Source organism: Pantherophis guttatus, chromosome 6 (assembly GCF_059756535.1).
Source record: "Pantherophis guttatus breed Tessera chromosome 6, ASM5975653v1, whole genome shotgun sequence".
In the NCBI taxonomy this organism is placed as follows: domain Eukaryota; kingdom Metazoa; phylum Chordata; class Lepidosauria; order Squamata; family Colubridae; genus Pantherophis; species Pantherophis guttatus.
The window spans coordinates 98,400,029-98,506,049 of NC_142068.1; the positions used below are offsets into that span (position 1 = coordinate 98,400,029).

General features: G+C 41.8%; 1 protein-coding gene and 1 pseudogene across 1 annotated transcript; both read left to right on the plus strand.

The window, feature by feature from the left end:
- Positions 1 to 19,507: 19,507 nt before the first annotated feature.
- Positions 19,508 to 88,849, plus strand: SYNPO2L (synaptopodin 2 like). The gene is made up of 4 exons (XM_034435278.2): positions 19,508 to 19,772; positions 42,543 to 42,694; positions 55,561 to 56,213; positions 82,787 to 88,849. Exons 1-4 carry the CDS (start codon positions 19,662 to 19,664, stop codon positions 85,105 to 85,107), a joined length of 3,237 nt encoding a protein of 1,078 aa, XP_034291169.2. The 5' UTR covers positions 19,508 to 19,661; the 3' UTR covers positions 85,108 to 88,849.
- LOC148113205 (uncharacterized) lies at positions 49,022 to 50,436 on the plus strand (annotated as a pseudogene).
- Positions 88,850 to 106,021: the final 17,172 nt, after the last annotated feature.

Below are 106,021 nucleotides of genomic sequence, written 5' to 3' on the forward strand. Positions count from 1 at the left end.
AAGGTTTACTTGGAGAATTACATTAAAACAGTCAAGCGTTCACTTTGCCCAAAATCCAGTCCTGCAGACTTAGTTGAGAAAAATGTAAAACTTCCAAGTTTTTCCCTACTGTTCTAAACTGCTGGGAGCCTTGTTCAATTGTTCTGCTCTTCTCAAATTCCTACTAATCCAGTGGGCAGTCATCTACAAACAGTGCAGTTCACAGTTTACCTTGAGGTAAAAACAAGCAGATCATTCACCATTATATTGAATAAAAAAATGATTCAAAACATGATCCAGAGGAATACCATTAGATAGATGCCAAAAACTGAAAATTGAATTCTGAATGGTAACTGGTTCATTTTCTGCTAAGAAAAGAAATTATCCTCCATAATAAACACCCCCAAACTCCCCATTAATATAATTTACACAAAAACCCTCGCCATTCCACATCATGTGCCTTTTCATGCTGAAATTGGTATACAGTAATTATTTTTATGCATCTTGGACACAACGCCAGGTGGGACCAACAACAGCAAGCTAAAAAACTAGCCCATAGTCTGTTCTGCAGTCTTGCATCCCCTTTATGCTGTTTTATATAGATGATTCTTTTAATATGCTGCTGGTGATTTTAGTGGTGCTACAGAACTCGTTTCTCCTACTGTCAGTATCCTGTAAAGAACCGATTCAGTAAAGAAAAATTCCTTTATTTTTAATAATGTTTAGTTTATACTTAAAAGTTTGATATATTGCTTCAGTTTGTTTTATTACTGGTATTTTTAAATACTTCTGGTCTTTGGTGTCATCCTGATAATTTCCCAGAGTCCCCAGGCTTTTGCATTTTAAGGGAAGATTGTCAAAAATATTTTGGAACTAAATTCCAATCTATCCCCACCCAGCACAACTGCTCATCTGCCTTTTATATGTTTCCCTGTGTCCACATGTCTAAACAACCTATTTTAGCCTATTTTTACCAAGTCTATGTCAGTGTTCCAATAACTTCCTCAATATCATGCCATTCCACAAAATTTGGAATTACAACCGCCATCATTTGTGACTCCCTATCAGGACTGCCTCTGATCAATTCCTAGGAAAGAAAACCCTTAACTCCAGAGAAAAGGTACTTTTACTAAGAAGAACTGAATGCAGAATGCAAGGTCTGAAGCAAACATGTGCAAAAAGGACAAATTGAAAATCACCCCAGAGCCCACCACCCAATAGTCAGGCAGAGTCCAATCAATGTCCAGAAAGATGTTTTGGGAGTGTCTCTAGCCCAGGCGTTCTGCACTGCCTTCATGCATGCCATTCCCAGGACGGTTGGCCTTGAAGCTATGAAACAACCGAAGGTGGCTTCTCTCTCTTCCATGAATCTGATCCTCCTCATCAGTTCCCAGCATTTTCACTCACACCATCTGCACGTTTCCCTTCCGAAAATGCCCATTGCTCCGTCCCTCCCCATTTCCATGGCAGCTGGCAGCAAGCTTGAAGGAAAGTGATAAAGCATCCACCATAAAAGAAAAACCTGGGATATACCATATGAATTGAACTGATTGAAGTATTGAGCCCAGCAAACTTGCTTAAGAGATAATTTACATGGGGTCTTCAGAGTCTCTAGATTTTTATGATCAGTCCCTACTTTGAATGGCATTTTCGCTCCCTCTAGAAAATGCCGCCAAGTAAGCAGAACGCACCATACCACATAGGCCTCCTCCCATGTCGCCCACCTCTGCTCAGTTTCGGTAAGTTTTTTAGAAGTGTATACACAACATTGTAGCGGGTCCTGGGCATTCTCTCATAATAACAGCCCCCACGGCTACATCTGCCTGAATTACAAAAGGAGCACTTGGGTCAGGATGCTTTAGTACAGGCTCCACAGCAAACAGCCATTTGAGTTTTTCGAATGCTGCTTGGCATTCCATAGTCCGCTTAAGTGGTTGACTTGGCTTCACCTTTCCCTTACCCTTGGTTTTTAAAAGGTTGGTGTTTGGTAATACAATCCTGGTGAATGAGGGGATGAACTGGCAGTAGAAATTAGCAAAGCCTTTAAAAAAATCATAATTGTTTCCTGGTGTGGGGAAGGGCCCACTCTTAACACTTCTCTCACCTTTTCTGAGTCTATTTCTACCCCTTCATGGAATATGCAGTAACCCAGGTAATCAATCTTACCTTGGTGAAATTCATACTTGGAAAACTTTGCATACAATTTTGCCACTTGGAGCCTTTTTAGAACTGCGCACACCAACTTCACATGTTCATCCATAGTCTCAGTATATATTAAAATATCAACCAAATACACCAAAACCCCTTTATATAAGTAGTCATGCAACACATCACAGAGGGCAGTTGAACACAGTTTTCCATTCATTGCCCTCCTTGATCCGAACTCAATAATAAGCCTCCAGCAAGTCTAATTTAGTAAGATTTTGCCTTTGGCTAAGTGCGTAAGCATATCATTGGGAAATGGGTAGACACTTTCCATGCATACTGCATTAAGTTCTCTATAGTCAACACATAAGCAAAGGGTCCTATTCTTTTTCTCCCGGAACAGCAATAAGGCTGCCACCCAAGATCTAGATGGTTGGATAAATCCATGCTTTATGTTTTTGTCTATGAGGTGAGAGTGTATCGGAGCCTTTTTCACTAAACATGTCCTGTAAATCCCAGTACTCCCTGGGTATCCAGGGCTCACTTTTCAGGCTTTCCTACAATGTTGCCCCCAATTCCCTCTTTTCCTTGGCTTTCTTGTCTCTGGGTGCTGGAATCTCTACCCCTTTTTTGGCCATCTTTTGCCAGATTTGCCAGTTTACATAAGGGTTCCGTTTCTGAAGCCATGACAGTCCAAGCAGGAGGGGTCTCTCTATCCCTGACGCCACTTTAAAATTTTGAGTCTCTTTGTGTTTTCCCATTCTCATTTACACTGGCTCAGTTATAAATGAGCTGTGCTCCTCCAGTCCTGTTCAGTTGGCAAAAAGTTATTGGCACCTTCAGCTGCTTAAGTCTCAGTCCCAACTTTTCCACCACCTCAAGGCTGACCACACACTTGGTGCAGCTCGAGTCCAGTACAGCCAACATCCTCCTCTGGGTCCCTAATGAAGGCACTACTAGTTCCACAGGAATGGACACAGGGATTACATGTTGACTTACCAGGGGATCATTGTTGGAATCAGTCTCGCCCTCACCCAGGACAGTTGGACTTCCTAGCCCCTTATAGTCGGGAGGAGCGAATTCAACAACTTCCACCCCTTTCAGTACTGTCTCACGGGAACTTGGCGCTGGTTTCTTTGCCTTTCTCTCTGAAGCTGCCATAGTTTTGGGGCTGGGCTTGGTGGATCAGCATTCTGCAGCTTGGTGCCCCTCCTTCCCGCACTTAAAAATGTCATGGATTGCTGCGTGGAACCAGAATCACTCATTGCTGGCTTCGGAGTTACCTTCTGACCAGGGGAAGAGGACTTGTGCCACCCATGGCTCCCTTTGTGTTGGTCTCTGGCTAGGTCAAACTCCATCTGCCAGCATATACAAGTGTTTTAGGGTACGTGGGGCCCCACATGAGATGTAGGTGTGGTAGACATCATCAAGGCCATCTTTGAAGCAATTAGGTGCAGACGGGATGATGGGTGCTGGTCTTGAGACTGCCATTTGGGAGGAGTTCGACCCTGTTGCTCCCGAGGACATGGACAGGATACTGGGGCGGCTGAACGCGACCACATGTTTATTGGACCCGTGTCCCTCCTGGTTGGTGCTGGCCTCCCGGGAGGTTACGCGAGGCTGGCTCCAGGGGATTATCAACGCTTCCTTGAGTGAGGGTGTCTTGCCATCCGCCTTGAAAGAGGCTGTGGTGAGGCCTCTCCTCAAGAAGCCTGCTCTGGATCCGGCTGTTTTGGCTAACTATCATCCGGTCTCCAACCTTCCCTTCTTGGCGAAGGTTGTTGAGAGTGTGGTGGCGCGACAGCTTCCTGGGTACCTGGATGAAGCTGTCTATCTGGATCCGCTGCAGTCCGGCTTCAGGCCTGGGCACAGCACAGAAACAGCATTGGTCGCGTTGGTGGATGATCTCTGGAGGGCTCGGGATAGGGGTTGTTCCTCTGTCCTGGTCCTGTTAGATTCTCAGCGGCTTTTGATACCATCGACCATGGTATCCTGCTGCGCCGGTTGGAGGGGTTGGGAGTGGGGGGCACCGTTCTGCGGTGGTTCTCCTCCTATCTCTCCGACCGGTCACAGTCGGTGTTGGCAGGGGGGCAGAGATCAACCCCGAGGCGCCTTGTTTGTGGGGTGCCTCAGGGGTCGGTCCTCTCGCCCCTTCTGTTCAACATTTATGTGAAGCCGCTGGGTGAGATCATCCGTGGCTTTGGGGTGGAGTTCCATCAGTACGCTGATGATACGAAATTTGTCAAATTTGATGATTTGACAAAAAAAAAAAAAACTATAGAAGAAATGTAAGCAATGTTATAACAATAGTAATAGGTTAAAGTACATCTACACCAGTGGTGGGATTCAAATTTTTTTACTACCGGTTCTGTGGGTGTGGCTTGGTGAGCGTAGCCTGGCTTGGTGGGTGTAGCAGGGGAATGATACTGTAAAATCTCCATTCCCATTCCCACTCCACTCCAGGAGAAGGATACTGTAAAATCCCCATTTCCTCCCGATCAGCTGGGTCTCGGGAGGCAGAGGATAGATGGGAGTTGGGCCAGTCAAAGGGGATATTTGCCGGTTCTCCAAACTACTCAAAATTTCTGCTACCAGTTCTCCAGAACTAGTCATAACCTGCTGAAACCCACCCCTACTTATAACAACTAACATCTCCACCCCAGGCCATCCCAACGATGCCCTTGAAGTGATGTCCCAGTGCCTGGAGGCCGTGCGGATCTGGATGGGGAGTAACAGGCTTCGACTCAACCCTTCCAAGACCGAGTGGCTGTGGCTTCCGGCGTCCCGATATAGCCAGCTGGTGCCATCATTGGCTATTGGGGGCGAGTTATTGGCCCCCACGGATAGGGCTCACAACTTGGGCGTCCTCCTGGATGCACGGCTGTCTTTAGAAGAGCATATGACGGCCGTGGCCAGGGGGGCTTTTTATCAGGTCCACCTGATTCGCCAGTTGCGTCCCTTTCTGGATCGGGATTCCTTACGTACAGTCACTCAAGCGCTCGTCACTTCCCGCCTGGACTATTGCAATGCTCTCTACATGGGGCTCCTCTTGAGGAGTACCCAGAGGCTCCAACTGGTGCAGAATGCGGCCACGCGGGGGATTATGGGAGCGAGGGGTCGTTCCCATGTGACACCTCTCCTGCGTGAGCTGCACTGGCTTCCAGTGGTCTTCCGGGTGTGCTTCAAGGTGTTGGTTACCACCTTTAAAGCGCTCCATGGCATAGGACCTGGGTATTTGCAGGACTGCCTTCTGCCGCCGATAGCCTCCCACCGACCAGTACGCTCCCACAGAATGGGACTCCTCAGGGTGCCGTCAGCCAGGCAATGTCGGCTGGTGACCCCCAGGGGGAGGGCCTTCTCTGTGGCAGCTCCTGCCCTCTGGAACGATTTGCCCTCGGAGATAAGAAGGATATCGGATCTCCGGGTCTTTCACCGTGCCCTGAAAACTTTTCTTTTCCATCAAGCAGGGCTGGTGTGAACCCCCCCCTTTTTAGTTTTTTAGTTGTTTAGCTTTTAATCTGTCAATGGGTTTTAATTCGAATTGTTTTATAATTGGGCCAAAGTATATAATTCTTTTAATAATTTTAAATTTTGTATTGTTATGTGTTTTAGTTTTGGCTGTGCACCGCCCTGAGTCCACTAGGAGAAGGGCGGTATACAAATTGAATAAAATAAAATAAATAAATAATAAATTGATCAGGATGACTTCAGGCGATGTGCTTAGTTGACACACCAACTTTCAGAATTCTTGGGTGTAGGCCACTACTAGCCAACGACCTTGGGTAATGATCTTCAACTGGGTCTGGGCCAGTGGGTCCTCAAAATGCTTGTGGAAGGCTACCATGAAGTGATTGTAATTCCATATCTTGGGGGTATCAATGTTATGGAGGGACACCATCCACTCGGCCACCGCACCCTCGAACCATGGTCATGCTCCTCACTCAGGCTGATTCTGTCCCCAATTTAGCCCTATACTTCTGCAAGTAATTCCAAACTTATGCCAGGAAAAAAAACAATTGTTTGGGGTCGCCCCCATACTTCACTCCCAACGCTGGAACTTTTGGGACTCGGTGTCTCTGAGGAATGGCCCCTGCAGGTGGATGGGCTTATGCAGCAGCAGCTAATGGCAGCAGTGATGCTGGAGCTGGAGCCAATCCAGACGGAGTAGGTGTCACTGTCACCATGGCTATCAGCGTGACAGCTCCATCCACAGCTTGGCTTGGGGAGCCTGAAAGGCCATCTGAGCAAAAGTTTCCTGGGCTCTCCGATTTTTGATTGCTTCTTGCAACAGGTATGAGGCATGACATCCTCTGGATCTGAGTCAGGAGGGGGGACTTCACCTCTATCCCTTTCATGCCACTCTTGCCTGTGGGAACATCTGCTTCCTTCGGTAAAACCATCACCAAGGTTCGATCCTCTGGCTCTTCTTTTCGTCCCACATCCAGTGACTACCTGGACTTGACACCTCTCCCTCGTTCATGCCAACTGCTATGGCTGAAATCAATTCCTGATCCAATAGGTATTGATTTCCATATGGAAATGTAAGCCCAGACTTGGTTGAGGAAATAGGCGAGTTTCCCTGGAGTCCCATCAAAGGTTGCCCCGAATCATGGGGGGGGGGGGCGCTGCTAGCGAGGCCTGTTGCTGAGCTGGTTGTTGTGCTTCTGCTGGCTGCTGGGATTGCTCTGGCTGCTGGACTGGAATTTGCTGTGGGACTGCGGCTGGTTGTTGGAGCTGCACAGATGGTTGGGTTGATACCGGCAGGGGTTCCGGAACCAGTGGCTGAAAGTGCGCCGGTTGATAGATGGGCGCGAACTGTAGGACTGGGACAGGCATCCATTGGCATTGCACCCATCCCTGGCCACGGTAAAATGCCCATCCAGGAGGAATCTGGTCTACCAGTGGTAGTCTGAATGCCAGCTGCTGGGATAGAGCACTTGGTCCCAGCAGGCCCAGTTGCAATCCTTGCAACATCACGCCGGGCTGGCTCAGGAAGCTTTGTTGCTGGGCCACTCTGATCCTGATGGCGGCTGTCACTCCAGTAGCCTGGGCCCGTTGTGGGAGGCTGTGGAGTGATCCACTGGGCACCAAATAAAAAGAGGCAGATGCCCTGCTCAGCTGCGCTGTGGCTTCTTGGCTCGGGAAAGTGAATGTAGGTTGAGCCGGGCTGCTCTGTTCCAAATGCTTGAGCAGGGCTGGTCATGCTGAGTTGATTAAACTGCTCTGGGAGACTAGCCAGCGACTGGGTGTGCGACGGTGATGGAAATCCCCATTCTCTGGTGTGCTTGCATCATAGTTGGCTCGACATTCTCCATTCGAAGGTTGAGATCTGTCCTGCTTGGCATCGACCCAGTTGTGGTTCCGACAGTGCTGCTCCGGTGACTGCTTCCTGGAGCAACATGGCTCCTGCAGCTTTGTCCCACAGGGTTACATCCAGTTGCGCGGTCCACTCAGATGCTGGCTCTTTGGGCCAGGCACCCAGCTGGCGTTCTCTTTTTGCGGCTTCCTCTGCTTCCACCACAGCTTGGGAAGGATCTTCCCTGAGTCGTCACACTGCTTTGGTTCGGGTTGACATTTGGGGCTCAGTACCCTGGACAGCATTCCAGTATGCGGGGAGTTGGTGAGATTTTTTAAGCAGATTCGGGTTAATGTCATGGTTCCAAGTAACATCCCAACGAAAGATAACTCCGAGGATTGAGTTTCCTCAAAGTTCCATTTTATTAGAGATGTCATATCTGGGAAAACCCGAATCTGAAAGCTTCCAGGTTTTCCCCACCCAAGTGAAAGTTCAAGTCCCTGCCCAACACCCACAAGTCCATCACATCAGGGGTGAAATTTATTTACCTTCCCTACCGGTTCGGAAGTGCACGCACAGACCCTCAACGCATGCGCAAACCCTTCTGCACATGGGCAGAGGGTAAAAAACAGGTTACTTCCTGGTTAAAACCAGGAAGTAACAACAGCCAGGTGGGTGGGTGGAGCCTCACGCTCCCGTTGCTACTGGTTCTCTGAATCACCCGCCGCCATCACTACTGGTTTGGCCGAACCAGTAGCATTTCACCCCTGCATCACATGATCCAATCATCCACCGTCCAAACTGGAGATGCCTCCCAGTCATCCAACCGCAGGTGCCAGGGCAAGGTGTCCTTGACTCTCTGAGAAAGAAATATTATTCTGACTATATGCCTCCCATACTCCATACAATCCCCCCTCCCATTTTCCCACAGTAGAAAATGTGGCAGGCCTGAAGGCCCAATACAAAAGATGGCTTACTGTACATACCATTTGTATGTACACTGAGCTTATTCATCAGAGACAAATTCCTTTTGTGTCCAATCACATTTGGCTAATAAATTATTCTGTTCTGTTCTGTTCTGTCTTCTTTTGTATAAAATAATCTGCATCAAATCATCAGCATGAAGAATGCAGTAAGTATGGACCTACAGTTAGCAACTGAGGATGCAAACAAGGAAGAGGGAGGAAGAAAAAGATAATCAATGGATCTTTTTGCTTTATACTTATCTTTTAATATTGATTTCTTCTGTTAAGAATTCTTTTTGAATGTGTGTGTTCAAGTCAGCATTGACTCCTGGCAACTGCCTGGATAAATCCTGCTATTTTCTTGGCAAGATTTCAGATGTATTCTGGGGTTCCATGGTTCCATGGGAGTTCCCCCGTACTGGGGGGAATGCAGCCTGTTTTCTATCAGCAGATTTTTATCTCTTATTTTTTTCCTAATAGGTTCTGAAAAAAATTTAAAATCCCCATTACCTTGAATGTTTACTAACAACAGTTTGAGGATGTGTATATATTAATATCCCAATAAAGACCAGTGCTTTACAATTGATAATGAGAACATAAGAATTACAAAAAGAGAGAGAGAGACCGGCATTTTCACAGGGTGCAAATGTTGCAGACCCATTCCTTGAAAAGAATCATGATATTTTTCATATATGATAGATGCCAGGTCTCTAAATGTTATTTAAGTAAGCAGTTCCTATGTTGTCACTGAGGGGGCTTTGGCATATCTTTTTTATTTGGTTTTTACTTTTATTGTACACTGCCGTCTCTCTGTGAAGAGATGGGCAGTTCAAAAATGAAATTAAATTAAATGAATAAAGAAATAAATAAAAAACTACTATTATTGTGTAGTCAGAGCAGGTTTACAGAAGTGCAACAAAATGATCAGTTGATTAAAAAGTATGTTCCGAAAGAGACAAAGGCAGGAGCTGGCTTTGTAGCCTTGGGAAAAAAAAGAAAGCGTAAGAGCTTCCTGACAGTGGAAAAGATGGGCTCCTCTGGATGCTATAAACAGAGGGTGAATAATGATTTGTTTGGGGATTCTTGTGCTGAGGTGGGGGTAGACTTGATGGCTATATTGCATCTATTATAGTGTATACTGCTCAGAGCCCCTCCTTGAGGGAGTTGGGCAGGCTAGAAATAGGAAATACAAATTAACAAAAATTTTAAAAACTTTCCATCTAAAATAAAGTTAGATTGCCAGAATTGCTATATATGGGCTACAGAAATCCAGATGACCACTAGATGGCACCAATTTTCTATTTAGATTTTTGTAGTTGAAATATGGAACTGTAAGACCATGTCTATTCATATTGAAGTGACAAATGTCTGAAAATATGTAATGAAATCTAAGCTATTCATAAGATAAATTTACGGAGCCTTCCCCCCTCCTGATTAAATTACATTTTCATTATGAGTACATATGGACAAGAAACACTTATATCTCTTCTAATAATTACAGTTCAATCGATATATCAAATACAATAATATAATCCTATAGCTTTATAAATAAAACTGATTTATTGGAAATAAGGAAATAATTCCTCCCCTTAAAATAATATTTTTAAAGGAAGGAATCCTTAAATTGATCTTAAATATTAATATCCTCCCAAAAACCTGATCCATCATAATAATACTATCCAACTATAAAAGAGTATAACCAAAATATATGCATTTTATTCAGTGGTGAAATGCAAATTTTTTTGCTACCGGTTCTGTAGGCGTAGCTTGGTGGGGTGGGTCATGTGACTGGGTGGGTGTGGCCAACTTTTTTTTTTACTTTTTAAAGCATTTTTTTACTACCTATTCGCCCGAAACGGTATTTTAAAAATACTTTAAAAAAGTAAAAAAAGAGATTCCAACAATCACAGCTGTGTTGCACGATCATCAAAACCTTTTTTTTTTTTTTACTTTTTAAAAGCATTTTTTACTACCAGTATGCCTGAACCGGTAGTTTTTATCACTACCAGTTTGTCCGAACTGGACCGAACCGGTAGCATTTCACCCTTGATTTTATTGTATCTCCAATATAAGGCCAATAACCAAGCTTTTGTGTTTAATGAATTTAGAACAACAAGAGTTGGAAAGGACCTTGGAGGTCTTCTCCAAGGAGGTCTTCTAGTCTAGTCCCCTGCTCTGGTAGGAGACCCTATACCAGTGATAGCTAACCTTTTTACTGTCGCGTGCCAAAAGCGTGGGAAGAGCGGGGGGGGGTCACGCACGCGTGTGCCCACATCCATAATTCAATGTGCTCTGCCCCCACACACATGTGCATGCGACCCCCCCTTTTGGCACGCAATGGCAAGGTGGGTCCGGTAGGCCCGTTTTTCGCCCTCCAAAGGCTCCAGAGGCTTTCTAGGAGCCTGGGGATGGCAAAAATGGCCTTCCCCACCCCCTGGAGGCCCTCCAGAGACCAAAAATGGTCCATTTCCTGACTTCCAGTGGGCCCAGAAGGCCTGTTTTTTGCCCTCCCCAGGCTCCAGAAGCTTTCTAGGAAAGTTACATTCATCAAGAATCATAAGGACTTCCGGTTTGACGTTGCAGCAAGACAGTCGGGGAAATAACGGGCTCTAACGAGCCCCGTGAAAACCCTGCCTGCCGAAACGCTGCCGATGGGTCTTCCTGAATAAACAAACAGGAGAACTTAAAGAGCCAGCTTCCCTCCTAATTTCCTAAGGAAAAAATTTGATTCTAATGATTACCTCTGTGCATTTGATAAGCTATATAACAGCGGTGGTGATGGGGCAGTTAGAGTCCTTCCGATCCTTTGCCAAAGATCCCTTCCCTGCGAGGGTGTGGAGCGCCCGGTCTTTCCCTGGACTTCAGTGGGAAGCCTAGCTGGCATGCTGGAGGGAGGCCCAGAAGGCCACCAAGTATGCCAGCCAGGCTCCCTGTTGAATTCCAGGGAAAGACCGTCCACCCTGACCGGGGGCTCTAGCACTCCCAGGGATGTTTGGGGAAAGGAATGTGAGCAGAGAAAGAGAAAAGGATAAGCAATTGGAATTAGTGTTGCTCCTCACTCCTCTTCATTTCCATCCTTGCAAGCAGCCTGGCTTTGAGCCTGTCCTCCTCAATGGCCAGTGGAAGTAGCTGACCTCCCCGATGTAGCCTATGAATAAAAGGGGGACACAAAAAGCTCCACAGTCAGACTCCAGAATGGCTGAATGAACGGGCAGCTCTCCTTCAGGGCAGGGGCCAGCAGGCCCCCTGGGCTCCCCCACATCCTTTGTGGCATAGAGATGCGAACCAGCCCTTGTCTCAGGCACTTTGGACAAAGGGGGGGGGTTCTTTCTTTCTCTTCCTTCCTTCCTTTCTCTTTCTTTCTTTCTCTTTCTTTCTTTTTCTCTCTCCCCTTTCTTTCTGTTCTTTCTTTTTCTTTCTCCCCCCACCCCCCGCTCTTCTCTTCCCATTCAGGGTGATGGATCTCTCATCCTTTACAGCCTCCCTCTCTCCCCCCATCCTTTGTGGCAAAGAGATGCGAACCAGCTCTTGTCTCAGGCTTTCTTTCTTTCTTTCTTTCTTTCTTTCTTTCTTTCTTTCTTTCTTTCTTTCTTTCTTTTTTTCCTTCCTTCCTTTCTCTCTCTCTCTCTCCCTTTTCTTTTCTTTCTTTTTCTTTCTCCCCCCCACCCCCCCACTCTTCTCGCCTTGGGAGGCTCCAAACTGAAGGCGAGCAGCTCGTGGCGATGCGAACCAGCCCTTGTCTCAGGCACTTTGGACAAAAGGGGGGGAGTGTTGTTGGCCCTTCTGAGCCTCCCTCTAAACTGCAGCCCCCACTCTTCCACTCCCAAAGCCCCCAAGTCTCTGCACCGATTGGCTGGGTGCGAATTGTCCTGGGAGGCCAAAAGCCTGACGCGAACTGTACTTCGACGAATGGGCCCCGGCTAAGGGACTGGGATGGAGGAGCCGTGGCCGATGTGCCAGGGTGAAAGAGGGGGCGGGTCAGCCGAGGAGAAAAGTTTGTGGCTAATAACGCAGAGGCGTTAGGAGAAACAGGCAAGGCGAAGAGACCGAGCCGAAAAGTCCCATTCTGGTGTACACTTGATTCCCATATAATACACTCCTCCTTGTGTCTGGACTATTTATTTTGAGTAAGTTGCACCCTTCAGTCTGGCATTCCACTCATAAGTTTCATCCCACCAGGTTTCAGGAACACCCAGTAAATCTGCCTTCCGGCATTAAGATTTCTAATTCGTCTGGTTTGTTCTCCATACTCCATATATTTGTACAGAGTCACTGGAAAACTTGGGTAAAAAGCTTGACCTATTCTTTCCTGTTTTGAATGTTCATTATTGGGTGCCTCCTCATCCTGTGTCTGACTACCGTGTATCAGTTCCATTCCAATATGCAGTATTGTATTTTTTTCAGAGCCCTCGTCTGCTTCCTCCCAGAGGATTCAATGTAAAGCCCTCTGGATTAGTTTTCTGAAGCACCTTCCAAACACATTTTCTCAGTTCTCAAGAGCTATAACCTATCTCCTGCCTGGAATCTTTCTTTACGAAAATGAATCTCATGATGAAAGAACCTCATCTGTTCTGTATTACTGTCTTTCTTCCTTTTGTTTCTCTGCCCTTCAGTTCTCAGTAATGTTGCTGATGCTTTGATGGGATTCAGGGCCTTCTCTCATTGTTGAGATCAGAATCCAAACTATAGGATCATGGCAATGGAGGTTGGTTTCAGCAGAATCTCAAGCGGTTCTCCCAAACTCTTTTCCTAACAGTTTCTCTTCTCTTTGAAAAGGATGCCATCCAGTGAGACCATGTAATCCTTGTTATCTGTTTGAGTGATTAATAATACAGGCCAAGGCTAGTGTTTCTCTACTTGCTCTACTTATTTATTTCTGTTCATTGCTTTATTTTTCTATGCTTATTTTAATAGTTTTTTTTTAACATTGCATCCTTGTTTTAATCAAGTTGTCACTATGTTCTAATCATGGCTATTCTATAAAATATTTTTTATTCCTATTAAATTATTTTTGCCCCTCTGTTTCAAGTTCAGAGCTTGTCTATTTTCTGTGTTTGGAACATTTACCATGTGAACAGTAAACAATATGAGCTTTAGGCCCCACCTTTTCCTCATGTTTTATAAAATGTGGCTTGTTCTAATATAATTAGTCTCTTAGTTTCTCTTAGAGTGCCTAAGCTCTGGTTTAAAATATTTCATGTTGTCATCTTCTTCCCTGCAAGTTTCAGTTTGAAACTTTCAGTTTCAAACAGTTTCAGTTTCAAAGTTTCAGTATTGCTTAACTTTACTCTGCTTTGGCCAAATAGATTTTCACAGTTCTTAAGAAAAATGTCTGTCTCCCATCAGTAATCCTTCATCCAGAAACATAAAATAGTTTCAGATGCTAAATCTCTCACTGATATTATTTTTGTAAACAGCGGTTGGCCTACAATATATATATTCTTTCTACGCTTCTTTCATGAATGACAAGGGCAGACAGAATACCATCTATTATTGCAAATTCTCGATCTTGTTATAACTTCAAAGTCCAAGATGATGTGATAGTAGTTAGTCCGGATTGTATCATTCATCCCCACATGGCAAACAGGGAAGGATAACTCTTAATGGCTCTGATGAGTGTCAGGTGCGTTTCTTGTATCCAGGCTTGTTTTGTGCTTCAGTTTTTCATAATAAGGAATTATCAACTATCTTAATTTTTTCTCCTGTAATAGGGATCCGTCACATTCTCTCTTTAGATTCAGCAGAGTTTCCTATTGTTCCAGAATACCTTCCAAATATTTCTTTGACAACCACTTTCATCTTTTATGCCCTTTCCCTCCAGTTTCCTACTTGCAAGGAGTTATTTCTTGCATTGTTTCCTGTCTAAGAAATATTTCTATTTATTTATGAAGTACAATACAGGTACTGATAATCATTTTCCCAGCTCTCTTATGTTTTCTTCAAGCATTTGCAATGAGCTTTAACTTAAATCTTTTTGCAGATTCTTGGGTTCAAATAATATGCTGTCTCAGTTATAGAGAAAAAATGTAATGATCCCTCGGTTAAACCATTTTGCAAATTTTCCTGCCAAACTCTTGTTTGCTTCAGTTCTGAAACGGACTGCTTTGATTATGTGAAGCAGCCTCTGCTTGGTAGCAAGAAAGAATCATTCAGTCATACACAGTGAGCAATGAAGCAGTTTGTAGGACATATTCTTTGCAGTTTTCTTTTTATTGTGTTCTGATTTTTTCCATAAATCAGCCTTTGAATATCCTTAAAAAGGAGTTTTGTATGGTCCAATACTTTGGTATTTGCTCATCTGCTGTTGTGGAATGGGCTGGCTGGGCCAGGGGAGGTGGATGTCTCTGGGACTTATTCCTAAATAACATTTCACAAAGTTCCCTCTCCAGCAATTGCAGCCTTATCACAAACTGACAAGTAGTTCTTAGGAACCTTAGGAATGGTTAGGAATTTGAACTTAAATTTCACCCCCCTTCAATTTGATTCACTACATGAAATTGGTGCTCTCTGATATTGGGACCCACAATTAAAGGATTTTTTAAATAAACCAAAATGGTAAGAAAGCTAAATTCTCTAAAAGAGCTAAGTACATTGCAACTGAAATTTCACATTCTCCAAATATGTATATTTCATCAGCCTTCCTTCACTCTTCAGTGTACTCTGTTCAGATTAGTTTATTTATTGACTTGTAGATGTTGCTGGGAAGCCTAAAAGTTTTTGGCTCAGAGCCTCATTTCTCTGTCCTTGTGTTGGTGAGAAAAAGGCAGGCAGATCAAAGTTGTGTAAATCGTTTGTCACCATTTTCTGGATTCTGCAAGGATTGCAGAATACACGTTTAGTACATTTCATTCTAAAACTACTAGAAAATTATATTATGAGACTTATAACAACTCTGGATACCATCTTTTCTTTATTCGGTTGTTGCCAGCAGTGCAGTATTGTAGCTGAGAGATTTCAGTTTGGAGAAAGCATTTTAAATCTCTGCGGCTGTCGTTTTAGTAAGGTGACCTTGTGCCCGTCACTTTTTCTCATCCCTAGGAAGGCACAATGGCAAACCACTTCTGAAAAACTTTGCCAAGAAAACAGAGAATAGTAGAGTTGGAAGGGACCATGGAGGTCTTCTGGTCCAACCCCCTGCTTAAACAGGAGACCCTATACCATATTAGACAAAGTCCCTTCTTAAAAGCCTCCACTGTTGGAACACACACAACTTCTGAAGACAAGCTGTTCTTCTGACTGATTGTTCTTACTGTCAGGAAACTTCTCCTTAGTTCTTAGTTGCTTCTTTGTTCAGTTTCCATCCACTTATTCTTGCCTTGCCTTCTGGTGCTTTGGAAAATAGGTTGACCCTCTTTGTGGCAGCCCCTCAAATATTGGAACCCCCTAGTTCTTCTTTTTAACTAGACTAGTCATACCCAATTCCTGCAACCATTCTTAATATGTTTTAGCCTTCAGCTCCCCAACCATCTTTGGCACTTTCCTCTCCACTCATTCCAGAGTCTCAACATCTTTTTTATATTGCAGAGACCAAACTTGGATATAGTATTCCAAGTGTGGTTTTACTAAGGCATTATAAAGCAGCGATATAACTTCTCACGATTTTGATTCTATCCCTCTGTTGATGCAGCCAAGGATTGCATTGGCTTTTTTGGCAGCTGCAGGATATTGTTGGCTCATATTTAAGTCATTGTCCACTAGGACTCAAAGATCCCTCACACAATTACTGCTATTGAGCCAAGCTTCAAGTTTCTACCTGTACATTTTATTTTTATTTTCTTGCCTAAGTGTAAAACCTTACTTTTCTCCACATTGAATTTCATTTTGTTAGATAGGGCTCAGTGTTCAAGTCTGCCGAGATCCATCTAGATCTTGAGCCTATCTTCTTGGGTCTTGTTTATTCCTGCTAATTTGGTGTCATCTGAAAATTTGATGAGTTTTCCTTCTGTTCCCTCATCTAGATTGTTTATGAAGAAATTAAAGAGTACTGGGCCTAAAACAGAATCTTGGGGCACCCCACTGCTTCCTTCCTTCCATGTAGATGTAATTCCATTAAGGACTACATGTTGAGAGCAATTTACAACCAGTTACAAATCCATCTGGTGGTGATGTCTATCTCATATTTTTCTAACTTACTAAGAAGTAGGTTGTAGTCTACTTTGTCGAATACTTTTCTGAAATCTAAGTATACTGACTCAGTCTTCCATCCTTCCAAGGTCAGTAAAATGAAGACCCAGATTGTTGGGGGCAATATGTTGATTCTGTAAACCACTTAGAAAGGGTTGTAAAGCACTGTGAAACGGTATATAAGTCTAAATGCTATTGCTATTGCTATACTATGTCCACAGCATTTCGCTGGTCCTCTAGTTTAGTCACTTTGTCAAAGAATGAAATAAGATTTGTTTGGCATCATCGGTTTTTGATAAACCCATATGCGCTTTTGGTTATAACTTTGTTTGTCTCTAGGTGCTTGCAAATCTGTTGCTTGATTATCTTTTCCAGGATCTTCCCAGATATTAATGTCAGGCTGATTGGTCTGTAGTTTCCTGGATCAGGTTTTTTTCCCTTTTTTGAAAATGTGGATCACATCAGCTCTTTTTCAGTCCTCTGGTACTTCCCCAGTACTCCAAGATCTTTGAAAGATATAATACAATGGTTCTGCCAGTTCCTTCAGAGCACTGGGATGTAATCCATCTTCTTGGATTTCTACTTTTTCTTCTTCAGTGGTATTATGGTAGACTGAGCTTTTATAATCATATTCTTTAGAGCAGAGGTGTCAAACTCAAGGCCCGTGGACTGGATCCGGCCAGCAGGATGCTCAAATCTGGCCCACGAGGCCGGCCTGGAAATATCAAAGGACCGGTCCATGGTGCCTCTTCCGGCCAAAACATCCACCCATTTTTGGCCTCCTGCAGCACTCTGCTGGCCAAAAACAGGCCACGCAGGGTGTTCAAAGGCCTCCCCCGGCCCCTTGCTGGCCGAAATGGAGCCACCGTGGGTTGGATCCAGCCCTCCCCACCCCATTTCCCATGGCTTTACTGTACTTACTTTTTGAAGAGTTCCAGAAGAGGCTGACCCATGTGGCAGAGAAGCCAAAGTCTTTTATTCAAAGCCCGTGAAGCTGTAAGAAGGAGAGATGTAAGGAAAACAGCTTTCTCCATCTGAATAAAAGACCGGCTTCTCTGCCATGAGGGCCTGCAGGTTTAGTTTGGGTCCAGTCTGGCCAGCAACAAGCAGCCTCCTGCTTGCTGCTGACTGGCTAGTTTGAATGAGCAGCTTCAGGGATTGGGGTGTGGCAGTCAATCAACAAGGGGCTTGCAGTTCAGCCCGATGAGACAAAGGAAGCAAGCTCCATGTTGCTTGGTTGCTGCTGCTGGATCAATCCCTGAAGCATGAGGCTGCTGTGGCCCAGTCCAGGCCTTTTCTACTACCAGAGGCCTGCTGGCCACATGGCCCCAGCTGAAGTCTTTTACTCAGAAGCTGGTAAAAATGTTTTCCTTAGATTTCACATTCTTACAGTTTCGCCATCACTTTGGGCTTCTCTGCTAATGGGTCGGTCTCTTCTGGAGCTCTGAAGATATTCAAAAAGTAAGTAATCTATGGGAAATAGGGTGGGGAAGAGTAAGTGGAATCTGGGATGCTAACAAAGCAGGCCCAGTCTGTGGAGACCCGGTGGGGCAGGATGGGTGGGGAAACAATTGTGGGGACCCCAGGGAAGCATAAGGTATCTCAGTGGATTGGGGGAGGCCTTGGATGGCCTGCTCTAGCACTAGGCCCCGCAGGCTCTTCCCCAATCTGAGATACCTCACGTGCATTCAATTAACAAATACATTGGGGAAAGCAGGGAGTGATCACATTGATTTAATGTGATTCAATCAAATGAATCCTCGGGTTACGAATGTAATTGGCAGGCTCTATTACATTCATAACTCAATGATTTCCTGTATAATGAGAGTGAGAGAGGGTCTCAGGGAAGTGCTGCCTTAGCACTTGGCCACCACAGGTGTCCCCCCCCAAGTCCCGTGCCACGTCCGCCATGCCCACACCCACACCCATCATGGCCATGCCCGCCCAGGCATGCCCCACCCCTCCAAGGTCGAGCACAACCCTGATGCAGCTCTCAATGAAATCAAGTTTGACATTCCTGCTTTAGACTTTCCCCAGCTTCTTGGGTTGCTTTCCCTTTTAATATTCTCATCCCTTGTGTCCTTCCCAAGCTCTCTCTAGGTTGGTTGAAATCAGCTCTTTTAAAACCTAGGACTCTGGTTTGGTTTTGCTCTTTTGAGGGTTTTCTGCATTATATTGAATTCTAATCTAATATGACATGGTCATTCTCCCCAAGGTTCCTGCAACTTTAACCCCCTCTCTGTTAGTAAGAATTAGGTCCAGTGTAGTTTCCCTTTGGTTCTCTCCTCTACCTTTTGGATACCAAAGTTGTCAGCTAGGTTGGTCAGGAACCTATTTGATCTCCCACTTGATACAAAGTTTGTCTCCCATAATAACTGATAAACCAATTCATGTACTATTTCATTTTTTTTAAGTAAAAATCATCTTGTTACTTTGTTCATGGACCGTTGCATAATACATTACTATACATGGAGCATGCACAACCATACTTGTGCATTACACTATCCGAAGGGAAAATCTCTATGAGTCCTACTGAAATGACTGGCACTCATTGTAATGTGTTGCTCAGATAAGCTTCTCACTTCACTTACTGCAAGAAACAGAGGTGGCTTTGATGAAGGTGAAACAAATATCTTAAAAAGAATTCTTATGTGGGCAATAAGTAACAGCAGAGAAATCTTTCAGGAGCTTTTGTAATTCCATGTTTTATTGCAGTGCTTAAATCAAACCCTCCCCAGCTGGAAAAGAATGAGACAAAGCTCTAAAAAGACAGGAGGTGAACTATTTTCAGCCATGAGTCTGGAGTGAGACATCCAGGATCTGTTTCGCCAGGAGGTGGAGAGGACAGAGAGTGAGATTGACAAGATACATGTGCAAATAACTCTGGCGTCTTACCAAAATGGGTATGAAACGCCTGGCAATGGTCTGCTCAGCAGCTGGACATTTGGAAGAGTATCGGGTGTTGGGCTTTTCTCTGCCTGGGAAAAGGATGGGGGTGGGCCAGAGAAAATCAAACATTGGGAGGGACTAGAGAAAGTAGATGCTACTTGCAGCAATGGACAAGTAGCAATGGACAAGTAGCTCCTCTAAGAGCTGGAGATTTATTTTGCAGCCAAGGTGTTTGTCACACACGCAAAAGGGGTACTGAGGTGATGGGAGCCGAAGACAAAGAAGAGGTGCTTGTAACTCTCTCTGGAGGAGGCCCCTGGGGCTTCCGCTTACAGGGAGGCTCTGAACAGAACAGACCCCTCCAAATATCCAAGGTAGGACCTTCTAGCTCTCTGGAGTAGACACAGACACTGGGGAAAGTGATGGGAATCTATTTGCTCCATTCCAAGTCATTTATTTTCAGGACTCCGACAGTCTTCCTTGAAGTTTTGTTAGCTGAAGAAGCACATTTTAAAATTTAATCTTCAAAGACTGAAAGTAATATGCTAAATAAGAACCCAAAATTTACTGTTCCCCAAATGGATATTTTAAAATTTTATTGTAAAAATTATTTACTGTTTTTTTCCCAATAACTGCTCAATTTAATTCCAAATATAGTACAACTTCTGTAAAAAAAAAAAAAAGGTAGATGGCAAGCAATATCTTAAAGTATTTTGCAATTTCTCTTATGCAGAGGGGTTTACCTCTTCCAAGTAATGTCTACTGTAATGAGTACATCTTCCAAAACCATAATTCAAGATTTAAAGCAATATCTTTACCCATATACATTTTTCAACTCAAACTCAGTTGTTTAAGCTACCAGGTTTTTAAAAATTGGGTCAAAAATACACAAACCATGTATGGTCATTAGGATCTGAAGAGTGTTGAAAAAAAATGGAATTTTAAAAAAGGCAGTGGCAATGTTGCTTGAATTCCAGAGTACTTTGGTCCTAAACAGTGTAATAAAAATGTTGAGAACTCAGTGATGAGTTTGTGCCCTGAAAGTTGTTTAGGAAAGTGTTTCCCCTTGAAAACGTTTAAACTGGATCTATATCTGCCACAGAATCAAATTAATCTGTATGCATATACATCATCCTTAAATTAAACCACTCTGAAACCTATGCAATATAAAAATCTTGTCTTATAAAAGCAAATTGTTTCTAACAGAACCTATGGTGATGGCATAATATTAATTATATCAGAGTTGCACTGTACTGTCTAATGTTTTCTCTTCTGTGAAGTATCAGATGATTTATCAGAAATGAATATCTCGAATGCATTTTATTCCCATATTGCTTTTCTGTTTATGAATCTATAGAAGCTGCCAACAGCAGATCTGTAGATCTATTTAAATTAATAATAAACATGCAAACAACCTATAACTGATACTAATATCATTACCTAAGATCCTTAGGAAATACGCATTAAACATTGTGGTAACACGAACACGTCTGTAATAACTGGCCAGAGAATACTTCCACTACTGTTCTCTAATGTCGCCTAATTTCAGAACTGAAATGAAGCTGAATATAAGTGAACTGTTCTCACCATTTTAGTTATGTGGATGTGATAGTCCTTTTCTTCAGAGAATTAGCAGCTCTGAGAATTGGCAACCAATTAGAAGGTTCTTTTTTGGCAAAAGGTGAGTGGAGATATCTCAGCCAATTTATAACCACTGCCTATAAGTGAAGGCCTCATCATATCTCCTTAGTTTCAAGTAAAAAACCCACCTCACACATTTTTCTCTTCCCATGAACAAAATCTGTAGAACAAATGTGAATCATCTCATGGGTCCATCATAGTTTGTATGACTTAGCTTACTCTCATTTTAAGTTTTCCTTCCATCATGGCCTTGCCATGATGATGAGAGAAAGTAGAAGGCAGGATGAGTCGGGACTTACAGACTAAACTATTTACAGCGGTTGTCCTACTTCATTTACGAAATTTAAGTTAAAGTTATAATTGTTATTGAATTGTAAATGTCTTGTTGCTGCTCCTTTTCCCATCTTATTTTTTTTTACTCCAGTAATTTTTTAAACTTTATTTGCATTAAGAACAGAAATAATATAACCCGACTTCCGGTTTGCTGCTCGTCGCTGCCAGACGTTCCTTTGGGATCGTCAGCTTCCATTGCCTGTACAGAGCCGCCTTCACAACGGAATGGCGGCTCGAAAAAACTCCGTTTCCATGAGGAAACGGAGATAGAGCTGGCAGGGGTGCGTAGAACTCTCTGCGGAGTCCCAAAAGTTTTTCTTTTACTTTTGGGACGGAGCGGATGAGATGCCCCGTATCCCCAGCCGCTGCTCCGGGCTTTGGGAGACCTCTGCTAATGCAGAGCCAGGCGTCAAAAAGCAAGCCTGCAAATTTAACAGACTACTCAAAGAAAACGTGAGCTGGACCTGTAATACTGAACCGCAAGTATTTTACTGATTTTTTAAAAAAAAATTACTTAAGAGAGAGGAGGAAAAGAAAGAGGAAAAAAAGCCTTTTAAAATGGTGTCGGCTGGAGGAGAGGCTGAAAGGGAAAGTCCTTCCATTTTCTATTACTACAATGTAGCGGAATAAATACCACTGGCTACATTTGTAGACAAAACTTCGCTCCTGTGTCTTTTTCTCTTTTTTTTCCCTTGGAGACTTGATATTGTTGTTGATTGGAAAGAAGTCTTTTTTTTTCTTGATTTTTTTTTAACAAAGCCTGCCTGGGCGGAAACATGGCACTGAGACTCATAAAGTCAGATAAACAAGAAGGGGGGGATTCCCCCACCAACAACTTAAAGGAACAAGTCTTAACTCTTCAGTCTCAGAAACCTGATTTTAATATAATAGAATTTTTTATAGAGGAGATTGAAAGAAGGGAGGAGATTGTGAATCAGCAACTTGAAAAATTTAAGCAGGAAATTAAAGAATTGGTGAAATCTAAGTTTGATTTTTTGGAGAAAAATTTTTCAAAAATGGCTAATGGTTTTACAGAATTTATGATACAGTTGGATACAAATACTAATGTACTAGAGTCTAAAATGGAAGAAACTCAAGATAAACTGGACAATAGAATTCAGAAAATTGAAAATGATTTGACAAACACTCAGGATAATAGCTTAGAAGAAAAACCTAAAATGGATGCTGATCAAAAGTATGGTAATGTAGAAAATCTGCAACAGAAGATTGAAAAAGAGATTTTAATGGTACAATATAATTTCACAGAATATGCGATAAGATTAAGAGGTTTGCAGGAAAATAATAGAGATGATTTAAGGAAAATATCTTCTGAAATTCTAGCTGGGATTCTAAAGGTTCAACCTGAGGAAGTGTTTTGTAGGATTGACAGAGCTCATCGAATAAACTCCTGGATTGCCAAGCAAAGGCAATTGCCTAGAGATGTGGTGATTTATTTTACAGATAAAGAAATTAGGAATAATATCGTGCAAAATTCCTTCAATTCTAATTTGCAATTGGATGGAAGAAAGATTTGGATTTACAAGGAACTCCCACCTAAGATATTGATGGAAAGGAAGAAATTTGGTTTTCTGGTGAATGAGTTAAAAAAGAGAAATATCCCATTCAGGTGGGACGCCCCAGTTGGTATTATATTTAGATACCAAGGAGAAAGATATCAGCTAAATACTGTTGAAAGAGCGGAAGAATTTTATCAAAATAGGTTGAAAATGAACTTAACATCTTCAGGTATAATACAGGATAAGCAGAAGGAGCTGGAAATAAAGGTAAAATATCGAATTACAGAGACTGTACCAGATGAATTGCCTTTGGATTTATTGGATACCCCAGCTGGACTATCTACAAATTTGAGAGAAGTGGCATCTAACCTTAATGTGATGACTTATCAAGGCAAGGATAAGCATGGAAACCAATTAGGGGATATACAAGGGATAAAAAAGAAACATGAGATACAAAAACAAAACCAGCAAGACCAATCTACAAAGCAGAATAAAAACCGACCAGATGATACACAATTTGTAGAAAGGAAACCAGGATGGAAACCAAACCCACAAAAAGAAAAGAAAAAAAAAAGAAATAGGTGGCATAAAAATAGAAATTTCTAAATCAGGCAACAGTGAAGCCAGTGACTTTAAAATATGAATGATTATGTGTAAACATGGAAGAGGTGACGTATTGGTTAATATCATCCTGAGGATTGTGGCAGATCTCTGCATGGCCGTAATTTGGGGACGTGAAACGAGCCTTAAACTGATGGATTTGAATTATCCACTTTGGAATTTCTTTTTGTGTTGATAAACATATTATATTATCTTGAATCACAAGGCAAGAGAATTATGCTGGGGCATGCAGAAGATCGGGTTGTTACCCACTACGATGATGGGAATTAATAATCCTGATGAAACCCACAATTATTACTATATGGAATATAATTATAATGTCACTCGGGTGGTTGTTTTTACTTTTATACATATAAGAAGATATTTACTACTGATGGGGGCAGATATGATTGAAGATCCTGAATAAACTGTTGCACCAGCAAGCTATGTTACCCGATTATGGATGTTGGTTCTACCAATCCAGTGGAAAGACCTCAAAGAAGATACTATATGGATTATAAATTTAAAGTCATTGTCTTTTCTTTTTTTTTTATTTAGATATAATGGAAAATATAGACATATATTTTTAAGTAGTGTGGGCAGTGAATCAAAGATATTAAGAAATGTGTATGGTAATTTTGCATGATAGTGGGTGAATAAGCTAGTTAGTAGATTGATTAGTCTAAGAAAAGGGATTTTTAAGTGATATATTTAGGGGAGTGGAGGAAATGGATAGAGTGGAATAAATGTTAAACTAGATTTTATGGGGAAGGCCGCTTTGAAATGTTATAGTAATATATATAGAAGATTAAATGTTAAAGTAGGACTTATCGTATAGTTAAGTGGAGAAGTTATTCTATAATGTTATAGTATAATGTCTTTTTTTTTCCCTTTCTTTTCTCTTTTCAGAAATGTATGGATAAAGGGGGATGTTATAATATTAATAATATTTTTAGTAAGTAAAGGTCAATATTTAGAGGAGGGAGTAAGTAATCTGTTATGAATTAGGTTTTTTTTTGTTATGAAGAAGTCACAGGGGGGATGGGTGGGGAGGGGGGGTTAGGGAGGGGGAGGGAGAGGGGGAAAAAAGGGGGAAAAATTTGTATTTGAAAACTTTTTCAATAAAAAAAAAAGAAAGAAAGAAATAATATAACCCTTTTTTATGCAAATATGGATAGGAAATACACATTGTCCTATTTGGGTGTCAGGATTGAGGACTGGGAGTTGTGAAGGTGTAGTTCATCTATAGGAGTTGTGAAGGCAATGTAGTGAAAGTCTACTTGCAGAAGCCATTTGTTGCAACCATCAACCTGTCCAGAATTAACATCAGGAGTAGTCAGGCTCTTTGAGGCAGGTCTGCAGGACAACGGTAAGACTGGGGTCCAGGCAGAAAAGAATCCTGGGCAAAAAGGTCTGCCCGGCAGTTATGGTTCAGGGGACAAAAGGATTAAATTGCACACCCTGACAATGGGATGCCTGCTCTCAAGCAAGCTGTACTGGAAGCTGCTGCTCTCTTGTCTTCTCAGCTGCAAAGGCAGATCAAGTTGCCCTTTAGTTCCCTTAATGTCTTTCTCTTGGAACTGAGCACTTCAGCACTCAGTGGCCACCTGATGTTGCTGCTGTTGCTATCATCTGCGTAGCTGTTTCTTCTCCTTCTCCCCCTTCTCTGCTCAAGGGACTGATTCTGGCTCAGACTCAATGGTTTTTAGAGACAAGGTTTCCATAGAGTATTTCAGCCTCTCTTCCCATCCGAGGAGTCTCCCATGATACTTAAGAGGTCATGGAAAGGAGAATGTTTCACATTACCTGGGCCTTGGATTTGGCATAGCATGCTGATCCCAACAAGAAAGTTTTGCCCTTTCTTCTGAGTTTTGCACATGGGATTAATCAAACAAAACAACAAATTAAACTGAAATATGGTTGGCTAATTTGTGGCTTAGTGTTATGTAGCCTGGCTTCATTTGTACTCTTGGTTAGTTTCATGTTATTTTGTCTTTTTTTTTACCAAAATCTTTAAAGTCTAAGCAAAAATGTTTCACTTTAACCCTAAAAGTTTCCACTTTGCTTCTTGTCACAGTATCTTTTTATATCTCTGCAGCCAATCACAAAATACCTTTTTTCACAGAAATACATTCCGCATTTGCTCATTTTCAAACAGAGGTGAAGTTCAAACCACAGAACACAAATTTTCTCTTTTAAATCTATATTTTCCTGCTCTAAGAATGCAAAAGGGGAGATTAAAAACCAACCACAAATCCATAGTTCTCTCATTTAAAATTACCTTTCTCAAAAACAATATCTTTCACTCAATGCCCTCTTTCTCTCTCCTACTATTTTATAGCCACAGAAAGATCTACCTGCCCTCTTTTCTCCTCTCTTTTGGGTTACCCCTACTTCTTTGTAAGAAGTAGTCTCTGAGCAGAGGTTGAGACTTCATTCATGGGTCCATGAGGCCTTCCTGGCACGTGCTCTCTCCTTTTCTCTAGCTGAACTTTCCTTACAATGTGAAACTCTGTTATACACCTGGATGGCATTTGGCCTAATCCACTCTGTCTTGCATTGCACTATGTGATGGATATGCGTTAGGGCCATATTTAGTTTCTGATGACAGGGAAAGAACTAAACTTCATGTTATTTACATTTACTTAAACTTTAATATAGTTAAACTTTAATATAGTTATTGTAATTATTGCTAGGGTTAATAATAATTTTCCCTTCTATATCTGGCTGCACTTGAACCTTTCTGAGGGGCATAAATTCAGGGGATCTCAGGTTTTCAGCATCTAACAATTGTCTTATGATTCTGATCATTATTAGGCTAATGTTCAACATGTGAAGGCTGCCCTCTCTTATTGCAATATATAGAACATAAGAAAACAGGACATGATCTTCTTCCCTAGGGCACTTCTTCAGGTACGCGATAAGTGCTAACAGCTCTTTGGAATGTCCTTTTGGATCAAGGATTGGACTCATCCAAGACTAATACAGGTCTTACACACCCCTTGATGCTCTGAGGTTTCCAAAAGGCTGTGCATGTTGAGCTGATTAATTTTATCCCTGCTTTCAAAAAGAGAAAAAAATAAGACTCAAATTGGTTAATCTGATGCTGACAACATTGTAAGCATTGTAAGAGCTGAGGTGGCACAGTGGTTAGAGTGCAGTACTGCGGGCTACTTCAGCTGACTGCTATCTGCAGTTCAGCAGATCAAATCTCACTGGCTCAAGGTTGACTCAGCCTTCCATCCTTCCAAGGTGGGTAAAATGAGGACCCAGATTATTGGGGGCAAGAGGCTGACTCTGTAAACTGCTTAGAGAGGCCTGTAAAAGCACTATGAATTATATTATATGGTATATAAGCCTAAGTGCTATTGCTATTTAAAAAAGAAAACATTCCTTAGCAGAAGTAAGCATGGATTTAACAAGAACAGCCCCTGCAAGGCAACTTTAAACAATTATTTAATTTAAAAAACGTAATCAAAATTTCTTCAAAAACATTGGTTATTAGTTTTTTGGACTATATTTAAAGCCCCTTCATGATAAGGGGACTAGCAAACATGATATAGGTCAGGATCAAGATTGAGGAGGTTAACAAGCTGGGACCAACAAGATGAACTAAACATCAATGGGTTAAGAAAAATCAAAGGAACACAAGTATAAGACCAAAAGAAAAGGAAACTACACTGGACAGCCATACTTACAAAAGGATGTGGATGACTTAGGGGAATCACAAACTGAACACAAGCATATGTGATGCAGCTGAAAAAAATGGCAATTCCAGGCTTAAGGGACGTCTTTGATCACAATAGGGCCCAAAATTTCCATTGGTAAATGAGGTAGCTGTTAACTGAATTTTGCCCCATTTTACAACCTTTTTTGCAACAGTTAAGTGAATTATTGCAGTCGTTAAGTGAATATGGCTTGCTTGTCAGAAGCTGGCTGGGAAGGTTACAAATTGTGATCACGTGACCCCAAAATAATGCAACTGTCATAAATACATGCCTGTTGCTAAGCCCCCAAATTCTGATCACGTGGCCACTGGGATTCTACTACGATTGTAAGTATGAAAACTGATCATGTCACTTTTTTCAGTGCCATTGTAACTTCAAATGGTCACTAGACAAATGGTTGTAAGCAGTGGTGGAATTCAAATAGTTTAACAATTTAATTATTAAATTAATTTAATTTAATTCTCCCAGGATCAGGCTGGCTGTCGTGAGAAGCGTAGCCCATCCCTGTCCTCCAGCTCCGCTGCCCATGTGGGACGAGCCTCCCACGAAGGCCAACTTGACCCTGGGTGAACTAGTTGTTAAATTACCTCCCCCTATCAAAGTGGATCCTGGGCGCTGCGTTGCGTTGCAATGGAGAAACGGGCAATGGAGCAGCCGGCACAAGGGAAGGAGGAGGGAAAGCGGCCTTCTCCTTCTCTCGCACCGGCTGCTCCATTGCCCGTTTCTCCATTGCAGCGCAGCATCCAGGATCCACTTTGATAGCAGTGGGTGGGTAATTTAACAATTAGTTCAGCTGAACCGGTGCGAACCGGCTGAATCCCACACTGGTTGTAAGTCAAGGACTTACAATGTATTGGCAGAAGTACAGGGTCAAGTTCTGTAGAAATCATTGTTCTTCTTTATTCATGTTGGTTAGGCTACACCTCAAATATTCTGTCCATTTCTGGACAAACTAGAGCACCTCCAGAGGTGAACAAAGATTACAAGGGGTCTAGGAATCTATATCTCTGTGCATGTTTATGTGTGTGTATATTCGGACCAAATGGAAGTGTTGCACATATCTAGCCTTGAGGAAATCAAGAAAACTTGCTAATTGTTCAACTATCTCAAGCAATGTCATGTAGGAAATAGGAGAGAGTTTGTCAGTTTTGCCCAGAAGCTAAGAAACAATGTGTTTGGCCATGCTAAAGAATTTCCAGTGATAAGCTCTCTTCGACAATGAAACATTTACCTTAGGAAATTGGTTTTTCATGACTGAAGACTTCTTTAAGCAGATTTTGTATGGCCTGAATTAATCCTGGACAATGATTTGGACTGGATGATCTCACACATATTTTCTAAATTTACATTCTCCGGCTGCAAGTCTTTTTTCACAGAAATTGCTAGGCAAGATTATTTTTATTCTGTACCAGTGCATTTGAGTTATTTTGCCTAAGTAAATAATTTTGCATTTACTGTATTTCTGAAACTTAAACCAGATGATAGATTTTAAAAACTAATTTCTGATGATGGTATTTTAATTTGGATCCTTACACTGAGCAGGGCATAGATTTCCTGACCCAAATGGCATGTCCATTAAGAGAGATGGAATGCCATGATATTTGTCAAATATATAATTGTGTGTTAATGGTTATTATAATTGTCATGTGGATAATTTCTTTTGCTTAAATTTATTTCCAGTGCCTTCTCTGCTCACCTCATGATGATGTTATCTATTTAGTTGAGTCCCACTCAGAGACCCACCTGAGTTTCTTGTGGAAGAGCACGGCAGATGAATACCTATTGTAAGGATATAAAAACAACAGAAAATTATCATGTTTCAGACAGATACATAGATAAAGCAGATAGAAACATAGAAATAAAACTCAGTGAAGGAATCTGTTAGTTTTATATCAAAATATTTATATCAAAGAGACTGTATCAAAGATTTATATCAAAAGTATTTTCTTGACATTCATATCCAGACATTTTAAGTTCTGGTATCCATTTATTTGGGTGCAGTCAGGCTGTCAATCCCAAGAAACTCTCTTGCCTGGGGATGCACACGCTCTCTGGCTTTGGGGCTTTTGGGTTTTAATCAATCCCATTCCTAACATAGCCATAGACACTTTTGCCTCTCCTTCACCATTTCATGCTTTGGAGGCCTGGATGCTCTTCCCAGAAAGTTAGGAAGAAAGGAACAAAAAAGCGGAAGGACATGTAGTTGGGTAAGGCCAGGAGGCGAGCTGCTTGCTCTGCTGCTTGATCTATGGTTTCATGTTCTCATTCCACATTTTTTAAAAATGTTAAAGGCAGGGGAAGGGCAAAGACTGAGAAAGGCCAGGGTGATGGCACTTATGCTAATAGATGCAGCAGATGGAATGGGCTATGGCTATTTTAAGATGGCAGCAGGAGCTGGACCCCAGAGGCTGATCAAAGTCCAACAGATTCCTAGCCAGGTCATAGCTCCCAAAACAGATACTTCCCCTTTCTTCTTGTCTCCATTTTAAACTGATAAGAACAGATATTGCACTTTTACTGTAGTGACACTCAGGATTGTGCCAGATGTGAAGCTAAACTCTTAAGGAGCCAATTGCCTTCCATTTAATTAATAGCTTTGTGGGTGGTGATTTTTAATAGGGACTACTGTGTAGGAGGTGGTGTAATCTACATTACTGGTCCTGCAATCCAAATTACAATTACACCAAATTGTTATTAATTAAAGAAAGTTGAATGTCTTAATGGTTCTCTGCATTTTTAATTATCATTTTTAGCTTGATTGATTAATAGATTTTTCAGTCCTACTGTATCAATTGTGGTTTCTTCATTATACTTCCTAATCAGAACATAAAAGGTTTGAAAGGGACTCTGGAAGTCTTCTAGTCCAACCCCCTATTTGAACAGGATACCTTATACCACTCTGGATAAACAGTGGTCCAATTTCTTCTTTAAAATCTTAATCTTAAAAATTAGAGCACCAGTGGTGGGTTTCAAATTTTTTTACTACTGGTTCTGTGGGTGTGGCTTGGTAGGTGTGGCATGGCTTGGTGGGCATGACAGGGGAAGGATACTCCATTCCCACTCCAATCCAGGGAAAGGTTACTGCAAAATCCCCATTTCCTCTTGATTAGCTGGGACTTGGGAGGCAGAGAATAGATGGGGGCGGGACCAGTCAGAATTTTTACTACCGGTTCTCCGAACTACTCAAAATTTCCACTATCTGTTCTCCAGAACTGGTCAGAACCTGCTGAAACCCACCTCTGTAGAGCACCCATAACTGGCAAGCTGTTCTACTGATTAATTCTTCTGTCAGGACATTTCTCTTTAGTTCTAGGTTGCTTCTCTCCTTGATTAGTTTCCATCCATTGCTTCTTGTCTTGCCCTCAGGTACTTTGGTTGCCCCTTCTTCTTTGTGGCAGCCTCTTGAACATTGGAAGACTGCTATCATGTCATCCCTAGTCTTTCTCTTCATTAGACTAGTATACTAAGTCCCTGCAACCATTCATCATATGTTTCAGCCTCCAGTCCCCTAAATCATCTTTGTTGCTCTTATCTGCACTCTTTCCAGAGCCCCAGCCTCTTTTTCGGATTGTGATGACCAGAAGTGGTGCAGTGTTCCATGTGTGCATATTCCACTAGTGCAATATAAAATGGTGCTATCACTTCATGTGAACTTGAAATTATCCCTTTGTTGATGCAGTCTAGGGCTGCATTGGCTTTTTTGGCACACTGCTGGCTCATACTTGTGACAGCCTACTAGGTCTAGGTCACTGCATTGATGATGTTACCTCATTTGGGTAATGAAACATCTGTAAGAATGTTTCTCAGAGAGCACCAAGGACTCTTCATTTCAACCCTGAATAGGAGTTGAAATGAATATTTGAATAGAATACAAATATTCTCCTATATCCCTTTCGCTGTTACTGCTGTTGAGACAGGTTCCACCCATTCTATATCTGTACATTTGGTTTTTCTTGCCTAAGTGTCAAACCTTACTTTTCTCACTGCTAAATTACATTTTGTTGGGTAGGACCCAGAATTCAAGTCTGTCAAAGTCCTTCTGAATTTTGAGTCTATCTTCTAAAGTTTTGGGTAATCCTTCCAACTTGTCTGTAAATTCGATGAGTTCAACATTTGTAATTTGTGCTTTTAATCTTACTTTAGCCAACAGCCTTTCTAAAGGCTTTTGCTAATAGCATAACTTAGAATTTGTTGTCAGGGCTTCTATTAGTGCGTGGCATTTTGGAAGTATATATTTGGGGATCTCCCAACATTAGCTCAACAATGTCTGTGCTGCAGAAATCCACTAGATAATGACAAAGCTTTAGAGATTTCCCTACCCTTATGCTGCCCTGTACAGGTAAAGGTACGCTGGCCAACTATTTTGCTAGATTACCCTGTCTCAGATGGTCAGACCATCAGAGTTCACTCTCTCAGGATGTTCTCTAGCGACATGACTCTGATTAGGTAGGTCTTCCCTAGCAAGAAAGCACCATGCCTACAGTCCATCTGGCCTTGTTCATTCCAGAATTCCAGGTTAGAAATTAGGAAACTGTGGGTTTTAATCCTGCCTTAGGCATAAAAGTCAGTTGGATGATCTTGGACCAGTCACTATTTCTTAGCCCAATCCACCCCACAGGATTGTTGTGTGCAAAATAGGAAGAAGATTGATATGTTCACCACCTTGAGTTAATGGTATTTATAAAAATAATTAAAGCAGGATTTAAAAAATCAAAAAAACTGTTGGCGCCCTATGCCGTGGCAGATTCTGGGGGATTGATTCAGCAAAGCCTAAAACATCAACTGATTCTGTATAAGCCTAAACACAAAGTGCAAAATGGTAATATTTAGAAAGCATTTTGCTTTTAGTTTGGCTGTTTAAAAAGAGATGTCAATCTTGTACAGTTTCTTTCAGTTTTCTTATTCTCTGGCTGGTGTTGGCTTTGATGGTGTCTGGGTTTTTTGGTGACCTTGTTTCCTTTTAGCTCTGACCATTCTAAGCAGAACTGCCTTTTCCAATGAGTTTGATTGCGTGACATGGCTGAAATAAGTAAGGCGGAATTTTGTGATTTTGCCTTCCGGCAATATGTCTGGTTTTCTATGCTCCAGTAGTTCCTTGTTTATCATCTTTGCTGTCCAAGGAATGTGCAGGAACCTCCTCCAACACCACAGCGCTAATGAGTCGATTTTCCTCCTGCTTTTTAAAAAGCATTTCAGGGCAAAAGCAAAGACATATCAAATGAGAATGGTTCCAATGTTATTTATTTGACTTTGACCATGTCTTTCAGCTCTGGAGGCATCAGTCTTTGATTGTATGGCTTTACTGCTTCATGAGTCTTACTGTGCATGGAAATCGTGGTACTTTATGGGTTTATTTTACTTAGGAACAAGAGCATATGTAGGCCCATCTTGTTATCACGAATGACTGTCCATTACATCCTTCAAAGGAACATTATTTTTCCTGCCTCTTCTTGCAAGCAGCAGGAATATCTAACTACTAAGACTCTCATATTTGTAACCTTTAATTGGGCGAAACAATGCATCACAGGGCAACAATTTTTGAACCAGAATACCGTATTTTCCGGCGTATAAGACGACTTTTTAACACATGAAAATCTTCTCAAAAGTCGGGGGTCGTCTTATACGCCGGGTGTCGTTCTCCTGTAACCAGGCAGACCAGCCCGAAAGGCTCTGACGAGCCTTAAATGGCTCTGGCGATCCCAGCTCTGACAATCCCAGCTGAGTTCCCTGCAACTCAGCTGGGATCGCCAGAAACCACGTAAAAGGAAAAAAGTTTTTTCCCTTTTACTCTGACGATCCAAGCTCTGCCGATCCCAGCTGAGTTCCCTGCAACTCAGCTGGGATCGCCAGAACCATGGCTCTGACGGTCCCAGTTCTGACGGTCGATCCCATCCCAGCTGAGTTCCCTGCAACTCAGCTGGGATGGCCAGAGCCATGTAAAAGGGAAAAAGTTTTCCCCCTCCAGCTTGCTTACCTCAGCTGCTAGTCGCAACCCTTGCCTTGCTTTGTTTGCCTGAAAGCAACTCCCTGCCTGCAATCAAGCAAGGAGTTAGTTGTGGACTTCAACTCCCAGAATTCCTCAGCCAGCAAAGCAAAGCTGGCTGAGGAATTCTGGGAGTTGAAGTCTACAAGTCTTAAAGTTGCCAAGGTTGGAGACCCCTGTTCTATTGGGTAAGTTTTTTTCCCCTTTGGGAGCTTTAAAAAAAATAGTCAATTGGGGTTTTTTTAGTTGTTCTTTTTTAGACCTAGCCATTTAAAGTTTAGGAAGTTTTAAATTTAGCTTTCATATAAAAATAAAAATAAAATAAAATAAAACAATATTTGTGCAGCTTTCTGAGATTTAGTGTGTTTCTGTAGTGTTTCACTCCAACTACACAAACACACAAAATCTCACAAAGCTGTATGTGGAATTTTGTGTGTGTAAAGTGTGAAAGTTGGTTTTTTGGACCAACTTACAGAATGCATCCATGACTCAGTGGATCCATGACTCCAGGGGAATTGAAATTTAGCAAATTTTATGAAACATTTTAAAAATATCATAAAAGAGGTAATGACATAATACAGATGTCATAAATCATACCCTCTGGTCAACTTGTTCAACCCCTGATGTTGACTGTTCAGCTTTCAATGCGGATACACCTCTGAAAATCTCTCTGAATTCAAATTCTATTTGAATTGAATTTGTAGATGGGTGAGGGAAAGGAAGAAACAAAATTTACAAGGTCATAATTACTGAAAGTTTGAATGACTACTATTGTGAGAACAGTCCATTTAAAAAAAGACATTAAAAATCCTGGACAATATTTTTTTTTTATTGCAAAAGTTTTACAATTACATTTTCACCCCTTTCCCCCCCCACCTCCCCCCCCAGACTTCCCAACCTCCCTAACCCTCCCTAACCCTCCCCTCCCCCCAGACTTCCCTATAATATACTCATACTCATAAAAAACCCTTAATATAACACTTATATATAAACTTAAACCCCTCCCTCCCCTGTATAATTTTTCTCTTTACCTCATTACATTAAAATATTTCCAATACATTATTTTCAAATAAAAGCTATTTGATACTTTCTAGTTTGATATTTGTTCTGAACATATTCTATCCACCTTTTCCATTCCCATTCATAAGTCTCTTGTGAACAATCTTTTAAATATGCTGAAATCTTCGCCATCTCTGCAAAACTGGCCATCTTCAAAGTCCATTCCTCGATAGTGGGCAAAGCTTCATTCTTCCAGTATTTACCTATCAACAATCTTGCTGCTGTTATCATATACAATATCAATTTTGTTTCACCCAATGTAAAACCCTTAACTATACCCAATAAAAACAGTTGTGGAGAAAATTGAATTTTTTTCTTCAAAACATTCTGCATGACCCACCAAATTTTTATCCAAAAAGCCTTAACTTTCCTACAGGTCCACCAAACATGATAATACGTAGCATCCAAACATTCACATCTCCAACATTTTGGCTGAACATTAGGGTACATACATGACAACTTTTTGGGATCTAAATGCCATCTATAAAACATTTTATAAAAATTTTCCCTCAGGTTCTGCGACTGTGTAAATTTAACATTCTGAACCCAAATTTTTTCCCATGTTTCCAACATCACTGGTTCTTCAAAATTTTGTGCCCACTTAATCATACAGTCTTTAACTAATTCAGTTTCTGAGTCCCTTTCTAGCAAAACATTATAAAGCCTTTTGATATGCATTGGACCTTTCTCTCTTATATGTCTAACCAATTCTTCCTCGTGCAACATAATACCAGTTTTTTGGTCCTCTTTCCATCTCAATTGTAATTGATTATATTGTAACCAAGTTAAATTAATCCCTTCGTCCAACAGTGTCTGCAGTGTCTTCAGCTGCCATCTGCCCGCATCTGTAAAAAGAACCTCTTTGTATAAAAACCCCCCGAGTGACATTATATTTGTATTCCACAAAGTATGACCAAGATCCAGCCATAGCGGTATTTTATAATCCCATTTGAGTCGATGCTTCTTCCAAACTCTCATCAAAGAGTCCCTAAGTATATGACTTTTAAATACTTTATCAACTTTGTCATCATAAAATAAGTAAGCATGCCATCCAAATTCAAGATCAAAACTTTCTGCATTCAATATTCCAGCCTTTTTACTTCCAAACCAATCACTTGTTAAAGTTAAAGCTGCTGCATCATAATATAGCTGTAGGTTTGGAAGTTTAAGACCTCCTCTTTCTGGAACATCTTGCATAATTTTCAATTTCACTCTCGGCTTCTTCTCGTTCCAGACGAACTTATTCACTCCAGATTGCCAAACTTTCAATTGTTTATCACTTTTAAGCACCGGAATCATTTGAAACAAAAAAAGAAATCTTGGCAAAATATTCATCTTAACTGCTGCTATTCTTCCAAGTAGAGACAGCTGCAGTTTTTTCCAAGTCTCCATATCTTTCTGCACCTCTCGCCACAACACCTCATAGTTATTTTGAAACAATTTCATGTTTGATTCTGCAACCTGAACTCCTAGATATTTTACCTTAGGTACAGTCTCAAAACCTGCCCTCCTTTCAAGCTCATGTTTACGATCTTGTGTCATGTTTTTAGCTATCATTTTAGTCTTTTTTGGATTCAATCTAAAACCTGAAACTTTACCATAGTCTTGTATAATGTCCTTCATCAAGATTATTGATTCCATTGGTTGTGATAGGGTAACAACCAGATCATCTGCAAATGCCTTTATTCTGTAATCCTCTTGCCTAATCTTTATACCTTTCAAGATATTAGAGTCCCGTATTGTATTTAGCAAGACTTCTAGTGTTAAAATAAATAAAAGTGGGGACAACGGACATCCCTGTCTTGTTCCTTTTTCAATTTTAAACTCTGTTGTCAGACTTCCATTAATAATGATCTGTGCCTTTTGCTCTTGATAAATTGCCGAAATCGCCTGTATAAATTGATCCCCAAAGTCCATCTTTTTCAAAGTCTTTAATAGAAAATTCCAATCCACTCTATCAAAGGCCTTCTCTGCATCCAAAAAGACCAGCACTGCAGGGATCTGTTTATTCTTCTCAAGATATTCCAATAAATCTATTACTTGCCTTACATTGTCCTTCATATATCTGCCCTCGATAAATCCCGCTTGATCATCATGAATCACCTTTTGAATTACTGGCATCAACCTGTTGGCTAGTACTTTCGCAAAGATTTTATAATCTGTATTCAAAAGAGATATTGGTCTATAGTTCTCTGGTTTTTTAGGACCGATTTGTTCTTTTGGTATCAAAGATATGTAAGCTGTTGTCCATGATGGGGGTATTTTACCCCCTTGCTGAATATTGCAAAATAAATCTCTAAGTTGTTCCACCATTTCAGCTTGCAAAATTTTGTAATACACTGCGGTCAAGCCATCCGTGCCAGGAGCTTTGGCTGTTTTTAACTGTTTAATTGCTACTACTATTATCTCCTCCTCTGTTATAGGATAATTCATTCTTTCCTTTTGTTGATCAGTAGTTTTTGTAACTCTTTTATCATTTAAATATTTTTCTATAAGTCCATTCTGCACCTCCTCTTTAGCATATAATTTAGTATAATAGTCCACAAAAGCTTCTTTAATTAATTTTTGTTGAAAGATTTCTTTCCCTCCAATATCAATACTATCAATAGTCCGTATACTTTGACCTGTAGGAAAGTTAAGGCTTTTTGGATAAAAATATGGTGGGTCATGCAGAATGTTTTGAAGAAAAAAATTCAATTTTCTCCACAATTGTTTTTATTGGGTATAGTTAAGGGTTTTACACGGGGTGAAATAAAATTAATATTGTATATGATAACAGCAGCAAGATTGTTGATAGGTAAATATTGGAAGAATGAAGCTTTGCCTACTATCGAGGAATGGACTTTGAAGATGGCCAGTTTTGCAGAGATGGCGAAGATTTCAGCATATTTAAAAGATTGTTCACAAGAGACTTATGAATGGGAATGGAAAAGGTGGATAGAATATGTTCAGAACAAATACCAAACTAGAAAGTACCAAATAGCTTTTATTTGAAAATAATGTATTAGAAATATCTTAATGTAAAGAGATAAAGAGGGAAAATAATATAGGGGGAGGGATGGGTTCAGGTATATATATCAGTATTATTAGTTACAAGTACATAATAGGGAAGTCTTGGGGGGAGGGTTAGGGAGGGTTAGGGAGGATGGGAAGTTTGGGGAGGGAGGTGGGGGGGTGAAAAAAGGGGTGAAAATGTAATTGTAAAACTTTTGCAATAAAAAAAAAATAGTCCGTATACTTTGTTTTTTCCTCAATGTGTAAGCCAACCATCTGCCCGGTTTATTAGCGTTACAAAATGTGTTATGCTTCGCATATTGTAAGTTTGTTGCAACTTGTTCCGCCATAAGCATTTGAAATTGGTCTTTCAAAAGTTTTATAGCACTACGTATTCTTTCATCTGTTGGATTTTTAATAAGTAACTGTTCTTTATTCTTTATTTCTATTTCCAGTTCAGATCTTTTCTTTTGTCGGAACAGTCTATGTTTAGAGTTCATGTAGATAAGTACCCCTCTCATATAAGCTTTACTTGCATCCCACACAATTTCAATTGGGGTACCTTTATTCAAATTTATTTCAAAAAATTCTTTCAAATGCTTTTTAAGTTCTGTTGTATTTTTTTCATATCTAAACAAATTCTCTTTTTTATTGAAAAGGTTTTCAAATACAAATTTTTCCCCCTTTTTCCCCCCCTCCCCCCCTCCCTAACCCCCCCTCCCCACCCTTCCCCCCCTGTGACTTCTTCGTAACAAAAAAAAACCCTAATTCATAACAGATTACTTACTCCCTCCTCAAAATACTGACCTTTACTTACTAAAAGTATTATAAATCCCCCTTTATCCATACATTTCAGAAAAGAAGAAGAGAAAAAAAAAACAAAAAAAAACAAACACATTATACTATAACTATTATAAAATAACTCTAATTTAGCATAATAGTGTTTTATATCTATGCATTATTGCAACAATTCAAAACCACCTTCCACTTTAATATCTAAACAAATTCTCATTTAATCTCCAAGAACGTCTCTCAACCTTGTCCATCTCGATTTCTATCCATACTGGGCTATGGTCAGTCAAAATTCTTGGAAAAATCTTTGTTCTTTTTGTCTTAACAAGTAAATCATCTGTCAACAAAATAAAGTCAATCCTAGAGAAGGATCTGTGTCTGTCAGAAAAAAAAGTATAGTCCAATTCTTTTGGATTATGTATTCTCCAAACATCTTTTAGTTCCATATCTTCTTTCATGTCAAAAAAGGTCTGTGGTAATCTGATCCTAGACTTTGCCAAACTCTTTTTATCTAATTTAGAGTCAATTACTCCATTCCAGTCTCCCATAATTAAAATAGATCTGTAATCCCATTGCAATATTTTAGTATGTAACATCTTATAGAAATAGTCCTGTTGTTGATTGGGAACATAAATCCCAATCAGAAGAATTTGGCCATTTGCTGTAGACAATTCAATTGCTACAAACCTACCATCTTCATCTGTTTCTATAACTTTAGCTGTTAACTTTTTATTTACATAAATAACCACACCATTCTTTTTTTGCGAAGTTGAAGATATAAAATGTGTTCCTAGTTTGGAGTTTATCAAATATTTTTGATCTTGAGTTGTGATATGTGTTTCTTGTAAACAAATTATATCATTATTAAATTGTTTCAAATATGTAAATAATTTCTTCCTTTTCTGTGCTGAATTCAACCCATTAACATTCCAGGATAAACACTTAAACATCATCAGCCTCTTTCTGGAGCAAAGAGCAAAATAATTGAAGGTCATCCGAAAGCTTCGATCTCGCTCCTCCCATGGCTCCAGTCTCTTGTGCAGTACTCTTAACTGCCTCCTTGTCTTGTCTTTCCTGTTGTTGCTTTTGTTTAAGTAACTTAGATTGAGCTCGAGTTATACGTTGATCCTTAACTTCAATCATCCGAACCGGGTCCAAGATTGGAGAAGATTCCAGCAAGGGCTCATCCAGAAAACCTCCTTCTGCACCTTGCACTTCCTCTAATTCCTGCTTAGACTGTTCTTGCAGTTCTTGTTGGGGTTGCTTCTCTTCACTCTCTTTAATCTCCAAAACTGTAGATGTACGTGGAGATGGTGTTCTTTCCTTAAGAATAGTAGTGTAGAAGTGCTGTGCCTTCTCCACGGTATTCAAACGGTATCTTTCTCCCTTGTATCTGAAAATTATGCCAACTGGTGCGTCCCACCGGAAAGGTATCTGTAAATTTTGCAATTCCTTAACAAGAAAGCCAAATTCTTTTCTAGCTTTCAGCATTTTAGGAGGCAATTCTTTATAAATTCCAATTCGTGAGCCCCCCACTTGTACAGAAGTGTAAAAGGATTTTTGCAGGATATCGTTTCTTATTTCTCTATCTGTAAAATATATGACCACATCTCTAGGTAATTGTCTTTGTCTGGCCGCCCAGGAGTTCACTCTGTAAATTTTGTCTATTTTGTGAAAAACCACATCTGGATTAACTTGTAAAATCTTAGCCAGGGCCTCAGAACAAACTTGTCTCAAATCCTGTCTTTCCTCCTCTCGAATTCCTCGAAGCCGTATAGCAAACTCCATTGCCCTGAATTGTATCATGACAATCTCGTTTTCAACTCTTTGCATTTTATTGTCAACATCAGCAATTTTATAATCATTGTCTTTCATCTTAACATTAACTTCTGATTTAAGTTCTTCAACTTTAAAATCAACTTTCCCAATAAATTCTGCCAGGCCAGATGCCACTTCTGATATTTTTTTGGTCACCTTGTTTTGATTCTGTTTCACCATATCTTTAACTTCATTAATTTCCTGCATAAACTTTTTGAAGTTTATCATCTATCTCCTGTTGAGATTTTTGAAATTTGTCATCCAAAGTTCTAGAAATAAATTCTTTTAAATCTCCCACATCAAATTCTTTTTTCTGAGTCTGTAGCTGTTAAGCAGGGGGAAGCTGCGTTTCATGTTTGTGTGTGGGGGATCCCCCCCCTGTTGCCTTCCCTTCCTGCTTCTTTGAAGCCATCCTGCCACGTGATCTAGTTTTTCTAAAGAGGGAAGTTCCTTTTCCTTTCCCTCCTGCACAAAGACTTCTAAAAAAGTCCCCCAGATTTGATCAAATAAAGGTTGAAGTAAAGCAAAGTCAAGTATTAAAAAGGGAGAAATTTTCCACTTGTTTCTCTTATTACAAACAAGGCAACTTTGTAGCAACTTGGAAACTTTGTAACAAAACAAGATAACTTCACCAATCCACACTCGCTGGCTCATTAACTCTAAGGCTGAGCGCCATGTTTTTTCAAAGCACTTTCACTCATTCGCATTTTTCTCAGTTTAAAAAGTCAACAAAGCGCTAATACTTGCGTTTCCAAGTTTCAGGATTCAGGTAATTTCGCTGTTTATTAAAGCTGGTTCTTTTCGCTTTAAGTTTCCTGCAGCCGGCTTGTTCTGCAAAAGCAGAATCGTCCCACGTCGCCCGGAGTTTCAGCAGGTTGGGAGGGAGCCACACCTGTTCTCTCCCCAGAAACTTCCCTGGGGGGTTACAGGGGCTCGACCTGTGCCCTGCGATCTCTTCTTCCTCAATCCTATGGATTTGGAAGTTTTCGAGCCGCTTCTTCGTCTCGGAGCGGCTCTACGGGCGGCGGGGCTGGCAGAGCTTCAAAAGGCGCCGCCATCGCCGAAGACAGGGAAACCGGAAGTCCTCATAAAACCCTTTTCGATGACCCCTCTGTGCTAGATTCTTGAATGTAGCTATAGACTTAGAAACTAGAATTGGGAAATTGGCTTACTGTAGTCCTCTGGGCTTGCCTGGGTTGTTCCTGATCTTACCAAAGCACCAGAAGGCAGGACTAGAAGTAATGGGTGGAAACTAATGAAGGAGAGAAGCAACTTTGAACAAAGGAGAAATTTCCTGATAGTTAGAACAATTAATCAATGGAACAACGTGCCTCCAGAAGTTGTGAATGCTCCAACACTGGAAGTTTTAAAGAAGAAATTGGACAACCATTTGTCTGAAATGGTATAGGGTTTCTTGCTTGAGCCAGGAGTTGGACTAGATCTCCAATGTCCCTTCCAACACTGTTATTCTGTTATTTCATTACCCATGGCACACAAGCCTATATACTTACCAGTTTCTTTAAGAGGTTAAAACAAAAGATATACTGTATGTGGGCACAACATTTAGCCTTAGATTCTATGTGCTTTGGCTGAGGCTTATTGCTATTGATTATATGAGTGGCAGTAATGAATAAAGCCTCTGAAAAGGGGGACCTTGCATGGGCAAACATCTTAAATTCACAACAAACAGAATATTCGGGACAGACACCTTCCTAATTCACGGGAATATAAAAAAGGGTAAGAGGTCCAGCCCAATCAAACTTGCAGGATTCTGTTATCATTGCCAATCTCAATAAAAGTATTCTTTGCCTTCCTGGGGAGTTGATTTCCTGATCTGTAAGACTGACAAATCCTCAACAAGACAACTGTGTGGGCAAGAGTTGTCTTACTGTTGTACACCCCTACATGCCAGGGTACCTCTGCCTTCTGTCTGTATTTCTCTGTTGGCTCTCATTGTCTCTCCTGTGAAGCCTTTCTCAAGGCAATGACCAGTATATTTGCCTATTCAGCTTCTATTTGTGAATTGTTTTATCTGAGTACTTGTTAATGATAACTTTTATATGTTTTAAAATATTTTAATAGTTAAAATAGCTTACCACCAGCAACAGGTTTTAGGACATTGTGTTACTGGCAACATGTAGACATTATATAACTGTTTGTTTGTTTGTTTGTTTGTTTGTTTATAAAAATGGTCAAAAATGATCATGAGGGTGGCTGCGATACTGTGATGGAAACTCCCACCTATTTTTAAATGTGTGACATAAAAATGGGCAGAGCTTGCACCACACCATCATGGGCACTATATTGCAGTGATGAAATTCAGCCGGTTCTCTCCGGCTCGAGTGAACCAGTAGCGCTGGCGGCAGGAGTCTCCGCCTACCCGCCCAGATATCATCATGTCCCATTTTTGACCCTCTGTGCATGCACAGAAGGCTCTGTGCATGCGTGGAGAAGGTATGCGTGAGCACAGCGCGTGCATGCACACGAGCTCACATTTCCAAACCGGTAGCGAAGGTAAGTAAATTTCACCCCTGCTATATTTATTTTATTTTTATCATACCCTGTAGATATGCCTAACTGGACTTCTGCCCAAGACTCTCTCACTCCCTGTTGAAAAGTTGAGTAAGTGATGGTGGCACTTCTGGACTGCTGATCCCTACTTCACTTTCCTTTTTTTAGATTCGCAAGAGAAGTAAAGCGTGTCGTGGGGGCCTAAGGGAAAATGATGAACTTCTATCTGTTAATGGAAAGCCATGTGCCGGCCTCTCCCATGCCACCACCATGCAGATCATCGATTCTTCCAGTAGCACCCTCAGCATTGTTGTTACAAGGTAAGGGAACCACTGGTGGGCCTGAGTGAAAGATTGATTACTCCAAACCATTTGGATAAATTGAGTATTTTTAACTGGAACCACACCGTTGAATGCTTTTCATAAAGTTCTGGTGGAATCATACCTGATTCACAAATGTCACCAATTATCTCTCTCTTCCACTCAGGCGGAAGCATGCACAGTACAAAGCAATGCCAGGTTCTGCTCTGATATTTATTGTACATATTTTGCAGAAATGTTCATACCAGAATGAGATCTATGAGACTCTGATGCACAAACATTTAGACCAGGCTGAAGCCCACTTCACAGCATTTTGGTAGTCTCTTCTAAGCAGGATGTCAGACTTGTTGTATCAGCTTTCCTATGCAAAATTCATAATAACACCTTGAGTGTCTTTTAAAACCTAGTTGTTGGTACTGTATAGTACCAGAGTATTCGGGATGTAGGGCCCTTAATATTGTGGATATTATGGCTGAAATGTAATTCCATGATATAGATTCAATGCAATACATTGTGTACATTCAGAGTTTTTATCTTCTAGATTTCTTACCTTAAAAATATTGTTAAACTAATACTTTTTAAAAAAATGCTTGGTGTAACTTCATTGGGATATGAACTTCAGGATCAACTGAGATTTTTTGTATATGTTTGATTGTTTTATATGTGTGTATAGTATTAGTTTAACATTTAACATTTCTAAGAAATCTAGAAGATAAAAGCTCTGAATATACGATATGTTGTGTGTGTGTGTGTGTGTGTGTGTGTGTGTAGGTCTTTGGTTATTCAGGTTTTCTCCCGCGTAAAATTGGAAGTGTCTTGGCGACGTTTTGACGCTTCGCCAAGACACTTCCAATTTTACGCGGGAGAAAATACAAATACCCGCAAAAACCTCAGAAAACACACACACACACACACACACACACACACACACACGTGTGTGTGTGTGTGTGTGTGTTTTTCCTCTAGCCAGGTTTTTCCTACGTAACCAAGGTTTTTCTGCAGCCCTAGCTCAGTAGAATCACATCCACTCGATTCTGGGCTTTTTTTTCTTTCTGGCAGCCAGCAAGTTCTTGCTGCCAGGTGAGAGACTTATATAGATCTATTTCTGGCTCGTTAGCCATCATCAGTAAGTCACACCCACATCTCATGTATCCTCCCTGTAAAGGTACAATATCTATTTTCTTACTTCTTCGTAGGATTTATGTATGTTTTTCCTCTAGCCAGGTTTTTCCTATGTAACCAAGGTTTTTCTGCAGCCCTAACTCAGTAGAATCACATCCACTCGATTCTGGGCTTTTTTTCTTTCTGGCAGCCAGCAAGTTCTTGCTGCCAGGTGAGAGACTTATATAGATCTATTTCTGGCTTGTTAGCCATCATCAGTAAGCCACACCCACATCTCATGTATCCTCCCTGTAAAGGTACAATATCTATATAAGTCTCTCACCTGGCAGCAAGAACTTGCTGGCTGCCAGAAAGAAAAAAAAAAGCCCAGAATCGAGTGGATGTGATTCTACTGAGATAGGGCTGCAGAAAAACCTTGGTTACGTAGGAAAAACCTGGCTAGAGGAAAAACACACATAAATCCTATGAAGAAGTAAGATATAGATAGATAGATAGATAGATAGATAGATAGATAGATAGATAGATAGATAGATAGATAGATAGATATAGATATAGATATAGATATAGATATAGATATAGATATAGATATAGATATAGATATAGATATAGATGTATATATAACAAAGTAGTATGTCCCTGTCAATGTTTTGTCTCAGCAATTTGTTAAAAATCTTTGAGATGAAGATATGTTACAAAATCTTGAATGTATCCTGAATATTGCTTTTTAAAAATATTTGATAAAGTCCACACTAAAAGCTCTTATAGAAAGTTAGTAATCATAGGGAAAGGATCCTTGCAGATGATGCTGGTGGCTTAAGTTAGAAACAAATAAGGAGCAAGATGAGCTGTGATGTCATTCAAGCCGGCAGCTGCTAATGTAACATTGGTACAACTGGAGAGTCTCAGGGATTCCCAGCAGTTAAGCTGAGAAGAGTGATTCTATTTCAAACAAGTTCTGTTCTAGTCACACATTCTTTGTCTGTCTGTCTGTCTGTCTGTCTCTCTCTCTCTCTCTCTCCTCCCATGGAGGATTCATGGCAGCATTATAGATGTCTGTAAATTATGGTATGGCACGTTACCAGTTCTGCAATATTAGCTATGCTGGAAGGAGGTACAATATTGCATGGAAGCTAATGAAAAGCAATGAAAAGCAATAGAGAAGCTTTCCTGAATATAAAATGACAGAGTTTGAAGGCCATCTTGCCCAACAGATTTTGAGTACCAGCTCAGGGTAGGAATCTAAATGAAAGGATTCCAGGCAGAAGGCTAAGGAGCTCCCATTGTCTTTCTGAGTAATTGAATTCTAACAAGCAGGAGCAATTTCCTAACTATCCCTTGGAATGTACCTTTTTGCAATCCAAGCCTCTTATCCTGCCCTCTGGAATGAGAGAAGTCTGCTTTGAGCTTCTTCTGTCTGATGTTTTTCTGGCTTCTTTGAAGAGTTCTACCATATTTTCCCCACAAGATTCTTCCAGTTCAAGACCTCCACAGGATTTGTACGACTCCATAATGTGTGAAGCTTTCAGTCATCTTTATGCATAGAGATGATTAACATTGGAATTTAATCAGAGCCATTACTGCTCCTGGGGGAGGAAATGGGTCAGTTTGCTGCATTGCTTCTCCATCTGAGGTTCTCCACTAGTGAGAATTGCATCCACTTCCTTGCCCTCATGGCATCCACTCCCTGGGGTCTCCCTTTTTTTCCACAAGTGAAGGCACCAGGCCATCTTCTAACTGCTCTGGAGGGTGGTGGGGCGGGGCACTAGTTAATTACTGTTTTATTGCCCCATTAACCATCTGGAGGGAATGCTGGCCCATTTGGGGAGGAGAAAGATGAGGACACTTCAAACTCATGAAAATTTGGGCTCAAAATGAAGCCCGTCCTCAGAGCCTTCCTCCACTTCAGAATGATGGTCTGCCATTCTGTCTGGACTATGCTTAACATGCTCCTCCATTGGTGATTGCCCTGCTTCCTTATCACCTTTTCCAGGAAATCCAGCAGCAGCCCCTTTCCTTTCTGTGGAAGGCTTTGAGGATTTGAGGTTTTCATAGATAGACCTTTCATATGTGCACTCTTGCTTTTGACATTTTCCCATCTGGTGCATCTGCTAGTGGACGAGTTAAAATGAAGAAAAAGAAAGCCTGGTTTTACCCATCGTTCTGTGACTTGTTTGGAAGAGAAACTGGCAGAATTGTTGTCAATGTAACATGGTTATGAAAGAAGGGAAGAGCCATTTCATCATTCCATCGATGAACTTCTAAGAGAAAAAGTGGGGAAAGGCCCACCATTCACTATGTCAACAGGGAACATCCTCTAGTGCAGGGGTCTCCAAACTTGGCAACTTTAAGACTTGTGGACTTCAACCCCCAGAATTCTTCAGCCAGCTTTGCTGAAGTCCACAAGTCTTAAAGTTGCCAAGTTTGGAGACCCCTGCTCTAGTGCTTTACCAGTTCAGTAGAAAAATAGAGGGACAGAGCTGTGGTCTCTTTTGAAAGGGGCAGATGGCCCAGGCACCCAGGACAGAACAGCCTGGGGTGGGGGAGCCAGGACAGTAGGGAAGGGAAATCCATTCCTTTGTACATAGTAATCAATTTGATAAGGAAACTTTTGCCTACAAAGCAGTGAGCATAGGAATCAAAACAACACTATTTGTGCCATCAGATAGCTCTATTTTTGATGTGTAGTACAAAAAGATGGGCAGAGTATATATGTTTTCAGTGGACTGGAGGTGATTAAAAAATTATGTAGTGTGTTCTTCTCATTGAAAAGTGGTTAGTAGTACTTTTGCTGGGACAACTTGGTTGTTTAAATCAGCTGTGAAAGTGGCCATTTAATGACTGTCAAGTAGTAAAGCAATAATCCAGCTAAGAGCAAACTACTGCAAAGAAGTTCCTCTAACATCCAACTCAACAGTGCATGCAGAAGGATGCTCTGGTTAAAAGGATCACATTCCCTCTTCCCTTCCCCAAACATTCCAAAATCATCCTATAGAATGGCCAAGGTAGATTCCATTCCAAAGTTTATCTTGAAGTGGGATTGAATTGGCTCTAGAAAATAATTTTATTCTAAAAATGTCTAGGGAGTTGTCTGGGAACTACTCATTTGAGTATCAGGCTCATAAATACAATGTTGGCAGGCCGGCCAGTGGGGGTTATACAGTATCTTCCAGGTGTCTTCTAGAGGAAGCACCTAATTCATATCTCATTTTTAAAAGCTAGTATCAGTTTCAGCCTACTGGTAACCCTCAACTTAGAACCATCCAGCACTGGAAAAAGTGACTTACCACCAGCACTCTCACTTACAACTGTTTCAGCATCCCTACGGTCATGTGATGAAAATTTGGGTGTTTGGCATTTGGTATGCATCATTGTCCCGGATTCATGTGATCACCATTTTCAACCTTCCTAATTGTCTTCCAACACGAAAAGTCAATGAGGTAAACTGAATTCACTTAACAACTGTGTTATTAACAACTGCAAGTGAGTCACTTGACAACAATGGCAAAAAAGGTCATAAAATTGGGCACGACTCATTTAACAAATGCCATGCTTAATATCAGAAATTCTGGTCTCATTTGTAGTTGTAAATTGAGGACTACCTGTATTAGATCTAATCTCCACTCTGCTCTAAAAGATAGTTAGCTGAGCATCTAGTCCATTTCCATAGTCTTTCAAGTAGTCTTCTACTACTTAGGAATTCTTCCATGTTCATTTCTATATTTCAGGTTCATTGGATGACATAGAAAATTTTGTGGTGGTAAAATTATTTTTGTCAGCACAAAATAGATTTAGAATTGCCCAATTGATGCCAATCTGGATTCAGTTGAATTTGGCAAAATCCTTTTTCAATTGCTACTTTTGCTGCTCATTAGTTCAGGTCTATGGAAAGGAATTTCTCAGAAGGAGAAAGCAATTGAATATATGGATCAAGCTTGGAACACAATAGACTTATATACCACTTCACAGGCCTCTCTAAGTTTACAGAGTCAACATATTGCCCCCAACAATCTGGGTCCTCATTTTACTGAGTCATAGTATACTTAGATTTCAGAATATTCGACAAAGTAGACCACAACCTATTTCTTGGTGAAAAATGTGGAATAGACAACATCACCACCAGATGGATTTTTAGCTGGCTACAAACTGTACCCAACAAGTAGTCCTTAATGGTACTACATCTACATAGAGAGAAGTAAGCAGTGGGGTACCACAAGGTTCCATCTTAGGTCCAGTAGTCTTTAATATCTTCATAAATGACTTAGATGAGGAAATAGAAGGAGAACTCATCAAATTTGCAGAGGACACTAAGCTGGCAGGAATAGCCAACATCCCAGAAGACAACCTCAGGATCCAAAAAGATCTTGACAGACTTAAACAATGGGGCCTATCCAACAAAATACATTTTAATGTAGAGAAAACCAAAGTTTTACACTTAGGCAGGAAAAACCAAAGGTATAAGTACAGATTAGGCAAGGCCTGGCTCAAAAACAGTAACTGTGAGAGGGACCTTGGAGTCCTAGCGGATGATCACTTGAATATGAATTAGCAGTGTGTGGCATCAGCCAAAAAAGATATTATAATCCTGGGTTGTATAAACACAGGCATAGAATCAAAATCATGTGAAGTATTAGTACCACTTTATAAAACCTTAGTAAGGCCACACATGGAATACTGCATCCAGTTTTGGTCACCATGCTACATAAAAGATGTTGAGACTTTGGAAAAAGTTCAGAGAAGAGCAAATAAGATGATCAAAGGCCTGCAGACTAAGACATATGAAGAACAATTGCAGGATTTAAGTTTGGTTAGTCTAGGAAAAAGAAGAACTAGGGGTGACATGATAGCAATATTCTAATGTTTGAGAGGCTGCCACAAAGAAGAGGGGTGGTTGTAATGTATATAGTTTTGGCGGGAAAGTTTGAATGTTAATTGCTCTCAGCTGATTGGCTAATTGCCAGGACTGTAAGGTATATAAAGGGAGCTGTTTCCCTGTATCAGTCACTGGATTCATACCATGAAGTAAAGAGCTGTTGTTACTCACGACCTGGCTTCTGTGTCCTCATTCACCCTACTTAACATTGGCGATGAGGGTGGGATTTTGAGACAAGGAGCTAAGTAAAGAGCTGAGGCCACGAAGCAACAGAGAGAGCTGAAGCCTAGAATCCAGCCAGGCAGACAAGCAGAGCACTCATAGACACAAACACGATGTCTGCTTACATGCCGCCAACGCCTTTCGACCCTGCCAGAGAGAAATGGGGATCATACATGGCTCGATTCGAGTGTTTCCTGGAGGCCAGTGACCTATAGGGGCTCTCAGACAACAGGAAGAGAGCTCTGTTCTTAAGCCATTGTGGACCCGAAGTGTTCGACATGGCTGAGTCACTATCTAAACCGACCCCGGTTCAGGCCATCTCATGCAAGCTCTACAGGCTGCGCTGAAGGCACACTACGCCCCGGCACCTTCCAAATTTGTGCAGAGGTACGAGTTTCGCCAGCGGCTGCAGTGAGAGGGAGAACCGATCAGTGCGTACATGGCTGCACTGTGCAAGGCTGTGATGCATTGTGAATACTGAGACCTCGATGACGCGCTCCTAGAGCAACTAATCTGTGGTGTTAGAGATATTCACCTACAGAGAAGGCTGCTCGCCCGGGCAAACCTAACCCTCCACATTGTGCTCGACGAGGCGAGGGCTTACGAATCCTCCACAAAGGCTGCGGAGACACTACAGCGACCAGCTCAAGCAAGGGCAACGCAACGGTCAACCCCGGTACAGCACAAGACGGTCCAAACCGAAAGCAAGGAGGAGTCGGACGAAGACGTCTTCCGGACCGAGAAATACCGACAGGACCAGAGAGACCACCGAGAAGCCTGTGCGAACTGCGGAGGGTCCCACCATCGGCAGACCTGTAAGTTCAAGGATGCCATATGCAGACGCTGCAATAGGAAGGGTTACCTGGGAAGGATCTGTAGAGCTACTCAACCAGCCAGCCACAAGTCACGGGGCGTCTCCAGCCAACCAGAGCTGGCACCACAGAGAAGGACCAACAAGCATGGTGACTACAGGAAGGGCGCGAAATTCGAAAGCCACAACACCTGCACCATCAGCATCGGCCAGGCAAGCACCGCACCGGCGAAAAAGGTATATACGATGGTCGAAATTGAAGGAAGCTAGTGCAAGATGGAAATCGATACCGGCTCGCCTCTAACCATCATGTCATGGTTCAACCTAAGGAAGACTGTCCCCAACGTTAAGAAACATCAGCTACGACACCAGAGGCTCGGACTACGTGACTACCTGGGCAACCGCATCCCAGTGGACGGAATCGGCGTGTTTCAGGTCGAGTACAGGGAATACCGGAAGAAGCTACCCCTCACCATGGTCAGCGAGAATCTCCCAAGCCTCCTGGGACTGGACTGGTTTAATGCCCTGGGTATGGGGTTCACCAGAGTCCGCAATGTAAGCAGCACCCTGAAGGACGACCTGATGCAGGAGTTCCAGGACATGTTCGACGAACGGCTCGGCAAGTATATGGGGACCCCTATTTCATTTAACCTCGACCCCAATCGGCTTAAGCCCAGGAGGGTACCCTTCACACTAAAGCCAAAGATAGACATTTAGCTAGACAAACTAATCAAACAAGGGGTGCTAGTTCCTGTCGACCACGCCAAATGGGAGACCCCAATTGTGACCCCATTTAAGAGCCTTGGTAGTACAGTGGTCTAAGGCACCCTGTTATTAAGCTGGTTATTAAGACCAGCTGCCTGCAATTACTGCAGGTTCGAATCTCGCCAAGGCTCAAGGTTGACTCAGCCTTCCATCCTTTCTAAGGTAGGTAAATTGAGGACCCAGTTGTGGGGGCAATAAGCTGACTTTGTATAAATATACAAAAGAATGAAGGCTATTGCTTAGCGCATTGTAAGCCGCCCTGAGTCTCCGGAGAAGGGTGGCATATAAATCAAATTAAAAAAAAAAAAAGCCTGACGGGTCTGTGCGCATCTGTGCAGATTATAAATGCACAATTAATAAGGCTCTCCAACAGAGCGCTTATCCGGTACCTATTGTGCACCATTTGCTCCATTCCCTGGGCCCTGGCAAGATTTTCGCAAAACTCGATCTTGCGCAGGCCTACCAGCAGCTGCTGGTAGATGGCGCTACCCAGAGGCACAGACTATCGTAACTCACAGAGGTGCCTTCAAATGTACTAGGCTCCAATTTGGTGTCAGTATAGCTCCAGGGCTATTTCAGAGCACAATGGAGCGGCTGCTGCAGGGTCTGCCAGGGGTAGTCCCCTATTTCGATGATGTCCTCATCACCACAGCAGATGAGCAACAATTGGGAGACAGACTGAGGGAAGTGCTAACAAAATTCAGGAGTGCTGGCCTCAGAGCCAAATGCAACAAATGCATGATCACAGTCCCCTCTGTGGAATTCCTGGGGTACTGGGTAGACGGAACTGGCATTCACCCCATCGAAAGTAAAATCAGAGCAATTCGAGAGGCACCCACCCCCAAGAACAAGGCAGAACTACAGGCGTTTTTGGGCCTTCTAAATTTCTACGCCATTTTCCTGAGGGACAAGGCAACAGTAGCGGAACCCCTGCACAGGCTGTTGGCAAAGAATACACCATGGGTCTGGGGAAAAGCGGAGTCTACTGCATTTGCTGCTGTAAAGAAACTTGTATCTGCAGAAAGTTTTCTTATACAATACAACGCCATGCTTCCCCTTGTGTTAGTCTGCGATGCATCCTCTTTTGGAGTAGGGTCCGTCTTGAGCCACAGACTACCGAATGGACTAGAGGCGCCCATTGCTTACTATTCCCGCACCCTGTCCAGCGCTGAGCGGAACTACAGCCAACTGGACAGAGAGGCCCTAGCAGCCGTATCCAGGGTTAAAAAGTTCCACGAATATTTGGCCAGGACTTCGACCTCGTCACAGACCATCGGCCGCTTTTGGGCCTCCTGGCAGGGGACTGACCCACACCTGCTACCTTGTCTCCCCAGATGACACGCTGGGCAATCTTCCTAGTGGCATATTCATATCGCCTGGTACACCAACCAGGACTGAGTTTGGGACATGCCGACACTCTCAGCCGCTGCCCACTACTGGACATCATAGAAGACCCCACACCTGGAGTTCCAGTCTTACTCATCGACACGTTGGACTCGGGGCCTCTCACTTCTGCGGAAGTGGCGAGAGCCTCTGCCAGAGACCATGTGTTAAAGACAGTCATGAGTTGGGTCACGAGGGGGTGGCTGGGAAAGACTGAAGGCGGGGAATTCAAAAGTTTTATCAACAAACATGACGAATTAGCCATGCAAGGGGGTTGCTTATTGTGGGGTGATCGGGTCCTTGTTCCCTTTTTTCTAAAGAAAAAAGTTTTACGGTTGTTGCATGAGGGACACCCGGGGATTGTAAGGATGAAGGGGCTGGCCAGGAGTTATGTATGGTGGCCACAAATGGACAACGACATCACTGAGTGGGTGGGGAAGTGTCAACCCTGCCAAGAGTCCAGGCCAGATCCCCCCACAGCACCAGTAAAAGAATGGGAACGTCCCCAGGGTCCCTGGTCAAGAATCCATGTAGATTTTGCTGGCCCTTGTCACAGCCAAATCTTCCTGGTCATAGTCGACGCCTACTCGAAATGGCTCGAGATCAGGCTAATGAAATCCACTACCACTGACGCAGTAATCAGGGTGCTCAGGAAGCTATTCGCCACCCATGGGTTACCGGACACACTTGTATCAGATAACGGGCCCCAATTCACTGCCACACACACTGCTCCATTTCATCCGGCCAGTAATGGACTGGCTGAAAGGTTTGTGAGAACGGCTAAGGAAGCACTCTCACGATTAGGCCCTGGGGACTGGCAAGCTAGGGTAGACAAGTTCCTGGCGACCCAACATGCCACACCATGCACCGCCACCGGGCACAGCCCGGCTGAACTGCTAATGGGTCAGAAACTCAGATGCATACTAGACAGGTTACACCCTAACTATTCCCCCGACAGTTTCAAGGGATCTGACAAGAAACTGAGGGAGTTCCAGATAGGGACACCAGTGTATGCTAGGAACTACGCAGCCGGGCCCCTATGGTAGCAAGGACAATTACGGATACAACCGGTCCCAAGTCTTACACGGTAGACATGGGAGATGGGAGAATATGGTGAAGGCACATAGATCAGCTACGAAAAAAGGTAGTCGCCGAACCAGAAATCATGCCTGATGATCTGGTCCCTAACTACCAACCACTTCCAACAGCTAGCTCAAGCCCGAGACAAGCGGAGGACTTATCTGAAGACTTCGGTGTCTGGAGCCGCCAGTCCGAGGAATCAAGACCAACCCAAGAAGTCAACGCCCCCAGAGAAATCCAGGAGGTTCCATTGGCAGAGCCGGGAGAAACAGAAGGCCCCTCCAACCTGCTCGACGCCACGCCTCAGACTGAACTGCACAGTTCTACTAGGGTCCAGACATGACCTGGTCATCTGTGTGATTTTGTATGCAAATGTGTATCCCAAGTGCCTTCTGGGAAGGGAGGGGTGTAATGTATATAGTTTGGCTGGAAAGTTTGAATGTTAATTGCTTTCAGCTGATTGGCTAACTGCTAGGACTGTAAGGTATATAAAGAGAGCTGTTTCCCTGTATCAATCGCTGGATTCACACCATGAAGCAAAGAGCTGTTGTTACTCACAACCTGGTTCTGTGTCCTCATTCACTCTACTTAACAGTGGTGGTCTAATTTTTCTCCAAAATACCAGAGAGTAGGACAAGAAACAATGGTTGGAAACTAATCAAGGAGAGAAGCAACCTGGAATTAAGGGCATCACCAGAGGTGTTTTAAAGAAGAGACCGGACAGCCACTTGTCTGAAATGGTATAGGGCCGTGATGGCAAACCTATGGACCCGTGCATGGCATGCGTAGCCATATCAGTGGGCACGCCAGTTCAGTCTGGCGCACACATGTGCACCGGCCAGCTGATTTTCAGGCCTTCTGGACCCACCAGAAGTAAGGAAACAGGCTGTTTCCTGTCTCCGGAGGGCCTGGGGGATGGGGGTGGGGAAGGCCCGTTTTTCTTTCTTATCTGGCTCCAGATCCTCTCTATGAGTCTAGGGAGGGCGAAAGCAGCCTTTCCACTCCCTCGGAGGCCCTCTGGAGGCCTGAAAGGGCCCATTTCCCAACTCCCGGTGGGACCGGAAGTGACTTTTTTGCTGTCCCCAAGGCTGGGGACAGCAAAAAAGTCACTTCCTGTCCTACCGGGAGTTGGAAAATGGGCCCTTTCAGGCCTCCAGAGGGCCTCCGAGGGAGTGGAAAGGCTGCTTTCACCCTTCCCAGATGCATAGAGAGGATCTGAAGCCAGGTAAGAAAGAAAAACAAACCTACCAGGCCATCGCATGCCAGAAGCAGGGGGGATGGGGGGTTGCGCGCGCATGCGCAGGGCAGGGCTCATAGAAGTTTGGGTGTGGACACACGTGTGTGTGAACCTCCCCCGCCCCCTCTCTCCTAGCATGCGATGGCAAAAAGGTTAGTCATCACTGGTATAGGGTCTCCCCTGCTTGAGCGGGGGATGGACTAGAACACCTCCAAGGTCCCTTCCAGCTTCTATTCTATTCTATTCTATTCTATTCTATTCTATTCTATTCTATTCTATTCTATTCTATTCTATTCTATTCTATTCTATTCTATTCTATTCTATTCTATTCTATTCTACACTTAAGCCTTATATTTTCCATCTGGATGCAGAGCTTTACATTTATCTCAGTTGCATTCCATTCTTTTCAGTTCAGTGCATTGCTCAGACCTGTCTAGATATTTCTGAATCTTCTTGCTTTTATCTAAAGAATTAGCCACCTCTTTATGTACCTTTTAAAAATATCTCACCTAAATCAACTAAAACACTCTGAAGATACAACATGCAGGAGAGAAACAACCTGGAATTAAGAAGAAACTTCCTAACAGTGAGAATGATAATCCAGTGGAACAACTTGCCTTCAGAAGTTGTGGTTGCTCCATCACTGGAGGATTTTAAGAAGAGGCTGGACAGCATTTGTCTGAAATGGTGTAGGGTCTCTTGCTTGAGAAGGGGGTTGAATTAGGAGACCTCCAAGGTCCCTTCCAGCTCTATTCTGATTCTGATTCAGTGAAAATTACAGCAAGACACTGGAATGCTTTAGCTACAGCAAACCCATCTGAGTGGTTTTTTTTTTTTATTGTTCATCCCTTCCTACCTGGTTAGCCTGCCATACTGTCTTTGAGAGATAATGCATATACTGTACACACTTTTTGGTTTGCTGTGCCACAGGTCCCTGACTGTTCCTTCCCTCATCACTACTCAGGTCAGTTCAGCTTGCTGTGAATGTTTTATTACAAGGTCATTTTAAGCAGTTCACATGTGCGGTGTGTATGTGCGTGCATCTCACAGGTTTGATAGTGAATGCAGCTCTTATGTCTATGGGAGGGTATCTTTTAGGAGCATACTCGTAAAAGTGTGCTCCTCCCATCCAAGTAATTAATCAAAATGGACAGCAGAGGGCCCAGAGATTCATAGAAAAGGACCTTGAAATGAAGGCAGCTGTAGAACACAGTCTAACTTCTGGAAAGTATCAAAGGTGGAACGTCAAAAGGGAATCCTTATAGTTTCATCTCAGCAGCCAGTAGGATGAACAGATACAAAAAAGTAATGTATGAGAAGTGGATCTTGTAACTACACAACTGATTAAAATTCTCTTCCTTTTCTGATCTCTCCAGGGCAACGACCAGAGATCTGTCTGGGGCAAGATTACTGCGCTCCCCTTCTCCTAAGCAATTGCAAGCTGCCTCACTCACTTCTCCACTAAACCGAGCCTCCCAGGGACACCGTTCTGAAATAGGAGAGCCCCAGAGTGCCCCAGAAACTGAGCAGTCCCAGCGGCAGCAGCTCTTGGAGAACGTGACCTCCCCACCAAACAGTGAAGCATACTATGCTGAGACAGACAGTGATGCTGATAACATCACCCAAGAAAAGCATCGGAGAGCTCGCAAGAAGACTCCCCGTTCCCCCCCAGGGGGACCAAATAACAAAGTGGGTGAGCCACAGGATGAAGTCTCTGAGCAGAGTGGCTATGACAGCACACCTGAAGTGGTGGCACGAGGTGGAGAAGGAGAAGGGCTTGGTGGAGTGGCTAAGAGGGAGATTGTATTTCACACAGAAAATTACACTGATGCACCTTTCTCAGAGAGAGAAGTTTTGTTACATCCATCGTTATCTGAAGAGATGGAGGATGCTCCTGAAGCTATGCTCCTTCCACATGCAACTAGGACAATTCGAGCAGAGCGCCACTTGATCCCCATGATAGGTCCTGTGGAGCACCCTGTCGATGAAGATCTGACTACCAGCTATGCAGAGAAAGCAAAGCTAGCCAGTAGGTGTTCTGTAATGCTGTTCTTTTCCCCTACTAATACTTTTTGTAAAATTTCATTTTAACTGGTATAGAGATTCCATTTCCTGAACCGTGTTGCTTTGTGACATCCAGACCCAGCAAGGAAGGGGTGTGAACTGCACAGAAAATACACTTTTGTTTGGTTAAGAAGAAATATTCCCAAAGTCAAAGACTAAATGTAGACTGATTTTTAGCTACACACCTTCCCAGCAAACAGCAAATTTTGAATCTCCAGGTAAACAGGATTCATTTTAGGATGAGTAACCACAGTTTGCATGTTGGAGGTTCCTAAAGGAATGCTGGGAAACTCTGTATTTCAAAGAACATTTGAGGGAGGGGTGCAGAATAGCCCTTCTCTGCCTGAGGCTGTAGAGACCCGGCACCAATCAAAACACTTTTTGTGAAGCAACTGATCCACACTGACAGGGTAAACCACTAGTATATGAAAATAAAAGCAAACTCCACTCCCTTCTAGTACTGATGATGTTACCTAGTTTGGTAATGAAACATCTGCAAGAAAACTATCAAGCTCAGAGAGTACCAAGGACCCCACAGTTCAACCCTGAGCTATAAATATTCTCTTCTATCGATAAACACTTTTTGGTTAGAGGGACTCAGAGCCTTACATGAGATGGCTCCCAGTGGATTTCATTCTAAATTTTGGTATGATTTCTTTAAATAAGAAATGTAGAATTATAATGGCTGAGTATTTTATCCTTCATACATCAAAAAAATACAAAGCTAAATGATAAACAAATAAAAACCAGATTTGAAAAAAGGAAAGGCCCAGGAAAGAAAAAGAGTGAAAGTATAAGAAAGAAAGAGGTAAAGAAGGAAAACTGAAAAAGAATGACTTCCAACTTTCTTTGGTACAGATATAAGTAAAAAATATATCAAATTCTTACTCTAAGATTAACATTTTACATTATTTCCATAATCCTATATCTAATCATCAAAGTCCCAGATCAAATTTAATTTCAGTTTTTCACAAAAAGTCCAGTAATGGTTCATATCGCTTTAATCACTATTTGTTAAGGAAAGTACAACTGATTTATTTAATTGCACCAAACTCTAAATAAAACAGGAATGGAAAATAGTAAACTCTAGCCTAGACCTATGCTTCTCAACTTTGGCAACTTTAAGGTGCATGGACTTCAATTCCCAGAATTCTCCAGGCAGCATCAAGTTCGCCCATCTTAAACTTGCCAAGACTGAGATGCGCTCATCTACAGATAGGGATTTTTCCATTCCTCTTTTATTGGTTCTTACTTACTTATGAGCAATCATAATGCAAAATCCTCACTCTCACCTCAGAGCCACCACAATTCTCTCACTAACCTGCTTTCCAATGTTCTCCTGCGTGCAGGGCAGGGGTGAAATCTACTACCTTCCCTACCGGTTTGGAAGTGCGCGTGCACCATCATCATGTCTGATTTTTGACCTTCTGCGCATGCGCAGAGGGTTAAAAACCAGGAAGTAACGATGTCCAAGCAGGTGGGCAGAGCCTCGCACTGCCACTGCTACTGGTTCACTTAACCACACGCCAACGATGCTACCCGCTCATGCAAGCCAGACAGAACCGGCAGGATTTCACCACTGGTGCAGGGCAACAAAAGAAGACCATGAGACTGCCAGTTTAAAAAAAGTGCAATCAGACCTTCCAACTTCTTGGGCAAAAAGATCTTGTAAAGTTAGAAGGTCTGAAAAAAAGATTTCCTTTCTATTGCAATTAATCAACCCAAGGAAAGTATTTATACTAGACAAATTGCTAAGGGATGATCTCAATTCCCTCTTGATGTAGTTGAGAGTTGGATGGGCTGAGAGTCCTTAGTTCCTCCCACTCAATTGGTTGCTTCATTGTTATCATGCCCCTCTTGGAGCTTTCTAGAAAAGGATTTTTGGACCTCAGACTCAGCCTTAAAATGTAGTGCTTAAGGTGCTATGTGAGAAACGAAAGACCCTGCGTTCTAGTCCTGCCTTAGGCACCAAGGTAGCTGGATTACCTTGGGTAGGCCAGCCATTCTCCTAGAAAGAGGCCATTTCTGAAAAATCTGCAGGGTGTAATCTAGGCAGTTCCTAGGAGTCAAGATTGACTTGAAGGTACATAAATTACATTTATTTGCTCTATGGGCTTTTCTCGCAAGTTGTTCATCATGTCTTAGAAATCTTATTGACTGTTCTTATGGAACATGGTCTAATGATACAGATTAAAAGAAGGAGCCCAATTAGTTTTGGCTGGGTGAGCAAAAACAGCTAGAGACAGACAAACCCTAGCTGTTTTTGCTCACCCAACCAGAACTTTGTGCCATGTAGGGCTTTATAGATGAGCTAGAATTTGCTAAATTCCTTTCACTGGCTGAGGCTGGTGCTGTGCCAAATAGCATATTAAAAGTTTTCATCTGTTCCTGCCAACAACGGCTTTTCCATGGCTTTGCTTTCTACTGTTGGTATTACCTGGGCAGAAAGATAGTGCTAGGTTGCCTACACTGATTTACTTAAGTATTTATTTATATAAACAATTTCTATGTTTACCTGTCTCATTACTATGACTCAGAGTGGTGAACAGGAATGTAAAACAAAACCAAACAGAATAAAAAAATGTACAATAATAATATACAGGTTGTCCTGGAGTTACAACCATAATTGAACCCAAAATTTATGCTGCTAAGTGAAACATTTGTTAAGTGAGTTTTACACCATTTTATGGCTTTTCTTGCCACAGTTGTTAAATGAATCATTGCATTTGTTAAGTTAGTGACATGGGGGTTAAGTGAATCTGGATTCCCCATTGACTTTGCTTGTCAGAAAGTAGCAGAAGCTGATCACATGACCCCACTGCAACCGTCATAAATATGAACCAGTTGCCAAGAATTTTAATTTTGATCATGTGACTATGGGGGTGCTACAACGGTTAGAAGTGTGAAAAACAGTCATAACTCACTTTTTTCAGTGCCGTTGTAACTTTGAATGGTCACTAAATAAACTGTTGTAAGTCAAAGACTACCTGTATGCCAGAGGTCTGATCATATGGATCATTCCATTTTACAATCAATAAAAAACAACAGCCAGAAAAATAAACCAACCAACAAAGTGTTGTTGGAAGAAATATCCATCTGATTCAGTTGCAAGCAGGGAGAAAGACACTGGAAACATGGAGGCTGATTGGAAAGATGGTTTATTGATGTACAGGACCACATGGGTTTGAGGTCCTGGGCAGCTGAACACATGGAGTGGAGAGTGAGGGTTATTTATACCTTCTCTTGGGCCTTGTCCTTGAGCTTCCTGTTCCTGTGGCAAGAGCATGTATTCTATTGGTTGCTATCAGACTCCCATGGGGCTATGCAGGGGTCATAGCTGAGGTTGTCTGAGCTCCCAGGTTTGGTTGAAGCTTGGGCTGATGCAATGAAGGGATTTGTTGTGCAGTTCCTATTGTGGCTGAATGGCTTTGCCCTGAAGGATAATCCCATCATCCTGGAGCTGGAGGTCTTTTGTTTTGTAGATAGGCTGGCCCAGTCTTTCTTAATGGGCACCAAATATCTGCTGGGGGCGGGGAGCTATTTTCTCTCTTTAAAACATGTTTCTCCTTTTATCATCCAGGGAAATATGATATTCTGTCTTTTTTGATATTTCCTAAAATATTTCACTCTTCTAGGAGATGGGTGGGTGCTAACTTTTTATAGTGTTAACACACACCTGCTTCTGGGTTTGGCTTATATTAATTCACTCACAGCCCTGGACAACTGCCACACTCAAATCACTTTCAACAGAACACTGAGGCCCAACTGATTTTTTAGAACACACAGAGACCCAGTGAGTTTAAAATAATAGCAAACTTTATGGAATGGAAGCCAGTCTGGATCCAAAGAGGATTCAGAGAATGGGCAGGCTTGAGGATCCCTTTGATCCTCCAAAATCCTTGCCTTGTTTTGGTGATGGGACTTGGGGAGGGGTTTCCCAGGGACAATTTCTTTTGCTGATCCAGGTGACCTTTTTTTCCTTTGTTTCCTTAATGACTTGGTTCTTCCTTAACTACTTTCCCTGAGGGAGGTTTTTCCTGGCTTTTGTCACTGTGTCATCATCATCTTTAGGTCTGACCGCTTCAGCCTAGTCTTTACTTAAACATTTATTTATATAAACGATTTCTAAGTCTATTCATCTCACTACTTTGACTCGGAATGGTGAACAGGAATGTCAAACAAAATCAAACAAGCAGAATAAAAAATAAGTACAATAATAATAATATATTATTTATATGCCAGAGGTCTGATCCAAAGGATTATTCCATTTTACAATCAGTAAAAAACAGCCATAAAAATCAATCAAGTAGCAAAACTTGCCAAATCTCCCATACAAATTCTTAAGGGAATAAACAATATTCAGCACCATGTGGATTGCCAATAAAGTCAGGGCCATCTGTATCTCTAGGGAGAAGGTACTGTGGAAGAAAAGGCACAACTTCTGCATTGCTCACTAGAAGATGCCCTGTCAGTTCTGATGGGGTGAACAAAAACAGCTGGTGACAGGTGACCACAGGGTTGTCACAGATAATCCTATCTAGGCCATTTAGAACTCTATGGGTCATAATCAGCACCTTGAATTGCACCCAGAAGCTTCCTGGAAGTCTGGGTAATTTGCAAAACAATGAATGTACTGTGGAATACTCCAAACTGTCTATATTACTCCATTCTGGACAGCTACAGCTCCTGAATACGCTTTATGGGCAGCTCAACATAGAGCACATTATAGTAATAAAATCAGGTGAGTGATTGTAAGTAGAATGCAGTTGGAGTACAAAATGAACTTCTGGAAAGGCTGTGAGACTCAGAGGACCTGAAAATTATACACTGTCTCTATTTGGTGAATTCAATCTGACTCAGAGGTAAAAATGGAAAGTCTCCCAATCCACTGGGCCTCAAAACTCACCCAGAGTTTCTAGCGTTGAAGTGAAGTCTGTCCTTCTCCATCCAGATTCCTATTCCTCCTACTTCCCCCAGACAATGGGAAAGAGCCTTGATGGCATAACTTGATTTGACCCAGGATAGATATGTATGGTTGGGTACCAACAGTATATTGATAATATGACACTCCATATTGGTAATGACCGTACCAAGTGGCTTTATGAAGACATTAAATAAGAATAGGGAGAGAATAGAATTCAGAGGCACCGTGCAAACCAGGATGCTAAAGGCTGAACAAACTAGCCCAGCTGATCAGTCAGTGACAGGATGAAATAGAGGGAGATCTCTCAGATGTCATGTTAATTCCTTCAAGTTCAGCCCACATCCCTTCTCCAACCCAGGGATCTCTCAACTGGACTAGTTTTAGACACAGATTTGTCAGTTTTCCAATAAGACTGGTAGATACATCTTCTGACCTAAGTGACAGCTGATCAGTGCAGAAGCTACACCCAACCTCTACCCTTTGTCAAATCCATCCTGTCAGACTTTAAATATAATGATGGGTCATAGTTGTTTTTATTTTGGCTTGCTGACACTAGATGGCAGGAGAACAAAGCTTCCGGCGCCGCCAGACGGTCCTCTGTGACCGCCGCCCCGTTGCCTGTAAAAGAGCCGTCTTTACATCTGAAAGGCGGCTCGAAAAACTCCATTTCCTGATGGAAATGTGAGTCTGAGCGGGCGGGGGTGGGTAGAGCCCTCTGCGAAGTCCCCAGAGTCTTTTTTTAACTCTTGGGGACGGGCGGATTGGAGCTCCCTATTGTCCCTTGCCGCCGCTCCGGGCATCGAGTGCAATCTGCTTTTTTTTGCAGAGCTAGGCGCTGGAACCGGATTAACTAACGAAACTAACAGATAGACTTATTAAAAAAGATGAGACTTGGATTTTGGACCCTAAATCGCAAGTATCCTTAATGAATTTACAAGCATTTTAAAGTGAAAGAGGGAAAAAAAAAAAGCTTTAAAATGGCCACTGAGGCTTGAGAAGTAGAAGAAAGCTGAAACTAAGAGTCCTTCCATAACAGATACAAAGTAGCGGAATATATACTGTTGGCTACAATTTGAAAGAAAAAGAGTTATTTTAAGTTCCTCTCTTCTTGGAGATTTGTACTTGATCTTGTTTGTGGGGTAAAAAAGAACAGCCTGCTGGAAGGATGGCATTACTAATGAAATCTGATAGACAAGAAGTGGGGGAGTGCTCCCCCACTCGCAACTGCTTGAGCAAGCTCTGAGCCTACAGACTTTGCAGAATGGTTTTAATTTAAAAGAATTTATTCAGGAGGAAATGGCAAAATGTTATGAGACTGTGAACCAGAAATTCGAAAATTTAAGGCAGGAAATTAAAGAAATGATACAACAAAAGTATGACAATTTGCAACAAAAGATTGTAACAGTGACTAATGGTTTTTCAGAAATTGTTATAAAGCTGGATACAAATATTAAATTGTTAGAGTCTAAAATGGAGAAAATTGATAATTTGGACAATAAAATACTAAGAATTGAAAAGGACTTAATAAATATTTGAGATAATAGCTCAGAACTAAAGTCTAAAAAGGAAGCTGGCCACGAGACTTATAATGCAGAAGATATAAAGCAAGGAATTGAAAGAGAGGTTGTAATGCTGCAATACAGAATCACAGAATTTGCGATCAGAATTAGAGGCTTACAGGAAAATTATAGTGATGATTTAAGAAAAACATCTGCTCAAGTTTTGGCTGGGATCTTAAAGGTTCATCCTGAGGAGGTATTCAGTAAAATTAATAAGGCTTATAGAGTGAATTCCTGGATTGCAAAACAAAGGCAACTGCCTAGAGATGTGGTGATTTACTTTACAGATAAAGAGATAAGGAATGATATTGTGCAAAAATCTTTTAATTCTACTTTACAACTGAATGGGAGAAAAATCTGGATATTTAAGGAATTGCCGCCTAAGATGGTAAGAGATAGAAAGAAATTTGGTTTTTTGGTGACTGAGTTAAGAAGACAAAATATTCTATTCAGGTGGGATGTCCCAGTGGGTATAATACTGAGATATCAAGGAATAAGATATCAGATAAATACTGTTGAAAAAGCGGAAGAATTTTATTATAAAGTACTTAAAAAGCAAAATCAACAAGAGACAGAAATTCAAGAAAAGCAGAAGAAGATGGAGACAATGAAGAAACAACAAGTTAAAGAGGTCTCCACAGATGAGCCGCTTTTGGATTCTCTTTCAGAGGTCTCAGCTGGATTATTTAATATAAGAGAGGCGGTTCCGGATCCTATTGCAATGATTTGTCAAACCACAAACCAGCATGGAAGTCAATTAGTTGATATACAATTTACAGAACCAGAAAGATCTCAGCCACAAAAGCAAACCCAACAGGATCAAGTTATACACCAGCAAAACCAAATAGTTGATATACAATCTACAGAAAGGAATTTAGGATGGAGATCCAACCCACAAAAAGTCAAGAAAAGAAGAAGTAGGTCTCACAAACATAAAAACTTTTAAACTAAACAACAGTAATGCCAGTTACTTATGAGAGGACTGAATATATGAAAAGATAATTGGCAAAGCATTGGTTTATTTTATCCTGAGGAAAGGGCAGATCTCTGCAGTGCTGAATTATTTTGGGGTGTGAAAAAGGCCTTAAATTGAATGGTTGGAAACATCTTGTTTGATTTTTGGATTTCCGGATAAATATATTACGTGTATGTCGAGTTATATGGCAAGAGATTTACTGGATTGGGGCACGCAGAAGATCTGGTTGTTACCCTATTACGATGGTTGGAATTAATAATCTGGATAAAAGATACCTCCATAAACATTATACGGAATATAATTATAAAGTCACTCGGGTGGTTGTTGGGGGCTTTTTTTGTTTCTTTCTTCCAATATGAAGATATTCGTTACTGATGGGGGCAGATGGTAATTGAAGATTCTGAAAATACTGTTGGAATAAGGATGCGATGTTACCCTAACATGGGTGATGGAATTTATCATCCAGTTGAAGGATATTACAGAAGATGTTATATGGATTACAAGCAAAAAGTTTTTTTTTTTTCTTTTAGGATTTTATTTACATAAGGGAATATTTTTCTAGGGGAGTGGGCAGAAGAATAAAGATATTAAGAATAATTATGGTAATTTTGTAGGAAAGTGGGTGGAGATAGGATAGGTTACGGATTGTTTAGTTTAAAGAAAAGGGATATTATGTTTAGATCTGAATGTATGTAATGAAGGGGGGGAAGGAAATTAGTTGAATTGAATAAGTGTTAAATTAGGATTTATTGAATAGTTTTAGAGCGGAAGTATGCTTTGAAATGTTATATTGTATGGGGGGTAGTAAAAGGGTAGATCACGAGCCGAAATTGTTAAATTGGGAGATATAATAATATCATTATGTTAAATCAGGAGTTACTAGATATTGTTATAATAGAATGTCACTTTGAAATGCATATTACAGCATAGTATAAGGGGGTATGATAATTTTATTAGAAAGAAAGGGTCAGTATATGGAGATGGAGTAAGTGGATAGCAAAGTATGATATAATCTGTTATGAATTTGGGTTTATTATGAAGAAGTCAAAGGGGAAGGGGGGGTGAGGGGGGTTAGGGAGGAGGGGGGGGAAAGGGGGAAAAATTTGTATTTGAAAAACTTTTTCAATAAAAAAAAAAAAGAGAATCTATCAGTTGCTGCCCTTATATTGTCTTCCAGCAATGCTCTGAGGACAGGACAGCTCATAAACCTTGGTAGATTATAAATTGACAATCAAAGGAATATAAATCACCAGCATATTTTTCTAGCAACTCAAGAACGAATATTACCTTTGCTACCGGTTCAGAACTGTGAGCGCACAGGTGGCACTTCTGCACCTGCGCAGAACCATCTGCGCATGCGCAGAGCGTCCGTGATGACGTCCGGGCGGATGGGCGGAGCCTCCCACTGCCGCCACTATCAGTTTGCCCGAACCGGGATGAACCGGTAGAAACTCACCACTGGAATATTCATTAATACAATTGTGAGGAACAGCCTCATAATCCCCCCCCCCAATTTATTGATGAGATGAATGTAGATTTGGAATACACATTGTTAAAGAGGACATGGAAAGATTTGCTAACTCTGCTTTACTAAAAATAGTAAAGGTTGTCTGAAAGAGCTTAATATACAATAGTTATTCATGTTCTAATCTATTTTTTTTTAAAGTCCATTTATAAAAAATGAGGGTAATGTCTGAATCAAAAGGATTTTGGTGGGGTAGCATTATGTGGCTATTACAGATAACATTAAGGTTTTGTTTAAGTACTGTATTTCCTAACAATAGGAAAATATAGAAGGAATTCCTGCCTGTTAGACATTTCTATAGGACCACTATTCACCTGAGATTCAGGGTCTGCACTTAAAAATTGGCTATATGATGGACAGAGTACCACAGTGCCATTCTTTTGAATCTGTGTGTGACATTAGGTTGTATCTGCCATTTTAGGTTCCAAAGATTTCAGGGATATTTTATGCAATGTCTCAGCACAGACAGCAAAGGGCCCATTAATAAGCCAGGAGCATGATTGATAGTTTTCTAACTATCTGTTTAGGACCTATTCTGTAAGCATACATATTCACTATTCACATGCACATGTCAGATCTAGCAAAAAGGAAGAAAAGTGAAAAACAAGGGCATAAACAGAGAGTGCCCTTGTCTTTTACTTGCTAGGTCAATGCAAAGGAGGTGGGAGATTCCAAAGAGCATTTTATACAGAAAAATTCCCACACCTAATTTCCATCTCACATTCTGTGGGTCTTGATACCTCTGCTGATCTTTGCATCAAGTATTAGTTCACACTTCGTGCTGCCGGATGTATTTTCCTTTTGATGCTTTCATTTCTTTTTTTAAAGTCTTGTTTATCATTCCTGGTCTTGAGATCATGATAAATACTTCCTTTAGCTTGTTTCTATTTAACAGCTCTAAATAGGACAGGTTAATGGTTTAGTCCAGTGGTGGGATTCAAATAATTTAACAAGCGGTTCGCCCACGGTCAGATTGGCCGTCATGGGAGGTGTGGCTCATCCCCATCCTCAAGCTCTGCTGCACATGCAGGACAAGTCTCCTGCGACAGCCACCCTGACCCTGGGAGAACCGCAGGAGTGAAATCCAGCAGGTTCTGACAGGTTCTGAAGAACCGGTAGTGGAAATTTTGAGTAGTTCGGAGAACCAGCAAATACCACCTCTGGCTAGCACCCGAGTGGGGAGGGAATGGAGATTTTGCAGTATCCTTCCCCTGCTATGCGCACCAAGCCACACCATGCCCACCAAGCCACGCCCACAGAACCAGTAGTAAAAAAATTTGGATTTCACCACTGGAGAACTGGTTGTTAAATTACACCCCCCTCATCAAAGTGGATCCTGGGTGCTGCGCTGCAATGGAGAAATGGGAAACAGAGTGGCTGGCATGAAGGAAAGAGGAGGAGCAAGGAAAAGAGGGAAAGTGGCCTTCTCCTTCCCTTGTGCTGGCCGCTCCATTGCTCATTTCTCCATTGCAGCACAGCCCCCAGGATCCATTTTGATAGTGGGGGTGGGGGTGTAATTTAACAACTGGTTCGTCGAAACTGGTGCAAACCAGCTGAAGCTGACCACTGGTTTAGTCTCTATTCTTCAGCTTTCTTATCTTGTTTGCTCCTCCCCCCTTTTCTGATTAGTTAGTAATACAAGGATACATACAGAGAATAGAGAAGAAAACTGTTGAAGAGCAAGAAAACAAAGATAAATAAAAAGAATGTATATCATTTGCCAATCTTCACACATATACAAAAACACACATCACTACTAAGACCATTGCCTGGATTCCTTTCCTTAGGAGAAATCAATTGAGATTTATGGCATTTCTCTATAAAAGATGTATGTACATAAATAATCAATAGCTTATTCTTTAGAGGAATATTTACAAGGAACAAGAAACCACTTTGGTAAAAAACAATGATTGAAAATAGGAATGAAAGTGAGGTTAGAATTCATATGGACCCTAGATTATATAGTTCATTAGCTGCAAGTAAGGAAGATTTGAAGAACTCATTAAGGAAGTAAAAATGAAAATTTAAAAATCCAGGTTAAGGTTAAATATTAAGACTGAGGGAATGTTATTCTGCCCACTTTGTGAACTCACAGCTGATGGCAAAGAAATGAAGGTAGTACAAAGTTTTGTGTTTTTGGACTGCAAAGAAGATGAAAACAGATATATGCTGTAGAACTAGAGAGGATATGAACACTAGAAGAAAAGCAGTGACAGAAAAAATAATCAGCTAAGGTCAGCGTTAAAGTGTTAAAGCAACGATCTTTCCAGTGGTAATTTATAACTCTAGGAAGCTGGTCATTAAGAAACAATGAAAGAAAAAAGATAAACACTTCTGCATTTGGACATGTTTACTAAGGATACAAGAACATTAAATAAAAGCTGATTTTTCTGTTTTGGTAATGATTAGCGAGCAAAACCCCACATACTTTGAGCTCATTATATGAACAAATGTTGGACTAGAAAAAAATAATGTATTTGACAAGTTTCAGGAAAGTAAAAGATGAAGAATCCACTGGATAAAGTAGATGGAAGTATAGGAACAAAACTCCATCTGGTTCAGTTCCAAGCCAGGAAAAAGGCACTGGAAATAAAATGGAGGCTGATTGGAAAGAAGGATTCTGTTTATTGATGAGCAGAACCACCAATGGCATGTGGTCCTGGGGCAGCTGACTGAGTGGCTAAATGAGTGGATGGGTCTTTATAGGTTTCTGGGGTTTTGGTTTTGAAATGCTTTGGGGGATGTGCACTGTAGTGAGTCTGGTCTTTAGAATTTTGGGAAGGGGGGATGCAAATTTTAATCCCAACATTTGAAGCTGAAGGTGTTTTGTTTGTGAATAGATTGGCCCAGTCTTTCTTAATGGGCACAAAATATCCATCTCTAAAGACTTCAGACATCTGCTTTACTATAATATAATATAATATAAATGTTATGTTATGTTATGTTATGTTATGTTATGTTATGTTATGTTATGTTATGTTATGTTATGTTATGTTATGTTATGTTATGTTATGTTATGTTATGTTATGTTATGTTTCTACCTCTTGTAATATTCCCCAAAATATTTCATTCTCTAGAAATGCTTCCCACTGAAGCATAGTTTCAAATTATTGCCAGGAGCAGGTTAAATCTGAATGCTTAACCCTGTAGCACCTAAGTAACAATAAACAGAGGTTGTATATAAGATGCCAGGCCACATTGTTAATAGCTCAATAATTTTATAAAATCCCTTGAAATTTATATATGTTTAGGCAAACTATTCTGGATAAGCAAAAGCAATATTATGCAAAGCACAGAAAAAGCAAGAAACAGTGAGCAAAAACTAAAGGCAGGAAATAAGAGAAAATAAAACATTCATTATGCCTATCCATACCTTTCTGTTTTGCAAACTATCTTCTTTCTACTGTGCTCATGTACAGATTCATACATAGTTTTTTTATTTTTGAAACTTCTTAGCTAACTTGAGATGCCTAACTTTCACTTCCACTTCATATAACAAAGGCAGAAGTATTTTTTTTCTGTTAAGAAAAAAAAATCATTCTTGACAGACCACATATTACTGCTGTCTTCCTAACAGTGTTAACGTGTCATTTTCCCATCAGATTTCCAGGGTAACCAGTGATGGCAGGAATTGCAGGCACAAAGCCAGTTGGCTGTCTTTTTGTCAAATTTTAGAACCAACTGTTTATAATAACTGGCTAAGCCATCCCTCTCCCTTTAGGGCAAAGGGATGCCACCTTTCATTAACATATGTTTAGGCATGTTCCAGCCACAGTAGATTCCTACTTTGGTGGGGTGGAACAGAGTTGAGGGAATAAAATTATCTCTAATTCTTTTACCTTTGTTTGTATTATGTGCAGAAGTAACCCAATGCAGCACAAGAGAAGAACCCCTGCACTTACCACACAGATTGGATTCATACAACATGGGTGGATATCATGTGGTTGGATTTATAGTTTAGTTGTTGCATGAGTAGAACCAACAAAGCGAGAGCCAGCATGTTTAGTGATGAAGATTTTAAACTAAGATAAGAGATCTATGTTGAAATGTATTCCCTGCCATGAAAGTTTTCTGAGGGTCTCTGGAATTTATTTATTTATTTATTTGTTATTCATATTTCTATGCCGCCCACTCTCCGAGGACTCTGGGCAACTTACACCAAAGACAGTATACTAAATAGTATATTGCCCCCCAACAATCGGGGTCCTCATTTTACCCACCTCGGAAGGATGGAAGGCTGAGTCAACCTTGAGCAGGTGAGATTTGATCCGCTGATCTGCTGAACTAGCAGTCAGCTGAAGTAGCTGCAGTACTTCACCCTAACCACTGCGCCACCTCAGCTCGTTAATAATCCCTCTGTCTCAGCCCATGAGACAGTGTGGAGCAGAGCTGGACCAGGAGCATGGAGCCTGAGATTTTAGTCCACTCTGGGCAATTTTGCATCAATCCTTTCCTCTCAGTCGAACTTCTCTCCTAGAGATGTTGGCGTGGGGAAAAATAAACAAACAAGAGGAAGACTGCTTTGAGCTCCTGGAAGAAATATGTACATCAGACAACTAAATATCTCTTTCCAATCAGAGACTTAATGAACTGAACTGCTGGAGTTTGTGGAAATCTTTATAAAAATTACTTTTTTCCAAATATTTTTAAAACATTAATCAGAGAGAAATCACTTAGGGAATTCAGAATATCCTTTCCTGATTGAAAGTTTCCAAGTAAAGATTGGACAAATGTCAACATGAATACTTTGAAGAGAGATAATTTATCTTAGCAAATAAATGCATAGTGTATATTACTCCCAAGTTGATGAGAAATGCTGAATTATTAAAATAAGCTTAAATTGTTTTAAAGTGATTAAAAAGAAATGAAAATGAGTTAAAATTAGAGCCGAGTGATTTAATTTCCTGATAGCTTGCCAGGAGTTTCAGTTACTTTAAAGTGAGTCTATTTATCTCTTTTGAATAATGTACAGCCATGACATGAATGCTGGGCAAGGCATGCTCAGCTGTTCTCTTCCATCTGATTGTCCTAGAAGGGTGAGCCATGTTCTGCATCATAATTTATTTTCATAAGTCGAGTCAGTACAGTGAGATGTACCTCAGAAAAGCCAGATACATCATATGTGGCATTTCTAAGGATACAGAAGAAATATTCAGGACCATGGGGCAATCAAAAGCTGCAAGTTGATTTTAACTGCTATAACTATTCTTTGGCCTGCTTCAAAAATGTTTTTTTCTGAAAAACAAGCACCTAGAACTTATTATATAAATTAAAATTTGAATAGATAAGCAGATGACAGCCAACTCACAATCTATGTGTAAAACAGAACATTCTAGGCTTATCTTCATAATAATAATAATATAATGAGCAAGACAAAACTATTATTACCAACTCTGCACAAAATGGCACATAAGTCAGGAGAAAAGAAACATAAAAATTAAAAAAGTTTGAAACAGTCTGTATATTCAGTTGTAACCTGGAAATATGTACAGTTTGAGTGGGACCAGTTTAGATACAACATTTAAATGTTTGCGGAAATGTTATTGACACCAATATAAAATGGCTGCCATTATAGGTCTGCTAAATCACAAGCATACATTGCAAAGACTGAAAAACAATTTGCCAAATAATTTTGGGGGCCTACAGTTTTGTGCTGTAAATGAAACTCATTTCAGAGAAGGCAGTCCACTAAGGATAGATGGCTTTGCCCAAGATCCTGAATCTGTGTCAGAGCTGAGACTGAATCTCACCCGTATCCTTCTCTTCTTCAGGATCACCCAGCCCCTCTTCCCCTCCTTTCCTTAATTTCCCAGATATGATCTCCAGTTACAAGATGCGGAATTATAAGTAGGGCCATCAGAGAAATGAGAAAGCCTTCCTTCCACTTTCCTCCTCTGGAAGTCTGCTGTTGGGGCCTGGAGTGAGTTGCCTATGCAGCAGGGCTGTGTCTTAGTTCATTCTTTATTGTCTCTTTTCACACCACAATCACTGGTTTCTCCTCTCATTTTTGTCCCAGTTGACTTGTTGCTTCCCTGATTTTTGCTCATGTCTGCTGATCATTTGAGGTTTTTTTCTGTATTATATTCAGCTTTATATTTTGCTACCATGCATTATTGACAGAGCAAAGGGGAGAGTACAACAAAATTGAGGAGTGTCTAAGTAACACACAATTTGATTTCAGAAATAATCTTGGTACACGAGATACCCTATTCAGCATTCAAATTCTTGTACAGCGCTGTAGAGATGCCAATCATAGTGTTTACATGTGCTTCATCAATTTTGAAAAAGCATTTGATAAAATAAGACACAGCAAACTATTACAAATCCTGAGACAAGTGGGACTAGATGACAAAGACATCCGAATAATAAAGAATCTATATTGGCATCAGGTAGCAAATGTGAGATTAGGTCAAAAATACTCAGATGATGCAGAAATATGAAGAGAGGTCAGACAGGGCTGTATTCTGTCTCTGCTGTTGTTTAATATCTACTCTGAGTCAATTTTCAACGAAGCACTGGAAAACATTGATGCTGGCCTCAAAGTAAATGGTGTTTCCCGCCTGGGAAAGCAAAGGGAAATAATCAACGCCATTAAAAAGCGAAAGTTAAAATATTTTGAACATGAGATGCAATACCCAGAAAAATATGGCATCCTTCATTTAATTCTCCAGGGAAAGATTGAAGGCAAACAAGGTCCAGGCAAAAGAAGAACATCATGGGGTCAAAACTTAAGGGACTGGTTTGGACAAAACTCAGCAGCACTTTTTCATGCGGCTGTTGACAAAAATAGGATTGCCAACATGATCGCCAATGCCTGATGATGGCTATGGCAGAAGAAGAAGAAGAAGAAGAAGAAGAAGAAGAAGAAGAAGAAGAAGAAGAAGAAGAAGAAGAAGAAGAAGAAGAAGAAGAAGAAGAAGAAGAAGAAGAAGAAGAAGAAGAAGAAGAAGAAGAAAGGGGGAGTAGCAGATATGAATATGCCAAGATGCATCCTGCAAGCCCACCTTAGGCCAGATCCAGAATAATCAAACCCATTTCATTTGCAACACATTCAAAATTTGAAATTAGTATGTCTCTTTCATTTCTTGGCCTTTTGGCTAAGATCAAATGTAGTGTATCCCTTTTCCCGAACAAGAAACAGCTATTAAGCGGGAGAGCTTTCATCCAAATCAAGTACTTATTTTTGTGAAGAAAGAGATATGGTCAATTGTAATGAGATTTAATTAAATATTATTTATTTGTATCTTTACTTGTTTAAAAAACCTCATAATTTAGTAATAATATTGATAAAATGGTTAACAAATAACCAAACAAATACCACTAAAATCAATAAAACCAGTAAGAACAGGGTAAGCAACATCATCCATCCTGTTAGTTCTGGAAGAGCTCAGCAATTTATAAATCCACAATGAACAGGCAGGGATTAGCCTGGCCTTTTATGATGGGGGATATGCCCTATTTGGGGCAGCGTCATAGAGAAAGCTCAGGCTCTGTGTTTAATGTACATCTTCTAATGAGGCCTCCTCAGCATTTAAGGATATTAAAGGAAGAGGTACAGATAGTCCTCAATTTATGATCACAATGGAGCCCAAAATTTATGTTGCTAAGTGAAAAATTTGTTGTGAATTTTGCCCCATTTTTTGACTTTTTTTGCCACATTTGTTAAGTGACTCATTGCAGTTGTAAATTAGTAGCATGGTTGTTAAGTGAATCTGGTTTCCCCATTGACTTTTCTTGCTAGAAGGTCGCAAAAGATCATCATGTGACCTCCGGACACTGCAAGAGTCATAAATGTGAGTCAAGCATCTGAATGTCAAACATGTGACCATGGGCTTGCTACAATGGTCATAAGTATGAAAATGGTCATAAGTCACCTTTTTCAGTACTGTTGTAACTTTGAAAGTCACTAAATGAACTGTTGTAAATCGAGGACTACCTGTATTCCTTCAAATGCATAGGTCAATATCATGCTGAGTCATCAGCATGCAAGCAGGATCTTGCCTCATATTGTGCACTGTTCCCTCCTAATAGTTTGAAATGAATGCATACCCTAGTGAAAATTCATAAGATCCCATGGCATACTTGTAAATAGGATCAAGCAGAAATGACATTTTAATAAAACAGGGTTTTTTCCAGTAGCATAAAAAGCTATAAAGAAGTCTAGAATAATCAATAGGAGTGCATTTCCTTGGTCTCTATTTTTCTAAAATAGGCCATTTTTCTAAACTTGGGGTTAAAGTTAGATTTTATTTTAAAACTGAGCATGCATGGAATATTGCTTACTATGAACAGGAGAATTAAGTAGGCTTTTCAAAATTATTTTTGGCTCAGCTGAACTTCTGTCCTTTATTTCTAAATTTGAGAAACCAGCCCAAGAACCTTCACTGTTCCAACTATTTCATTCTGCAATGGCAAATGAAAATGAGGGAACTCTTACTCTGAGATTACCCTAAGAGACTATTTTGGTTATTGCAATATTGGGGATGAGGAACTATTTTCCAAATCCCAATAATTTTTGTATGCATTTATATAAATTGAATTTGGTCCATACAATATATAATTTGTGTCCTCATATGCCACATATCCATGTCCTTTCTCAGAACTTCCTCCAAATGCTACTCTGTACAACAAATGTTGAGGTTGATCTCTCCCTGTGTCCTTCTGTTAAGAAAGGTCTTGCCAAGTACTAGAGCAGTGGTTCTCAACCTAGTAATGCCGCAACTCTTTAATACAGTTCCTCATGTTGTGGTGACCCCCTATAGGGCGGCCCCTTGAAGCCCCGTGGTAAGAATTTAAACAGTTTTTTCCTCTAGCCATCAGCTGGGACTCAGGAGGCAGCAATAGATTGGGAGTGGGCAGGGTAAGCGAACGGCCGGCGATCCCACAGAGCAGAGAGTGAGGATGAGTGAAGGCATGGGGGGGGCGAGAGAGGCCTTTGGCGACCCCTGTGAAATAGCCGTTCGACCCCCAAAGGGGTCGCGACCCCCAGGTTGAGAACTGCTGTACTAGAGGATAGATATGAAAGTTGGAGACAGGCATAGGGTGCCTTCTGTAACACATCCGCTAAAGAGGAAAATGCTTAAATGCTTACACTGAAAACGGTCATAAAATTTTTGCAGTATCTTATTTATTTATTTATTTATTTTATTTTATTGAATTTCTATACCGCCCTACTCCCGAAGGACTCAGGGCGGTGCACAGCCATAAAATAAAACACATAGATATACAAAATTTAAAATCAAATAAAATGAATTAAATAAATTTGGCTGAATTAGTACCCATAATTTAAGATACCCATTTTTTAAAATACATTAAGAATTTAAAAATTTAAAATTTACACTTAAAAGGGAGAAGATTTAGGCGAGGCCAGATTGATGAAATAAAAACGTCTTCAACTCGCGGCGGAAGGTGCGCAGATCCGGAATCCTCCGTATCTCTGGGGGGAGCTCATTCCAGATCGTCGGTGCCCCCACAGAGAAGGCTCTCCCCCTAGGGGCCGACAGCCAACATTGTTTGGCCGATGGCACCTGGAGGAGCCCCTCTCTGTGGGAGTGTACTGGTCGGTGGGAGGCTGTTAATGGTAGTAGGCGGTCCCGTAAGTAACCAGGTCCTAAGCCATGGAGCGCTTTAAAGGTGGTAACCAGAACCTTGAAGCGTCCCCGGAAGACCACCGGGAGCCAGTGCAGCTCGCGCAGGAGAGGTGTTACATGGGAGCTCCATGTCGCTCCCATAACCACCCGCGCGGCCGCACTCTGCGCCAGTTGGAGCCTCCGGGTGCACCTCAAGGGGAGCCCCATGTAGAGAGCGTTACACTAGTCCAGACAAGAGGTGACGAGGGCATGAGTGACTGTGTGTAACGAGTCCCGATCTAGAAAGGGACGCAACTGGCGAATCAGGCGAACCTGATGAAAAATCCTCCCAGTCACGGCCGTCAAGTGCTCTTCTAAAGACAGCCGTGAGTCCAGGAGGACGCCCAAGTTACGAGCCCTTTCCGTGGGGGCCAATGATTCGCCCCCAATAGCCAGCGATGGCGCCAGCTGACTATATCGGGACGTCGGAAACCACAGCCACTCGGTCTTGGATGGGTTGAGCCTGAGCCCGTTTCTCCCCATCCAGATCCGTACGGCCTCCAGGCACTGGGACATCACTTCAAGGGCATCGTTGGGGTGGTCCGGGGTGGAGATGTACAGCTGGGTGTCGTCAGCGTACAGATGGTACTTCACCCCGAAACCACGGATGATCTCGCCCAGCGGCTTTACATAAATGTTGAACAGAAGGGGCGAGAGAACCGACCCCTGCGGCACCCCACATATAAGGGGCCTCGGGGTCGATCTCTGCCCCCCTGTCAACACAGACTGCGACCGGTCAGAGAGAAAGGAGGAGAACCACCGTAACACGGTGCCTCCCACCCCCAACCCTTCCAGCCGGTGCAGCATGATACCATGGTCGATGGTATCAAAAGCTGCTGAGAGGTCTAACAGGACCAGGACAGAGGAACAGCCCCTGTCCCGAGCCCTCCAGAGATCATCAACCAACGCGACCAATGCTGTTTCCGTGCTGTACCCGGGCCTGAAGCCCAACTGGAACGGATCTAGATACGACGCTTCATCCAGGTACTGGGGTAGCTGTCGCGCAACCACACTCTCAACAACCTTCGCAACGAAGCAAAGGTTGGAGACTGGACGATGATTAGCCAATACTGCCGGGTCCAGGGAAGGCTTCTTGAGGAGACGCCTTACCACCGCCTCTTTCAAGGCGGCGGGAAAGACACCCTCACCCAACGAAGCATTTATAATCCCCTGGAGCCAGCCTCGCGTCACCTCCCGGGAAGCCAGCACTAACCAGGAGGGACACGGGTCCAACAAACATGTGGTCGCGTTCAATCTACCCAGAATCCTGTCCACGTCATCTGGGGTCACAGGATCAAACTCATCCCAGATAACAGTCTCAAGACCTGTCTCCGTTACCCTCGCTGGATCTATCCCGTCAGAGTCCAGACCTGCCCGAATCTGAGTGATTTTGTCATACAGATACTGAACAAAATCCTCGGCTCTTCCCTCCAAGGGGTCCTCCCGCGCTTCCTGGTGGAGCAGGGAGCGGGTCACCCTAAACAGGGTGGCCGGGCGATTATCTGATGACGCAATAAGAGCAGTAAAATGAGTACATTTTGCTGCTTTTATCGCCACTAGGTAACTCCTAATATGAGATCTTACCAGTGTTCGGTCAGATTCAGAAAGACTAGCCTTCCAACAGCTCTCTAGGCGTCTTTTCCGGCGCTTCATCTCCCTCAGCTCCTCGGTGAACCAAGGAGCCAGGCGAGATCGGCGCCGGGTCAGAGGCCGCAAAGGCACGACTCGATCCAGGGCTCCAGCAGCCGCCCTGTCCCAGGCGGCCACTAGGTCCCCAGATGAGGCGTGAGCCAGAACCTCCGGGATTGGCCCAAGCTCTGTCTGGAACCTATCAGGTTCCATCAGGCGCCTGGGGCGGTACCATTTTACCGGTTCCGCCTCCCTGCAGCGGGCTGCCGCGGTTCGAAGGTCAAGGCGAAGGAGCGAGTGATCTGACCATGACAAGGGCTCGATGACTATATCCCCTATCTCGAGATCACTCAACCACTGTCCAGAGACAAAAACCAAGTCCAGTGTGTTTCCCCCCCTGTGCGTAGAGCCATGAATTAATTGGGTCAGGTATATACGACAGTAGATGTTGTATATATGAAGCATCGCCCAAAACCAGCTCACATTTTTATGATTGTACAACTACTCTAAACTTCTATAAACATGAACAAATAAATTCCAAATTATCTTGTTAGCATAAAATTCATTTTGATCCTATCATTTTAGTGATGGAATATTCATTTTCTATCTGCACTGACAAGATAAGAGAAATTGGGTAACAGAGAAAGCTATTGGTGTTCATGAAGTTTTGTCTCACAGAAGGCCTCCCTGAAAAATCAGATAGGAAGCAAAATTAGATGAGTTAATTATACACTATTGTTAGGATAGATTAACAGAATCTTGCAAGTCTGGTGGAACAAATTTCCCACTGCCACTTTAAACCAAGTGATCAATTAGAGCAGATCTTTTCTAAATTTCTTTCTCTGATTGTTAATCCACTGGAGGCTCCTCTTTCTCTTCTCTGTTTTTTTCCTAGACAGCACCTCTTCCCCTCATCCCACAAAGTTCCCACATAATCCATTTCACTCTGATACTGGCTGCCAGAGTAGGGTATTGTTGAGGCTGCTAGGTGGTGAGCAAAATCATATTTTCAAGATGACCTTCATCAGAAATAAAACAGATGCGAAGTTGTATAAGAAATACCTAAGCTAAAAAAAATCCAGGAAATTTCTGCCATTTTTCGCTCAGTTACAGCAGTTTTTGACTCCATATGGAAAGACTAAGATTTATTGCTGGATACCAATTGTAAAAATCCACCTGAATTGAGATGATTGGCAGTGTAACAGTCAGATCCAGCAAGTTGAATGGCAACAATGCATAGGATGAATGCATCACCGCAAGTCGGTAAAGGAATGTAAAGAAAAATCTCTAATGTCATATTGCCTTAGTTGCTGACATGCCACCTGTTTTTTTTTACATTTCTTCTGTCAGGATAGGGATGGACAAACCTCCAAGGTGAGGATCATCCGGATTTTTTTTTCTGTATCTCCATCAGATCACAAAGTATTTGTATTTAGGGTAGGATCAAATCAGGAAACAGACACTCTGTTTATTCAGATTATTATTACTATAGATTTTAGGGATTACTGAGAAAAAGCATGAGAAACTCAAAGTAATCCCACCTTGATTTTGTTGAGGCAGATTTTAATTAGGTATAAAATGGTGCAGAGAGAAAATCTGACAGGCTTTCAGGATTGATGTCAGCCGTTTGAGGTAATCGACGTCAACAAATAGACAAGGCAGCAATTCAAAGAATGTTTTTTATATGTGGAAAATAGTATCGGAGAATCTTAAAAGCCTGTCAGAGTTTCCATTTGCCCCATTTTATACCAAATAGAATCAAGGCAGTTTTACCTTGAGTTTCTTTCTCACACTTTCCAAGACTGAGTAGCTTTTTCTCCTCTTTAATGGTTCGTCCATTCCTTTACCAAAGTCACCTCTATATTGCTTTACACATAATTATGTCCTAACGATTTATGACTGAAAATAACTGGCACAATAATTTACTGCCATTCCTGATTACAGAACCTTGTCTTACTTTAATATGCTGATTCAAATTAGAACAGGAAAATTTAAAAAAAAAAAAACACATACAGCTATGAAGGCAAAGAGAATTATGATAATCATGACAAGATTCGTTACTTTGTGATTCAGAATAGTACAATATTTAATGTTTGGTTATGGCCATTTTAGAACAAAAGAAATTAACCTTAAGAGGAAGAAAAACCCAATTTTTAAAACTTAAATTTAATATACAAAGTGTATATTCCTGGTTTCTGTTATTAATTACAAAGTAGATAGAATCCCTGGACTTTGTGTCTTAGGTAAGTGAATGCCAGGGGGAAAAAATCTAAATTACATCAGATGCCTTTATTCTATTCAGAAGTGTGGAAACTTGTGAGAAACAGTCTGCCTTATTTTAACCCCAGCTATGAGAGGAGGATGGGAAGTGGAGCAAGTGTTTGACAGTTGACAATGTCCATCACCCTGTTTAGTGATGATGCCTGGGGGGTAAAAATAGCGAGAATGACCTCATGGCTTTTAGCAGCAATACTGAAGAGACAAAAGAGCAGCTTTAAAAGGCCAGCAGAGTTGCAGTCAAAGGACCTGGACTCTTAAGGTTTTGATTCTGCTCCAGAAGGGAGCTACTCTACTCCTTCTCTCTCTCTCTCTCTCTCTTTATGGAGAGCTGGGAGTTAAAAACAGTACGTGACATGCCCTGCTCTCCAGGACTGGATGCTGCTATCAAGCACTTGGACCAACCATATGCAGGTACCCATTTCCTTTGTGCCCTGAACTTAGCAAGCTTTTTCTCTTTCTGTATTTTTGTTTCATAGGGATGTTTGCCTGAGGAAGGAAACTGAATTAGGAAAAAAATAATAATTAGGAAAAAGTCGGATGAACAGAGCCAACAGTGGGTTGGAAGCTGCTTTGAACCAATGTATTGTGCAGTCCCTAGTTTCTTTCAAGAGAACAAGAATTTATCATGATAATATTACAGCTATTTCCACCACTGATGCTGTTTTCAAATGGCTGCTCTGGGAAAATAATGCTGAAGTGTCTGAATCATTAGTCTGTAATGGAAAAGGTTTGTTTTGCTAGAAATGTTACACTATTCTTCTTTCCATCCTACTTCCTGCTTTCCATGATAACGAGGGCTGTTATTATTATTAGCATTTGATTATAAAATAAACTATAAAACAAGGCAGCTTTTCCATCCTCATTTCTTCGACTTCTTAAGTGGAAGCATGGTAGTAACTGAAGGCAAATGCTTACCAGTGTTTTATTGTCATCTAACCACTGCTGTGCCAATATGAGACTGCTAAAGAGAGGTTTTGCAACATCTCATCAATGTACAATTTAAAAAATCGTAGGGCAATTTAAAAAATCAGAGTTATAATACAGGAAGCACTGCTCACTTGAAACTTCCATAGTACTGTACTTCTATATTGGGGAAGGTGGATATTCTTTTTTTGATAGATATATTTTAATAATTTAATAGAAGTATTTCTACTTAGACTAGAAAACCTCCAAAGTCCCTTCCAACCCTATTATTCTATGCTATTATTCTACTCCTATTCTCATTAGGAATATAGAGAATTATTAGTACTTTTTCTACCTCCATTTCAATGGATTATTATGTCACTCTCCTTGACTCTCAATCTGTTTAATAGCAGAACTGATAACATCCCAGTATCAACATTTATCTAAAAGAGTGGAGATGCCAGGAATGTTGTATAGACCCTTCAAATCTTAGCAAATCCCAAAATACTTCTGAGCTGAGGGCCTGCAAAGGGACTTGGATCAGACATGTCAAACTCAGATTTGGCCCATGATGTGGTTAGATCTGGCCTGTGGGGCTACCCTGGAGTCAGCAAGGGGCCAGCCCCCACTGCCTCTGTCCTGGCCCAGCCCAGCCGCACACTCCCCCTGTAAGCACACATGGGGGACGGCAAGCATGTGGGCGCTGGTGTCCCTGGTGAAAGGAAAGTGCTTTCCCACACAGGGGCAGGGTCAGTCCCCAGTGAAAGGAAGCGCTCATGAGCTGCAGGCATGTGGTCAGCCTATAGGGTGTCAGACAGTGCTGTCTTGCCCCACAGGCTGACCGCATTCTGGCCTGGATGACTGCCACAAAGTTGTTGTAGATCAATAGGTAATAGAGCCCCAGCAGCCACACCTGCCACCAGCACCTCCACCGCTTCTATGGCCTGCTCACTGGCCTGACCTTGCCCACTGGCCCTGCAGCCCACAAGCACTTCCCTTCTATCAGGATGGCCCAAACCCTACCTCATGCCCCTGTGTGGGAAAGCCATGGCTATCGGCAGTGCTGCCACATTCTCCTCCTCCCCTCGTCCCTTCCTGGGTGTGAAGGAAGGAAGGAAGGAAGGAAGGAAGGAAGGAAGGAAGGAAGGAAGGAAGGAAGGAAGGAGGGAGATGGTAATGAGAAGGAGGGAGGGAGGGAGGGAGGAATGAGAGGGAGGGAAGGTCTGAGGGAAGTCCTGCCTTAGCACTTGGCCACCAGCAGCCCTGCTGCCCTTTCGCCATCCCCTTGTCCCCTCCTCCTGGCCTCTTCTAGTTGTCTCCCATCCTATCGCTGAGGATGCTTTGTTTCAAAGCCAGGCCTCCTCGTATGGAGAGGGAGTGGGCCTCCCTCTGACCCATGCACTTTGCTCTTCCACACCCACTATGAGCAACCTGGCCACTGAGAGCGAGCACAGCATCAGGAGCCTCGAGGACGAGGTAAGCTCAGCTAGTCGCCCCCTTGGGGAAGCGGGGCTGGGCTGGGCTGCACTGCAGAGCCCCAGTGCCCCGGAACTTGAGAGCCAGGCTGGGTGCTTGCCCTCTGCTGCCCAGGGCTTTGAACAGTGTGTGCCACTGTCCGAGGGTCCTCCGCAAGGCTTTCTTGGATGAGGCGTTGGAATTCACCCTGGTCTCACCTTCCTCCATTGGAGACTTCTGGATCCCGCCTCCCAGTCTTGCCTGGACCCTCACAGGAGGCAGAGGATGGCGCTCCTGCATGTGGAAATGCAGAGGAGAAAGTTTGCAGGAAGAAGGTTCCTCTGAGTCCAACTTCTGCCTTGACGGATCTCTGGAGAGATGAAGGAGTGGAGGGGGAGCTGTGTGAGGGAAAGCTGCCCCAACAAGACAGCATCCTTATCACACACAATTGAAAATGGGGATTCGAGAAGGGCCAGCCTCCCTTGTGCAGGACCGGGCAGCACTGCTTCTCTGCCTCCTCCTCTTGCTCTCCAGAGATCTGTCAAGGCAGAAGTTGGACTTGGAGGAAACTGCTTCCTGCAAACTTTCTTCTTCGCGCTTCCACATGCAGCAGCATCGTCCTCCGCTTCCTGCTTTGCTGGGACAGGGAAATGCCAATGATGTCTGGGATTGGGAGAAGAATGTCTCCTTAGTCATGCTGTTTGCACGCACACACACACTCACTATTCCAAGCTTGGAGACTTTTATTCACATCTGAGTTTGCAAACTGCCAATCATGCCTTGGTTTGGGGAAAAGGCCCTCTCCTTCATCTCTGGATAAAAGCCCCCAAACTTAGAATGTGTGTACGTGTTTATGTGAGTGAGCGCATGTATGCGCTTGGCTGCCAGCAGTTTGGGGAGGCACGAGGAGCTTGTGGGGCACCAAATTGTCCCCATTTCGAGTTAGCTGGTGCAACTTGTTCCATCCCGACCCAGCTGGCCCAAGTCAGCCATGCCCAGTGAGTGGCGGCAAGCTGGCCATCCCACTCAGCCACCTAGTCATGGCAACCTGGCTGTTATCACCCAGCCACACCTACCCAGCCATGCCCACCTGGCCTCTGTGAGTCATCATAGTCTTACATGCAACTGGCCTTTTAAGAGCAACCATAATGCTGATGTGGCCCTCAATGAAATTGAGTTTGACACCCCTGGCTTATAAAAAGCCTAACAGTGCAACTAGGAGCTAACTAAGCTAACTCTTTTCTTTTTGATGTATTAGGGCTCTATTTCCCCTTGTAGGTTTCTTTCCAACAGGTGTAAACTGGTATCTTTCACCTGATGGACCTTGATGTTATAAAGTGTAATCATTTCTGCATATATTAAATAGCTATCAAGAATTTACTAGCTTGAATTTTATTGGGTCAGGTCTAAGTTTCAGTTGCTCAATCATAAAGGCTCTCTGGAATTTACTGCCAAAGATTTCCTTTCCTCTATCAAAGTACTATGACATTCTTGCATTCCTTTGTTAGAAGAATGCAACCTTGAGGATTATTAATTTGGGAGCCAAGAACATTCCTTGTCATCGGTAAGGCTATTTTGCCTTACCGATGCTACAAATGTGCTTCCATGTAGATTTCTTTATAGAACCCTGATTGTGCTTTTGTTGTTGTTCTTTACAGAGCTTAATCGTGGTGACAGCATGCAAGAAAAAAACATGAAGGAAGCCAAAACCAAATGCAGAACCATTGCGTCCCTGTTGACAGATGCCCCCAACCCCCACTCCAAGGGAGTTCTGATGTTTAAAAAACGCAGGCAGAGAGCTAAGAAATATACTCTAGTCAGTTTTGGGAGTGTGGAAGAAGACCGCTGCTATGATGAAGAGGATGGAGTCTTCCCAACTAGTGAGTCAGAATTTGATGAAGAAGGCTTCTCTGATGCTCGAAGTTTAACCAATCACTCAGATGGAGGCAACGCCTACCTTGACATTGAGAAGCCCAAAGGCCATCCTGCACAGGAGCAGGCCCAGCTACAGCAAGGGTTGAGTGAAGCCTCAGGGAGAGGAGCACAATTATTTGAGCAGCAGAGGCAGAAAACTGGGAAGCAGATGTTGGAAAATATGTCTGCCCAGAAACCAGAGGCAGAGCTCCCAAATTCAACCATTCAGTCTACATACAGCATGATGGGTATTGAAGCACCAATGCCATGGAAAGCGGAAAAGACGCCCCTAAGTGTCCATTTAGAATCTGCACAAGTTTCAAGTGAGCTGCCACCACCTAATCCTGCTCAGCTCCAGTCTCCATCCGTTATCTTTGGAGAGGGAGCCCAGATATCTTCAAATACCTCAGGCATCTTCAACAGGTCTGCTCGGCCTTTCACTCCTGGCTTTTCTGGGCAACGTCCTATGACATCATCTGTTATGTTTAGACCTTTAGTGCTTAAAAAAAGTAGTGAGAGGGTAGGTGACCAGAGAACAGCTGCCCCTCCTGTTTCCACTGTTTTTTCAGGAACAGTCCTTCCTGCTCCTCCATCATCAGAGCAATCTAAAGGCACAGCAAGTACATCTGTGTCTCTGTATATCCCAACTACACCATCAGTACAGACAGCAGCAGGTGCAAAATCAGCAGAAGTTAAATCACTTTCCAGAGCAGGTAGAACCTCCACTGCTTCTATATTTCTCTCGTCCTCTTCTAGACCAGCTGTGGATGCAGTCATAGCTACATCTACCGTATTACCTTCTCCACAAATCCAGGATTTTGCATCTTCTCCTTTTTATGTTACTCCAGTTCCACAGCCCCTCAATCAACCCTCAATCCAGCAATTTGCCAGTAATGTCTCTGCTATTCCACGACCTGCTTCTGAGCCCTTGGCCTCCAGGGAGCAGAGGGTTGCAGTTCCAGCTCCCAGAACAGGTATCTTGCAGGAGGCCCGCCGCCGAAGCAGCAAGAAACCCATGTTCAAATCTGTAGAAGAGAAGAAAAAGAATTCCCCAAACCCAGAGTTATTATCCCTTGTGCAGAATCTTGATGAAAAACCCAAAGGGGACCACCAAGGAGCAGGATTTGAGTCAGGCCCTGAGGAAGATGTTCTCAGTCTGGGAGCAGAAGCCTGCAACTTTATGCAGTTCTCAGGCCGGAAGTTCAAGACCCCACCTCCAGTAGCCCCTAAGCCTCAGCAGTCAAGCACCCCTAATGGAATGGTGAACGGCTCCTCTCCTGCACATGGCCTGTCTCATTTGAAGGGGAAAGGGGCAGAGCTTTTTGCTAAGCGGCAGAGCCGAATGGATAGGTTTGTGGTGGAGGCTGTACCAACATCAAAGCCAAGAACTCCATCTCCTGCACCTTCTCTTCCCTCTTCCTGGAAGTATTCACCAAATATTCGTGCCCCACCTCCCATAGCTTACAACCCATTACATTCCCCATTTTACCCATTGGCAGCTAGCAAATCCCAGGCCACAAAGGCAGAGAGCAAAATTAAAAAAGCACCAAGCCACAAATCAGGGATCAAAGTCATTGACTTCCTCAGACATCAACCATACCAGCTAAATTCTGCCATGTTCTGTTTTGGGGAGACTCCAAACACTGGTGTCCAGACCCCCACAAGTCCAACAGTTCAACAGTCCAGCTTGTCTTTCACACCGGCCAAGCAAGCCCCTGTGAAAACAACCAGGACCTATGAAATTCGTCGTTTTTCCACCCCTGTCCCAATGCCAATTTCAAGTGGTGTGGCTCCCACAGTGTTAGCTCCTCGTTCTGCCACAACATTGGATGAACCAGTTTGGAGAGCAGAAGTGACCTCAACTTCTGAGCCTGCGTCCCCAGGGCCATATCAGGGAGTTCCCCTCCAATATCAAAGTTCTCCTGAACTCAGTGAGATGAACAGAGGTGCTTCCTCCAGCTGGCCCAAATCATCCCTCAATTTCCAGGTAGCTAGACCCAGGTTTTCAGCATCCCAAACTGGAATGCAGGCACATATTTGGAGACCAGGATCTGGTCACCAGTGAAAGAGTTTTTTCTGTTCGTTTTAATATCTTCAATTTTGTAAGTGAGATTAGTTTTAGCTCACTGCTAATTGTGCTCTGAATTGCAAACTTAGGTTTGCTTCTGGGCAGTGTGCAAAATGGCCATAGGCACAAGCCGGATGTTTAAGCTAAATACTTGTCTTTGTGGTTCCCTTCTTCTGTTTAAACCTAATTCCTATAAATTAGATCAGTGAAGACAAACTGGAGACAAACTGCCTTTCTTCCTAAACCCAATCCCTCCGGTTTTTTGGGTTTGAAATTCTTCAACAGGATTCAACAGGGTTTTGTTTTGTTTTGTTTTGTTTTTTTGGAGCAGCAAAATAAAATAGTGAAGGTAGATAGCTTTTTCATTTACATGGCAGATGAATGAGACTCATCTTAAACAACAGGAAGCAATCATGAATAAATTTTACCTCTGGAGAATTAACAGCCTGCCTCCATCTAAGCCCAAAGGTGGACAAAGAAATAAAATTGCCAAGAGTGGGGTTTGGGTTTTTTTCCTTTATAGGGAAACATTCCCTCAGTTCCCCCACATTTTGCCCTTGGATTAGCATTCTGAGACAAACAGGGGACTCCAGTCTGCTTTGCAATTTAAATGTATGTATGTGTGCCTCTGGATCAGTCTTGGCTTCTGGCAGCTGCCTGGACAAGATTTTTTTTTTTTGCAAAGCTTTTCCGAAGTGGCTTACTATTACTTGTTTCTTAGGGCTGAGAAAGTTGGACTGGCTCAAGATCACCTGGCTCAGCTGGCTTCAGGCCTAAAGCAGGACTAGAACACAAGTCCATGGTGCTTTATAATTCTGCGGCCAATATTTATGGCTAAGATGTTTGACTGAGACCCAAATTCAAGGTCCTACTTAGCTCTAGACCTCTGGGTCAGTCATTATCTTTCGGGCTTCTTAAAGAGCTAAGGGAATGAGGAAATTAAGGGCAAAACATCATGTGTTCCATCATGAACTTGTAGAAGAAAGGAAGGCAAAAATACACACATTATATACAAATAAAGCAGAACATTTGAAAGGCACTGGTTCACATAAATGTATCTGCAACCTCAGCCTGTAATTACTAAATGGGACAGGAGCCAAAAACTAAATCCTTCCTTCTCAGAGTCTTAGCAAAAACTGTGCATGACTTTTAGGGCCAGGAAGAAAGACTGAAAGGGCTGGGAATGAAAAAGGCATAGAAATGATCTTCTAGGTTAAGCAGCTGTGATACAACCAGAAGACCTTAGTCTCCCTATCTTCTTATGACCCATTTTTTCCTAACTGCAAGAAAGATATAAATGTAGAAAGTTTACTCATCAGGTCTTTTCCTGGAAGCCATTTTCCATAAATCAGAAAAAATATTTTCTGGAGGCTTCTGAGAAAAAAAGAATAGGTTGAGAGAATTCACGGGAGCAAAACACGAAGTGTTGACTATTGAATTTGCTAAAATAAAGGATGGCATTCATCTCTTATTACGAGAGAGCAAGTAGAAGGGGGGAGGGAAGTATGAGCAAGTGTGAAAATTCATGAGGTAGGATTTGCATTCATATCTAAAATGATTGATTTAATCACTAAGCCAAAACATCAGCAAAAGTCCTTATAGGCTCTTGCAATTTAATTAAAGATAACAAGTGAGGAGAAGTTATTTTACAGCTACTTGAAATCTTTAAATGTACCCAGGTAGTGATGCTAGAAGCAAGAGGATATTAATCCCAGGATTACTCTGCATTCACTCAGTCCCTTGAAATTTTGTGATGGGGGTTGTATTAGGAGTGCAGTGCATAGGGGAAAACACTAAAAATATAATCTTACCCTGGGTCCTCCTTTGCCAGCAATCACATCTAGATCCTTGAGAATTTGGTGTCAAATACCCAACATTCAGTCCAATTTTAAATTAGCCCATTTACAGAAAATTTACATGAGCTAAAGTCAAAGGATTGGAGTGTGCAAATAGTGTATTTTATCTCGGATGTCAGGATCTTTCCTAGGCTGCATGGCTTGACATCAATCTAAACTGCAGTTCTTGAACTGGCTGTCTGAATAAGCTGCCAGAATTATTTATATTATTTTGACAGTTCTTGTTGCTATGAATGGGAAAGGAATTACATGTAACCTAGTTTATCTGGACCTTCATTCAGTGGATTTCATACTTTAGATACAACAGGTAAGATTTTAATTCAAATCTCTTCTTCAAAACCAATTTTGCCTAAAATTGTCCAGGCAATTGTTGCAAGGTATGCCATTAATGTAATCATATAGACAACAATTTTTTGAATTTTGCATCAATTTATACGTTTTGTGTGATTACACAAATCATAATGTAAAAAAATTCAGTTAGTTCTCCAAACAATGTAAATTAGTGCTAATGACATAAATTGGATTTAAGGGATAGTTGGATTTAATGGGCTACACATACACATCTGTTAAATAGCTTTATAGCTTTGTTTATGCAACATATTAAACTGGAAAACATGGTATTTGAGCATTTGCAAGCTGCCATATAACTAGGTCACAGCCTTTTAGCCCTTACCACTCTGTCCATGTTGGGTTTCCTATTGGGACTTCTAACAAACAGTTCTGATTTCTGAGATTCTAGAGCAGGATCTATTTCAGGTTCCATTGACACAGAGAGCCTGTGTTCAGAGAATTGAATAAAGAGCCATAGGCAATTAAGGACTTTGTAGTTTAGCCTATCATGCAGAGACAAAGGGCCTGAAGAAAGCTAAAGAACTGCCAGTTTAGGAAAACCTAATGCAATTGCCAAATCTCTTTGGGATGTTTTAAGAAAGAATCCTTGATGATGAGGCACCAAAAAGCCACCTAACTTTAATACCAAATAATATTTTCAATAGGCAGGAGAATTCTGGTAAGATTTTAAATAGGGAGGATGGTGGAATGAATTCCAAAAGAAATAGCAATTAGCATAGATTAACCAAGAATTTGTACTATCCAAGACTGAAACAAATGGAGATTAAATGGAGGAGACTTTGAGATCCAGTTTCTATAACCAAGTCCAAATTTTATAATGCAAAGTCGAGCATTGCTAGGACTCATTGCAACCTTTTGGATCTCATGGAGTGAAGTGTGACCATTCAGAATGAACACACCTCTCAGAGCAGAGAGTGTCTGTTGTGGGTCTCGAGAACTTTTCAGAACTGCTCAGAAATCAATTTTCAGTACAAGCCCTATTAAGAAAGTAAAGGATCTTACCATGGGAATATAGCAGCTGAGCTAGCCCTTTCCTCCCTCACTACTGAATTTTCTGTTAACTGGATAATAGATATGAAGTTGTGGTAGAAAACACTGCCAAAAGACGCACCAGCAGTCTTCAGCTAAGCCTCCGGGAAAGGGACAACTGCAGCTCTTCCAATCGCTGACTGAAGAACACTAAAAAGTGAATTTTTTACTTGGAATGCAAAAAGACACTTTGGAGGATTTTTGCATCTTTCTGATCATCACATTGGCTTTCTCCGCAACAAACTCAAAGAATGATCTTTGCTAGAGTGCTGTTTGTGACTCACAATGATGCTTCTCCTGCTTTTTCTGAAGAGTGACCATTTCATGTTGAAGAAAGGAACCTGCCAGCTGGAAGCTTCCCCCCCCCCAACTGTGTGAGGCTGAACTTCTGAAGTAATAATAGAACTGACACTGTCATTCAAGTTTTTTTTTCTTTCATTTGAAACTAAAAGTCACTTTCCAAATGCTTGTGCTGAGGAATAAATTTCTGATATGCACTTTAATTCTTCTCTGCGTTTGGCTTTTTCATTCTCATATTCCTATTATGCTAGAAAATAAAATGAGTACAGGTAATCTTTGATTTACAGCCACAATTGAGCCTGAAAATTCTGTTGCTAAGGGAGACATTCATTGAGTTTTGCCCCATTTTACGATAGTTCTTGCCACCATTGTTAAGTGAATTACTGCAGTTATTAGATTAGCTCTTAGGGATTGAAGTCTAAAACATATTCAATTATGCCAAGAAAATAATAAGGAAAACATTATAATTAGAGTTGCACAGCCACAGTGACAGCCACAGTACACCATGAACCATGAACCATTGTAATTTATGGGAGCTGGGTCTTCCAGATAAAAATTAAGAACAGCTTGAGATTTACAGTAGTTAGCTCTGAGGCTTGAAAATTATAAATCTGATGTACATTCTATATGAAATGTGAGACAGATTATTTTCTCTGATTATTGTTTGAGACTGATTATTATTGGAAGCCAAATAATCCCAAAGCAACATGAAAACTGAAACCTTGAAGTTAGATTAAACAATAAAACAGGAATGGCCCATGTTCATCTTTCTCTTATATAATCAGCGTGTTCTAGAATTTCATAATCTTCCTTCCTTGGCCTCTGAATATCAATCTATTTCCTTGAACTTTCTGGTGGAAAACAGGGAGCCACTACCCTGTTAATATAAGCTTCAGTTTTCCTCAACTTGCAACCGGATGCAGGCTGAAGCTCAAAGCCATAGGAATACATGGGAATTGCTATCAAATGCATAAACCCGTCGAACATACTTATGATTTATATGTGGAATTAAGGATAATCTCTTAATTTAAGATCACTTAACTCTGGGATGCATGAATGAATTTGATTATTGCTTTCCATTTCTTCCAATACAATAAAATACTGGAAAGAAATTCTGTGTAGGGGCTCAGAATTCTGTTACCAGCAGGGTAACTTTCTGACAATTGAACAGAACAAAACCAAAACTAGTGTGGGGGACCAGCTGAAAAAAGAAAGTTTAAATTAAAAATGGACCAATTACAGGTAGGTTCGGAGGAAATTCCCACCCCCTCCCATGCTTCCTTATGGAGGAGAGAGTTGGACTACTGCTTGAAATGTGGCTGACTGTTCCATTCTAACCTCTCCCAACTTTCTCCTGGCCAGATGATACAGAGCATGTAGTTCCTCTGCTTCGGGTCTTCCTGCTTCCACATGAAGGTGAGCCATGTGCTGCTTTAAGAGGGCAAGAATTTCCCTAGCCTGATGGGAGACAACCACTACCTGAGTTCTCCTCCTGTATCAATATCAATAACACTTAGACTTATATACCTCTCCACAATGCTTTACAGGCTCCCTGAGCAGTTTACATAGTTAGCATGTTGCCCCCAACAATCTGGGTCTTCATTTTACTGATCTCAGAAGGATGGAAGGCTGAGTCAGCCATGAATTGGTCAGGATTGAACTCTTGGCTGTGACCAGAGTTAGCCTGCAATTCTGTCTAGCCTGCAGTACTACATTCTAACCACTGCACCTCATGGCTCCTCAACTGCTCAAACACAAGTATTTCCCCCCCCCCCACCTTTGCTGGCACAAGCATGGCAGTTCAAGCCTATCTGCCAAGCCTATCATTCCATCTTACACATCTGCTTCTTTTCCAATTGGAACAATTCCTCTAGCAAGTCAACCCACCGGTCCTTTCATCTTGGCTGTTGGATTACCTGCCATGAAAGGCTGGCTTTTCTAATATAAATGGTCCTTGGTAAATAATGGCATTTGGGACTGAAATTTCCACCACTAAGCGATGGGAACATGAAGCCATTGAGCAATAGAAATTGCAGTCCCAATTGCCATAGTTAAGCAGATCACTCTGGGTTGTTAAGTGAGGACATTGTGTGATTACTTTTGTGACTCCTGTCGGCTTCCCCATTGACTTTGCTGGCAAAAAGGGTTGCAAATGGTGATCATGCGACTGCAGGATGCTGTGATGTCATAACTAAGCTGAGTGTCATGCCCCCAGATCATAATCACATGATTGTGGGATGCTGTGATGACTGGAACTTTATGAGTGTTCATAAATACCATTTGTTTGGCATCATTGTAAATTTGAATAATAAATGAATGAGTGGTTGTTAAGAGAGGACCATCTGTAGACCAGTATTGTAGTGGCACGGTGAAATAGTGTTTTCTTTGTTGTTCTTTTTTTAAACCAAGATATATTAGAATGTAGGACATATATAATAGGATTAGAAAGTCTTCTAGTACAACCCCTTGCAGGAGATCCTATACCATTCCAGACAAATGGCTGTTCAGTCTCTTCTTGAAAACATCCAGTGATGGAGAACCCACAAACTCCTAGAGGCAAACCATTCCACTGATTAATTGGTCTCACTGTCAGGAAATTTCTCCTTAGTTCTAGGTTGGATCCTTCTTTAATAATCTTCCACCTGTTGCTTCTTGTCCTGCCCTCAACTGTTTTGGAGAATATGTCAACCCCCTCTTCTCTCTGATAGCCCCTCAAAAGTGGAAGACTGCTATCATATCACCCCTAGTCCTTCTCTTCATTAGACTAAAAGGTAAAAGTAAAGGTTCCCTGCACATGCGTGCTAGTTGTTTCCATCTCTAGACTAGACATGTATTAATTATGTGGTTTATCCTCTCAGACCTCTTATCATCTTTATTATTCTTCTCTTTTTCTAGGATCTCAACATTTTTTTAGTATCATGATGACCAGAATTGGATGCAATATTCCAAGTGTGATCTCACCAGTGTAGTATAAAGAAATACTATTACTTCATGTGATCTTTTTTTTTTTTTTTTAATTTGATTTATATGCCGCCCTTCTCCGAAGACTCAGGGCGGCTTACAATGTGCTCAGCAATAGCCTTCATCCTTTTGTATATTTATACAAAGTCAGCTTATTGCCCCCACAAACTGGGTCCTCATTTCACCTACCTTAGAAAGGATGGAAGGCTGAGTCAACCTTGAGCCTTGGCGAGATTCGAACCCTGCAGGAATTGCAGGCAGCTGGTCTTAATAAGCTTAATAACAGGGTGCCTTAAACCCCTGTAGTACCAAGGATCTTGAAACTATCTCTGTTGATGCAACCTAGGATTGCATTATTTTTTTTTGGCAGCTGCAACATACTGCTGGTTCATACTAAAGTGGTGTTCTATTAGGACACCTGCAATAGATCTCTCATACAGTTGCTACTATTGAGCCAGATAACACCTATTCTATATTTGTGAATTTAGTTTTTCTTATCTATGTGTAGGATCTTAACTTTTCTCATCATTGACTTGTGTTTTGTTGGATAGGGCCCAGCATTCAAGTCAGTCAAGGTCCTTCTGAATCTTGAGTCTATCATCTAAGAGTTATCTATTCCCCCTAGCTTGGTATCATCTGCAAATAGTGATGAGTTCTCCTCCTATTCCCTCATCTAGCTGTTAAAGAGTACTGGGCCTAAGATAGAACCTTGAGGTACTGCATTGCATGCTTCCCTCCATGTAGATGTAGTTCCATTGAGGACTACCTGTTGAATGTGGTTGGTCAGTCAGTTGTGAATCCATCTGGTGGTGGTACTGTCTATCCCACATTGTTCCTATCAAGAAGTAGACTCTACTTTGTCAAATGCCTTATTGAAGTCTAAGTAAACTATGTTCACAGTGTTTCCCTTATCTACTAATTTTTTATTTTTTTTAATTTGATTTATATGCCGCCCTTCTCCGAAGACTCAGGGCGGCTTACCATGTGCTCAGCAATAGCCTTCATCCTTTTGTATATTTATACAAAGTCAGCTTATTGCCCCCACAAACTGGGTCCTCATTTCACCTGCCTTAGAAAGGATGGAAGGCTGAGTCAACCTTGAGCCTTGGCGAGATTCGAACCCTGCAATAATTGCAGGCAGCTGGTCTTAATAAGCTTAATAACAGGGTGCCTTAAACCCCTGTACTACCAAGGCTCTTTGCCAAATTTGCCAAAGAAGGCAATAAGTTTGTCTGATATGATCAATTTTTTTGACAAATTCATGTGGCTTCTACTAATTATCTTGTTCATTTTTAGGTGCTTACAAATGCACTGCTTGATTATCTTTTCCAGGATCTTCCCAGATACCATTATCAGGCTGGTTGGTCTGTAGTTTACTGGATCCAGTTTTTTTCCCTTTTGGAAAAGAGAACCACATGTGATTGGAACCAGATCAACTCTTTTCCAATCCTCTGGTAATTTCCCCATGTTCCAGAAGCTCTGAAGGATTATGTTCAGTGGTTCTGAGATCACGTATGCCAGTTCCTTTAGAACTCTAGAGATGTAATTCATCTAATTCAGATAATTTGAACTCATCTAGACTGGATAGATGTTCTCTTAACCTTTTTTTGCCTATTTTGCCATGCATTTCTATTCTGCGGTGCTGCTTTTGGTAAGTTGGTCTAATGCAAAGAATTAATTAAGCAGCTCTGCTTTCTCCCTGCTACTCATTACTATAGTGTCGGAGATGGCCAGGCTGAGCCCAAGGGAGGGGTCAAATGCGTCATAAATCACGAGTCCCTGCGCACCCACAAGAGATCTAAGTCCAGCCCTCTCATTTCCCTTTAAAAGCCAGTTGGACAGATTCTTGTAGCAAGCTTAAGCTTGCAATAAAATTTTAAAGTCATTTGCACTGCCTGAATCTCCTAATATCCCTGGCGCTTGACAGTTATCTCCCTGCCATGTTCTCCCAATAGTGGCCCAATCGTTTCCTTGACTTTTTTCTTGTTTCTAGCTTGTTGAAAGAAACTTTATTATTTTTCGCATTTGTTGCAAGTGTTAATTCATTCTGAGCCTCGGTTTTCCTGTTTTCATCCTTCCAGATTCAGGCTATTTATAGTTATTCTGTTTTAGTTATATATCCCCCTTTCCATTTTTTATACTTTTTTTTTTTAATTTGATTTATATGCCGCCCTTCTCCGGAGACTCAGGGCGGCTTACATTGCATTAAGCAATAGCCTTCATCCTTTTGTATATTTATACAAAGTCAGCTTATTGCCCCCACAAACTGGGTCCTCATTTAACCTACCTTAGAAAGGATGGAAGGCTGAGTCAACCTTGAGCCTAGTAGGATTCGAACCTGCAGTAATTGCAGGCAGCTGTGTTAATAACAGGGTGCTTTAAACCACTGTACTACCAAGGCTCTTGTCCATTTTTTCCTCTCAGTTTGTCACAGAATTCTTTATGCAACCTTGTCTTATCTGGGACCTCTTGTTTTATTCTCTCTGTGGCATTGTGTTAAATTGGGTTTCTATAATCTCATTTTTCAGAGTTTCCTAAAAGGGGTTGTTCCTCTGTCCTGGTCCTGTTAGACCTCTCAATGGCTTTTGATACCATTGACCATGATATCATGCTGCGCCAGTTGGAGGGGTTAGGAATAGGGGGCACCGTGTTGCGGTGGTTCTCATCCTTCCTCTCTGACCATACGCAGTCTGTGTTGGCGGGGGGACAGTGGTCGACCTCGAGGCCCCTTGACTGTGGGGAGCTGCAAGAATCGGTCCTCTCGCCCCTCCTGTTCAACATTTATGTGAAGCCGCTGGGTGAGATCATCTGTGGTTTTGGGGTGAAGTGCCATCAGTACGCTGATGACACTCAGCTGTACATCTCCACCCCGGACCGCCACAATGATGCCCCTGATGTGATGTCCCGGTGCCTGGAGGCCGTGTGGATCTGGATGGGGAGAAACAAGCTCAGACACAACCCCTCCAAGACCGAGTGGCTGTGGTTCCTGGCATCCCGGTATAGCCAGCTGGCTCCATCGCTGACTATTGGGGGTGATATCTTGGCCCCCACAGAGAGGGCTCGCAACTTGGGTGCCTTCCTGGATGCACGGCTGTCTTTAGAACAGTGGTTCTCAACCTTCCTAATGCCGCGACCCTTTAATACAGTTCCTCATGTTGTGGTGACCCCCAACCAGGGGTGGGTTCTAATTTTTTTTACTACTGGTTCTGTGGACGTGACTTATTTTGTGGGCGTGGCTTGGAGGTCATGTGACTGGGTGGGCGTGGCTAGCTGGTCATGTGACCGGGTGGCCATGGCTATGTGTATAGGGACTACTCAGAGGGCTGAAAAAAGTCATTTCTGACAGGTCCTCGCACTTTTGACTGGTCCTCACACTTATGACCATCCTCACATTTATGCCCGTGCAGCATTCTTAACAACCATGTCACTCATTTCACAACTGCTTCTTTTCACCATGGTGATAAGATAGGGCAAAAAACGTAAAATGTGAGGATAGTCGTAAATTCGAGATCTGGTCAAAAGTGCGAGGACCAGTCAAAAATAAGTTGGATGAATACAAAGTGGCTGAAATATGGCTGACAATAGGGCTGGTGAATCAGCAAATTCTCAAGCCGTGACTGTTCAGGCTTTTCAAGAACTTCTAGACTCTTTTACTTCTGCCCTGTTGGATACAATTGAAAGGGCTTTTTCAAAAAGCAGCTTGGGAAAATATAAGCAGTTGTTAGAGGGACAGCAGGAAATTATTCAGAGGAATTTGTTTTTGGAAGATCAAGAGATGGTCAGGATTAAAAGACAGGCTGGCACAGTTGAAACAAAGGTTTTGGTGGACGTTTCCATTCAATTGACAGAAAAGCAACAAATAGTCTCTTTATTGCAAGTTGACAATCTTTATGGCAACAAATTCTGGTTATATGGACAAAGAAAAGGACTGAATGATTATACAAGCAAGAAGAGACGAAATGGGGATTTCAAGTTAGAAAACGCGACCTCAAGAAGAGAGCGAGTATTTCAGAAACATCAACCTCAAATCACCATTTTAAAAGTTTCAAAAATAAAATTGGGGGGGACTGTTGAAAGAATTTATTAAAAAAAAGGATTGGAAAAAATATAGACAGAAGAGAAGAACAGAAGATTAAGAAAGATATCTTCCTGTGGATTTTGAAATTGGCACCGGGCAAATATGTGTTTTAATGGTATTAAGAGATTTTTAAAATGTTTAACATAAGATTATATTATTTTAAAAAGATATATGAGATAAATTGTATAAGCTTTTAAGATGCCTAACCTTTTGAAGCGAAGAGGATTAATGTTAAATTCAGGATTTTATTGCAAAATGATAATTAGTTTTGGATAGTAAAAGGGCTGCTCTCTAAAAAGTTAGAGGTATTAAGACGGTTAATTGAAAATTTGAAAGACATCCTCCTGTAGATTTTGAAATTTATATTTGGTAAATAAGTATTTTAAAAGTATTAAGAGATTTTTAAAATGTTTAACATAAGACTATATTATTTTAAAAGATATATGAGATAAAATGTGTAAGATTTTAAGATGAATTTTTTTTCTTTTTCTTTTTCTCTTTGAAAGAAAGAGGATTAATGTTCAACTCAGAATTTCACTAGGGAGTAATGTTCAAAAAGAATGATGTTCGAGGGTATAGAAATGATTTTTACTGTTTGTAAGACTGCTAAAGTATCGGATTATACATCAAGAAAAAGTTTTTTTTATAAGTAGGAAGAATGAATTTAATTTAATTGGTTTTGAGAATTTATAAAAGGGAGGTTGATGAATTGGAGCAAGGGGAGTTAAAGAACATGTGGGAGTTTTGAACTTTATAATTAGTTAGTTTATTTTAGCATATGTTTGTTAGATGCTATACCCTGTTTTTGCTCTGGGAAGTCAGGCGGGTGGGGAGGGTGGGATAAGGGATTGGGGGGGGAAGTGGTAAATAGAGAAAGTTTTAGCAGAAGAAAGTATCTACGAGTAGAATACAGGAGTTGCTCAGACACTAAAGGAGGAAAATATTTCACAGCAAAGAAGTTAGAAAGGAGAGAGGAGGAGGGGGTAAGAAGAGGAGAGGGAGGGTGAGGAATGGAAGAAAGGAGAGGAGGAAGGGAAGGGGATAGGAGTAGGAGTGAAGGTGAGAAGGGGGAAAAGAGGAGAGAAGTGGGGGAAACGAAAAGGAAGTAGGATGAGGTGGGAGAAGAGGCAGGAGAAAGTAGGAGAGAAGAGGAGGGAGGAAAGGAAAAGAAAGGAGGAGAAGAAGAAGGTTTGTTGTGGAATGAGGGAAGAAAGAGAAGAAGAGCAACTCCGAATGTAATTAAAATGTCTTATTTTAATGCTTTCTTTTGTATAAGAAAATGTACAATTTCTATTATGTGGGGAAGGGGAAAGGGTGGGGGGGAGAAAATTGTTTGTAATTCTTATAAAACTTTTCAATTAAAAAAAAATAATAATAACTTTTTCAGCCCTCTGAATAGTCCATGTGCACAAAAGGACTACCCAGGGCTGAAAAAAGGCACGGCTGGAATTTCTAGTGACGAATCTATCAATCATGGTCCTTGAAATGTTATTCTTTATGGACATCAATGCAGCACAAACCTATTAAGGACGCAATTAACAGGGTAGAAAGATTTAGATTGGTATGCTTTCTTTCCAGCTTCGTGTCAAGATATAATAAAGCAGTGGTTCTCAACCTTCCTAATGCATTAATTAATACAGTTCCTCATGTTGTGGTGACCCCCAACCAGGGGTGGGTTCTAAAATTTTTTACTATCGGTTCTGTGGGCATGGCTTATTTTGTGGGTGTGGCTTGGAGGTCATGTGACTGGGTAGGTGTGCCTAGCTGGTCATGTGACCGGGTGGCCATGGCTATGTGTATAGGGACTACTCAGAGGGCTGAAAAAAGTCATTTCTGACAGATCCTCGCACTTTTGACTGGTCCTCACACTTATGACCATCCTCACATTTATGCCCGTGCAGCATTCTTAACAACTATGTCAGTCATTTTACAACTGCTTCTCTTCACCATGGTGATAAGATAGGGCAAAAAACGTAAAATGTGAGGACAGTCGTAAATTCGAGGACTGGTCAAAAGTGTGAGGACCAGTCAAAAATAACTTTTTCAGCCCTCTGAGTAGTCCATGTGCACAAAAGGACTACCCAGAGGGCTGAAAAAAGTGATTTATGACAGGTCCTCGCATTTTTGACCGGTCTTCGCACTTATGACTGGTCATCATGCCCATTGTAGCATTCTTAACAACCGTGTCACTCATTTCACAACTGCTTCTCTTCACCATGGTGACAAGATAGGGCAAAAACGCAAAATGTGAGGACAGTCGTAAGTTCGAGGACTGGTCAAAAGTGCGAGGACCAGTCAAAAATAACTTTTTCAGCCCTCTGAGTAGTCCATATGCATAAAAGGATACAGCAATAGAGAGAGATGAAGGAAGGGAAGGGAAATTAGAGTAGGAGTGAGGGTAAGAGAGGGAGGAAGAGAGGAGGAGAAGGAGAAAGGAAGAGGAAGTAGGGAGAAGAAGAGGGGGAGGAAGAGAAAGTAAGAAGGAAAGAAAAGAGAGAGGTGGTAGGTTTGAGGAGAAAGATTGCTGTACAATAAAAAAGATGAAAGGGAAGAAAGCCAACCCCAAACAAATATAAAGATATTAAGATAAAGAATGAATTGTTAAACTTTAAAGAATAAAAGAGAACAAATATGAATAAATAATAATTAGAAACACACATACAAACATATAATGTATTTTCTTTGAACAGAGTATTTGGCCGGTTCACAAATTTAAACAGTGTTTAGTCATTTCAATTAAATTTACAATTTCTATATTTCCTTTTTGCCATATTTATTCCTCATCTATTTTTGTAAAAAACCAATATTACCCTTCATCCTCATCTCTAATCTTAATCAAATTCAATTTTTCCCTTCTATTCTATATTATACCCCTTCCCATTGTCATCTATTTTTATATCCATCCTCACATTGGTTAATTATGTAATATTACAGTTGTTTAATATAAATTCAACATTTTAATATAAATCAATTAGTTATATAACTACCTTTTTTGTATATTAATCAATATGAACATGAATATTCCAATTATTTCCATGCAATCCCATTTCTTACAAATCAATTAATTATATTTACCAATAATAATAAACCAAATAATTTCCCCCATATATTCCTCCAAACCACAACTTAACCATTTCTGCTTTCAACACAATATACAATTAATAGTATCTCGATTATTATAATTCCCTAGTTAAATAGAGCTTTTTTTCTTTTGTGTTTTAAAATCTTGAACTCTCCACTTTTTCCCTAAATTGCCCATTGTTTGCACCTACCTTTTTTGGTGAGGAAAAAGAAAAGAAATCTGCCTGCCTAATTTTCCAACTTTGTAGCAACAGCAAAGCCAACAGCCTGCTTTACTTTCAGTTTTGTTTTTCAGCATAGGTAGGGGGGGAAAAAATTGCTCCAGCACTCTTTGCAAACAAGCAGCGGAGCCCTGAGCAAAACAGCTGAGAGTAAATCAGCTGAGAGTCAGGAGGGCTAATTAATCAAGGGCTAATTAGCCTATGCTGAAGCTCCGCGGGCCAATAAAATTACAAAAAAACACCGAACCATTTGTTAAATTGCTGGCTCGCCCGCCCCTCGCCCACCACTATTTATTGGCAATAAATAGTGGTGTGGAGGGGGGGCAAGGGGCGGGGCGGAACCGGCAGAATCCCACCACTGGCTCTAGGGCAGCCCTTTGAAGCCCCGCGGCAAGAATTTAAACAGTTTTTTTTCCTCTAGCCATCAGCTGGGACTCAGGAGGCAGCAATAGATTGGGAGTGGGCGGGGTAAGCGAACGGTCGGCGATCCAACAGAGCAGAGAGTGAGGGTGAGTGAAGGCGTGGGGGGGGCGAGAGAGGGCCTTGGCGACCCCTGTGAAATGGCCGTTCGACCCCCAAAGGGGTCACAACCCCCAGGTTGAGAACCGCTGCTTTAGAAGATCATGTGACAACTGTGGCCAGGGGGGCTTTTTATCAGGTTTGTCTGATACACCAGTTGTGTCCCTTTCTGGACCGGGACGCCTTGCACACGGTCACTCATGCCCTCGTCACTTCCCATCTGGACTACTGTAATGCTCTCTACATGGGGCTCCCCTTGAAGAACACTTGGAGGCTCCAACTGATCCAGAATGTGGCCGCACGGGTGATTATGGGAGCGACACGGTGCACCCATGTAACACCGCTCCGGCGCGAGCTGCACTGGCTCCCGGTGGTCTTCCGGGTGCGATTCAAGGTGCTTGTCACCATCTTTAAAGCATTCCATGGCTTAGGACCTGGGTATTTACGAGATCGCCTTCTGCCGCCGCCGGCCTCCCACCGGCCAATATGCTCCCACAGAGAGGGACTCCTCAGGGTGCCGTCGGTCAAACAATGTCGACTGGCGACCCCAGGGGGAGAGCCTTCTCTGTGGGGGCACCTGCCCTCTGGAATGAACTGCCCCCAGAGATTCGTATGATCCCTGACCTACGTACCTTTCTCTGTGCCCTTAAGACTCTACTGTTTCAACAGGCTGGGCTGGCTTAAGAATGGATTTTAAGTTTTTAATATAGGGCCAAATCATTTAATCTGTTTTAAATTGTTTTTTAAATTTTATAGATATACATGTTTTAGTATGGCTGTACACCACCCTGAGTCCCTCGGGAGAAGGGCGGTATAAAAATGTAAATAATAAATAAATAATACGTTGTGTCTTGGGATCGGCTTGGCTGTGCTTCCGGGTTGCAACGGCCCCAGCTGGTGCTTCTCTGATTCTACCAATAGGTGGCCGGGGTTTTAGGTCCAATCAGCTTTGTTGGCCAATTACTCCACCCAGTGGCCAGCCTGTAGCAGCAGCCTTAACAACATATATTCTTGGTCTGTTCCTGGTTAAGTAAGCTTGTTCTAGCCTTTTACTACTTGCTTTTAACATGGAATAAAGAGAGTTGAAGTCACTTAGAGTTGCCTGGCTCATTGGAACCCACTACATTTCATAATAATAAATAAATCTTTAATTGTTTTCCCCTTTAGGATTTCCATCCATGGAATCCTTCCTCCCATAGTTTGTTGAATCAGGTCTCTTAAAGTCTAAGACAGTAGTTTGACTTTGTTCAATTATTTGTCCCTGCATTATGTTGAATTCCAGTAAGACATGATCATTCTCCCCCAAAGTTCCTGCAACTCCAACCCCATCTATCATTTTATCTCTGTTAGTAAGAATTAGGTCCAGTATAGCTGTCCCTCTAGTTCCCTCTTCTACCCTTTGGTTGACAAAGTTGTCAGGAACCTGTTCAATCTCCCATTTGATGCAGAGTTTATCCCAGTTGATGTCAGGGTAGTTAAATTAGGACTGTGGTGTGTTTCCTGCATACCTTAGCTAACTGCTTAGTAAAAAGTTCATCTATTTCCTCTGCTTGGTTGGGTGGCCTATAGCCATGATGGTGAACCTATGGCATGCATGCCCCCCCATATCTGTAGGCATGCGAGTGTTGCCCTAGCTCAGCTCCAGCGCACATGTGCGCACCAACTAGCTGATTTTCTGGCCTTCCTGGCCCACCGGAAGTCAGGAAATGGGGTGTTTCTGGCCTCCAGAGGGCCTCCGGGGGGGGAGGCCATTTTTGCCTTCCCCAGGCTCCTAGAAAGGCTCTGGAGCCTGGGGAGGGTGAAAAACGGGCCTTCCGGTTCCACCAGAAGTCAGGAAATGGGCCATTTCCAGACTCTGGAGGAGTGGGGAAGGCTGTTTTTACCCTCCCCAAGAGCCTCTGGAGCCTGAGGAGGGCAAAAAATGGGCCTACGGGGGGAGTGCTGGGGGGGGTCGCACGCGCATGCATGGAGGTGGGACACATTCATTATGGGTGTAGGCATGCATGCGTGTGACTCCCCATGCGACCCCCCCGCTTTTGGCACGCAACGGCAAAAAGGTTAGCCAACACTGGCCTATAGTATAGTATACACCTAGTAGCAATATCATTCTATTTTCCTTTTAGATTAACCCATATGCATTCTAGGAGACTTTCATCCTTAATTTTATACATTTCTCTAGAGGTGTAGTGATTTCTTACATATAATGCGCCTCCACCTCCTTTTTTGTTAGATCTGTTGAATTCTCCCAGATTTCCCCTCTAACCCAAATGGTATGAAGAATGGTGAAGATATTTTCCTCAGAAGTCACGTTCACAAGAGAGAAAGCAGTTTGTGCTGCCTTTCCTGGTGTAAATTAGAAAAAAAAATCAGAAGAATGCCCCACCAGGAGCTATGTCACCCATGAGTGGACAGAGCGCCTAGCCAATCACAGCAGTTAAAGTGGAGGAAGGTCAGGAAATCTAGGAAGTGATGTTTAAAGCCAGCTTCATTTACAGCTGATTTATACATAAGAGATGAGCAGCTGAATGTTGCAATAAGAAAAGCTGAATTCAAACAAAAGATGGGTCAGGACAGGAACTCTGGAGAAAAATCCCCTTCAGTGCATCCCAGCCATAGTCAACCCCTCCATTCTAAGCCCCTCCCTTCTCCTGATCATGTGACCCAAAGTGGAGCTATTATTAAAGGTACTACAAGACAATATTTGTAGTTCAGGGTTGAACTGTGTGGTCTGTGATGCTCTCTAAGCTTGGTTGTTTTTTTTGCAGATGTGCAGCACTGATAATGTTCCCTAGCAGAGCAATGAAACATCACAGCAAAGCTCAGAGAGCACCACAGACCCCCACAGTATTTTTAACCCTGATAACTTGGGCAAGAAAAGTTCCTCCCAGATTTGTCCCCATTGGCCTCTGACTTGCCTCTTGAGGCTAACTCTTCAGCCTGGGATTCAGCTGGGCTTCTATAGCAGAGAACAGGGGACATCTCTTCCTAGCCACTTGTACTATGCTCCAAAACAAGGTCCTTCCATAGCTAAAAGTTGGCAAAAATCTCCCCTAAGATTTTGTGGTACATTTCTGTGCCTTTCTGCTACTTTTAATAATTGGACCCTCTGTGCATCATGCATCTGTCCTTGCTGAGAACTGGATTTCTTTCTTCTTTCCAATGGCAGCAGCTGAGGAGCAAGGGAGAAAGGACTGATGTACCCATGGCCACTAGGTGGTATAACTGTTTCTCTGTTCTATCAGTATTTTAACATCCATCTGCTGTAGTGATAAGTTGGCAGGATTTAAAATATTATGGTAGGCTTACTAAATCCATCCTCCTAATCTTTTGCTATTTGGACTTCACAGGGAATATTCAATGCTACATACTTTCAGGGTTGCAAAGAGAACCAAACGCTTGTCTCTGGCAACCACTGGAAATAATTTTTATCTTCACCAACAGAATTATAGGCTCATTTTTAAAAAATGACTCCATCTTGAAGACAACAATGATTTCACAATATTGTATTGGTCATGCAGACTATTCTCAGGAAGACTTGCAATAATGACTACAGAAGCTAGAGCAAAAAGATGAGGAAAAATGAACCAACTAACTGAAAACAGGCAAATATATCTCTGCCCCCCAAAACAAGATTTGAAAACAAGAATGGAATTCATGCATTTCAGAAAACAACTGAAACAAGCAAACATTTCCAAGCTGTTCCCCATCCTGAGTTGATCGCTGTTGTTTGAAGCAGCATATCAGAAACCTCTGTTATGGAATGTTATATAAAGACAGGTTTTATTTTGTACTTTACTTTACTTTACTTTTACTATATTTATATACCGCCCTTCTCCCGAAGGACTCAGGGCGGTGAACAGCCATGGTAAAAACAGTATACAAGACAAAAATTTAAAAACTTATTAAAATAATTCAATCACTGGCCAAATTTAAAACACCCAGCTAAAATCGTTATTTAAAACCCCTATCAAAACCCAATTAAAATCCTTTATCCCGTCAGACCAGCTTGCTGGAATAATAGGGTCTTCAGAGCACGACGGAAGGCACGGAGGTCGGGGATCCTTCGTATGTCCGGGGGCAATTCATTCCATAGGGCCGGGCCCCCCACAGAGAAGGCTCTCCCCCTGGGGGTTGCCAGCCTACATTGTTTGGCCGACAGCACCCTGAGGAAGCCCTCTCTGTGGGAGCGTACTGGTCGGTGGGAGGCAATCGGTGGCAGAATGCGGTCCTGTAGATAACCAGGTCCTAAGCCATGGAGAGCTTTAAAGGTGGTAACCAACACCTTGAAGTGCACCCGGAAGACCACCGGGAGCCAGTGCAGCTCGCGCAAGAGGGGCGTTACATGGGAACGACGAGTTGCCCCCATTATTACTCGCGCGGCTGCATTCTGGACCAGTTGGAGCCTCCGGGTGCTCCTCAAGGGGAGCTCCATGTAGAGAGCATTACAATAATCCAGACGGGAAGTGTCGAGGGCGTGGGTGACTGTGCGCACGGCGTCCCAATCCAGAAATGGACGCAACTGGGAGATCAGACGAACCTGATAAAAAGCCCCCCTGCCCACGGCCGTCATATGATCATCCAAAGACAGCCGTGAATCCAGGAGGATGCCCAAGTTGCGAGCCCTCTCTGAGGGGGGTAAGATCTCATCCCCAATAGCCAGCGATGGTGTTATCTGACTATATCGGGCCGTCAGAAGCCACAGCCACTCAGTCTTGGAGGGGTTGAGTCTGAGAGTGTTCCTCCCCATCCAGATCCGCACGGCTTCCAGGCAGCGGGACATCGCGCCAAGGGCATCATTGGGGTGGCCTGGGGTTGAAATGTACAACTGCGTGTCATCGGCATACAGTTGACACTTCACCCCAAAGCCATGGATGATCTCGCCCAGCGGCTTCACATAAATGTTCAACAGGAGGGGCGAGAGTTCGTAGTTCGTTGCATACTCATCCAGATGTTCAGACTGGATTTGGCATTTTTATTCACTTATTGAGTCCTTTCCAAGGACCTAGGATAGGCAGATGTGGCTGTTTGGTGGTGTCAACAGATGTCATCACAGGATATAAGCTGTTCTGAGTAAAGCTGCCTTTTGAAATAGGCTGATGGTGTTCAATTAGTGCTCCAGTTGTTTTGAGACTGCACCCAAGGTGCCTATTACTATTGATACTGATTTTTGAATGTCAAAAGTCTCAAGATATTTGAATGTCTTGGAATGAGATTGACAAAAGACAAGTTGGGATATTTTCAGAACTAAAGAAGATAGCCCTTAACTGGGCCGGGCACTCATTATTATTATTATTATGTGACCATACAGAAACTGGCCAAATATGGGGGGAAACATCTCTAAGACAGTGTTTTGCATTGTTTTCTTTTGATAAAATGTGGTGTAATATAAATTATTAGGATTTAGTTCACAGCAAATTATTTGGTACTCTTTATATTCTTTTTTTTCCAGTCAGGGGAATAAAATAGTTTGATTTTTAAATGTTATAGAATAAAAATAATCATATATTTATTTACTATTATAATCTTCAGTTGATGTTTACATATATTCAAAGTAAATTGCTTACTATACAGTGTGACTGTGGCTAATAAAACATTAGGTTTCCTACATATAAATAGAAAAAAATGCATGTACCATTACCGTTATCTATTTTCTAGCATCTAATTCCTATCTGTCTATCATAACAGAATTATGGGAAATTGTAAGAATATGAAGGTGAACTGAAACCAGGAAAGTGGGTTTTGTTTCAACCAGTATATCAAATATCTGTTCTATTTGGCTGATGAAATCTGTTGCAATATTTTCAGGATCAGACTCAATAAGATTAGCAAGAGTTAAAGATTTAACTATATATTCTTTTATTTACAATAGGCATTCTATATTCACTGAATATTCACAGATAGAAGCAAGGGGAAGGGTGTAGGTAGCTCCTTATATATACAATGGGTGGAGCTATATGTGGGAGTGGTGAATTATGAATACATTAAGAAGTGAAGAATAAGTTAACCCCTGATACCCTGTTTGTACACTATTTACACATTAGAGAATAAGGCATTTACATCTGACAAATCCCCCTCTAAATGCCGATTCGTTATACAACACCAGTTACACTCAGATTCAGGACAATACAAAACATACAACTTAGAGGTTAAATATTTGTGCTGCTTAGAAGGTAAAGGCTTTGTCAATATATCAGCTAATTGTTCTGAAGTGTCGCAATGCACTGCTTTAATAAATCCATCCTGAGATAATTGTCTCACATGTTTAAATTTTATATCTATATGTCTGGACCTTTGTCCAATGGCATCAGATCTAGATATTTCAATGGCTGCTTTATTGTCTTCATGCATAACAAAAGGCAAAGCAGGTTTTTTCCAGACATCTGAAATTAAATCATTAAACCATACAAGGTTATTTGCGGCTTTGGATAAACAAACATATTCCGCTTCTGTCGTTGAAGTGGCCACTAGTTCTTGTTTACCAGTGTACCAGTAAACTGGACAGTCATTTAAGAGAA

What these genes read in the sequence shown, in the direction of transcription:
- SYNPO2L (XM_034435278.2), top strand. Translation starts at nt 19,662, where the DNA reads ATGGGAGCCGAAGACAAAGAAGAGGTGCTTGTAACTCTCTCTGGAGGA. An exon ending in GACCCCTCCAAATATCCAAG is followed by an intron (nt 19,773 to 42,542) that starts GTAGGACCTTCT and finishes TCCTTTTTTTAG; the next exon opens with ATTCGCAAGAGAAGTAAAGC. An exon ending in AGAGAAAGCAAAGCTAGCCA is followed by an intron (nt 56,214 to 82,786) that starts GTAGGTGTTCTG and finishes TGTTCTTTACAG; the next exon opens with AGCTTAATCGTGGTGACAGC.